Source organism: Peromyscus eremicus, chromosome X (genome assembly GCF_949786415.1).
Source record: "Peromyscus eremicus chromosome X, PerEre_H2_v1, whole genome shotgun sequence".
Taxonomy (NCBI): domain Eukaryota; kingdom Metazoa; phylum Chordata; class Mammalia; order Rodentia; family Cricetidae; genus Peromyscus; species Peromyscus eremicus.
In genome coordinates, this window is record NC_081439.1 from 32,841,683 (window position 1) to 32,985,861 (window position 144,179).

General features: G+C 38.5%; 1 protein-coding gene across 1 annotated transcript; it reads left to right on the forward strand.

The window, feature by feature from the left end:
- Positions 1-12,166: 12,166 nt before the first annotated feature.
- On the forward strand, positions 12,167-66,352 carry Ptchd1 (patched domain containing 1). The gene is made up of 3 exons (XM_059251337.1): positions 12,167-12,517; positions 49,544-50,204; positions 60,915-66,352. The coding sequence occupies exons 1-3, from the start codon at positions 12,167-12,169 to the stop codon at positions 62,567-62,569; spliced, it is 2,667 nt and encodes an 888-aa protein (XP_059107320.1). The 3' UTR covers positions 62,570-66,352.
- Positions 66,353-144,179: the final 77,827 nt, after the last annotated feature.

Below are 144,179 nucleotides of genomic sequence, written 5' to 3' on the forward strand. Positions count from 1 at the left end.
TACTGAGGTATAACTTACATTTCATTAAGGTCACTAGAGTTGACTAACTGCTAACCTTTGAAACTCTATTTTAATGCCATCTTTTATGGTTGGGAACCCCCAAGACAGTTCCCAAAATAAAGATGAGGATGCAGGTGGGTTTTGTCTTTCTTATTTCTTTTCATTTATATGTTATTTTAGATGTATAATTCCCAGAAAAGAGAGTGAGAAAATAAAGAAAACAGAAAAGACAGAAAAGGGAGGGGGTGAATGTGATAAATATTAGTGCTTTAATGATGTGGGAAACTGAAGATTCACTCTGCTGAGAATTCTTTAAAGACTTGTAGGAAATGCATCTTTAGATTGTTGCATACTTTCTATGCAACAGGTGATGAATCCTGTGTCTTTATCTGATTTTTCCATCTTTCATTGAAAATTGGTCCTAAGAATGATAGGTTTCTGGCAGTTCTTGCCTGTTTCCAATGCCAAGTCTTATACTTTGTCTGGACTAGGAAACATTGATCTACTTTTTTTTCTTCCTAAACTTCACTTCTCCTGGTAGCTGCCTCCTGATTTAACTTTTCTACAATTCTAATATTTGTAATATGCAAATCAGATTTTACCATTAACTAATTCAATGACATAATGCCACTCACTATAAAGAAGTGATCAGCCACTGGGACCAGGATGCTTTGTAACTTTGTAATTTTTTTAAAGTTAAAGCAAGAAGCAGCACAATTCTGATAACAGAAGCAATGAAGTGCTTTGTTCTTAGGTTATGCTCTGGAGTACAATTTTTGAAAGGATTAAATATATAAACATCAAAGGAAGACTGCCCTGAAGCTAAGAATTGTATCAAAAAATCCCCTGCTTTGTTATGTCCCTTATGTTTAAATGTAAGACAATGGATCTGGAGATTGGAATAGTCTGTTTACTTTGTGCAATAAAGCAAAGGAAGAGAAATAAAGAAACATTTCCTAGTAATAAAATGACTAGCAGTGAACCACCAAGAAAAGAAAGCATTTCAACATGTATAAGGTCATAGTCTACTTGGTTGCTTTTTCTGTTATGTATTTTAGAACTACTTGACAGTTTTCCATTTTACCATTTTAAGGAATTTTTCTTGGTAGAGTACAGACAAGAACTGCAGAAGTTTTGCCATCTGCAAACACTTTAGGTTCCATAACAATATTTTTGTTGGTCCACAGATCTCCTCTAAGGAATAGCAACATCAGAAATGAATCCAAACACTGAAAAATTAATGGAAAGGCCGCAATATTGCCACTTTGCAATGCTATTAACTGATTAGCAAATACAGAAATAATATTAAATTCTTTATGATATTCATAGCACATTATGTTATCTAAGATTTTTTTGACACATTATGATAGCCAGTCAAGTCATTTTAGAAAAAGAGTCAAGAATTTTCTGTTTAAAAACAGAATTACAAAACAGAAAAAAATACATAAATTTTAATATCAAGATAGTCCTAGGTTCCATTTATACTTCCATTACTGTGTAATCCTGGACAAGATAGTTAATCTCCTTAATCCTCAATTTCCTCCTTTTAAAATGGGTTTGACAATTATTAATAATCCATAGAATAATTTTGCAAATTATATAGGCTAAGAAAATACTTGAAAGTATGTCGGGCTAAAGTTAGTACATAAAATATCCCTTCTCACCTTCTCTATCATAAGTTTTCAGCACAATTATTCCTAAAACACATAAATTATACGTTAGTCATTCAAAAGTTCCTCTTTAAATGTTTTCTTTCTGAGACAAATGCATCCCCAAAGCATAAAGTATAAGGCTTAATTTGAAATAACATATAAGATTTGTGGTACATGAATTTTTTGTTTTAGTTTTTTGAGACAAGGTTTCTTGTGTAGTTTTGGTGCCTGTCCTGGATCTCGCTCTGTAGACCAGGCTGGCCTCAAACTCACAGAGATCCGCCTGGCTCTGCCTCCAGAGTGCTGGGATTAAAGGCTTGTGCTCTACCGTCCAGTGTGGTGCATTAATTTAAATGCATGTCCAATTTAATTGACCTAGCTTGCAAAAGGTGATAAACTCCTGGGTTACAGAAGTTTAAAGAAAATCTTCAGGTCTAAAGTTTCTATGAAAGCAACTTGGAAATGGTAGAAGCTGAAAAGGGTAGAAGGTAGCCAGATCTGTCCCGGGTTCTGAAAGTGAGTAATACACCTAAATGTTCCTCACTTAGACTCAATGAAATGACACAGGGTTGTCTTAAGATAAAGCCTGAATTGCACTTTTCTGCCATTAAGAAAGTGATATTATTCAGGTACTCTGAGAATAAGGAATGTTCATTCTTAGACCAAGTCAAAAGTTTAAAACTGTTCCAAAAATGAGGAAGAGACCTCAAATAGTTCAATACAATAACCAAGAAGCTATGCAAAGCAGATGTGCACTAAAATTCAGTTTCCTGCTCACTAATTTGAGCTCAAGACTAGTTTGTCTTCAACATGCTCAGTGCTTCAGACTGTTCTTTGTAAACCGTGTCTAAATCATTGTCTCATGCACCCATTCACCCTAGACTGTTCACCTTACAATCACTTGTAACTGGGGAAATGATGTTCATTTAGTATTGACAACATTTATTTGCATATTAAAATGTGTTCATACAATTTAAGGGGTTTCTTTTAAATCAGCACACCTATCCATCTTATTTATAGCCCAAAGTTCTCATGCAGATTAATATATATTTTGAACATGTAAAGTCAGAATTGTTAAATTCTCCTTTAAAAAAAATCTATCACTGGATCCAGTAAAGAAAGTTCAGAAAACATTTGTCTAAATGTGGCAATATGCTCAAATTACACGTCCAATTCATGTATTTGTCTGTAATAGGCCACCAACATGTATTTACTTAAGCCTTCTCTGTGCCAAGTCCTGCCACTGAGGATATGAAAGTAGAATTTAAAAGTTCAAGGTAAGATTCTGGGACATTAGGAAATTAAAACTATGTTAAGAAAATGAAAATATTATAAAAAAACACTTGTGTCAAATTAAATATGCAAGAAACTCAAAATAGTAAGCAAGATGCTAACTCTGGGCTAAAGGTATTCTAATGCCAGAAACAAACCAAGTATTATATATGCCTGTGTGTGTGCAATTGTGCTGAGATATATCTTCAGTCCCAACTATGCCTTTCCAGAGCCCATACACCCTATTGGAGTGGAACTTCTTCTCTGGCATTACTTTATAGCAGTTTACTTTTTAATTCTTTGTATTTACTCAACCCAATTAGACTACAAATTAGTCAAGAGAAAGGAAGTTCTCTCTGTTCTCCTAATTGCCAATCATAGTAGTAACTTTCTTACTGATACAATTTTCATAAAATAATTCGAGTTAAATTAATTGATCTTGGTGTGGTATTCTGAGAAAGTTTATCGGTTAAATGTGCTTAGATTTTAGGAGAACCTTTAAGAAATGGAAGAGTTTGAAAAGTGGGAAGTATGTAAGGCTACACCTATTACGAGATAAAAGCTAAAGGTTTTAGCCTAGCCACCTGAAACAATTAGTTGCATTTTAAGCACGGATATAAAAATGGTGTGTATCGAAATATTCTTATCAATGAAAGAGACCCCTCTTAACCCTGAGTCCTATGTTTATCCAGGGAAATGATTCTATATGAAAGTTTTCCTTATGTCATAATGGATCACTCTCAAAGACTCATGGTAACACTGGAGATCCTGCTAAGTTGGCAGAACATTTTAAAAACCTGCATGTATGATCAGCAAACATTTTTTCAAGTATCATCTACACTTAAGAATGTGTCTCTTCGCAGGCTTTTTGGAGCCCAGCGCCTATGCTGAGACACTTTGTACAGCCTTGGTGTAGGGAGGAGGGACTTGGACCTGCCTCAACTGAATGTACAAGGCTCTGCTGACTCCCCATGGGAGACTTTGACTTGGAGGAGTTGGGAATGGGGGGTGAGTTGGAGGGGGGAAGGCTAAGTGGCGGGAGGAGGGAGGAGGTGGGAGCTGTGGTTGATATGTAAAATGAATAGAAATTTTTTTTATTAATAAAAATGGGGGAAAAAGAATGTATCTCTTCTGCTGTATCCATAGAGCAGTGTCTCACTCAACCATCATCAGAGAAGCTTCCTCTTGCAGTAGATGGGAACTAACACAGAGACCCACAACTAGACAACGTGCAGAGAGTGAGCGATTGTGGAGCACTCAATCCAAAGTACAATATCTCCATCAAACCCTTCCCATCAGCGTTCGGGGAACTATGTGAAAGAGGAGGTGGAAAGATTATAAGAGCCAGAGATGGTAAATGATATCAAGGAAACAGTGTCCTCTGGACACAACAGGACTGATGTACTATAAATTCACAGAGACAGTAGCAGCATTTATACAGCATGCATAGGTTGAAGGCAGACAGAGATCCAACACTGAGAAGGAGAAGTAGACATAAGCTACCATCTCTAACCAAGAAGCTATCACAAATTGACAACCTCTTACATAAGAAAATTTAGCTTTCTCCAAAGTAGTCTCACTGGGTTTATTAAACAAACTTAAGGGAAGGCCCCTTATGCCCAGGGTAAATGGCCAACAAAATGAACTCAATGGTACTTTTGTAGGTTCTTTATCTCTTATTGCTTGCTTTGAGCATTTTTTTTGTCTTATTGATCTTCTGTTTGTACATTATGGATTCTGATTTTGTGTTTTTATGGTTTTTGTACTCGTGTGTGTGTGTGTGTATGTGTGTGTGTGTGTGTGTGTGTGTGTGTGTGTTTGTTGCACTTTCTCTTTGTTCTGTTTTATTGTTTTTGTTGTTGTTTGCCTGTTTTCTACACAGAGAGAGAGAAAGGGCATGAAGTTGGGTGGGTGGGGAAGAGGGATCGAGCTGGGAGGAGTTGGGGGAGGGGAAATGAAGTTCAGAAAATATTTTTTAAAAAAATTTTAAAAACAAAATATTTTTTGTTTAAAAACAAAATATTTTTTGTTTAAAAACAAAATATTTTTGTTTAAAAACAAAATATTTTTTGTTTAAAAACAAAATATTTTTTGTTTAAAAACAAAATATTTTTTGTTTAAAAACAAAATATTTTTTGTTTAAAAACAAAAAAGGAAGTTCTGAAGTTCTATTTCACTAATGAAGGATGTGATCTAAGAATCCCTGAAGAAACTTGAAGCATGAATGCTACCAAACCCTACTGTCTTTTTTCTATGCATAGATATCCATAGCAGAGTTTAAATTACAATGAATAAGAAAGTAAAAATAATGAACGATGTACTAGAATAATTACCACGCATGATATAATATCTTAAATAGACATTACATTTGCGACAAACATGTGTTCTGTCATTAACCACAAATTTAAACCATCTTTAGAAGTTGTGCTGGTTAGTTTTATGTCAACTTGACACAAGTCATTTTAGAAGAGGGAAATTCAATTAAGAAAATGTCCCCCAAATAGCCTGTGTCTATGGTGCATTTTCTTAACTGATGACTAATATGGAAGGGCCTAACTTACTTTGGGTGATGCTACCTATGAGCTCATGGTTCTGAGTGTTATAAGAAAGCAGGCTGTGTGAGCCATAAGGAGTAAGCCAATAATCAGCACTCCTCCATGGCTTCTGTATCAGCTCCTGCCTCCAGGTCCCTGCCCTGCTTGAGTCACTCCCCTGACTTCTTTTGATGATGGACTGTGATGTGGAACCATAGATGAAATAAAACCTTTTCTTCTCAATTCACTTTTGGTCACTGTGATGGTTAATCACGGTTGTCAAGTTGATTACATCTGTAAATAACTAAAACCCAAGTATCTGGGCATACCTGTGAGACATTTTTTTTTTTTCGGTGATTGCATTATTTGCTGTGGGAAGACTCACCACATATCTGGGCTATGACAACTGGTGGAAGCCAACACAGAGGACATCAAAGAAGGAAACTTTTGCTTTCTGCCTGACTGTCCTCACTTTCACTGTCAAGTTCATCCATCCTGTTCTTGAGTCATGCCTTCAACGATATTAGAAACTACATCTTAGGGATTCTAATGTAGATGAAAAACTGGCCTCTCTCTAGGACCTCCTGGGACTCCAGCACAAGACTGAGACTTCTGGTACATCCATTCTTATAGATACAGCTACTATATGCTTGGCCTTTCTGCCAGGAAAATGACGTTGTTGAACTACTCACACCACAGCCTGTAAGCCACTCTAATAAGTCACACACACACACACATACACACACACACACACACACACACACACACACACACACACACACATACACACACACACACACTACAGTTGTGGTGTTTTTTTCACAGAAATCGAAACCATAACTAAGACAGAAGTTATCCTTATGGTAACATTTTTTTGGGAGTACATTGTTGCTCTTGGTTAAAACAAATTTAAACCAGTAGATATTTCATAGAGACAGATACACTCAAGGTAACATTTACATTTGCCATGGGATCTCTCTCACTTAGAGTAGATGATCCATGTAATACTTCAGCCTTTCCTGAATGTGTTCACAATTTCCACAAAGAAATTAGAGAAATCTTTAAGGATGGCAGATATAGGAATATATCATTATCAATATATGAATGGTATTGAGACTAGGATGATACAAAGAAATGCTTAATATGCCCAACTGCCTGCCATCCTTAATTACAGCCTCCCAAGCATCATTTCATGATAGTGCTATGCAAAGTGACTTTGTTTTTGACATAAAACTGTTTAAGATATATGCATGGAAAATCTTTTATTGTTTTTCAATCAGAAAATGTCATTGTGTCTGAAGGCTGATAATAATAGTTTACAAGACAAGAGTATACCTCTCTTTCCAACCTTACCAACCAAATAACATCTCCTTTTGAAACCCAACACCACGCCATAATCAATGACTCTGAACATCTCGGAACCAGCCTGAGCCAAGAGATTGATTTCAACAGATGACAGGATTATCTGTAATGTCTGATTAATTCGTTACTGTATTAAGGAATATTTTTATACATGTGAAGGGATGTAATTGCCTATTCTAACTTAACATTAATTAGGAAGGTATCTGATTGGCCAGATGTGGTGTTGCAGGCGTTTAATCCCAGCATGCAGGAGGCAGAGTCAGGAGGATCTCTGTGAGTTCAATGCCAGCCTGGTCTACATAGTGAGTTCCAAGACATCCAGGACTATACAGTGAGATCTGGTCTCAAAAGAAAAAAGAAGCCGGGCGGTGGTGGCGCACGCCTTTAATCCCAGCACTTGGGAGGCAGAGGCAGGCGGATCTCTGTGAGTTCAAGGCCAGCCTGGGCTACCAAGTGAGTTCCAGGAAAGGCGCAAAGCTACACAGAGAAACCCTGTCTCGAAAAACCAAAAAAAAAAAAAAAAAAAAAAAAAGAAGGAAGATTTGATCCTAAAAAACGAATAGAGGTGTGGTCAGAATTATAGATTATGTACATAATATTCACATCTTCTCTTCAGTGTCATTTATAATACCAGAACTGTTTTAAAATAATCTGATAAAAGTTTAGTCCCATGAAGGTATCCTATATAAGATCTTCTTTAGCAACATTAATTGACATGAGAAAATGTTCATAATTTTAATGAAAAAATGGGGACTCATACTTGCTATCAACTTTTGAAAAGAAACATATAAACAATATGCATATATTTCAATACCAAATGCCAACACTAGTACAAGCTTCATTTCATTATGGAGATCTAAGAGACATTTCAATAAAAGATTATTATATAAAAAATGGGTTTGTAATCTGTGGTTTGACAGTTTAGGTCAGTCAGCAAGCAGGAATAGTTTTATGAGTGGGTGACTTGCTAAGTCTTTATCTGAATAGAGAGAAGTTTAGAACAATATTTTAACTTACTTTTGAAAGACTACAATAGTGAATTTGATTAGTTAGGATAGTGTCCTGTTTGGTCACTTATTTTGAGTTGGACAAGATTGGTGTTTTGTCTTGTGTACAGACATGATTATGGAGTTGTCCTCATTTGGTCTTAATCTATTAGTTACACAATGCTCTTATTTGGCATCAGTGTTTTGGAAAATGGTTTATGCTCACAAAGAGAACAGCAAAGCTTAGATGGTAGCACCAGGCCTGGCTCCTAGCAACACCAAGGCCAGCTAACAGCACTAGGCCAGCTCCTGGATGTCTCTTTTCCATCTCACACACACAAAAAGACTATAATTATTCTTATCATTTTCTGGCTGTTTGTGAGATTCTAAGTACTATTTTAAGTGTTTTATATCCTTTCAAACTGTTTAAATCATCACAGGAATTCCATGGAGTACATAGTATTATTATTACCATTTCCCAGAAAGAAAAAAAAACTAAAATAAAAGGGTAAATTTATTCACTTGGTAAATGGTAGGTAATAAGTAGTGGAGCAGGATTCAGTGCCATAGTTATAAATGTTATAGCCTTAGTTCACTCTAGTGTTTACATGTGCAAGTACTTTTTAACAGAGGTTACTTTTAAAAGGTGGTGGGCATAAAGGGAGACAGGTATCTTCCCTTCTTTCTTATTTTCTAAATTTTACAGTATTACTATGCATTAATATTTAATCAGGTAAAGAAGTCATCTATGAATAGACTGACAGAAGCTCTGTTCCCAGTGTTACCATCCCAAATCCAAACCAAAGTCTTCAGAAGTGGTCGTGCTTCCATAGAAGTCTAAAAGGAGAAAAACACTGTGCAAAACACGTGCACACACATACACACTTTCTCCCTCCTGTCTCTTTCCTTTCCTCTTTGCCTCTTACAACTCTTTTAGCTTAATTTAAGCAATGCTAACTGTATTGCATATAATAAAAAGATTGCGGAAGATTCGCTATCAGGAGGTTTTGACTCTGCATCAAAGTGGGCAAGGTAGAAGTCCCCTCTCCCGGAGATACACAAGGACAGAGTTGGAAGAATGGGAAGGAATGCCTTGGTCTCAAAGAAACTGATCTGTGTGGGAGGGCAACACAGCTGGGCAATGCAGTGTCTCCTGGTCTAAGATTCAGTCCCGGAACTGCAGAGAGAGCACAGGGATCTTTAGGCTGCATAAAGGCTGACATAAAAAAGCAAGGAATTCTAGGGATGAAAACTAAGCAAGGCTGTGAGGGAACTATTTGGAAAGACAAAGATTTCAGAATGAAGAGCTTCGCCCAAATGTTAAAGGTTGCCAAGTAGACCTGTGTGTTGATTTCTGTTCTCTTACTTTTGTCCCAGGGCTGGTACCAGGATTTGTGGAACAGAGACAGATGTTAAGCCTCCTGACAGGTGCCCACCCACCACCTGCGACTAGCTTAGTGGAAATGAGCTGGGTTCACAATATTTCCCGCTGCCACCCTCATCCTGCACCCTTCTCTCGTTTTCTTTACCGGACTGAGTACTCAGAGCAGCCACCCAGCCTTTTAGCACCTCAACTGCTTTTGTATGTATGTGTGTGTTGGGGGGGGTTGTTCCAACGCTGGTGCCCTTGCTGCAACTCGTGCTACCTCAGCGCTTGCAGGGGCACAAGTCAATGAGGCTTTTCCCTCCGCGATCATCGTGAATCAGCAAAGCGCTGCAGAGCAGCAGCATCTCAGAGAGCAGAAATTAAGATGCTGGGGGAAGGGCACAAACGGAATGTGGCAGGGGAATTTCTAGCCGGGCTCCGTACGTCCTTCCTAAGAAGGGCAATATAGAGTGCAAGGGGGATGTGGGCTGGAAGCTGCGGGACTCCAGAGGAGCCTTCGAAAAGAGAGCTGTTTGGCAAAAAGCCGGACTGGCAGAGAGAAACCAGCAAGAGACAGGTGGAAGGACCTAGGAAGCAAGCTCAGGCCGAAATGGACAAGTGTGTCTGTCCCCAGGGTGGACAGATTAGCCTTTGCAGGCATTGCTGAAGGATCGTAGATGTGGTATAGGGAAAAGAACGGGAAAATTAAAAAAAAAAAAAAAAAAAAAAAGATTCCCAGTTCCAGGACTTCCTATCTCCAACGTGCAAGTTCTCAAGTTCAGTTTGAGAAGTAAAGGGACCATTGGTGTCGGGGAGTCTAGGAGGATGGGAATGTTAGGAAAACGCCTCTATCAATCGCGTTCTCCCCCTCCTGCCGAGGGCTGGCTTGTCTGTCTCTGTCTCTCTGTCTGACTCTCTCTCTCTCTCTCTCTCTCTCTCTCTCTCTCTCTCTCTCTCTCTCTCTCTCTCTCTCTCTCCCCCTTTCTCCCTCCCTCCCTCGCTCCCTCCCTCCCTCTCCCTCTCCCTTATTCCCTCCCTCCCTCCCTCTCCCAATCTCCCTCCTCCTCTTCCTCCTCCCCCACTATTCCCTCTTCCCTCAGCTTTGATTAATATGCATGCCCATGCTCAGTAGTATGTGCCACACTCAAGGGACCGCGCCTCCCGCCACCGACACTTCCCATTCGACCCTTGGCACTTAGAGGTCGAGCAGACCAACCAGAGGTTTGGGGTGGGCAGACCAAGCTGTTGGAGCTCTGAACATTAGGACCCCTCTTTGTGCTCTGGTTCCCACCCCCAACCTGGCGGGACAGGGCGCCTCAGTGACCCAGACTCGGTGGATCCCACTCAGTCTGCATGGACAGACCCCGGGGCTTAGAGTGCGCAAAGAAATGCGCTAAATTGTACCTGTGCGTGGCCGTTCCTGCCGCCGCAGGTCTATCCCAGGCCGAAGCCGGCGCCCGCCTTCTCGGGGAAATCTCCCCAGGGGAAGTGTGAGGGGAACCACAGTGGCTGCCAGCTAGCTCACGGCTGGCGCGCACACGCACAAGCCCAACTTTGCCAAGCCTTCAGAGCCCCTCGGGCTCCCCCGCGCCCCCTGTGGCTCGACATACTCAGAGACTAGTATATCTCCTGGTCTGAGATAAGGGTCCCCCTACTCTCACATTGTCGTGTGTGGAGGAGGAGCAGATGGAGTTAGGGAGAGAAGGGGGTTAAGTACTGACTCCTGACCAGCCTTCCCTAAACAATCTACACCCTCAGGGGCGCCCGCACCAGCTCCGCTGCACCAGATCCCCCAGACCTGCCAGTGACGACAGAGAGAGGAGGAGGAGGAGAAGGAGAAAAAAGAGGCAGGATGGAGATAGGGGAGTCTGGCCACAGACTCCACGGACTGACTGAGTGTCATTATCAGCACTTTTTTTTTATTGGGGAACGGGGTGAGGAGGGTGGTGGAGGGACGTGCAGCAGAACTGTCCAGTTCAGTCTACTCTGGAACGACCCAATTTGGGGCTCAGGAGAAAGATTGTCCTCAGACACATTTGGGGTGGACGGACTCCAGACGCACACTGGTCCCCTGTGGTGCCCCTGGGAGCTGCAGTGTTGGGGCGATCTTAAATGGCTCTTACTTGGTAGGAGGCGTGATTTCCACGCTGGAGCGTCTCGGTTCCCCACCCCCTCTCGGCAACAGCCAGTGCGCGCCACCACCTGAGCCTGGCAAGAGCTGGGGCGCACGCAGTTCTCAGCCTGCTTCTTTCCTCGTCTGGAGAGACTTGGCTCGAAGCGGGTCTGCCCGACGCCCCCATTCTACCCCCTAACGGGAGAACTCTTTTACTTTTTTTGTTTGAAAAATTCGGGCCATCTCTTTATTTATCTCCGAGTCTCCCGGGAGGAGGCCAGGGGGTGGGGTGCGCTTGGCCCGCCGAGCCGGGGGAGGGGGAGCGCGCTGAGAGGAGGGGACTGGGTGTAGCCTGGAATTCTCCGTCCTCGTGTTCCAGGCTGGCGCACAGAGTCTCCCGGCGCTAGCGCCACCGCCGCCGCCGCTCCCCGCGCCATCCCGTCGTTGGCTTCGGGGATCGGGTGAGTGGGGTCATGACGCGCCGCGGGGGCCGCTCCCAGCCCCGCCCGCGCTGAGCGGGGACGCGGCAGTGTAGCGTGTCGCCCCCCAGGCCGGGAGGCGGCAAAGGGTGGGGAGGGCGCCCCGGGTAGGGCGGGGTGGGGGCGGCGCGGAGACCGCCAAGCTGGGGGGCTCTCCGGGCAGGCGCGGCTGCGGGCAGGAGGGCGTGTCTCCAGCCGGAGGGGACCCTCCCGAGACGCGGCGCGGGACTCCCCGATGGTGGTGCCGCCGCTCCAGGAGAGCTCAGGGTCTTGCCTCCGCCGCCGTCGCCGCCGCCGCCGCGGGCGCCACCACCACCACCACCGCCGCCGCCGCCGCCGCCGTCGCCCGAGCCCGCGCCGAGCGTGCGCCTCGCCCTCCTCCCGCGCCCGCTCTGCTCTAGGATGCTGCGGCAGGTTCTGCACAGGGGCTTGAGGACGTGTTTCTCCCGGCTTGGCCACTTCATTGCCAGTCACCCGGTCTTCTTCGCTTCGGCGCCGGTGCTCATCTCCATCCTGCTCGGCGCCAGCTTCAGCCGCTACCAGGTCGAAGAGAGCGTGGAGCACCTGCTGGCGCCCCAGCACAGCCTAGCCAAGATCGAGCGCAACCTAGTCAACAGCCTCTTCCCGGTCAACCGCTCCAAGCACCGGCTCTACTCGGACCTGCAGACCCCTGGGCGCTACGGCCGGGTCATCGTCACCTCCTTCCAGAAAGCCAACATGCTGGACCAGCATCACACGGACCTGATCTTAAAGGTGAGAGCGGGGCGGGTGCAGGCAGCCCCTGGCGGCGCGGCTGCGGCGACCGGGCAGGCTCCGCGCGGGGGTCCCGGCTGAGAAAGCCGCCTCTCCTATCCCAGGCGGTGGCTGCCACAGGGGCTCCCCTGCACTTCGCGCCCCTGGGCAGCCTGGAGTCTCTCAGGCTCCAAGGTAGGGAGTGTCCGGGTCCGGGTCCGGGCCGGGCCCTGCCCTTACTGCCTCTGCTGTCACCCCGCAGCTGCTGCAACAGTTGGGGCGGCGGCGGCCACAGTGCTTTAGTCAGTGCGCTTGTTTTGGTCGCAGTGGGCTTGGGGGCAGGGAAGCTTTGGGTTAACTGGGCCAAGAAGAAGCGGAACAAGAGAATACATTCAAGAAAGTCCCGCTGCTTGAGAACAAAATACTATGCAGGAGGAGGGAGGTGAGGTTCAGAGACACCGTTCCCCTATCCTCATTTTCACCTCTCTTCCTCTAGCCCCCCCCGCAAAGTGCTTTGGGAAAGGTTGGTGTGGGTTGTATGTAAGGGACAGAGGAATGTGAGTTGGCATGCTAAGGAAAATAACACCCACCCTCAACCAACCAAAAGTGCAGTCTCTGGTGAGGACCGGGGCAGCCACCAGCCCGCTCCTCCCGGAGCAAGGTAGCCATTTATGTATTTGAGAGTGGGAAATGGTGCTGGCAATTCAGTTATTTCATCTTTCATAGTACTTTCAATCCACTTAAATACAACTTCTTTGGGAAAAGAGAGAAAAGGTTGATATACTTTTATTTGGGTTTATTTGAACGCGTGGGTGAGGGGCAGATCCAGAGGCCAGAAATCAGGAGCCGGGATGTGGCTCTGAGAACATCACAGGAACACATAACAGAAACTGGTTGTGCCATCAGCCCGGAGGTGGGAATTTGATGTGAAAAGTGAGGTTAATGGTGATAACTTTCAAGAAGTTCCTAAGGAAAGCTGATGAGTGAAGACTAGAAAGGGAAAAGTGGAGAGACCATGCGAGCAAAAAAAGAAAAATATAATAAAAGTGAGAACATTTCATCTGAATCTAGGTGGAGACTATGAGGTTTGTTTACTTCAGCTTCTGCTCTCTGGAGGGCAGACAGGAACCAGTCCCAGCTGAGATGCCAGAGAGATGATGGAAAGTGCTGGTTTCCTGTGGGGTCTCTGGGAATAGTGGAAGGTTAGATTCTTCCTTCTGCCAAAGGGAGTCTGCTACCGAGCCTGGGGAACTCTTTACTCTGTCTCTTCCTCTCCAGGTAACCATGTGTCCCTAGAGACAAGCTCATTTTCCTCTATAATTTCCCTCTCTGTTTGTTGACACGCTATTCACCAGCAATTAGTAAAGAGGGGGATCTGGCTGGGGACTGACTGGCACTGGAACATTCTCACATCCAGTGGACTGTGGTATTTCTAATGGCACACAAATCATTGCACATATTCAGTTATTGCAGAACCTTATTAACATTAGTCCTGAGATGTTTGTTTTTCTCAGAGGTTGTTTTTAAACATCAAAGTGGGCTTCCTTTTTTTGTTTTTCAATACTTCAGAGCATATATTGTGATACAGAAAAATACAGTTAGCAATGTTTTTTCAAGAATGTGTGTAGTAAAACTATCACAGGCTTAAGGAAACTAGAATGTAGCAAGTCTGGCCAGTCGGAAATACTTCATTTTTTTATAGATGGTCTACTAAGTTGTGTTTCTCCTTGGATTCCCCCCACCGAGGTGTTTCTGTTGGCTTTTTTCTCCCTCTCTAACAAACCACCATGCCACTGTGACAGGCAGTCACCGGTTACATTCACGTCAAGGTTAATGAGACATCATCAACAGGCATATCAGATGTTTTGCAATTATATTCTTTCTGTTTGCTGTTGACTGGTTCAAAACAAACCAAAAAGCATATTATAAGAAGGCTGGAACTGGAGAGAAACAGGCTGGATTTGCCTACATGTCAAAGGACAGTCTTGAAGTCAGTGGACTGTTTCTAAAAAATGGGATGATTTTTTTCATGGTTTAGGTATATGGGTAAAAACAAAGCAAAGCCAAATGATGGTCAGAAACTCATTTCCAGATGATGGCTCTCTAGTCAAATCAATTGGTACAGCTTATAACAACGCATACTTATGAAACATAGGGAATTGCCTTTGATTTTTAAATTGGATATCCATTTAATTCTTTATATACTCTACTCAACCCCTATTTTTGGTTGGTATGGAGCAGGGGGATAGGAAAATGGCTCTTCAGTAGTCATGGCAATGTAAAGTGTGGGAGTGAGCACTCCCCCCACCGGTTTTTTCTACTTAGAGACATGATGACTTGTCCTTTTCAAAAGGTATTGGGAGTGAAAGTGTTACTGTCCCTGTTACTGCTAGTGTAATCCCCATACTTTGTTATTAGCATCAAGGACAGTACCACAGACATTTAACATTATACACTAACAGCCTCTGTGCATTTTATAGCATCTCATTTGAAGTTAAATGAGTAGGCAGAGCTGGAGCAGGGCTTGAGTTTTCTGGGTATTGCCAAACTGCAGGAAGCAACTTGTAGGGGCTGCATAAGGTACTTCAAGCATAATGTTTTTTCTCTACATAATACCATTCAATAAGGATATTGTTCTTCATGTATTAGGACACTTAATTTCTGAAGAAAAATAAAAAGAGAAAAGAAAAGAAAAAAAGGAGAAAAATAGACTGAAGGTAGTTATGACAAAAAAAGGTTGACTTTTAAAAATGTAATTAGGAGAATAACAGGGAAAAGTCTGTTTGAAAATCTCATTAATCCTGGTTCAAAGGTGCTTTCTCAAATTTGTGCAAATGATGTGATTATGTTACTCTACTGTGTAGTAAAGAATTCGACCCCATACTGTGTAGGAGGTGACTCTCTCCAGCAGCCTCTGAAGGCTGCAAGGCAAGTTTATGAGTTTAGGCAGAAGTGGATAGAGTCCAGTGATGTTAAGGAGGCCTCAGCAGTTCATTTTTGAACCCCTTTAAATAAACACTGATCTTCAAAAGTCTTTATTTTACTACACAATTACATTTAGCTCCTTATCCTTTTAACAGAAAAACAACAATGACCATATCAGCCAGTTTCAAAGTAGGGCTTCACGGACTTTTTGGATAAATATTTTCATGATTATATAAGAAGAAATGTAAGGACATCCCATTGTTAATTAATCCAGGCTATAGCCAAGGAAATACTGGATTTATCCTGGAATCATCCATGTAGAGAGAAGAATTAGTATAGCTGAGTCCTCAGAACGTTCTTATGTTCTTATCATCTTTGCCCCACTTACAAGTTATAAGCATATCCTATGTTTAGATACATTGAGGTAGTGCCTCTACCACATCTTACAGGAAGACAGGGTACTCTTTAGAAGTTAACTGACTTATCCATGAAACAAATACAAAGACAGAACTGGAACACCAATTTGAACTATATCCTAGTGTTCTTTTCATGATATTGCCTTCCAGTCCACTGTCTTTCATATGATAAACTACTTTAATGATTTTAAATCAACATTTTTAAATTACCCAAATGAAATATATTTGACCAAAGTCTAATTTATATCCTCTCTTATACTGTCACTCTAATTGGATAATTTTCTATTACACACACACACACACACACACACACACACACACACACACACACATATATATATCTTCCAAACACCCAAAGCAATACATTGTTTTTCATTATCAATATATTAAAACATGAAAGACAAACATGAGTGTTTTCCTGATAAAGTGCTTGTTCTCTGGCAGAGTCCAGGCACATTCTATCCTAGGTCACCTACAGCCCCTGGCAGATACTTGTTACTCAATAAATACTTGGTGAATAGACCCTTTCTCACTTAGTAAAGCATTTATGCAATAGGTAAAGAAAAATCCATAAAGGCTACCTTGAAATGTAACTTCAAAATGGCATTTCAATTTTTATAACTTTATAGGCAGTTCCCAAGTAAACATCAAGTTTCTGTCCTTAATAACCTCTGCAGTCATATCAAAACATATTTTGGCTTTCAAATTGATTAGGAGAATTTCCTTTGTAATATATATATATCCTCAAAGAAACCCCACAGGATATTTAATTCCATACCAGAGAAAGGACATATCCTCTCACTAAGGATGTGGTTTTTCATTTACTAGGGAATCTCATTTGGCTCAAATATTGAGTTTCCATTTTATTTAAGCTGTTCATGTTTAAGTACATTTGATAGAATTAAATTGCAAACAAGATTAATAGAATTTAACTTAGAGTTATTTGATTCAGGCATTCTGAGAAGGGCAACACAACTGCTAGCTTATGGTAATTAAAAAAACAGTATCTAGATGAAGATTACAGCTTATTGAAATTGCCAGAAGAAATTATAATCTAATTTTTAGCTAAATAGTTTTCACACTTAAAATGTTTTCAACAGAACAAAATATACACCAGGGACTGTTTGGGTCTGTTATGCTTAAACTATTTACCATCTGATTATTTACATATAAAGTTCCTACATAGTATTCTAAAAGTCCAGTATTGGGGTCATTTCATGATGTCATTATTATTAAAATAACTCATAAAGCAGTATTTTTCAACTGGAGATAACCGTGCCCCCACCAGGGAACAGCAAAATCTAGTGATATCATTATTATTTGTTGTTGTTTTGTTATTGTCATAATGATGGTGAAGACATTGTGCTATTGATATTTAGTGGATAGAGGCCAGAGACACTGCACAGCATTCTATAATGCCCCATGTAACAGCCCTCCAAACAAGGTATTATCTGGCTGCAAATGACAGTCGTGTCAAGTTAGCAAAGTCCTCTTCTTTATGTGTTTGCATTTATTGAGACTTTTTTCAGCTATACTGATTAATAGGAAAAAAAATCAAAGAGAAGTTCATACCCTAAAGTCTTACTGAACATTGGGGACCAATGTTCTGATGTGTGAGCTGGTGCTCTTGCACAATTGGGCAGACAGCAGATTTTCCAGTGTAATCTTCCCAAGATGTGGTTAGCCTGCCCTCTCCCATAACTTTTTCCCTTATAGTCTAATCATACCTGCTGAAGAGGAACCAAGGGACCGAATGTAGTCTAACTTCTTAAATAGCAAGCTGCTGACTTGATACCAGCCTTTGGGACTTGGCAGATAGTAAAGTGCCCATTATCAGTGTGCCTGAAGCTTCAATCTATAGCACTTGCCCACTTAGAACAGGATTTTTCTGAGTGTGTGTAAGACCCCACTGTGAGTGTTAATCTGTCAAGAAAACAAGCAGGCAGCACTTTGCTGCCTATTCCAGCTGTTCTACAAAAACTACAAAAGCAGAGCTTCATCCAAGGAACATACAATCAACGAACCTTGAGTTTGGAAAGAACTGTAAAGGTCATCTCATCAGACTCTGCTGAGATTCAGGGATCTGCTCTTAGGAACTCTGGGTGTCTTGTTTGGTGACAGGTACTATGACACCCTGGGTAGTACAGTTCCTTCTATGAGTTATCCAGGTGGCAGACATTCTAAGAAAAATAATTGAGCCCAAGCCTGAAAGAGCAGCATTTTTACAATTGTCCAGTAAGTAAATTGCCTTGTACATGTTATTTTTGTACCAGGGGAAAAAAAGAGACTGAAGACACTTGATTCTCATTTCATGAGAGGTACACTCAAATAACCTGAGTACAGTCTCATTCTGTGTTGTCTGACTTTTAAGTAAACTGCATTTGAATAGTTAGTATCTCAAGTACCCACCTTACTTTTCTCATTTCAATTTGAAGAACATTACAAGAGAAGGTGATTCATTCCTATTATTCTAATACTTGGGAGGTGGAGGCTGGAGGTTAAGGCATTCATGGTCATTTTCAGCCTCATGGTGAGTTAGTTGGAGGTTCAGTCCAGTGTACATGAGACTCTGTCTCAAGAAACCAACAAAGATTTTAAGAACAATCATTTGCTCTCCTCATGCAGGTAAGCATTTTGAACAAACTTCAGTTATTATAATGAACCTAAATTGACATTTCAGTATAATCCCAAAGAGAAAACCTAATTTTTTTAATGATTCTAAGATCTTAATAGATTCCACATGGAAGGATGAATATTTTTTTCAGTAACTTCCCAAATGGAACCCTTTAAGGATCCGCAAGACAGACTACAACTTCAAAGAACTATTCAGCATTTAACTGGCGAGCCCTTATGATAAATAAGAAGGGAATCAAATGAAACAATTTATTTTCTTCTTGAGGTAGCAGCATCCCTTGGAACAGAAGCTAGGGAAATCTGAGCTGATAAACTTTGACTTGGTGGGATACGCCATCTGTTACCTGATTTGGGGGGCTCAGTATGAGCCCTGACTGAGAAGTGAGATAGGCTTAAAGTAGACCTTTGATTGTCACTCTGCTTGGTAATATATCACAGCCAAGCAGGCTCTGTCTGCAGACACTGCCTGTGTTCTCTGCACACATACCCAGAAGGCCACAGAACTACGGAGGTTATCCTGCCAGGACTGATTTAATGACCCAGCAGGGGAGGTGAGTAATCTCTAACCTTTAAAAAACAAAATGAAACAAAACAAAATGAAAAATCAACACTAGTTGTTATTTCATGTAAGATGCACTGAAAAATATATCATAAATGTATGTACCTTTGAGTTCACAATTCATATTTTGAACAAAAGGGGGCAATGAGGGACTAGTGAAGCTAATTTGTATATTAGTGTTCTCTAAGAAATCCTCTAGAAAAGGTTGTTTTTGGTATTTTTAAAAATGTAACTGGTCATCCAGGATTGTTGGCCCATGCCTTAAACCCCAACACTCAGAGGCAGTAGCAAGTGCATCTCTGTGAGTTCAAGGACAGTCTAGTCTACATAGTGAGTTCCAGGATATCCAGGGCTATCTAGAGACCCTATCTCAAAACAAAAATCTAATTATTCAGTCTTCTCACTTTAGATTTAAACCATGGGCTCTAAGAACAGTCAAGATGAGAATTCATTTTAGTTTAAAGCTATTTATCTTGGGATAGGGGAGTAGTAGGAACAAAATATAAGGAGTAGTAGGAAGCCAGCCAGGAGAGACATTATCAAACAAGTGTCCACTGTGGGCACCCAGATCAAATTCTCACTAGCCCACTCAGGGAGACACTGGAAGTAAGTGTATGAGAAGCTGCCTATTTATCCTCCAGTTCCAGCTGCATATAGGAATAATAAATGATAGGCATTTCTACATGCAGAATTTGTCCCCCACTTCTAGATATTTTAAATCCTCAATAAAGCACCACAGGTGATTGTACTAATTGACTTTGACATGTGGAGACAAGTGTAAGCTGAGAGAACATGGCTGGAACCATAAAGACCATCTGTCCTAAGGTCTTATATCTAGCCAGAGTTTTGCATTTAAGCACTTAGGGTCCCAGTTCCCAGATGATACCCATCCTTTCACTCAAGTAAGATGAGGCTCATCTTCATGAAGCTTAAACATCTTCATGAAGCTTAAAGTCTTGAGACAACATATCTGTTTATTCTTCAGTTTTCTAAGAACCACCAGATTCTGAATAGATGATTCCAAGCAGGGCTTAGATACAACCAGATAATGTGATTTTAGTTGCTGAACCTCCACATTTAAATGGCTCATGTCCAGCCACTCCTTATGAACTCAAAAGTCTGCAGGCCTCCATCTCATATCCAGCATCTTAACATATCTATTATTGTTCTTCCTAGAATTGCCCTTCTCCCTTTAAGATCTGATTCTCACATCTTCTACTTCTGAGCCTTTCTCAGATTCATGGCTCCTTCTTGTCCTTAAATCTGCTTGACTTGCACTGGCATTCATATTTCATTAATGCTAAGTAGAGAGTAGTACATAATTTTCTGTATTTTCATGATACTTTCTCTAGGATGCTGATAAATATCTCCTAGATCCTAGCAAAATGTGTCATGTGAATCAAGTACTTAATAATTAAATTATTGGCAATTGTTGACTTAGAGGATGGAAAATGTACTCTTCTTTCTTCTTGATTTATTTAGGTCAAAGAGTTTTTTCACATGATTTCTTTAGGTGTCTCTTCAGTTTTCATCTTTGACAAAACTTGATGATAAGCATCTGCTCCATTTCGAGATTGGTGAGGAGAAATCCTTAGAAAATCAAACACCTTACCAACCTCCCTGGTTTGTGCTCAGTTTGGGAAGATATAAACTTCCACACTAAACAGTTTATTCCCATGGAGGAGGTAGAACACTCTGCAGTTCTCTTCAAGTATCCTGGAAGTCAACTCTTCACTCTAGACATATCCGGTTTTTGCTTGGAGTAAGACTCAAAATATTGGCCACTCCCATATTCAAATTCAAACATAAAATACTTGTTTGTTTTTCAAAATCTGAGACAAGTGATTTTCCTCGTTATGGCGTTGCTGTTACAGAGATCTGCATTTCTGTGTTACTTCTTCCTACTCCTCTTAAGAGTGAGTGAATCATGCCAGGCGGGCGGTGGTGGCGCACGCCTTTAATCCCAGCACTCGGGAGGCAGAGGCAGGCGGATCTCTGTGAGTTCGAGGCCAGCCTGGTCTACAAAGCGAGTTCCAGGAAAGGCGCAAAGCTACACAGAGAAACCCTGTCTCGAAAAACCAAAAAAAAAAAAGAGTGAGTGAATCAGGACAACAGAAAATATTGGTCACAAAGAGGAATTTGAAAGAAATGATACCATTACAAAAAATCAACATGTATCCTGTGAATTGAATAAAACCTGTAAGACTTTCAATTTCCTAGCTTTGGAAGTAAATACTTTTTGCCTATTCCATGATGCTCTCTTGCCGTCACTACTGCCAAAGTTTTGTCAATTCTCTAGGAATGTCTCAAGGAAAAAATCATTCTCTGTTCTACAGCTATCAACTTCATTGTTCAAACAGACATTTAATCCATTAATTTGCAAGGTTTGAGTTGTTGGTTTTTGGTTTTGCTCTTGTGATTTTATTGCATATGGGGAAGTGATAGACTGAGTAAAGTTTACTTGATTGCACTTGGACTTTTTAACCAGCATACACACATCACCTAGGACTATTGTTGAACTATAGGTTTAAACTATAGATTCTGATTCAGTGGTTCTGGAGTGGGACTTGCAATCTGCATTTTTGTTTGTTTGTTTGTTTGTTTTCTTTCTTCTGGGGGATTTTGTTTTTTAGACAAGGTCTCTCACTTTAACCCAGGTTACTTCAGACTCTAGGCAATGATTCTACCTCAGCCTCACAAATACTGTGATTACAGGTCTGAGCCACCATGTCCACCTTAGTCTGCATCTCCATCAAGCTCTCAGGCAATGTTGATGCTGTTGGTCAGCAGACTACATTTTGAGGAACATGTTTTAGATTTCACTGTTACAAATAGAATGATTTTGAATCAAGAAAGTCAAGTTTAAGCTCCCATTCTTCTAAAGTGTGTGTGTGTGTGTGTGAGAGAGAGAGAGAGAGAGAGAGAGAGAGAGAGAGAGAGAGAGAGAGGAGAGAGAGAGAGAGAGAGAGAGAAACTGACACTTTGGACAAGCCACTGAACTTCTTTCATTTGCACTGGGTGCAATGGCATCTTTTTCACCCATTTAAGGTAAGGCTACAATGAGATAAACATGTGAAAACATTGTATAACCATATCTCTCTGTAGGTTGTATGATTGTATTACTATTTGCTTTTAAAATGACTGTTATTTCCTCATATGTGCCAGCTCTTTGAGCACGATTATTGCCTGTTGAGTAAATACACATTGCATAGTTGTTTTTTTTTTTTTTGATCCAACAGGCAATAATTGGTGCTAGATCTACATCCTCAATACTCAGACTGCCAATGTGTTGGTCTCTAATGACTCCACCTGAGTCATTACAGATGATTAGATTCATCCTATTGTTGAGCAAGCAGCAAATCTGCACAAGTTCTTAATCAGGCAGAACTGTAGATAGGGCAGGATGCTTGGAATTTCAATTCATCCAGGTAGTTTCTCAGGGCTCAGAACTCCTCATCTTCATGCTTGATAGGAGCTTTGCACACAAGGAAGTCTTCAGTTCCTACCCAGGGATATACCATTGGCATAACAGTCTCTGGGAGGTAGTGGGCTCTGTTTCCAAGCCCTCTTTCCAATCTTAGCAGCCTGACAAGAAAGGGGATTCTCCAGTAATTTAAGTAAGAGAGTTCCTAACTCTTCTCTCTTGCTTAATTTACATGACTCCAGTGTTTCCCTGGGAAATCTTGCTCACATAAGTAGGTCTGCAAGCACTTCAAAAGAAAGAGTGTTGTCAGAATTGCCCTAGATCAGGAGAACCAGGCAAATGATAATTGAAAATTCTTTTGAAACTGAACTGTTGGAAAATTTTGCTGACTGAAGATTTTTATCATTTAGGTCAGTGTATTTCACCACCCACTCCTTTTCAAGATTTATTTTTATAGGTTATAAAAGAAATAATAATTAGCTTCAAAACAAATCCATCAATGAAGATACATCTGCTTACCTGGTTTCCTCTGCCTTATGCTCTCAAACAAAACCGTTGTCATTGTTAAGTGAGTGTTAATCGTGCTTCTCTAGTTTTAAAGTGCTTCTGAAGTCCTTGGGAATCTGTAGCTGCATAAATTCCCAGGGATGCTGATGCTGATCTGCTGACCACATAGTGGGCCTGAGGCACCTTGCTGTGTCTTTGTGTGTGCTTTTTAACTGCTTCTATATGCTAAAGTAGTAGCTCTCCAATTTGAGCCTAGAAGGCTTATATAAATGTAGACTGGGTTCCACCATGATTTTCTGCATCAGTATGACTGAAGTAGAACCTAAAACTGTATCTCTACCAATTCCCCAAAGTGGTGCTGTGTCTCTTAGTCCAGGGACCATATTTTGAGACCTCTGATATAATGCATCCCAGCAGTTAGCTGCCATAATTAATTCCAAAATGGTATTCTTGCCTTGTAGAAACTGGGCAAAAAATACAAGCATAGTACAAGTGTTACTACTCATTGGTGAATTCTGAATGATATTATAATAACTATTGTACAAAGAGTTCTATCTGAATCTAAATAGTTGAGGTTTGCAACATAAACCAAGACATTTCCTCAGCTGCCTGTCTCCAAGTGGTATAAGTTGACTCAAGGGGCTGAGCAGTATAAAGAAAATACTGAGCTGAGACAGCAAGAAATTACAGAGAGAGAGAAAGAGAGAGAGAGAGAGAGAGAGAGAGAGAGAGAGAGAGAGAGAGAGAGAGAGAGAGAGAAAGATGGATAGGGAGACAGAGACACAGAGAGACAGAGAATGTTTTTATTACAAGCATCACATTTACAGTTACCAAAGCTTCCTTTCTCCCAGAGACTTTCTATGCTGGATTATAAGACATTTGCCTTTATAGAAAATTCCATCACAGCAAATCAGATCACAGCAGGCACAGATAATAATAACTACATGCTATGTTTCTGAGACAGGATCCCAGCTATGTAGTTGTCCTGAAGAAATATTACTCATAGCACTTGTTAAAGAATATTAAAGTAGATAGAAACAAATGTAATTATGTCATTTGCAGGAAAGTGGATACAACTGGAAATAATCATTTTGGGTGAAATAAGATAGATTGGAAAAGATAAAATTGCATATTTTCACTCAGAATCTAAATTTTATATATGAACTACATGAAACTAGACTGGGAACCATCATTTGGTGGAAAGAAAGGAGACCATGAGAAGATGGTAGTAACATAAATGTTATGCAGGGTATGACCAAAATGCATATGTATATCACATACATGTATGAAAATATCATAATGAAACTGCTCATTTTGTATGCAAACCAAGAGACATTTGTTAGTTTAAATAAATGATAAGACAGACCTTACTCAGTCAGAACCATTGAAATAGGTATAGGATTAATATAGTATTCTGTGGCAGGATAAAGAGATCAGGATTGATTATTAATACAAGGAAAAGTGGTAATTTATAGTTAAGGAACAGGGTGGGGAATGGTGGATGGAAACTTATTAAGAAACATCAAGGATAAAGAGATTCTGCCTACATCAACCTGACATGATTCTTGAGGGAGGCAGGCCAGAGTGATTAGATATTATATGGGGGCATCCAGGAAATGAAGAATTTGGTCAGATGACTAGTGTAATACAAAGGAGGGAAGGGGTTCTGGTTAGGCAGGACTCCTGCTCAAATTATTTGACTCACAGACAGACAAGGAAGTCCAAAAGCCATGATGTAGTTGGGAAGAAACATCAGGAGCTTGGCTAGAGTTTGGTAAAGGAGAGGGTTTTTGTCAGTTTCCAGAAGTGAGTTGTCCACATGGAGAACCCTGACAATGAATGTTCGGTTTTAACTACTGTTGGAGTTTAGTGCTATTAGAGACAGATGGAGTTTAGTAAGCTCCAATTTGGGCCGGGTAGAATAAGCAGTGCTTCAGAACTCTACAGGTCTGTGTTTTAAGGCTGTGAACTGTTGAAGGGTCCTTGACCAAGTTGCTTAAACTCTCTAGGAGTCTCCATTTTGTTCCATGTAAAATTGGATCATTAAGACACACATTTACTCTTGGCCTTAGCAAAGACCTCCTCTCTGGAGCAAAAATTGAAAAAGCACATTTCTGAAACTTTATCCTAGATTTTCCTGTACTACAGCCCCTTCAAAGCCTTCTCTTAGCCTACTTAAATCAACATGAGTCAGGGATTCATAAAGTAGTCTGTACCACTGGAGAAATACTCATGGTCACAGGCACAAGTCCACTAAAAGACTGAGATTTCCTTGCAAGATTATAAAGCATTTCCCCTTCTCATATTTTACCAGTATATGACAATGTTACAATATAATAACAATATATTGTAGTTAAAGTAACAACAAGACACAAACTGTCTTGGTACATGTATGTAAGAAAGACGAAAGTCAAAAAAGAGACAAAAACAAAAACAGTCAGGGAATTTGAAACTTTGGGAGCCCAAACAACAATGAACATTAAAATGACCCCTGGCAACTAGGTTAATATAAATTCTCACTATGAAGGCCTATTATCTCAGATCCTATTAATCGATAATGTCCAGCAATGAAAAATGTTTTACTCTGAGGAGCTAAAGGAAACATCAGAATCAAACCAGTATAAAACATATGTCAGAATTTTCATACAAAAGTTAAAATAACTACAATTAATATGTTAAGGACTTTAGTAGGAAAAGACAACTCAAGAACAGATGGGCAATATGATCAGAGATGGGAATTCTCTAGATTAATAAAAAATGCTAGTTGGGGACTCTCTGGAGGAATAAAAAAAGAAATGCTAGAAAGAAAAGAAACACTGGGGCAGAACTGAAGAATGACATGAAATCATCAATAGAAATAACAGACAAAGAATCAGTGAACTTGAATTAGTTCAGTAGAAACACCACAAATTGAAATATAAAGAGTTAAAAAATGAAAATGATAAAAAAAAACTTCTTACAGAATATCCAACTGCAGAACAATATCAAAAAGGTATAACATACACAAATTTGGAATACCAGTAGAGAAAGTAGAATGAAGCAGTAGCCATAATGAAGTATTCATGGCCACCCCACTCCCCAAATTAATGTTATACACTAAACCACTGGTCCATGTAGCTCAGAGAACACCAAGAAGAACATGTATTCATCAAATCACACTTATGCAAAATATATTCAAACTACAGAAAACCAAAGACAAAGAGGAATAAAAATAATGGCATTAGTTATCAGAAAAAGACAAAAGCAAGATGAGAACAGAGTAAACTAAAGTATTGAAGGGAGAAATAAAAGCACACCTACTTAAAATTCTGTGTCCAGCAAAGTCATACTTAAAGATAAAAGAGATGTAGAGACTTTCTCAGAGAGAATTCATTGCCTGCAGACCTGTCCTGCAAGAAGTTAAAAGTTGTTCACATTGAAGGAAAATCAGAAACTCAGATTTACATATAGAAAAGAGTTAAGGAATAAATGAAATTATTCAAAATATTTCAGTTTTATTATGGTTCTTTAAAACCTCTTCATTTAAAGCAATAACAATGTTTTGAATGATTATAACAGAGAAGTGAAATGAATGGCAACTGTGTCACATAGATTAAGAGGAAATGGGAGTACCCTGTTTTAACTGCAGTACATGGGAATCAGTGTAGTTTTATTTAAAGGTGAACTTAGGTTAGACGTAAACGTGCACTGTAAGTGTTAGAGCAACTAAAGAAGTATTGTTGATTAAGAGAAAAGATAAAAAGTTCAGTTAAAACCAAAGAAGGTAGGAAAAAAATAAAATGTAAAAGAACAATTGAAATTGCTGTAGATATTAGTACAACCATATCAATAATCAGCATAAATGTGATATATATATGTATATATATATATGTATATATAATCAGTCAAGCAGAAGACAGTGACTACCAGTGAAGTATGAACAAAAGGGAACCGACTCCTTGTGGTCTATAGTACACCCGTGTTAAAAATAAAGATTCATAGAGGTAAAAGTAAAGAGATAGAGAAAGATATATGGTGCTGGTACTAGTCTAAAGAAAGCTCAAGTACATCTATGAATTTCAGACAAAAGTAACTTCAGAACTAGGAAAATTATTAAAATTAAGGAGGGGCATTGCATAGTGATCAAGGGATCAGTTCTAAAGAAAATGCAAAGACACCTAACAACAGGGCATCAAAATACATAAGGCAAGAAATGAAAGAACTGAAAAGAGAAGCAGATAAATTCATTAGTATACTTAGAAACCACAACTTCATTCTGTCAGTGATAGATAAAATAAGCAGATAGAAAATACGGATATAAATGGCATGGGCAAAGTAAGCGGCAGTATGCCTACAGCTCTGGAAAGTATAAGGATCAGACTTTTATAATGACAGCTTTTATATAGGGGTACAGGCTATAAAGGATAATTAAGATATTGTACATAAGGAGAACCACTCTTCTACCCAGGAAACCATCATAAATCTATAAACCAAGAGGCTTAGGCTAGGGGAGCTATAGAAGGAAGAAATAAGTTTAGGCCAGCATTTGCTAAAATGTATTCTAGGAAAGTTTCCTTTGGTGTTGTAATAAAACCAAGCTCTGCAGCCCAGTAACTTAGAAAAACAAGTGGGGTTCTCATAATGAATACACACAGCCATTTTAAAGACTATAGAAAGTTCTTCTGTTAAAAAAAAACATAAAGCAAAGCAACAGTAAATTAATAAATTAATCCAACCATAACAACAAAAACCATTTAAATCTGTTCAGCTGAGCATTTGTAAAACTTGTCTAATATGGACACTTTCTGGTTTTTCGTTGTTGTTGCTGTTTTTGTTTTTGTTTTATGACCCTATCAACATCTCTGAGAATCAATGAACTTCAGAATGGACACTAAATCTACTAGGCCCATAATTAGGCAGATAGAATCAATGAGGCTTGCAGATCACTGGACCTTTGAACACACCAAGAGAAAAGGATGATTTGAGTTGGCAACTATCCTGCTTGAGTGAATAGAAAGAGGGAAAAAGGGCCGTGCTACTAACCACAACACAACAGTTGTTATAACCAGTTTAGAGGGAATGATGCAGCTGTTGAGTATGTTCCAGTTAAAACATTGTGATAGCCTATATCTACAAATCTTCAGGAGACTGATGGAAAGTTAGGTCTAGATTGGAAGGCAGGTGCTGATGTGAACTGGAGGTAGGTTAGCCTAAAGGTGAGAAGTCAAACTGTGGAAATCAAATTTATTGTCATGAAGAATTTAGTGGGCAATAAAAAGATCAGAGGTTACAGAGTCACTGTTTTCAGTAAAACCAAATTTGTAAATCAACAAATGCAGATTTACTTAGAGGGAAACAAAAGGCTAGGTAGACAAATAAGAGGAGGAAAAAGTGTTGAGTCAGGGAATTCATTACAGAAGTGAAGGAGAGTTTCAGTGACATCTCAGAGAAGTCTGCAGAATGCATTTGTTGGCCAGGGACATAGTAGGAAGTATGGCTGTGAATAAACCATGCCCAGACTTTTACAGAACCTACTGAAACTCCATGGAAATTTCTATATGCTGAACCATTTCAGATGTTCGAAGTCCTTTTTTGACTTTGCATTAATAATATTCAACTATGGATATCTGCTAAGAGTAAAGATGAAGATGAAGATGAAGACTGAAAGTTAGCTATGAATTTGTGTCCTTAGAAAACATTCTTGAGTTTTAAATCAGTACACAGATAGAGTATACCCTGGAGTGGTGTTATAAGGGAGTGGGAAGGGCAGGGGCAAAGGTAGCAAGCATCGATTACTTTTTGGGTAAACATGGTCTCACTTGCTATGTAGTCCAGACTGGCCTCAAACTCACAATCAGCCTCCCCAGTGCTGGTATTTTAAACATGTGCTCCCATGTCCAACATGAGCTACTTTTCCAACTGTTACTTGGGGACAAGAAATATAAAGAGTTATTTATAGATGGAAGATGTGGCTGAAGTTAGAAAGCATATAGGGTCAATAAGGCCTTTTTCATACACGGGAAAGAGCCTATTTCAAAGTGCATGAGAAGGAATTTGTAGAGTTTGAGAATGTAGAAGAGAGAATAAACTACACTAAGAAAGACAAAAAAAATGTAAACCAATGAAAGAAATTGTCCTTTTAGAGAGGGAAGGTCATGAATTTGATTTTCACGAATGAGAATGATGGGTGCAAATGTAGCTATCATTATGGATTTGGTATCAGCATGTTGAAAAAACTCAAACCATCAGACTACCAGAATGGGAGCTGAAGTGAATCTTGTCAAGTGCCAAAGAAAGAACATTCTAGTATTTGTGGTTGGGGCAACCAAATGACAATGGAATGAGAAGAGACTAAATAGTAAATATAAGCAATCTCTTTCATAGAGTTTGAGCACAAAAACAATAGTAAAGTGTCTCCTTCTTGTTTGGTCTCAAAGTGGGCTTTTGCATAGAGAACAGAAATTGAAGTGGCAGAGAGGCAAGTTAAGAGAGTTCACACAGGACATGCTTAGGTTTCAGAAGAATATGATTTACAGATAGAGAAGGGTTTATTCAAGGTGGGTTTTTTTTGTAGTTGAATAGCTCATCAGAAGAGACTGCAATGACTGAGAATAATTTAAATAGAAGATGGAATGGTGACTTTCCAATTCTATCATATGTCTAACTAGCTGTTAACTGTGGCTGCATGTTAGAATCATCAGAGTAATTCAAATATATTACATAAGACCTCACACTCACTTATTTTCATCTCAGTGGCATAAAACTAGGTGACCTACTCCAAATGTGATCTACAGACTGGCAGCATCTCCATCTTGTGAGACCTTGTTTGTAATGAAAACTCTCAGGCCCAACTTACACTACTAAATCAGAGTAGGCATTTTAACATGCCCCCAGTACGCATTGATTTGTGAATACACTAAAACCTAAAGTGCTGGACTGAAGCATAGTCTAGAGTGGGGCCCACACATGCCCACTTTTTTGAAGCTCACCTCTATGATTCTAACGTACAATCAGAGTTGAGATCATCCCTGCTATGGAGAAAAAATCATTTTAAAATTTCCTTATACTCTTGTGATAAAAGTTCATATCATTCCATATATATATACCCAAAAAAATATGTAAAAACTGGAAACACCCAAATGATGCCTCGAGTTAATACCATCATACCAGAGAGAGCATCATGGTTTTGATAGTGTACTGTAGTTATTTATATAAGATATTATCATTACAGGAATCTGGGTAGGGTATATGTGGGAACTCTGAACTCTTGTTTGTGATTTCTTGTTAGTCTCTCCTTGTTTGAAAGGAAAAAAGAAACCGTTTAAGTGAGGAGAGATCATGTCTAGCATGAGACAAACTGCTGTCTATCATTATCTAAGACGTGAACAGGCTCTATCATTCATTGGAAGGGAGCCATGGGAGGAATTCCACTTCATAGGTTTTCCAAGCACCCACCCAAAGGAGGATGCAGCAGCAAAGTTAAGACCAAGAAAACTTAGGAAGAATGCCCTTGCACTTTTTTTTATCAAAAGAGTAAAACATTTTTTTGAGTGGTTAGGCAAGTGCTCTACCACTGGACTATATCTCCAGTTAGTCTTCATTTTTTTTTTTTTTTATTTTTAGAGATGGTCTCATTAAGTTGTCCCAAGCTGGCCTTGAAATTGCTCTGTAGCCCATGTTGCCCTTGAATTTCTGATTCTCCTGCCTTAGCTTCCCTAGTAGTTCTTATTGCAATTCTACACCATCAGTCCCAGAAAGAAAGTATGTAAAACTGAGCTAGACTGGGGAGATCGCTCAGTGGGGAACAGCACTTGCTGAGCAAGCATGAATGCCTGAGTTTGAATTGCCCAACACCCTTGTACAAAGCTGAGTATGGCCACATACACACCTAACAGCCAAGAACTGTGAGGGGAAGCAACAGAAGCATCACTGGAGCTTTCTGACTGCCAGTCTACTTTAGATTCAGTGAGAAACCCTGTCTCAAAGGGATAAGGGTGAGAATGATAAAGCACGACACCTGAATCCTCCTCTAGCCTCACATGTGCACCCGCATGCATGCACACAAATATGAACATGATGCTACACACACACACACACACACACACACACACACACACACACACACAAACCCTTAACTTAAAATATACAATCAAAATCCTTTCAACCTAAGCTATCTTTTCCTCACTTATCTAACATATATAAAGAGAGAGGAACCGGGCGGTGGTGGCGCACGCCTTTAATCCCAGCACTTGGGAGGCAGAGGCAGGTGGATCTTTGTGAGTTCGAGGCCAGCCTGGTCTACAGAGAGAGATCCAGGAAAGGCGCAAAGCTACACAGAGAAACCCTGTCTCGAAAAACCAAAAAAAAAAAAAAAAAAAGAGAGAGAGAGAGAGAGGAGATGCATGGTGAATGGCCAGTGGCCTCTGTAGAGTGATCTGTCAAAGGTACTAGTCTCTACCAAGAGCTTTACTCATTGAGTTACTTGCTTCCCACTGGGAGTCTCCCTTTCTAAAGTTATTTGCAAAACATGTGAAAATGTTTCCGTTTCAGAATGGTCTGCTCTTCAGCATTTCAGTTTTCCTATCTTCTTCCTTAAAAAGAAAAGTTGCAAAGTCTGCTACTATTTACAATAACAATACAGAAGCATTCTGTAATATGCACTAAACACATTACAGAGTTTAGCAATTGTTGGAAGTGGTTAACTTGACATGGAAAACAATTTATAAGAAGACTGTGCTGTGTTCTCAGTTCTTCTATTACATGATGTCTCGGCATTAACAAGAGAAACACATAAGCTCATCCACTTCTTAAATGAAGTGAAAGCTTATTTGAGGTCTGTAGGTTGCTTTATATTGATTCTGGGAAAATTACTTCTACCTGGAAAGAAAAAAATGACAATGTTTAAATGTCTTTACTCTTCATTCCTGTGTGCTATTATTTCTAGAAATGCATATATTAATATTTTTCTGTATAGTCTCTTGAGCACTGGGCTAGAAAAGGAGTACTATACTTGTTTATTTCTTTTTAAACTGCCACAACATCTTGTACAAACATATGAGAACATGAACTCAATTTAATTTATGCTCTGGTTCTTATTGGCTTGTTACTTGCATTTCTACTTGTTTGGCCTTTTTTTCTCCTTAGCCTTTGAGAACTAGGCAGTAATTTTTACTTAATCACCTCTCAGTATTTAAGTAGATTTCAGGAGTGGCTGCTTAACGGATGCTGGAGATGCCAAGGAGACCATATAAGAGTGTGCCTACTTGCCTGGAATGTTTGTCTTAAGTGTCATATACCTTCGTTTGCACACAGTGTGCTGGGAGCATGAATATACTAAAGACTGAAACTCAGCTCTTTCTTAGACAGCTAAGAGAATATGGCCATTAAATTATGGCAAGTGATGAAATAGATGTGTCTACACACAGGAAATCAAGAAGGACCTAATCTGCATTTGCAATGCAGCCTTCCTGGAGGAGATGCTATCTAAGTTGAGGCTTCTCAGAAACCCCAACTAGAAAGACAAGGACAGGACTATAACTTGTCTACTCACTATGCCATCCTTCTAGAAACAGTACCAGATTCTTGAATATGATGATTCATGGAAGGATCTCCCCCTAAATAAAAGATACAGGACTCTAAAAATGTCATATAGACACTTTCTGTACCATATCAAATAAGTTCCTGGACAATACCATTTTACTAAACTTTGCCACAAAATAACATTTTTTCCTTACAAATAATATAACCCTCACACCATGAGAAAAACAGTTGCTCTATGACAATAATATCACTAGACAGCCAAGAATATGAGATTTCTGGGCATTCAATTAGGCCATCATCTTGCCTCATGAATAGCACTGCTGGGCAAAGGTTCCAGCTCCCATTTTCTGATTGAGATCAGGGAAGGTTTCTCAGTTCACAAACGTATAACTGGGCACCTCTAACGGATCTGATGGGTGCTTTATATTATCTAATTCAGAAACCTTTTATTACATGATAAAAATCTTGTTTTGACAATAAGGAAGCTGAAGGCCCTGAAGGATGATTTGCTCGAGGTCATCAAGAAGTTTTTTAGTTGTCTATGAACATAAATCTGTGTGAATCCTATGCCAGATTATTGTTTCTAGAATGTCATGCTCCCTCTGACACTCTCCTTTCTTTTGGTGTATCTCACAATACTCACTAGTCTTGAACTTCGATTTTTCTCCTACAAATCAATAAGGAAAAGACACAACAACCCAATAACCCAAAGGGCAAAAGACTTGAATAGGCACTTTGGACAAGAAAATAGCCACATAGATAACGAGCACATGGAAAGGTGCTGAGTTAGCTTGAGTCACCATGGTGATGCAAATTAAAGCCAAAAATGAGATAGCAGTGAACACCCACCAGAATGGTGAAAGTTATAAATAATACCAAATATTGCTGAGAATATGGGACAACCTCAACTCTAATGTATTGCTTGTAGGCATGTAAAAGGATCTAATCACTTTAGAAAACTTAATCTAAATATATGCTTGCTCTGTGATCTTAATATTTCACCCCAAAGTCTGCATATCCAGTGGTATACAGGCACTGACTCCTGAACTCTCATTGGCCACATCTTTTCCTACTTTGCATTCCCTGAATAACTTGAAATTGGCAATTGTGGAGATGTTTACAAATCTCAGACAGAGCTATTTTTATTAGAGAATTACCAACACATCACTATACACCTGAAAGCTATAATTACATATGTCCTCCAAAGCCTTTGTCCATGGAATTTTTATTTATAAAAAACACCAAATGGAATTCACCTAAAAGGTCCACCAACATAGAACAGGACAATAAAATACAGTATCTTCTCATAACAGATTACTAACACATTGAATACAAACAAAAAACTACTTAAAAGCATAAGACAGATGGATTGTGAAGGCTATTTCATGAGTAACAAATAAACTACACAAGCATGTACATACTACACAATTCTATTTATAGGAAGCTCAAGAAAAAGCAAATAAATATTAATAGATGTTAGAACATTTTTCTCTAGGATTGGTGGCAGGACATAATGGGTCCTTTTGGTGCTAAATATAGTCTCTCTTGATCTGAATGATATTGTTATGGACATGTGAACAGATACTACATAAACTGTACATTCAAGATATGTATACTTTACCACGTACAAGTTATATGTCAGTAATGAAGAGTGTATGCACATACACATACCCTCTAGTCAGTGACCCTGTCAGTAAGGTGGAAGAGTACAAAGCATCTGACAATGGTGAATACCAACAAGAATGAAGGCAGCTCAAATCTTGGCAGACAAACCCACTCAGTTTTACCGAAGTCCAACACACTGCCACCATGGAGACTTTCGACACCTGTACTGGCAGCACAACTGATGCATGGAGAATTTGTCTCCACCAGCACATAATCCCCAGGCACATCATTGCCTGGGAAAGGATCCAGTGAACACATCAGCTGTCTCTCCCACACACCTACTGCCATAACAGCAGAAATGCAGCCATGTAAAGATAGGGACTCTTATCCAACTTGGGCAACATGCCAGCATTTGCTGTCAACAGAGAACACTGAAGTCTGAGACCTTACCTGCTGTGATGTTCTGGAATGATGCAAAGAAGCATCTAACTATATTGCTAAGCTTGAGGGTTTTTTCTCTTCAAAATAAGCAAAAGTCCAAGAGATGGCTACTTCTTTTATCATAAGCAAGAAGAAAATGAGAGATTATGTCATTCTACTGTTTTCTACTCCTGGTAGGATGCAGACCTAAAGCCCTGCTTGAGGTGTTATGGTACAGTCATGCCATCAACATACCCTAGACATAACATGTTATTTCCTTTGGTCCTTAATGAAAGACAATAGAGTTATTCCACAAAGGAGGAATATGTGAAGTTGGTAGCATCCTGCCATATATATCTATGAACTTCTTAATGCTACTTGGAGAAGTATTAATTGCATACCTACTATATGTATCATCAAAGGAAAAACTGTGTCCCCATGGAAAGATTGGAGATGTGATTTTAACTTTACTCTCAGTGCTGAGTTTCTTTACTACATAACCATATTTGAATATCCAAAACTTGCGGTGGTGGTTTTGGAATAGTTTAGTGTTTTGAGGACACTAAGAACCACATTCCAGAGGCATTAGGCATTACTGAACATTGTTTGAGTTTATGTTCCCCTACAAGCCAACCCTGAAACAAGAAATCAGATAAAGAGAGTTTATTTGAAGGGTAATTAGAGGGGGAACAGAGAAGTAAGCCAGAAATTGGGGAAAGCCTAAAAGGGTGTGCAATTCAGCAGGCTATTGCTGAAGGCATCTGGATCATAATATCACTAGGGAAGCTCTGGGAACCGAGTTTAAAACACACCACGGAGTGAGCCCACCCATGGAAAGGGAGCACGGTTTTAAAACATCAACTCCCATCTGTCATTGGTTGAGGACTTCTCCCAAAGAATGTTAATTTCCCAGCACTTCTGGCTTGCCAAGCAGATGGCAAAGTGGGCTCTTTGACAAAGAAGTGTGTATGCTGGCATCTGAAGTTGGGCAGGTGTGCTCTCAAGAGATAAGGGCTAGAGAGGATTTTAACAGGGTACCAAACACATCTGCTACCAAATAACTTCAAACAATTGGCCAAGAATTTCTGTGCTTGTGTGATCTATGCCTGCCTTTTAGATGTGTACATACAGAAAACTTAAAGACCACACAAACTAAATCTGCACATTTGTAAATCTTCAATTACTAGGTGGTCTATTGAGATAGAAATCGGAGAAATGAAGTACAAATAGTTCATCAGTACCTTAGGCCTGAAAGTTGTTTTTCAGTTTTACTACCTAGTTTACTTCTTGACATAAGCTGTCAAGGTCTCTAAGAACAGATATAGACACAACTCCACCTTCTTCAAGCCAGTATGAGCACTGGAGTTTTGACCTTCCAGAAGTGTGGTAGATAGTGTGCTGCTATTTTATGTTCTCTGTTTGCCTCAAAGCTCCAGTATTTCCCAATCCAGCTATCACATTTCAGGCAGAGTGATCTGCCCAAGAAACTGTTCTGATCTGCTGGTTCCCCTGTTTGAGACCCTTCCTTGGCTTCCAGTTGCCTTCAGGAAAAAGTTTATCTTCCAACTTCAACAGATAAGACCCTGTGGTCTTTTCATGGCTCTTTAATTTTCCACTATGGTTTTCCAACAGCTCGAGTCTCTTTCACTCCCCCACATTCTTTAACACAAAGTAGGAAGAACAAAATAGGAAAAAAAGAAACAATTTGTATGCAAATTTTATGGCTACAGTTCCCATGTGCTATACTCTTCTCAACAGTTCCAAACCCCTAGTCAAGCCTCTGCCCATGATGAACTCTTTAACATTCTGAACCTCTAATTTAGAGGTTATTTCCTCCAAGAAGTCTTCCTTTAATACCTCAAACTTCTGGCTTCTTAGAAATCCAAGCATATTTTGTAATTGTGTCATTTGTCTTTTTTTTCTGAATGCTCTGTGAGGGGAGAACTGTATCTGTTATGTTCACAAGACCTGAGTTAAGGTTTCCTCAAAGTTGCTAAGAATTTTTTCTTTTATTTCATAAATGAAAAGATCATCCTTCATCTAGCCTGTTTCCTCTCCAATTCTGTATTGCATTGCACCCCACTACCATAAACACATGTGTACACATTTACACTTATATGTCCTTCACCCTCCCCTACACACCAACATAGTTGACCTATTCCTTGTATCCCACTGTACTGTTTTACCTCCTCCTGTCATAGCAACATGGCATTTCACTTTGTGGTTTACCTATGCCAACTAATTCAGAGAATAAAGTCATGATTTAATGTCCTTTATCTCCCCAGGGTTTACATAATGCCCAACATAGTATAGTCACTTAATACATGTTGAACAAATGAGTCTTTGCCATAACTGATGATGAGATACAAGATAAATTCTCTGCATGACCTCTACTTCCCAACAAAGCAAAGAGACTCTGCTGGACCACCTGTCCAATATCAGAAACCCATCACAGGCTTCACATCTGTGAGCCTGAAAATCAGCAAGCATTGTCAGCATTAAAGATAGAATCACATAGAGTGATATCTTTGGGTACTAAAGGAACTTTTCTCTCCTGGCTAGGTGAACTACCTCCAAAGGACCCCTGTCAGTGAGATGGCTCAATGGAACTCATTTGTCAATTACAGAAGAGCTGGTGTGCTCAGGAAAGGGAACTTAAATGTTCTGAGGGTTCTGTGGGTGCCCACCATCTCTGAAGTAGCAAGAAAAACCAACTTGCTGAATCTCACACATAACAGCATTATGCTGGAAGGAAGTTACAATAGAGAAATAGTGGGTATGGTTAGAGATGGATTTTTTTTTTCAAATTTCCTTCCTTCATTCCTTTACTGTGATAGCATAGCATCACATGCGATATTTTAGGTTCCGAACAGTACTGGGACTCTAAACCAGAAGACTACAATTGAAGGTCCATGGTGAAACAAACAGATGAAGTCACATCAGTGGTTGTATCTTCTAGGACATTAAAAGGCAGCCTAAGTTACCTGTGATGTGCTCTTTTTAGAGTTGTTCTTCCTATGAGATGAATTTTTGTACTTGCAATAGTTTCACTTGTGTACTATATCTCAGACATGTTTGAAATACATAAATCTAATTGTAGAAAAAGTCACAGAAAAGTAGGTAAAATGGTTTGTTCTAAAATTTATCATCCATGTCCAGTTTGGTCAGCTTGTTATGCAATATAAGTGAATTGTCAGGTTTTTACTCCTGTGCCCTTTTTATCATTAAAATTAGCATAAAATATGAAAAAAATATTCCTGTTTGTATGATAAATTCCATTATCACAATATCCATCAAAAGTGTTAATAATATATGCACAATCTTAAAATAGACATGAGATGATAGACACACAGTTTTCTATGAGTGTCCAGATTTTTGTATTTTTATTTTTTTCTAAAACAACACATTATACATGAGAAATTTAAACTGTCCTACAAAAATTAAGCATAGTACAATTATGTCAAATTTGGTGTGTATGGCGGGGGAGGTATAGTCTAAGGCTAGCTGTTGATCTAATGAGACCAACCACTTGTCTCCAACATGTAAGCGACAGGATCGAATTCAATGTCATCTGTTTATTTAAGATGTAAATGATGTGCATGTAGCACAGTAAGAGCCTATGGGTACAAATGAGTTATCATTCACTGTCACCAGAGGAAGTTTAAAACAGGAAGAAAGAACAAACTCTGAAGGTTCAATCAACACATCTTTTGGCTCTTGTGTGCCTGGCACTATTCTATGTGCCTAGGATATAGAGGAGTAAATGAACCAAAATCCCTGCCTCAGAAAGCACATATGCATTAGTGGTAAACTGCTTTTGGGAAAGGATGATACTCAAGTACCCTAACACCTATGGCTTCCAGCTGATGTTTTATAGTAAATCTAAAGCTGCTAGCCCTTGTTACCAATAAAGGTTTTCTTCTTTGTTTGTCTGCCTGTACCGCCGCCCCCCCCCCCCCCCGCCCCCAGAGGTTGGTAACATAGTGTTCATCCCACAGATTCAAGGAGAAAGACCACAGACCAAACTCCTGGCCAAATTAATTAAAGTAAGCTTTATTTATAATGTAAGCATTGTATTTAAGGTTCTGTCTCCTCCTGTAAGGCAGGGTTCAAGAGATCAATGCTGGACATGGGGGAGACAGGGTTTTTTATGGCTCAAGGTTCCAAATGGGGGATCTGGTAGACAAATAAGCAGGGGTCAAGGAAGCAGAACATAAGCAAAACAAGTTGGTCATAACAATCTTCTGAAACAAAAGGTATGGTTGCGAGGTGGTCATAACAATCTTTTAAAACATAGGCATGGTTGCAGTTTCCTGGAATAGACAGTATAAAACCACACTGTAGTTAAGGTTATAGGTGGGGCATGGCCCAATCCTTTAGAAACAGAGGTTTAATTGTGAACAGAATTGAACCTAGTTTGTCTTTACTATAAGATGGCTTTCAAGGCCAAGATGGAGGCAGGCTAGTTTATCAGGAGGAAACAAGCATGATGCAAAGGATATATTTTAAACTATGGAAAGTATCCTCACTTTCCACTTGTTTTCTTCTCTCTGCTTGGGTAAACATACTTGTCACTGGTAATGGAGTTATGTCTTCTCTTTGAAGTTTCTCTTGGAGCATCTAGCGTTTATAGGGCTTCAGGATTCAATGTAGGACAGAATGTGGTTGCTTCTCTTGGGCAATTTTGTCATGTTTGACCCTTTGACTTTGCTATGCCAGTGTCCTCAATGCTGTGGTCAACTATGATTAAGTCTCATGCAGAAAATAAATTAATCAATACCCAAATTCCAAAGCAGAGATAGCAAGAGATAAAGTCTTTACTTTGCTAAAGAAACTTCCATTAGGAGGCAATCTTCTGAGCCCAATATTTAAATCTGGGCTGGTCTACATGCTAAATTTGTGATCTGGAGCAAGCTGTTTAAATTCCTTGAGACAGTTTCCTCACCTGCAAATGGAAATTATAGTCTCTAGTTCCACCAGTTTGAGTATTAAATGAGGTAATACATGTAGCATTCTTCACACTATGACAATAGGAACTTGGTGTCCTTTACATTGCTTCCTTTACAGCAACTACCTTTCTCTGACTGGTCTATATTTCTTTAGTTGATGTGCACAACCATCTCACTAGAGAACTAATGTAAAGTACCTGGGATCAGTTTTAGGCTGGGAGCTTGTGCTGCAATTAATAAGTGCCAACTTTCTTTTTTCTTTAATGTTTTATGCATATGGGCGTTTTGCCTGCACACACATCTGTGCGCATACCTAGTGCCCACAGAGGCCAGAAAAGGGCATTGGATTTGATTCCCTGGGACTGGTGTCTGTCACAGATAGTTATGAGTTGCTATGTGGGTGCTAGGACTAGAACCTGGGTCCTCTTGAAGAGTAGCTAGTGCTTTTAACTGTTCAAACATCTCTCCCAGGTGCCTATTTTCAAACACAGGCTATCCAGCTATTCTCTTAAAATATTTATACTGATACATACTAACAATTCCACTTGCCTCATAGTCTACTGACAGAAATTTGTAACCTTTTCACTTCATCAAATATACTTTTCAAAAACAACTGAGGAAGATCCTAATTTAAAAGAAAACATGAGAGCAGCAAGGCAGAACAGAAGATACAGATGGAGTACTCTGCTTATTCATTTTGTTTTTGTTCTCAGTCATTTTTTGGATTGTACTAGTGTGTCAGAAACTGTTGATAAGCTGACATTTGACTTATAATTTATTTTCCAACAGTCCTAATGAGATAAGGTATTATCATCATCATCATCATCATCATCCCCATTTTAAAGAGGAGGAACTGAGGCATACATGTACCAAGGCTGACACTGAGAAATGAGGCCAGACAGCATGTCTCCGCCAAGACACACTCTACCACCAATATCAACACCTCTCAGAAGAATCAAGGCCTTAGCAAGCCCATTCATAGAAATAATCATAGCCTTGGCCATTTGCTGCCAGATCAGGAAAACAAGAGCAACAGCTGAGGCACTCTTTCCAGTTTTAAGAGTATTAGCTTTGTGTGAGCACCCTGAGAGAAAAATTATTTCCAGTGGAAAATGTATTATCTGGTAAGATTCTTTTATACTTTGCATCAGGCATTCATTCTAAGGCTTATGGTCCATCATCCAGGAGAGGTGTTAGCATGCCATCAAGTAGAACATTCTGTTGTCATTGTTTCTTTAGTCATCAGTCTTAATTTTTGTTGTTCTCATCCTTAATGCTCATTTGAGGAAAACATGACAAAGAACTCATCTGATAGGAACATTTTTTTCATGAAGTATAAATTTAGGTTATTATTTGCAATTTTAAATATTTTATGGATGTGGGTTATATAGTATTTTGATTTTTTTCCTATGGGCTAAAACTACTAAAAGTGTTAATTCTGCTGGAATGCAGAGGCTTATGCTCAGAATGTGTGCATCTTTGCTTTTGTTTGTGAGGGGGAAAGGAACAATTGCATGAATGAATGTGTGATATTATTCCTAATGCATGGTGCCCTGACCTCCAAAAAGCTTCTCTGGGAACCCAAACAAAGACAATGACTTTAAGCATCTAATTTAATTCAGATCCATTATCTGAAAGAAAGATAATCCTTCCCTCAAAGGGTCATTGTGATAACATATAAAAGGTGCTTGGCTGGGAATTCAGTATTCACATTCTTATTAGAAACTGTACCTCCTAGGCTGGACAGATGTCTCAGTAGTTGAGAGCATAGGCTATTCTTCCAGAGGATTCAGGTTCAGGTTTTGAGCCAAACTAGCCTACTCAGTGTGCTGTAAGCCAAAGATAGCTTTTTGTTTTGTTTTTGCATTTTTGTTTTTTGTTTGTTTGTTTGAGACAGGATCTTTCTACATAACTCTAGCTGTCCTGAAACTCACAGAGATCCACCTGCCTCTGCCTCCTGAGTGAGTGTTGGGTGTGCTCCAGGACACCCAGCAATAGACTTTGTTTCAGAGGACAAGATGACCTTTAATCTCCATACTCAGGAATCTGTGAGTTCCAGGACAGCTAGAGGTATGCATCAAGACCCTGTCCCCAAAAATAGGTAGATGATTGCTGAGGAATGACACCAGAGCTTAACCTCAGGCTTCCACAAAAATGTACATATGTATACACACACACACACACACACACACACACACACACACACACACACACACACACACACAAGTTCATTCAGTCTCCAGATTCTTCTATCTACGTGTTTTTTTTCCCTACATCTATGTAGTACATGCTCCAGGCACCCTTCTGAGTAAAGAGAATGTAGTAATAAACCATACATGCACTCTAGCATGGCAGAATTTGTATTCCCATAGGGACAGCAGAATATGGAAACAAAGAGACAATGGTATATCATAATTGGTGTTGTGACAAAGTTAAAATAAGTTGTTTATGTCAGTGATTGTTTTTCAGTTGAAGGTGTTATCAGGGCATATGATTAAAGGGAAGTGAAGGAAGTGGGCACACAAATTTAGTAGGTCCCAGAGGTACATTCCAGTGACTCTCAAGAGTCAGAAGAGCAGTGAAGTAGGAGCACAGCAAAATATGAGTCTAGAGGAGTCAGCACGGACAAAGCCCCGTGTAGTTGCTCACAGTCAGAACTTGGGTTTTACTCTAAACATGATGGGAAACCCTTGGGGGATTTAGAACAAGGAAGGTGGCATTTTTCATAGGTTCATTTTTCTTCATCTTAAATGGCCAGCAAAATCAGGAAAGGAGGCCATCTGACTCCTAATGCAGTGTTCTTCCTACTTGGGTCCACATTCACTAGACTAAATGTCCTTGGCTTTTTGATTTTACTTTCCTTTGCATTATTGGCTGTGGTCTCCTTCCTAAATCTTAAAACAATTGTTGCCTGTTCTGTGCATTTGACTCCTTTGCCATTTGGCCAACCAGCTTTAACATTCTCCCATTTCTATGAGCATTGCTCCTGCTACAGCTATTAAACAAGATTCATTACCCATGAACTTGCTCAGCAAGCATTTAAGCTTGGCCATGAAAGCAAAGTCAGGACATAAGGGAATGAAAAATAGTAGCTCTGATTAGAAAGTTTAACTTCACAGATTTCTAGGAATCTTCAGATATTGGAATTCTTTTTTTTAATTAAGTGAAAATTTCTCCCATATTATGGAAATAATTACATTACATTATCTTCTCATCCAGATCAACATGAAATCAGGCAAAAGCTGCAGTGGTATACCACATCTGCTTTTTACCTTCACCAAGACTATTTTTGTTTGTTTGTTTTGTTTCTCAAACCTTGGGTTCAGTACCTTCCAATTGAAAGCATATCTGTTTTCCTAGCTAAGCCCTGGAATACAAACTTAGGGAAATTAATGAAATGGGGTTGTTTAGGCTGATTTTCAGTATCAACACCCACAGTCTGAGGATTTACCCCTGTGAAGTAAAGATCAAACAGGCACGATGGGCTCTCCCACACCTGTACTGCCATTGCAATATTGAGAGAGGCAACAAACAGTTTGATAGACATGATTCTAGGCATGCATGTGCAAAGGGAAATGTGTGACTAGATAGTCACTTGTTTGGCTTCATCCACAGCTTAAATTTGGTGTCCTCTGAAAAATGTAATGTTTCAAAGGCAGAATGATTATTTCTGTTCACTTATTAAGGGATGACTAACTTGCTTTTGGCTGCTCTACAAATGAATCACAGTAACAGTCCCCAACTTTGGACTTCTGGTGTTCTGATGTAATGCGTGGCTATTAAAAGAAGAGGAAAGAGAGTGGGTGAGAGTGAGCTCATGCAAAGACAGAACGTAACACACAGTGAGCTAGTGTAATTTATGAACTGCAGAGACCAGATCCATCTACTTCAAGGTGTTTCCATGTGACCTGGGTGAGGATATCTTGCCAGATCCGACCTGGCCACCTATAGTGGCAGAATATAGAACCTAAAGAAGACCTAGAATTTGGAGGGATTCAGTGCAGAAGCCACTTGATGTAGGGGGAAAAAACAACCTATTCCTTGAATGTATTTCTAAGCAAATTTGATTTAGTGTCATTTGGATGGTAGTATCTGACTGCAAGTTATATAAGTTAGGAAAAAATCAACGATATCTCTTGTCTTTTTTTTTAATGTGTGTAGCTTATTCTGCAGTAGCAGCAGAAAATGGGGTGGGGACATGAAACAAAGAAGAGAAGGCAGCTGAAAAATGGGATGCTGTGCCAAGTCCCACTGGAGTGACTTGAACTGTATCCTGCCAGAGACCAAGGAATACCCATCTCCTCCAAGTGTTTCCTCACAGTTGGGATTGCTTGGTGACTGAAGGTACTCTCAAAGCATGTTAAGGGCCCTACATGGTCAGAGTCAACATCCTGCCTTTCCTCCCCTCTTTATAGCAAAATTGCATCAGATCTCATATCCCACAGGTATTTTTCCTGTGTTAATAAGCAGTCAGAAGCAGATACTTCCTTCCTTCCACGTCCCTTCTGTACCCTCCTCTACAAGGTGTTCCTGCTGTCTTCTGAGGAAGGTGCGAGTGTGCCAAGGAAAGGCAGAAAGGAAATTAGACTCTGGCCTGTGGTGACCGGCAGCCCATCCTGGCTTTGTCCCAGACTCTGGCAGAAGGGAATTAGAAAGGCCAGTGCTTCCCCAGAATGAGAAATCACTCAGAGAAGAGAATCTTAAGTATATCCATTTTCTTTGTCCTGTTTTCTTTCTGTGTTTCATCTTGTTTCAGATCTGTCATTACCTTAAAAGGAGCTTCAGCGTGTTGGAAAGTGTGCCTCAAGTAGTTCTAATAAATCTCAATTGTTATTTATGATGTTAACTTTCTTTCACCTAGTATCTAATTGTATAGTTTACAGATGTCATTTATCTTAGAATAATGTGACATTACAAATAAAATGGTGGGTTCTTGAGACAATCTGCACCAGGTCTTCTGCATATATGTTATGGCTGTTAGCTTGGTGTTCTTGTGAGACTCCTAATAGTGGGAGTAGGTGTGTCTCTGACTCTTTTTCTTGCTCTTGGGACTCTTTCCCTCCTATTGGGTTACAGTGTCCAGCCTAGATATGAGGGATTTGGCCTTCTCTTACTGTGTCTTCTTTTGTCCTATTTGGCTGTCGTCTCTTGGAGGCCTGCTCTTTTCTGAAGGGAAAAGGAGGGGAGTGGATCTGTGGATAAAGGGGAGGTGGAGGTAGCCAGCAGAAGTGAAGGGAGGGGAAACCGTATGATAGAAGAGTCTATATTCAATAATAATAAGAAGAAAAAAAGAATCAGCTAGGCCAACACCCTTCTTATTACTGAAAATGTGAGATCTGAAGTCTCAGACCTAAAGCAGTAGAGTGACATCCTTAAGATCTCCAGCATATTGAAGGTAAGCAGAGAAGCCATGTTGGAAGCCCACACATCTTATTACCAGATTCTCTTTTGCCTCTGGGCTAAAAGGAGGAATTTTCAGTAAGCTCTTCTCCAAAAAGCTTCATCTGGCAATTCTAGGCACTGTAGGAAAAATAGAAAAGTATGAGGTCAAAACCCACCCCCTTCATTATTTGTTCATATTGTCATGTGATGGTGATGTCTAAAGATGAGAGTTAGCTGTCTGCATCATCTCTGATCTCTCCGATTGGACCTCCAAGTGTGGCTGTTCCACAGCTCAGTCATTTCACTGGAAGCTATCTGAACCAGGTGGCCTGACAATTCTCCATCTTTGTCTGATTCTTCTCTTTTCTTTCTGCCAAACTTGTGTTCGTCTCTGGCTGTGTTCTGCTATGAAGTTAGGCCTGCATCTGCTTTTTACTTTGCAAGTCATCATAGGTGATTTATTGAAGCTCATTAAGCCTCAGTTGCTCCAACTGCAAAATGGGGATAATAATTTAAGCATTTCTATAGTTTTAATCATGATAAGGTTTTAAAATGTGTTGAAAATGTTTAACAGACTAGTCACTAGTACTATTATCATTCTTAACATGAAGAGTGAAAAGAGCAAGGAGGCTGACAGTTTAAATGATATGTTAAGAGACTTGGAATGAATTTCAATTTAACATTCAATCTTGATGTCTTTAGAAGCAAATATATAATAATCAAAATATCATGATCAAGATTTATATAGGCTCAGACTTTACTAATACAAAGTACTTGGTGTTACTGTTAGACACTTCTCATTTTGTATACTGTATTTCATATAATTTTGCATGCATGAATGCAAGCACACTAAATTTAGGAAAATTATCATATTACTGACAACACAGTAGATTTGATGAGTACTTATTGAGTGTGTCTTTGCTTAATGGCATCTATACATAACCATGCAAACATAGATTTTTCCATTGACCCATGTAATGGACTCAGACTATGGTAAGTGTCAGGGCTACAAATTTGTCTTATTTTCGCTTCCTTTTCTTTTCTTAAAGCCTCTTAACTAATTTATTGCTACACTCATGTGGGTTGCTGCTGTTTATATTGTAGATTAGCTGAAGCACAGTTTCCATCTTTCTGGCTTTTCATTTTCATTTTTCTTTTTAAAAAAATCTTGCAAATATACATTGTACCACAACTTAGAATGTCAGGGTTCTACTTCTCTCCTTGGGGCTCCCTCAGGAAAGTAAATCAGAGCATTCTAAAACCATGAACGCATGTAGACATCTAAATACGTGCAAGATGTCTGACCATGACAAGAGTGAAATGTGTTTATCCTTGACATGTGATCATTAGAGTCAATGATGAGAGCTGATTGAGTTATTTCAAAACTCATAAAAAAGAGTCTCAACTTTTGGTTTCTATTCTATCTTCTCACCTCTTATTCCATAGCACAATCCCACAGACTCTCCCTGTCAGGGGGGTGGCCTCAGCCACCACCTAGCTGCTTTGTCATTCATTCTATGTCACCCTACCACTCAGAAACAAGAGTGACACATGTGCTACCCACCACTCCATCAGAAATTCAAGACAACTGCATCTCACAGCATCTCTACTGCTGAGTTAAGAAATTTTCCAGTCTCAAGCCAGTAAGGTTCCTTCCCATTTTCCAAGACTCTCAGCAATTGTCTGCTAATACAAAGGTTAATATGGTGTCTCCTTCCTTCCATGTGTAATCCCAGAGGTCATAGCAGTAGATCTGCAAAGTTGGCAGATCACTAAATAGTTTATACCTCCCCAACCAGCAGGGCATGATCATTGCAGGGAATGGATGGAAAAAATATCCCCTGCTATAATTGGGTTCAGCCCTGTGGCTTAACACCATCTTATTTGGCAATCTTTTCCTCTTGATATATTTGGTAATCACTCTAAGGGAGATTTATTACACTGCTTATGGGAACAAACAATGCACTAAATATTACACATATGCATGCTTTCAATATCACTTCTCTAGTCTATTCTGACTTTTTCCTTGCAGTCTTCGACTCTTATCAAAATTCTCTCATCTTTACATTCTTCTTTATTTTTTCCTCTTCTAAAATAACCTTTACATTGGAAACTTTTGGTGATTAGGAATAATCCTAACCAAGATTTGCCAGCCTGTGCTTAGGCAAGAGTGGACAGAAAAATACTTTCAGAGCTTAAAACCACTGAAAGATATTTTTCTGGCCATTAATCCCAAAACACCAACACAAAAATTTACCATATGGTTCGAACTATAAAAATAGCCTCCTAGGTATATCTGGAAGACTATATGTATATGTGAAGTAAATGAAAGTATTTTAGCCAAAGATAACACAATAAAGTATTTTCTGAGCCTAAGGGTTAGTGTTCATGAAGAGATATGGAGGAAGGGGACACTGGGAGTTAGGATGAACAACTTTATCTCTGGGCTAAGTGAAGTCCTTTAACAGCTGGTGCTTCTCAGACCTTTTCAAAAAAGCATACTATCCCACTCACTAAGACACATGCATGGCAAAACATCTTCACCAATAATCCATTTAGAACAGATTGAGAGAAGATGTAGCAGGGTCATGCAGACATTCGTGGGAGCGTCCACTCTGTGTTAGGCACAGCCATAGATACACTTGTTTATCTAACACCCTAACACATGTCTCACTGGCCTCATTTTTGCAGACCAGCTACATTTACACAGATAAGACAAACCATCATGACAATAACTGGCTGAGGAGTTGAAACAGTTAAATTGGGGGCCTATGTATCTACAGTTGAAACAACAGAAGATGATGCAATTTTAAGATGCCAATTAACCCTATCTGCAAGGCTTCCATGAGCCTTTGTATTCTAATTATAAACTGAATTGCTGAGAGGAGGTAAAGTGTGATATTCTGTCACATGGTAGTAGTTCATTTAAATCCCATAATCACTTCACAAACATACTACCTGTTTTCTTACTTGAGATATTAGATTCTATAAACACTTACATGCGATTTTAGCAGCAGGGTAAAAAAAAAAAAAAGCACAAATTCCGATATCAGCTGCTGGCAGGAATCCTCACTGCAGTTCTGGCACCTAGAGGTATATATGACAAAAACCTAAGAACACAGGCCCTGTTCAGTCTGCTAGATATAACCTGGTTCTGCCTTTTGTGATGCATGTGATCATGGACAAATGATTTAAGTTCTCCATGTCTCAGTTGCCTCACCTAGGAGATAGGCTAGTGTTCATACCTACTTTGTGATCTGGTGTAATTTCTAAGTTAGCCAATCTGTGCTAATGCCTAGAACTGTGCTTGGCATGGAGTGGATGTTATTTATCTTCTTATGTGCAATTTGACGGCAATTATGAAGTAACTTGACACAACCACAATCTGACATTGGTCAAGGTGTGTAGAATAATTATTGTAGCACTGGGGATAGAAACCATGATCTTGTATATAATAGGCAAGTACTCTACCAGCACACTCCAGGCCTTAAAGTGTATAAAAGTCACATTGTGCTCCTCTAGTATGATTTCAATTTATCTCAGTTAGACTCTTATCATTTAGCACCTTTCCCATCTATGCAGACAATGAGCAGCAGAGTAGACAAGGGCTAGTGTCTTAGTTAGGGTTATTATTGCTGTGATGAAATACCATGACTAAAGCAAGTTGGGGAGAAAGAGGTTTATTTGGATTATATTTTCTTATCATAGTTCATCAATGAAGGAAGTCAGGGTAGAAACTCAAACAGGGAAGGATCCCGGAGGCAGGAGCTGATGCAACAGCTATGGAAGAGTGCTGCTTACTAACTTGCTCCTCATGACTTGCTCAGCCTGTTTTCTTACAGAACCCAGGACCACCAGCCTAGGAGTGGCACCACCCACAATGGGCTGGGCCCACCCACATCAACTACTAATTAAGAAAATGTCCTACAGGCTTGCCTGATCTTATGGAGGCACTCTCTCATTTGAGGTTCCCTCCTCGCTGATAACCCTCACTTGTGTCCAATTGACATAAAACTAAAACAGCACAGCTATCAAGGTAAACTTCTTGACTTTTATAGTAGGGAGTAATTGGATAAGCTTATTAAGCTGCCCTGCAAATTGGCAGTAAGGGACTAGCCTTCAGAAGACCTCTGCATTCAGAACTGCACCTTCATTGACTTGTTACATCGTTTCTCCAAAAAAAAATAATAAACAAGAGACCTGTGTAAGATTTGCAAACATTATAGACCATTTTGGTCACAAATAAAGAGAACATAGAAGTAATATTGGTACTTAAATGCAATACTTCTCAAATGTTAGCACCATTAGAATCTCTCAGAAGGTCTATATAGGTTGTACTCCAGAAAATCTGATTTCTCAGTTCTGGAATAGGGCCTAAGAATTTGCATTTCTGATAAGCTGTTGGGTTGATGCTGCTAGACTGGGAGCCACACACTGTGAAAAGTACTGATCCAATGTATGTCTTGCATCTCTACTACATATTGTGGGCCCAGCCCATTGTGGGTGGTGCCACTCCTGGGCTGGTGGTCCTGAGTTCTATAAGAAAACAGGCAAAACATTTTACTTAAACTCTCTGTCTTAGAGATGGAACTAATGACTTTCTCTTTCCCAAAAAAGAAGAAACATTTTAATCTCTGGAGCTAATGTTACTTATTAATGTCTACTTGTTCATTAAAAAAAACTAACTGTTGTTTTTCTCCCCCATAGTTGCATACTGCTGTAACCAAGATCCAGGTTCCAAGGCCTGGCTTTAACTATACGTTTGCCCACATATGTGTCCTGAATAATGATAAGACTTGCATTGTGGATGACATAGTACATGTCCTGGAAGAGCTAAAGAATGCTCGGGCCACCAATCGGACCAATTTTGCTATCACATATCCGATCACTCACTTAAAGGATGGAAGGGCTGTCTATAACGGGCACCAACTTGGAGGTGTCACTGTACACAGCAAGGATCGGGTGAAATCTGCGGAAGCCATTCAGCTCACTTACTATCTGCAGTCAATCAACAGTCTCAATGACATGGTAGCTGAGAGGTGGGAGTCCAGCTTCTGTGACACTGTCAAACTATTCCAGAAATCCAACAGTAAAGTCAAAATATACCCGTACACATCCTCATCGCTGAGGGAAGATTTCCAGAAGACCAGCCGTGTATCAGAACGTTACCTGGTCACCAGCCTGATTCTGGTAGTCACCATGGCCATCCTCTGCTGCTCTATGCAGGACTGTGTCCGCAGCAAACCCTGGTTAGGCCTACTTGGATTGGTGACCATAAGCCTAGCCACTCTCACTGCAGCTGGAATCATCAATCTTACTGGTGGGAAATACAATTCCACCTTCCTGGGAGTCCCTTTCGTCATGCTAGGTAATTACTGCCTTGCCTTTTCTTTTCCTTGTTTTTGTTGTTTGTTTCCTGTTGCTGATAGTAACTAGTTTTCTCGAAAAGCCATTTAACATTTTTTTTTTCAGTTATAGTGTTTTCATTTTGCTGAGAAGGCCTGGAATGAGTTCTGTCAAATAGTGGTCATCACCAAGGAGCAATCTAATCTGGTGCAAATGCCGGAAAGTCAAAGGGTTTGGCTCTAGCTCTGTTTCTACATTTAATCACCCTGTAGTATTAGGCAAATACCAATCTTGTCTGTGCTCTAGTGTGTTGGGGTGTGTTTCCTCAAATCAGTCCTAAGTAGGGCATGCAGATGCAAGTAGTTTATTTAGGAGAAAAACTCTAGTAGAACCAGTGTGGGGATGAAACAGGTGAGCCAGGAAGGCAGACAGCCCTGAGGATGTTAGAGTACTTCTGTGGGTACTGGTAGATCAGCCACCTTTAGAAGATTAGGTAGGTCCTCCTCAGAGAGGTCCTCCCTGAAGAATGAGGAAGCTGGGCTATTTACACAGAAGCCCTGGGTGAAATTCACTAAGAGTTGCTCCCCTGCATAGTTAACCCCTCTGCACTTTCCCCCTGCAGCTAAAGAAACTCCCCAGGTGACTGTGGTGAGAAGCCTTCAGGGAGTTTTAGAATTGCAAATAGAAGGGCTAGCGGGTTCTGCTACCTTGCTTCCTTTTTCCATCTATAAATGAATAGAGTAGATGTGAGCATCACACAAAAGGATGTGATACGTAAACAAGAACTTGGAAAGCATCCTGTGAAATATCGGTAGCAAGGATTTTTTTTTTTTAATTAATCTTGCTATGAACATCTTAGAGTGGTGGTCATGGGGTTCTTCCAGAGTTTTTAACTGCAGAAGAACATCAGGAATTCCTTAATAGAGTTAATGCTCAAAACAAAGTCACAGTGTTCAGAGCATTAGCTATTCTGCCTGCCTGCTATTGAAGATGATTGACTCGTCTAGTACACTCGGAGGTAAAGTTCCTGTGAGCCAAAGATTAAATGAGGTCACTCTGCTTACTGTGGCAACTACTCATCAATTCATCTACCAAAATTAAAATGTCACTTGGGATCAGATACCACAACACAAGACAGTTGTGGTTTTCTGTTGTTGTAGGCTGGCAAGTCACCACAATTTATTTTATTGGTACGCCTTATGCCATGTTTCAGAGTAGCAGTAAAAAACAGAATTTTCATAAGAAATCGCTGCTGAATTACAGTTAAATTATAAGTAGGGCTGACGGAGCTGCATTCTGCCCTCAATACTCTGTGACCTATGCGAACTGAGACCTAGTCAATAAACATATACTAGTAGCTTTTGCGGAAAGCAAGGCACTGTGGAGAGGCCAAGCAGTCAGAGAATCTGCCAGATCAATTTAGTTGTCACTCTTGAAAACAACAGAAGAAAGCTGCCTTACTACAGTCTGCAACCAGGCTGATAAGAAGGCAGAGCAACCTCCCCCGTTAAACTGACTCCAAGAATGTGTAGGTCAATTGTGGAATCCAAGGCAGTTCCTCAAAGAGTGGGGAGGACTGAGTATTAGTAACTTCCTCGGAGAGGTGAGTCAGGTTTAAATTAAGATGTGTTGCTCATGATTAGTCACATGCTTGAGTGCTTGGATTCTTTTTTAACTTTTCATTTTAAAAATAGTGGTTCTGTTGTTGCTTTTGCAAGATGAAGATAAACAAGAATAAGAAATAGGTTGGGAACTAAAGGGAGGTACAAAGGTTCTTAAGGTGACAAAAAGGGTGTGAGAGCTTGGGAAAGAACTGGGAGTGGTTTTATGGTACCCCAACATATTACCAATGATCACAAAGAACATTATAATATTTAGAGCTTCTTAAAATTAAGGAAAATAAGGAAAATAAATTACACTATTTAAAGCTTCTTCGAATTAATTGTAAAGTAACAACATTCAAACCTGATTTTATTAAGCATAATGAACTGAAAATATTCAAAACTTCTTGAAACTGTACAAAAAAAATTAATTAGAATCTTTAATATTTCCCCAAATTTACTTTGTATTTTTAACGATAGTTTAGGTATTCTTTATAAGTAAACATATATATTATATATATATATATATATATATACAAAATACAAAATAATATGTCAGATAATATTGATACAGTAGGGGATGTGAGTGATGTTAGGATGAAATGATGCCCTTAGAGAGGATTGTCTTTAAAAAGTGAGTCCAGAAATGGTTAAGTAGTTCCACAATTCCCCAGGGACTATCACTGAACTTTACCTCAGAATTTAATTCAGAAAACAAAACAGAACAACCACCACAACGGTAGACAAACAGGCATTTGCAGTAAAAGAGAACAAGCAGGACAGGTGCCCAGTCCTCCCTTCCTTGTTTGGGATTTGTGAGGAGTGTTCCCTGCATTGATTTGATGGCAGTTTTTCCTGCTGACAATCAGCGTGCAACCTTTCTGTACATTTTCAGCCCATACGGTTTTCAAATTGTTTAGTCACAACATGAAAGGAAACTACACATTTTAGTGGCTAAGGCCCATTTGCAATAAAGACTTTGCACGATGTAATGTGTGTTTAATATGCTCATAAAGCTAACAATGCCTGGATTTAGGATGCTTGCCCTTCTGGATTTCTCAGATAAACTCTTCATCCTTCGAGGATGATTGTAAAATGAAATATAAGCAAGAGCAAATTCATAAATGTACTCAAGACCAGTGTTTAGTTCAGTTTATTGATGACTAGTCCTAAATTAACAGCAAACATTTCAGAAGACCAAGAATAAATGCAGTGCTAAGAGCTTTGTACTACACAGAAATTAGCTGTCTAGTAATTTGTTGTCTATTAAAGTACTTATTTATACTTAACCAAATCAAGTTATTAAAAAAATCTTCTTGATTCAGTTTGTCATGTAAAACTACATCAAATCAAATAATTTAGAAGAAAAAAGTTTCATAAAATATTGAATGCAGGAGTCTCCTTGGTTATTAAAAAATCCATAATTTGTCAAGTATTGTAAATTTCAAATTCAACAAACTGAACATTCTTAGTGTGACCGCGGTCATGTAAGGCCAGATCCAGCCAAATGCCAAAATGGCAGTTGATTTACAACGGAAAATTTTAAGACCACATGTGTTAAGCAGTATTAACTTGACAAGATTCCACCAGAGGAAGGAATTTGAATAAACGGTGAGAATTCATCATAATGGGATGTGATTGTATGTTTCTAGCTAAGATGATACATGTTATCTCTGGCAAAAAAGAATATATCCTACACAGATGAATCAGCTTGGCCATCATGTAAGCATAAATACCTCATGATTTAGAATGTTTTTCATCAGTGTCTGCATATTAGACATTTCCAATTCTGCCATAACCTCTATCCAGATGAGTCAGGGTAGTTTATCTAAAACTGAAATCCTCAAAGGTCTACAGTATTATAAATGCTTATTGTCATTTTTTAGTTGCTAGAATTTAGAGAACTTAGTTGGTTATATTAATGTCAGGTAGTGAGGTATTAGTATTTGTAAACATCACTTTAATCTATTATAAAATATCATCTAAAGAATGAAGATTTACATATGGTTGTCCAGGTGAGGATGATTTAAGAAGTTGCCATCAGTTTTATATGTTCCAACTCTCTACAGGTGTGGTACTTATTCGTGCAGCTTTGCTTATTATACACAAGTCAAGAAAGGAGTAGAACACTGGAGAGTGTAGAAGGAACAGAGGAAGGTTTTATTCCTTATCCATATAAGAAGTTTGTTTCTCATATACATTCCATGCACATAAAAGAGAGAATTGAAGCCATTGTGAAAGATAGTTTAGATATCAATTTCCATGCAGCATTTTAACTTACAAAGGTCACTTTATCTTTGTTGAGATTCAAGAGCCCTGGAGACTGGACGAGACAAAAAATACTCTTCAATTGTTAAGAGGTCAAATGTCAAGTCCAGGGTGCTCTCTTCTAAATTATCTAACCAGTGGGGCACACAGCACTTATATGACTTATCTCAACAGACTTTACAGTTTCAGGGATTTGAATGGGAAATAGAATGTATATTAAGTGCTAAGAGGGAAATAATATCAGAAAAGTTGTCTTCTTACAATGGCATATTCTAAGATTATCTGAATTTTTAATAGGAACCAAAGATTAACTTTAGTTCTTTAAGGTTTGTTCTCACTGATACCACTTGAAGTGTGATAACAACGTATGTGGCCCATAAAAGGGTTACACTAAATTGTGTAAGAAGGTTATTCATGACTGAAAAGATTTATTCCTTGATTATTTATACTCTCAGTTTAAACAATCTTGAAAGGTTTTTATATTCTAATAGATTCCTACATCATTAGAAACATGGGGGAAAAATATCTTCTGGATAGTAACAATATCCAACCATCTTTTACCTAGAAAATTGACACTATTTCCCAATGATATCAGAACGATAAAAATGGTAATTTCATGTAATTCAACATAACACATTACAGTAGAAATATGGTATTTGCAGCAATATGACAATCTATATGATAGAATAGAAATATGGAATAATATGGACATACTTAGTTTAGATGTAAAATAGTTAAGAGTTTTAATAGTTTCTAAAACAAACCACTTATTAAGATTTTGTTTCTCATATTTCTTTTGTCCACCTGATTTTAAATAAGTGAATAATTCCAGGCCTGAAAAAATGACTCAGTAGTTAAAAGCTCTTGATGTTCTTTCAGAGAACTGGAATTCAGTTCCCAGCACACAAATTGGGCAGCTACAACTACTGATACTTTCTTCTGGCCTTTTCAGACACAAACACACACACACACACACACACACACACTGATAATAATAATAATAATAATAATAATAATAATAATAATAATAATAAATTAAATCTTTCAAAATAAGAGAAAAATTCCATACAATATTTTCAAGGTTGTTTTTTACCCTTTAAATAATGCTCTATAATTGTATAATTTATAGAGATATGGAATCTAATTTTGTGATTAGTTCTTAAGTCATATTATTGTAAAGGGAAGGTGGAAAAATAGGGTGGAAGTAGAACAAAACAAATTTATTGATATACTCCTCGCCATAATCTGTGACTAGGGGCACAGATTAGAGAAGGCAGAACTCATCTGAGTAAGGGAGCTGTATCCTTGATACAGGTCTCCTAGGTAAACTCTGGGTAATCTGATGACTTAGTCTCATCCAAAGAATGGGAGAGCAGCTAACACTGAGCTTGGAAAAGCAGACCATAAGGGAAAACACCTAGTTTCTATTTGTACTAGAATATCAGAAAATTGAAAAATGATTCAGATGGGTCAACAGGAGCTTACTGTGCAAGTTGAATCACAGTCATTGTGAAAGAACTTTTGCTGTTCACTTAAACTCTACTACATTATTAGCTAGGAACAAAATGTCAATAGCTTTCTAGAATGTTCTCTGCATTGATCAATATAGCAGCACTAACATTTCTCTGCCTCATTGGCAAACATATTCCTCATCAGCCTACTGTTTACTTTATATGTGCATAAAGGTATGATTTGTGTGCATAATATATTACAAATAACATTACCTATAGCAGATATCATATATAGTATAGAATTACTTTATATTATATATATTAGAATTAATTAACATTAATATTATTTAACAGTGCTTATTTTTGAATATTTAAACACAGATATCTCTCTGCATATATTCAAATAATTTATATATAAATATTAAAATATGCTTAAATAGGATATACCATAAATACTTGTGTGTATATATTACATGTGTTTTCATGTGAAAAGATACTACACAATGGCCATAGTAAATATTATGGACCCTATTTATATATAATATCTAAATACTCTAGTATATTTACATATAATATCTACATACTCTATCTTTAAATAAAGAAGGTCTATTAGCAAAATAATTTATTGGACTTTCTTATACAGCTATCTACCAAAGGAAAATTATTTCTCAGATTCAAACCCTTTGTTGTGATTAGAATCACTAGTATGTATCAAGTCTCTAGTAGAAAGACTAAGATGCATACATCTCTCCCTGATACAAGTATCTGCCTTTACTTAAGTAGAGTACACTTTTACTCTTACTCTTAACTGTGAGACAAAACAGGCTGGAATAAGCCAAACAATTCATATTGTAAAGTAAATGTTTATAACTGACAAATTTTAAATGTAACCCCATTAATTAACTTCTCTCTGAAAACAGGTGTTACTCAATCCAGAAATATATATGCTTGAGATTTCTTTTTGAAACAACAAAAATTATGAATTTATGCAGATACCATTGAAGAACAGCATTTTATAAACACGAGCTACTTAGTGAAATTCATCTAAGAGTAAAATACATTTTAAGTAGAGCTTGTTCATCCATTGTAATCTATGGATTTTTTAGATGACTGTACTTGTTTTGTTTCCATACATGAAATTTGGCACTACACAGTTCTAAGTGACTTCATTTTCTCCTGACATTACATGGTTTCATACTAGACCTTAAAGATGATCTCCCAGTAAGCCATGTCAGTGTAACTCATCTTCTCACAATTCCTCAAGGAACTCAAGTTGAGGAAAGGCTGCTAGGAGGGAAGGGATTCAAATATGAGCATTCAAAGGCATCAGTCAGTCGCTCTGCTGGTCTGTGAAGACTGGGGAAGTAGGGAAATCTGGGACTAGGGAAAAACTAAACTTACAAAATCCAGCAGTACAAAGGAGATCAGTCCTTATGATTAGTCTTTGACAAAGCAAGCAAGCAAAACCAAATCTCCCAGAAGGTCTTTCATAGAAAAGCATTAAATAAATTTAAAACATGATTCACTTTATGAACAAGTTTCTAGAACCATATCTACTGGATAGAGTTAACTCTCAACTATTTGCTAGTGAATTCCTTCCTTGGTAGATTATAAACAACCTTGAAGGCTTTGGCTGTACCCCAGAAAAGAGCTTGGGTGAAAGTGAGATTTAATCTGTGAGTATGCCTGAAAGTCATCCTAAGTGACTGAAGGATTAGCTAGCTGAGTTTCTTCTACTATTAGTGTTATTTATCATCTGTGCTGCTGTTTCTCTTCATTAGTTCCAAACCCTGGAAGTACACACACACACACACACACACACACACACACACACACACACACACACACACACACACACACACACACATCTTCAAGTCACTTAAGGTGACTTTCAGGCATACTCACAAATTAAATCTCATCTTAACCCAAGGTATTCTCTGGGGTCTAGCCAGGGGGTTCAGGGTTGTTTTTAATCTCCCAAGGCAGCTACAGCAAGCATGTGAAAGTCTGAAGATGACTTATGTCACTCAGTTCTCTCTTTCTACCACATGAGTTCTGGAGACTGAACTTGGTCATCAGGCTTGCTGGTAGACTCCTTTACTGACAAGCCACCTTGCCAGCACCAGACAGTGCTTTAAATTTAACACAAAGCAAACAACAATATGTTTTCTCTTAAAACACCTTTTTTTTAAATGAAGAAAATAATACTCAAACCTCAGAAAAAAAAATGTCTTCAGTCCATAGGCAGTATTTTAGACTACACCCTGTAAGATTTGGCCTCCAAGGTTCCTAAGAGAGCTAAAGAAGGGACCCACCCATGTGAGAGGAAAGTGGAATGGAATGGATCCTATGAAAAGCCACCCCTCCACATTTCCCTAACTCTAACTTGCCCAGTTTACTGCTAGAGTAGCAGCAGTAAATGATAAAGCCAGGACTGGCTGGCAAGGGAATGAAAAGATGTTTCTGTGTGGTGAAATGGTCCTAATTACTCTTCAGGTAGCCCCATTTTCTGTCCCAGTTTCCCCAAATTAAGAGAAGCTGCTTTCATAGACCATTGTCCCAAAGCAATTTGTAATTAAAACTATACCTTTAAATGTCAAAACTAAAGGAAACTCAACTGTAATTCTGGACATAGAAGGAATTTCATGGGTGTTTTATGGGCTCTTAGAGTGTGTTTCTCCTTGAGTCCATGCCAGGAAACAGGGTTCCCACAATTTATCTTTCCTTTAAGATAATAGGCCAACCTCTTAAGCATAAACATAAAGCTGTAACCTGAGTCTAGTGCCAGCCAGGCACTCCAGGCTGCTAACAAATCCCTAAGAGGTGCCTGTAACTCTCTTGGCACTCATCTCTCCCTTGACTGACTGAGGTGTAGAAAAGAGTTAGGGATCAGCAATTATCCCAGAAATTCAGGGACTCCTTTGAGATATTATACAATTACAATTTGGAGTTGAGAGTATAGGAAGCTGATTGACAGGTGTGGCTTGAGAAACAAGGTTCTAGCCTACCAGGAGTAGTGACAGAAAGGCCATTGATAACTAGCAACAAATGAGTGATCAGATAGAATAGTTTCTCACTGCCTTCTCTGACCTCTGGGAGGACCTTCACACACACAGAAAGGAGGGGAGGAGAGGGGAGGGGTTTCCAAGAGCCCCTGAGAACAAAATTAAAATTTTTTCATTGGAAGTGCCCCTTGAGCCAAAAACATATGCAAAAAGACTTAGGACCTAATGAAAATGATCAAACTATATACAATGGGAATTTAAAAGACAGCAAAGGAACTCATGTATTTTCATCTTTCCTTGAGTGTGATTATTTTCAACCTGGAACCTTACTTATTATCTTTTTGCTCTGTTAATTTAAAGTACTTTTCTCATTCAGCTCCTATGATTATTCAACAATACACTAAGAAATTGAGTCCTATTGTATTGTCCAACAAGTATCAGAGTCAGATAATACCATTATAAAATATCACACTAATTTTACTTTTAACTTATATTTAATTTCATATTCAGTTTTACATTTAATTTTCACTAAAATTCTACTATAGGATTAACTCTAATTCTGCTATATGATATTTAGTTCCTTGCCATATTTAAATACTCAGTACTGAAGTCTTATTTTGAAGTATTTTTGTTTGCAGCAAGTAAATACTCTAGAAAACTATTTGCACTTTCCAACAACTCTTGAGGTGTGTTTACCTTCCAAAGCTTACTTGTTCATCATGGTCCCAGATAAAATGGTCAAGTATTATTTTCCCATGGCACTGATGTCTCATAGGTATTAGTCTTCATATTACCCACTGACAAAGATTAGTTTGCTTTTAATCAAAGATTGGTCAGTCCATCCAAAGAAAACTGGAAACAGGTTTAATAGCTAGTTTTCCCTCTTGAGACTAGACATTGTTAACTGCCTAAAACATAATTAACAGCAAAATGCCAGCCAACAAATACACTTTCACTTCATATCTGGGGAATTTAGGTGCTCCGATTTAATAGGGGCCATGGTACTAGTAATCAAATCAAAAGTCTTGGCCTGACCTCTAAAAGCAGCTGTAAAATTATGTCTAATAAATTAAGATGAATTCCAAATCCTTCAGAGGAAACAGGCCAATATCATTACTATGTAACAGATACTCATGTGTGAGGTCAGGACTTTACAATAAGGATATAAATACCAGCCTGAGTGCAAGGTGAGACATATCCTCAGTTATTTTGCATACAAGATAATGGTGACTCACTTCACTCACATTATACATGGCTGCATATATTAAATTTCTTTTTTTTCAAAACAAGTCCATCACACCAGAGTAAAGTGTTATCCTCAATAATGAGACTAAATTTGCCAAGGTGTAGAAACAGACAATTACATCTTCTATCCCAGTGCCAAGACAGGAGTTATCAGAAGCCATGATGGGTCATTTTGGCAGGGTTTTTAATGTAGCTTAGAAGTTCAGGGAGGTACAGCAAGGAAGTATCTGGTTCCAACCAGAAGAGGTGCAGAAGCATGCAACTACAACATGGGCAGTCACATCTATGCCACCCCAATGTTGCTGGAATCCTAAACAGGAAGCCAAGAGCCCGAAGCAGTTAAGGGAAGTTGTTACCAAAAGGCCACTGCCAAATAGTATCAAGAATTTGGCAGAATCACTGTATACTTGATATGTTATCTGTGAATAACTAGAATTGGTGGAAAAAAAATTCCTAAAGACAAATGCAGGTCATATACCTTAAATCCTGTTGTCATTTTTAGCAATAGCAGTGAGAGTTCATGTGAATCTTTTTTTTTCTTTATTTTTCTTCTTTGTTCTCCACTCAAACTTGTTCCTACTTATTTTGCTTTGCTCTGTTTCTCAGATTTATTGCTTTCTGTTCTGATATTTAGGAAAGAAAAAAGAGACTGTGATTTAGTTTCCTGTCAATCCTTAAACTAAATACAGTACCTCTTTATCACTAAAGACCTCTGCTTGGCCAATTTTAAAAGAAAGTATTGGACACTGATTGGGAATAACCTGCCCACTGCCTTCCTCTGTGCTGACCCCTCCCATTGGACCTATGGGAATATAAACCAAAATGATCAGTATCTGCAATATTCTATGGAGTGTTTCACCAGCCAAACTGTACTAACATCCACAAGATATATATATATATATAAAACTTCTTAGGCTAGTGAGAACTATGAAGACCTCTGCTATTGTAGCTATCTGAGAGGAGACTATCAAAGAATACGTATGATTCTCCAAAACACAGGTCTACTTCCCACAGGAAGAGTCCCTGACATTTCCAAACTTGTTACCACTAAAGCTGGTTGTATTTACTATGATTTATTAAGCTCCCATGATCAAATTGATACCTCTCTTTACAAAGATTTGTTTCTTAAAACTTTTGCTCTGATCTTTTTCTGCCCCTTCAGGTCATGGATTATACGGGACTTTTGAAATGTTATCCTCGTGGAGGAAAACTAGAGAGGACCAACATGTTAAAGAGCGAACTGCAGAAGTCTATGCAGACTCCATGCTTTCCTTCTCTCTCACCACTGCCATGTACTTGGTCACCTTTGGCATAGGGGCCAGCCCTTTCACGAACATTGAGGCAGCCAGGATTTTCTGCTGCAATTCCTGTATTGCAATCCTCTTCAACTACCTCTATGTACTCTCATTTTATGGTTCCAGCCTTGTGTTCACTGGCTACATAGAAAACAATTACCAGCATAGTATATTCTGTAGAAAAGTTCCAAAGCCTGAGGTATTGCAGGAGAAGCCAGCATGGTATAGGTTTCTTCTGACAGCTAGATTCAGTGAGGACACAGCTGAAGGCGAGGAAGCAAACACTTATGAGAGTCACCTATTGGTATGTTTCCTCAAGCGCTATTACTGTGACTGGATAACCAACACCTATGTCAAGCCTTTTGTAGTCCTCTTTTACCTTATTTATATTTCCTTTGCCTTAATGGGCTATCTGCAGGTCAGTGAAGGGTCAGACCTTAGTAACATCGTAGCAACTGCAACACAAACCATTGAGTACACTACTGCCCAGCAAAAGTACTTTAGCAACTACAGTCCTGTTATTGGGTTTTACATATATGAGTCCATAGAATATTGGAACTCTAGCGTCCAAGAAGATGTTCTAGAGTATACTAAGGGGTTTGTGCGGATATCCTGGTTTGAAAGCTATTTAAATTATCTTCGGAAACTCAATATATCCACTGACTTGCCTAAGAAAAATTTCACAGACATGTTAAGGAATTCTTTCCTGAAAGCTCCTCAATTTTCACATTTTCAAGAGGACATCATCTTCTCTAAAAAGTACAATGATGAGGTTGATGTAGTGGCCTCTAGAATGTTTTTGGTGGCCAAGACCATGGAAACAAACAGAGAAGAACTCTATGATCTCTTGGAGACCCTGAGGAGGCTTTCAGTCACCTCCAAGGTGAAATTCATTGTCTTTAATCCATCTTTTGTGTACATGGATCGATATGCCTCCTCTCTGGGAGCCCCCCTGCACAACTCCTGCATCAGTGCTTTGTTCCTGCTCTTCTTCTCGGCATTCCTGGTGGCAGATTCGCTGATTAATGTCTGGATCACTCTAACAGTTATATCTGTGGAGTTTGGAGTGATAGGCTTCATGACATTATGGAAGGTCGAACTGGACTGCATTTCTGTGCTATGCTTAATCTATGGAATTAACTACACAATTGACAATTGTGCTCCACTGTTATCCACATTCGTTCTGGGAAAGGATTTTACAAGAACTAAATGGGTAAAAAATGCCCTGGAAGTGCATGGGGTAGCTATTTTGCAGAGTTACCTCTGTTATATTGTTGGTCTATTTCCTCTTGCAGCTGTGCCTTCAAATCTGACCTGTACACTGTTCAGGTGCTTGTTTTTAATAGCATTTGTCACCTTCTTTCACTGCTTTGCCATTTTACCTGTGATACTGACTTTCCTGCCACCCTCTAAGAAAAAAAGGAAAGAGAAGAAAAATCCTGAAAACCGGGAGGAAATTGAGTGTGTCGAAATGGTGGATATTGATAGTACCCGAGTGGTTGACCAGATTACCACAGTGTGATAGTATCTGCTTCATATATTTTCACCCTAGGTCTTACCAAGAACAAAAGGCTTATGTTGATGAAACATAGTCAAAGTTGCTCTGTTTTCAAAAGGCTAAGAAACAGGCACTGAAAAAAAAAGTAAAAATGTAAAAGATAAGGATAACAAATTAAAGCAAAAGAGTTGCTATGAAAAAGAATTTACGTGCACATACACGCAACGAGCACGTAAGCAAGCGCGCGCACGCGCGCGCGCACACACACACACACACACACACACACACACACACATACACAGGAAGCAGAGTGTTTTAAATAAGATCAAACAGAGGAAATCTTACTAATAAGCAAGATCCCATTTTACCCACACTGCAGAAGTTACTGGTATTGTAATAAAGTGCAACTGATTGCAAGGTCAGCTGCCATGACAAAAATATCTTTAAGCATTGTTCAAAAGAATAAGGCTTCCTAAACTTCTGCAGGGCTGTAACTCTACTTAGGTTCTGTGGTTTGAGGTCTTCATTGTCTCATCTACCACCTCAACACTCAAGGAGATTCTGTAAAAGTTCTCATCACCAAGAGGAAGCCAGGACCTCTGAAGCAGATGCGATAGACTGAACATCATTCACAAATTAAAATTGAGTTACCCCAAATTCACTTAGGTGAGCCAACTTTATTTTTTTATGAATTAACTTGTCATATTCCTCCACTGATATACTTTTAACACCTGTATGGTTTAGTTAATGCACCCAGAAATCAATGACAGCTCCAGCACTACAGAATTGGGGCAATTCTATTTTAAAATATCTTGTTACTTGTCATCAGATGGGTCTACTTTATAAGTTACAGCTTTTGGCAGGAACCTCTGAGGGTGCAAAGCCACAGAGCCAAACCCAAATGGCTGGCATGTTGGAAGAAAAGCAGGTGTCTGTTTGAACCTACAGAGTATCTCTTTATTAACAAAAAAGAAGAGCTGGCTGGTACAGATGTTTGTGGTTTGACCTTATATGCACTTTTGCATAGATGCCCAGAAACAACATCTGCCCATGTATCTGAGGAAAAGAAAATAAACACTAAAATCATTATTGGCCAAAAAGTACCAGAATGGCTTTGCTGTAAGATGACTTCTACTTGATTTAGTGGAGAAGAGGAAGATCTTTGGTAAGTCTAAGTCCTGGCAATGAGCCACTTTATAAAAGTGCTGGTAGACAAAGGGCTCAAAGGAAAATAGGTGGAAATTCCTGGATAACAATAATCACCACTACAAACCTATCCACAACTGCAGCCAAATTCCCCTGCTATACTGGCTGTACCTCATCTTCCTGGTCCCCTAAAAAGCCTTTTTGCTATCTCTCTACTTCATCATAAGGCCCTCTGTACATTAACATGCCCAGATATTTATACAGTTCAACAGTTGTATCTACAATGGCAATGATTCATAGATCTAAACAAAGACAGTTTGATATGAAGGGGTATGTATGCTGCCCTCAGCCCCCTGTATTTCTTTAAATCCATAAAATGAAGCCAAACCCTGGGTTACATTTGAGGCAAAAAGCTACAATGTCTTTCATTTTTAGAGATGTAGCTTCCATGCCATCTCTAATGGTAAGCATTTCCAAAAGGCTTATTACCTTTCAGGACCTTCGCAGATATATTGTAACACTTCCCCATCTTCCATAGAGGGGGAAGCAGGCCTTGAAGAATGAAATAACTTACCCAGGTTGCACTACTAGTGGAGTTCCATCATTTCAGCATGGCTAAGACAGGGCAGGGCAATTGCAGATTTTCTCATAAGGTAGCTACTGTCCCTTCCAAATATATATGTAAGGTAGGAACATAAGGCTTCATTGGTCATGGAACAAACATATTTTTAATGTCTGTAAGGAAAACACTTTGGATTTAGGTTGGCTACTATCCTTCTAAACAGCAAAAAAGCCCAACTGATTGTGATGTAACCATACCAAGTGAGTATCTGTGCTTTCACTCTCATGTGCTTTTGTCTATAAAGCTCTAACAAATATGCTGGGGATTGTAGCTAGTGCATCACACACATGCTCAGTCCCCCCTGCAGACACACTAATCAGTCATACCAATGTGTTGCTCACTGAACAAGAAGATGAGGAACTTTACATTTAAAGACAAGTATACTATTCACAAAAGGGCAAGTGTGCATAGTTGATGTACTCTCAATCAATTTTCTCTCTTATGGGCCTGCAACTAGGCAATTATTTATAAAACACAACTGAAGAAGGGATTGGTTTTATTCTGAAATTATATGCTGCTAAACCATTTTCTGAAGAGTGTTTCTAAATCTGCCATTGATTTAGTGTCAACCTTGTGAATTCACAAAACTGACACAACACATGCACCAATTAAACGGATTTTGTTGAGAATTTAATCATCAATTTGGTCAACCAGAATGACTTACTGTGGAACTTTGTTTTATGACAGTAGTTTTCCAACTTGATTGAGTCTCTGTGTATCTTGAGATGTTGTATTTTTAAATGAAGGGCATTTTCAAAGTTGTCAACTTCTCTTTTCAGCACTTGAAATCAAGGTTTATGAAATTCTGACTGTGAAATGAATTTTTCTATTGGAGGACTGCATGCCAAGATTTATTTATTGTTAGGCAATGATTATGTATTTGTTGATATTTATTATTGATTGTTGATTATGCTCTGACAACATTGGTATAACCCCACCATGGAGAAGACACTGTAGAAATATCTCAAAAATTTTAACTCTTCATAAATTTTGCTTTTTAAATTGCTAAAAGGGAAGGAATGATCTCAGCAAAAAATTAATTTTTTTCTTTTAATTAATTCCAACCAAGACATTAATGTCCACTTTACCAAAGAAACTTATTTGGTTGGTTTTAAGTTGGTGTTTGGTGTCCATTTACCAAAGAAAATGTTCCATTCATCAGAAATATTTCTCCTGGTCAACTAAAATACTGTGATACTTGGGCCTTCAGAAGGAAAACAGGAAAAGCCAAAGTAAGAGGAATGATATTCTCTCATTCAGTGGAGTTCAGCAGAAGATGTGAATTTGCAAAGAAACTGGGGTTTACAAGAAAGAAAATGACAATTGAAATTGGACATTATTATTCAGACATATAATAATGCTCCAACAAGTACCATGAGGGATACGTAGGCTAACAGTACAGTTTGTTCCAGAGAAAATGTAAAACAAACCCTCATGAAAATTCCTGTCCATTGTTCCTGCTAATAATTCTTTTTTTGTTGTTTGTTTGTTTGGGGTTGGGTTGGTTTTGCTTGTTTGATTAATGGGGTTGGCTGGGTTTTATTTTGATTGGGGAAGGGGTTGTCTTCATTTTGCTCTTGTTTAGTTTGTGATTTTTGTTCATGTGGCTTCTGCTTCTTTTACCACTTTCACCATTTTCAGTTAGAAGTGAGATAATTAGAGGCCTCCTCCATGGCCACAGTTATTCATGCAATTTACTGCTCTAAAAGGACCCTTGAGAAACTCTTTATTTTGAGTAACCACTGCCCAATTGTCTGTGGCATTCTAAGACTATGACACTACCTTCCTTCAGCCCCAGCAACAGACCTTGGCTGTGTCCCTCATGAGAACAGGTCAAATGGAGAGTCATCTTCAGGGTGTGGTATGGTATGAGGCAAAGCCTCTTGAACACAAATGGTACCCTCTTCATAATGGCTTTATTCCTTTGGATCTTATTAAAGTATCCCTGCAGCTTGTAGCAGTGTTTGACCTCTGTGAATCTCTGTTTCTTCATCTGTACAATGGGGATAACAACAGTAAATATCTTTAAATTCAGCAAATCTTGAGTGCCTAATATTACCCATACATCGTTCTAAAGACTGGACATACACAAGCAAACAAATCAGATAAAGCATGATCTTGCTTCAGAAAACTTAAGTTTGAGTGATGTTGCGAGTTGGCTGAGGATTGAGATGGTATTTGGGAAGCACTTGGGGCAAAAAGAAGGAACTCAAGACATTATTATATTTAATTTGCCAACTTCACAGTGTAACACTATGGCTCAAGATATAAACTTCCAAAGTGTTTCTCTGCTCAAGATTAGAGCTATATAAAAGTACAATGGGTTGCCACAGAAGGATATTAATTATTAGTTTTTGAGGTCACATCAAAAATAAGCTGGATTACCATGTGGTGGGACAACTGTAAAGAGGTGCAAACATGGATATTGAGGCTGGACTACAAACCTTTAAATGAGATATAGATAATTGGTGGGGATGGAGAGAGTAACACACTCTCTCTCTCTGGCTTGTCTGATGACATACATTGCTTTGGGGTAATTTGCTTTGAAGTTTGTGCTAAATGAAAAGCACCAGGTATTAGAAAATAAAGCATTTTTACAAGCATGTATCATGTAAGGGAAAGTATTATATTGGTACTACACTGGCAAAAAACAAACAAACAAACAAACTGAGAATGCTAGAGCCAACACACGGCAGAGTCCCTACCTGTAGTGACTACAACTATTTATTTTTGTTTTATGCCAGTCCAGGAGAAAACAAAGAGGGAAGAGAATGAGCTCATCAGTTCACCTGAATCGTCAATGTTAATATGCTCATTCTCCCCAGCTTGCCTCTCCTCTGTCCCCTCCCTTTGCCCAGGTGATCTATTTGAAGTCCTCTTGGATATCTATGAGAGTGCCATGCAAGGAAAAGGAAATGAGATGCCAGAGAACTGTAGCCACCACTTAGAGTTTTGCTTTAGAATCAAATTAGCACAAGGCTTCAGAGAAACCTACTTAGTAGAGAACAGAGGTTTCTTTGCAAAGTACAAAGAAACATGAGAAAACCAAAACCTAGAAAAGTGAAATATTCACAGAACAAGTTGGAAGAAGATCCAGGACTATAATTGAAGTATAGTTTCTAGCTTCAGTTTATTCTCCATTCTGCCACCTTACTTCCTGATAGTGTGTAGCTAAATTACGAGTTCTCAATTCAGAAATCATGAATGAGCTGGGGGAGGGAAGAACACTTAACCTCCCTAAAATTAGATTGCATGCAAAACATGTGTATGTTTAATAAGTACATTTTGCTAAAGAGAGGGTTCATAGTTGTCATCAGATTCTAAAAGAGTTCTCCATGACCCACTGCACCATCCTAAATTAATAAGGACCTCAGTGGGAGTGCAATCCTGGTGTCCTCATTTTGGCTAATGGACAGTCAAGAACTTCTCAATATGCTGGGCCTAGTACCTACTTCTTTCCATTTGTTCTTCATTCATATTTTCACTCAATTTTTCATCCTATAAGCATATTTTCAGCATTAATTTATGTTCTAGCATCAGTTAAACATAGCTTCCCAAGAAGAAGAACCAGGAAAGGATCTCTCTGCACTGTGCTCTTGTTGTCAGAAGTAACACCAAAATACTACAATACTTTCACTGTTGTGGTAAAGTATATATCAGTGGTTCTCAACTTTTCGAATGCTGTGACTCTTTAATGCAGTTCCTCATGTTGTGGTGACCTCCAATCACAAAATTATTTTAATTGCTACTTCATAACTGTAATTTTGCTACTGGTATGAATCATAATGTAAATATCTTTGTTTTCTGATTGTCTTAGACAATCCCTGTGAAAGGATCATTTGACCCCCTAAGGGGTCACGACCTACAGTTTGAGAACCACTGGTCTATATAGCCTCAAAATTATAATAAACACAATCTGCAGACATATACAGAGTGAAAAACTGACAAAGCCTACATGTAGACATGTGCCCTGTCAACCAGGAAAAGAGCAGCCTATTTCCAGGCTACTTGGTTACATATTACTTGGCAACAGTATATTGTGTCTATAAAGAGCCTGCTCCCAAGAGACTCCTATCTCAAACTGTGTACACCAAGCTTATTTGCACATACTTGTAGGAGCTGACCTGGCCACAAAAATGGAAAAAATAGTCCTGATCATCTTGATAGTACTGAGAGTGGAAAATAAGAAATTATTACTATGGCAGACAAGTACATTCAAAGAAAAGTGCCTTACACATGTAAGCAAATGAAAGTCTAATTCTCTTGAAAACTAGATAGAAGCTAGACATAGTATAAGTTGATTGAGGAAGCACCTGTTGGCTCTCTTTATAGTATAAACTTTAGGCATATGGAATCCTTCTGTGTTTACCTAAGGTAAGGTTGAGAGAATCACAGGTTCACCTTCTCTGAGCATAAATCACCGAAAACTCATCCATGCCACTTATGCCACCCTCTGTCTGGCCATGGTAAGGTAAAGACTTCTGAGGTGGAGGAATATTAGTCCCACTTTGTAACATCTAATACGAGGTTCAAGGGCTATATATTTGTTGGGAATCTACAAAGTGCTTTGTCTAATTCCTACAGAAATGGCTCTAACAGCCCATTTACCAAACCCATTCAAGGCTCATTCCTGAGAGAAACTCATAAAATTTTCTTTGTCAAAAATTTTGTTTCTCTGAGCTTTTCCAGATATTCTTCCAATTAGCATGCCTTTTTAAATTGCTGTGCCAGAGTCACCAAGATAATTTCCATGATGCCTCCAAAGAAGTTTGGACAACTAGGCAAAACTGGCAATAACCCTTTGGCTCTGCTCCACATGCACACTGGTGGGCACAGTACATACATAGATACATATGAGCATATATTACACAGAACACAAGTACATCCACATGTATATAATACCTACAGCAAGTATTTAAGTGTACATGATTATACTATACATATGTGTGCACATTTTGCACATGTATGTACATTTGCATACCACTTTTTACAATAGGCTTAGCAAATGCGAGGGTATTAAAATACCTTGGCCTGGCCCTTTGTGTTTTATGAAGGTAGGCTAAGAGCTTTAGCTGTACATAGAAAACCCTAAAAAATGATATTTTCACCCTCTATGTGCTCCCTTTATATTGCCACATCTGAAAGCAGCCAAACAACATACTTTAAAAACAAGAAATCTGAACATGTAATTTACAAATTGCTAATGAACAGTTCCATGGTTGAAAACTGCACTTGATGAAAATTTCCAAGTACTGAGAAATAATAGCAGAGATCAAAAATGACAGAAATTTCTTCCAAGGTCTAGAATTGTGAAAATGTATCTAGAATCATTGATTGGTGGTCCAGAGAAAAGGAAAGTGGGTGGGAAATACAATAAGAACATAGGTGGTGATCACTCCATCTTGCCAACTTACAGTCTTGGGAAAGTGAACATTTTCCATTCATTCATAACATCAATTTGGTAGAAGAATCAGTGAATGCCATATACCTCAAGGAAAGGAGACACCATCATGGAAACCTGGTTACTTAAAAAAATGAGTTTTGATGTCGCTAACATAGCCTCTATGTAGACCTATGGCTCAGGGAGCATCATGGAAGAGGGGGTGGAGAGATTGTAAAAACTGCTGCAAGACCATATCTTCCAGACATGACTGGGATGCTGCACCCATGAACTCTCAATACAGTTGCCTGCATAAGACTACACAAACCATACCGGTTGACATGCCAAATATGGATGGAAGAATATTGCTCAAAGCCCTGCCCCTAGGTGAAGAACCACAAGCAGTCAATGGCTGCTAAGGCAGGAGAACCGGATTTGTTCAGGGTCAAATATTCAATTCTAAATGGCCAGCCTTAAACATATCCACAAAGGGAAATGATAATTGGGCATAATAGTTTGTGTGCATACATACACACACACACACATATATATATGTGTATATATATATATATATATATATATATATATCAATAATTATAGAAGAAGAATTCAAGAACACCTAAGAGGAGTTGAGGTGGGGGTGAGATGGGTAGAAATCATGCAAATACCATGTACTCATGTGTAAAATTCTCAAAAATATATAAAATTGAATAAATATAAAAATGGAAGGTGAAAAAAATTAGTTTAAGAGAAACACCACACATGCAACAGAACTATCTATGACTAGAAAATTATAACTAACTCACAAAGACAGTTGGAGAAGTGGACATTAAGAGGGTCCCTGGTGTAGTATCTCCCTCAAAAAACACATACACAGACATTTTGAAATACATCTGTACTATGTAGCTTAGGCTAACCCCAAACTCAAACTCACAGCAATCTTCCACTTCAGCCTCTTGAGTTAGACTTACAATGTGGGAGGGTGTGTATCACCTTTTTTATTTCTCTATAGCAGGGGAAAAATGACTATTGGGAAGCTGAATCCAATCAGATCTGTAGGAAGTGACAGATTAGGAGACCTAAGAGTAGTGAACATTTTCAGTCTTCACTACAGGATAGATAGAAAGGCTCAAACTGGCAAGGTGGCTCAGTGGTGAAAGGTGCTTGCTGCAAGACTGAAGACCTGAGCTGGATCCTCAGGACCTACATAGTGTAAGGAGATAACCAACTCCATAAAGTTGCTCTCTGACCTTCATACATGCACCATGGCACGTGTGCTCCCCCAAAACAAGACAAATAAATGAAAAACAAAATTCAAAAGATATAAAACCTCAATCTGTACTTTTTAAATCTTTCTTTTACTGAAAATAGATTTTTTTGTACAATATATTCTGATTATGGTTTCCCTCCCCCTTCTCCCAGTTCCTCCACACTTTTACTCCTATCCACATCCATACCCTTTTTGTCTCTCCTTAGGCAACAAGCAGGCATCTAAGGAATCATAATAAAATATTATACAATAAGATAAAACAAAATTAAATGAATTAATCTGTACTTTTTTAAGGATCTTGCATTTTCTTTAAGTTATTTATTGACCCATAATTCCTCTTCAATAACTTGGACAAAATACAGTCAGGCTCTTGCCTTATGGTTTATGATCCTATAATTTGCCCACTATCCTGGATTCATTCCCCAACTTAAAATATGGGAACTGAATTACTTAATGATAAGTTAAACAGGAGAAATATCACCTCTGTTTTAGTCCTTATTTCATAAAATTTCTTTTTATTATTAATTAAATTTATTCATTTATTTTACATCCTGACCAGTTTGCCCTCTGTCCTCTCCTCCTGTTCCCTCCCCTCTACATACAATGCATTCCTCCTCTGTTTCTGTTCAGAAAGGGGCAGGCCTCCCATGATGGGTGTCAACAAAGCATGGTATATCAAGTTGAGGTAGGAAGATGCTCCTCCCCTTGTATTAAGGCTGGTCAAGGCAACCCAGGATGAGGACTAGAGTTCCCAAGAGTTAACCAAAGCATTAAGGACAGGCCCTGCTTCTACCACTAGGAGTCCCACAAGTAGATCAAGCTTCACAACTGCTACACATACAACAAATTTCTCTTATTCATTTAAATGTACCAGTGCTTCATAGCTTTAGAAAAATATCTCTACATGGTGCATTTATTTATTTTAATATTGAAGGTAACATCTGTTGATAATTATAAACAACAAAATAGTAGTAATTATTAAATGTTGATTTGGCAGTAAAACTTCTTTTATTTTCCATAACAAAGCATTTTATTATATTTTTATAATTTAAAACAATTTTTAAATTTAAATATATTTTAATCATATTCTTCCCCTCTGCCAAAGTCTTCAGGTCCTCTTCCCCTCCCTACTCACCCAACTTTAAGTTTTTTCTCAAAAAACAAACAAAAATCTAATACAATATTAACAGGTGAAGCCCAAAACAGAAGAAACCATACCAAATATTTTGTTATGTTTAAAAAAATAAAAAGACATAAATTATTTAAATATCAAAATGTGTCTCTTTTTTATTGTTATCCTTATGAAAGAAGCTCCTGAAATTGCATATTAGTTTATAAAGTTTGGGGCTAAATCATACTTTTTAAGTTGTATCCACGTCAGTAGATCATGATACCATGTTTCTCAGAGTACCATGTATCACTGTTCAGAAAACTTATCTGTTTTCTGGAAACACCACAGTTGTGCCAAATTTCCAGTTGGGTTTCTTAACACTAGGCAAATAGATGATTCTGTTAGCAACAAATTATTTTTTAACTGGGAAAATATATCCAAACACTAGAAAACATAATTAGTTAGGCTTGGTCCATTCTGAAACAAACAGTGCAGTTGCCCCTCCAGCTTGACAATGCATGAGTCACATCACTTTTATCTATGGCAGGCAGCACTTGCTCAGATGAGATTTAACAGAAAACTTACCCAGAACAATTTCCCACAAGAAGCTGAAACACTTTCTATCAACAAACATTAATAAACCCCTAACCAAGGAGCTATTTATTGGCAGTGGATAGCTGCTGGGGAGAAAGACTGGTTCTTTATTGGGGATATGATCACTGATAGGATTAAAAGTGCTCCAGTCGATGCCCCACACCCATGCATATATGGCAGCACTAATTCAACTTAGTGGGTAATCAAAAAAATACAAGAAGTTGGGGGTGGGTGTTGGAGCAATAAGGAGGAGCTGGAGGGGAAAGTAGAGGTGGATATGATCGTATTCTACTGTATACAGGTATGAAATTCCCAAGAACAAGGACAAATGTGATAAAAACAGGCAGGCAGACAGACAGACAGACAGGCAGAAAAACCCTATCATTTTACCAAGATATAGTGGCACACACCTATAATCTAAGCATTAGGAAGCCTGAGCATCCCTGTGAGTTCAAGGCCAGCCTGGGCTATGTAGATAGTCTGTCTTAAAAAACAGAACAAAATAAAAATAAATTTCATATTGGTACAAGGTGTGTGTGTGTGTGTGTGTGTGTGTGTGTGTGTGTGTCCTTCTACTTCATGATGGCTAAGGCCTTCTGTACATCAACATGCCTAGATGTTTGTGCTGCTAATTTGTAGTATACACAGGTCAACATCACCTAGATTTAAACAGAAATAATTGGTCTAAGGAAGCTATTCACTTACACCAGTGAGGCTGAAAGACATGAGGGCAACTTCTGCAATATTTTCTCTTTTAAATAAGTTCAAGAAAAAAATCAGTGTAATAAAAATAGCGCATTTTTTCAGAAACAATGTCCCATATTTATACTACTTGAATTTCCTTGATGCCTAAATACATGTATTTACATCATTCCACACCTACCTACACGGAAACAAAATCAACAGGGAAAACCATCCCACTGATGACTGGCAATCTCACAGTTCCCCTCCACCTGACTAGCTTTCAGCAAACAGTCACATTTTATGCTTGCACATAGAGTTTATAGACTGTAGGAGCCTCCAAGCCATTCAGTACACAAACCCCAGGAAATGACTCATGCAAAACACAGTGAGTCCTTCATTGACAATCTATTCATATTAAAATCATATCTTCCAACGGACCTTTACATTTTCAATGTAGGTATCAAATCCCAAGTGTAGGGGCTGGGGAGATGGCTCAGTGGATGAAGTGCTTGCCACACACGCATAAAGCTGTTAGCTTGGTGTTTTTGTGGGACTCCTAACTGTGGGAACGGTGTGTCTCTGGCTCTTTTGCCTGCTCTTTTTCTCTTATTAGGTTGCCTTGTCCTGCCTCAATGTGAGAGCTTTTGCCTTGTCTTATTGGATCTTCTTTTGTCGTGTTTGGTTGCTGTCTGTTGGAGGCCTCTCTTTTCTGAAGGGAAACAAGGGTGAGTGGATCTAGGGGAGAAGACAGGTTGGAGGGAGCTGGGGGCAGAGGAGAGAGGGGAAACTGTGGTCAGGATGTATTGTAGGAGAGAAGAATCAATTTTCAATAAAAAATAAGAAAGAAGCTGAGTTCAAATCCCCAGAACCCAGGTAAAAGTGGACAAAGTGCCATGCATTTGTACTCCTATAGTAAGATGGAAGGCAGAGACAAGAGAATCCCGAGGCTCAGTGCTCAGCTAGTCTGGTATATCCAGCAGTAAATAACAAGAGACTGTCTCAAACAAGGCAGAAGGGTGGTAGGTGAGAACTGACACCTTAGGTTGTCTTCTATCCCCCACATGCATACACATCCAAGACACACCCGCTCTGTCTCCTACAAACACCAATGTGCATACACACACATACACAAACATAATTTTTAAAATTTCAAGTGTAAAGATTTTAAATTTGTTTTCACCTTCCTTTATATCTATTTTATTGATGTTTCAAAATCATATATGTTTGTGAGATGAAATGTGATGCTTCAATATCTGTATGCATTGTGGAATGATGAAATCAAACAAAATTGGATATCCAAGCCTCGTCCTTTTTATTTCTTTTGCTTTCACATTTTTATGCATGTGTCAAATCTCCTCATAGATTCACACCAAAGAGTGAAGTGGCTGCAGGCCAGGAAAATGAGTTGGAATCTTTCATTTTCTTTCTTTCTCTATGTCCAGATATTTAAATACTCTTTGACAGAAATTAGTATGCATTTTTGCTGCTGTTTTAGTTTGTGTTTTCCAGATGAGATGCATATGACTCAACAGCCTACAGATTGCAGTCTGGGGTTTTTGTTTGTTTAACAGGCAATACCTTTTTTAAAAATAAAACTTTCATATGGTGCCTTCTTTAGCTTAGTGGTCACAATATTATACCTCTATCACTATAGAAAGAAAGCTCCATTTCTTGGCTTTATTTGAATGCACTATAGCAAGTGGACCAATAAAATTAGAGTAGCATCTAAAATCACAGACCCTTTATATAGTTAATAGAAGCCTAGAAAAAAGTTTCATCTCTCTTTTCTGAAGAATTTTCCACTGACATTTAGATGGTGGGGGAGAGGAAACTCTGAATGTACTTGTTTATAGGTAAAAAAATTTACATAAAGTAGGGGTAAAAATCCCACAAAAGTAATAAAGCAATATATGGGGTAAATGAAGCAATTGTACTAGGCGAGTTTTATGCTTGAGTTCTTTCACAAGGCTAACTGAATGGATGAGTGATCATCACTGTCACAAAGAAAGTTTGTATCTAAAATGATATGTTCCAGGTACCAAATTATAATATTGATCTCATAATAGAAAGGATTTGGATGCATTCAGATCTTGTCTCAATAGTACTGTGCTAAAACTCAGCAGCTGGGAACTGCCATACTCCTGTCTGTTAAAGTCCTTATTTAGCCTATTTCCATGGAAACTGAAACCAGATTCCCCTCTCTCTCCCTTTTTTATCCCTCCCTCTCCTTCTCCCCCCACCTCACACACGAGGGAAAGTGTCTAGAGTCTGAGGTTGAACTTAAGTGTGTAAGTATCCACAAGATAATTTCTGCATGGATCTTCACATACCAATAGTAACTCTCCAGCAAGTGGAAAAAGGTGCACCAAGCTGACTTCTTTTTAAAGAAGCCAAACTTGTAATATGAATTTTTAAAAAAATCCAAGTTAGAAAGCTATTTCACACTAGGCCTCCACTACCAATTGCTAGAGGCATATCATAGTTGTACACTCAATTAATTGAGCTAACTTGGAAATATTTCATGGTGGGAAGACATTCATAAGAACTAAATTTAATCTTTTGGGTTTTTGCCTATTTTGTTTTACTCTGAAGAATTGACATTTCTCTAAATAGTCTGTAAAATAAGGGATAAGGGAAAAGAGAAAATGAATGAATTCACTTTAAACTTTCAACACATACTTGGTTGTATTTCCATCCTAAATGGCAAAATAATGCACATGTCCCAGATTTACGGACAGGACAAAAAGTAGGTTGCTACCTTAAAAACACAATAATGTTGGAAGAAGAATGAATACCAGCTTTTGGCATGGATCTACAATGAGGTCATCAGGCAAACTGGATGCCTTCTGTACATAGACAGTCCTTGGTAATGGGTAATATTTTCTCATTTCTGTCCCCTTTATCCATGAGTAAAGATAAAAAGGAAAATTTCTTTAAAAATAATCTTCAGCCGCAAAAATAGACTGTAGACTATTTGAGTGTTGAATGGGGTTCTTTTTAATCACACTCCTTTATAAAATTGTGACTGTTGTAACTCATGAAGTATTTCACTCTGGCTGGAACACAAACCAGAATGAAGGGCTGCAAAGAATGGGCATTGATCAACAAGACAACAGGGCTTGATCTTAAGCTTAGAATAGTTTTTCGATCTCATTGTAAGATATTTTCATTTGGCCTTGACACATAAATGGAAATTCTTATAAAGGGATGATAATGCTGATAGTATGTATTCAATCAGAAAAATGAGAAAGGATATACTCTGTATTCAAAGCCATCAGAGATGGGTAGTCAGTGATATCTTACTTGGTAAAAATTTTAAAAGTCACTTCTTAGGATTAAATATTAATAAATAGCAATGAGTGAAAGGCAAGAAAACTAAAATTTCTCAAACTAAAGCATGGGCCATGATATCAGCCCCACCTATTTGGCAGCAAGTGCTAGTTCTCCTCAGGAGTTCGATTAAGATGGCAAAAACCACAGCCTACAGAAAAACCCTTATTCCTGTGGCAAAATTTACAGAACAGCAAATTTTAAATTAAAAAAAAAATCCCGCCGGGCAGTGGTGGCGCACGCCTTTAATCCCAGCACTTGGGAGGCAGAGGCAGGTGGATCTCTGTGAGTTCGAGGCCAGCCTGGTCTACAAAGTGAGATCCAGGAAAGGCGCAAAGCTACACAGAGAAACCCTGTCTCAAAAACCAAAAAAAAAAAAAAAAAAAAAAAAAAAAAAAAAAAAAAAATCCCTTGAATCACAGTATTCAGATAACTGAGTTCAAAAGAACTATAATAAATAGTTCTTTCTACAGCATAAGAAGGAATACAGATGCTGAATCCACAAAAAGGCCGATTCTCATGAACTGCAGGTCATCAAATAAATGATACCAAATGATTTTGTTTGTATTCCTATGAATTAAGAAATACAAGGCTGTTAGCAAAGAGGTCTACTTAATTTTTTACTTGATCTTGTGTTTTGAGAAAATTATAGGAAAACTCAAGAACTCTCATAATGTGGAATAGTATTAAGTGTGGTTAATAAATATTCACAACTAATGTTCTATGATTTAAATAGTAAAACTTAGGAAGATCTGACAGCAGTAATTGATTCCTTTCCATTTATACAGAGAGTTTAATTATAGAAAAACTGAGTTGTGATACTCTGAGATTTGTAGTCCAGCACTCTTTTTATCAACATAATATGAAAATCTGGAAATTCAACATTATAAACCACAAACTCATACTATGTCTTTATTTTTCAATAATTTAGGACCTATAATTTCTCTTTCCATTAACAACTGGAATAGAAAATCATTACAAATGAAAAATATTTAGATCATATTATATTGGTGGGTTTTTTTCTTTTTTCATGTCTCTAGAAATGCCCATACCAATTCCTTATTCCTTCACTGTTTCTAAGGGCAAGTATATCCACAGATGGCAGCAAATATGACTCATATGATCTTGATTAAAAACTTTAGTATTTTTAAATACTCCTGGGTCACAGTAAGTGGTGGTTGATGTATCTTCCAGATGAATTCTATTCCAAAAATTATAGAAGTATGTATCTACAACTACAGACTGTAAGTCACATAATCAAGTGTAATGCCATTTTTTATTTATTGAGCGATTTAAATATAAAACATTCAACTCAAATTAAGCACACATGTGTCACTTATACCTTACAGTGACATGGCAAAGGGAAAACAGAACAAGAACCACTGCAAAAATGTTTGCCACCATACAGCATTAAAAATAAAGCAGATGCTGAGTCGAACAAATACAAATATGTGATCTTCTAGCCAAGAATCTTTTTAGGTGTTACAACTCAAGTGCTTTTCAGAATTTAGTTCATAAATGCTTTACAATCTGTTATTGACAAACTAATGAAAGAATGAGTGTCTTAGGTTGAGTCTTTCCCAGAATAAGACTCAAGGCAAGATGCTTAGGCCAGTAGTTTATTTAGGAGGGGATTTCCAGAAGTACCTGCAGAACAGACAGAAAGTGATTTGGCAAAGGAGCTGAAAATAATCAAATGCTATGTTCATGGGTAAGTACTTCTATGAAACAAAATCCCACCTGCAACTTTTTGTAAATGGTTGTAGACCATCCTTCAGAGTTGTTACACCTGAGGACAAAAAGATGTTAGTGTATTTAACTTCAGCTGCTATCATATACTGTGTGAAAACACTCCTTATTACCTCATCAGAATGCAACCATTAAGTCACCTGCTGCTTGCTCCACCCATGGCCTAGAAGAGAGTTGTCAGAAGAACGCAGGTGATGGCAGGAGAGGCATGCTAACACATGATGAAAGGCACTGAGAGGGCTCCAATGGTATCTGCTAGAATTAGAAATATTCTTGGAGATCCATACAGACACTGAACAAATCCTTGATTATCTCTCTGGATCTGGAAATATTTTTTGTTGAACCTAGCAAGGGCATAGGTCACTAATAAAAGCAGACAAATTAAACCACGTTAAGGTCTCCATCAGAATAAGACCACCAAAAGAAGAAGAAATCATCAGTTACCAAGCAATTAAAGCTACAGGTATGGTCAACACAAAGAAAGATTTTGGTCCATCTGGCACTCAGTAATGTAGGTAATTTTGAGATAAGAACAAGATTAAGTAATCAGATGACTGAAGAAAAATCAGAATTTTCTGTCAGGATCAAGAACTCTAATTGTAGGTTTACCTTTTTATGTACAAGAAACTTCTTTATATGTTCAAGAAACCACCAAACCAGTGGTATGGTGATAAATTTTGTCAAGTAGCTCTCTGGAAGGGCAGAGGCATAGTCTATTTCAAGCTTTTCAGAGTTTAATGACTGATTTTGAAATTCCTAAAAACTGAACAACCCACTTTCACAAATGTAAGTTGGCTATGTGTCTAGTCACTATTTTAGGTTTAAATGGCTAATGACAAACCACTAAAATATATCTAATCCCTGAATTTTTAGGTTATGCCTATAAAAAACTCAGATTATGGATGGATGGTTGACATGCTGATGTGGATCTCAGAATCCAATTCAGTGGAGGCTGGTTGCTTCATACCCTCTGGTCCCACATCACTCCTTACAGCCTGTTATGTGCCTTGAATATGGAATTATAATTCCAACAGAAGTTCCTCTGGGTCAGATTTTAGCAGTTATTTACCTCAGTTCCACACTGGCATCTATAATGTGTGTATTCCAATGACTTATCCAGTAATATTTGCTCAAGGTGTTTATGAGGAAAAACAAACTACATTCATATCCAAAATTTTAAAAAAGCCCATAGCTGTCATGAATGTATCAACTAACATATTCATTATGGCACAGCTCTATACCAAACCTTCTTTCTAATATCATATTTAATGAATATTATGCCTGTCCTGAACCATGAATAAAAAACACATGAAATTCAGCAAACAGTTATGTTCGGTTCACACATCTGCATTCTTCCCTACCCAAAAAGTTCAGAAATGCCTGTATTTCTGCTATAGAATCTTAAAAGAGGTTCCTGTTGACCTAGTTACAGTAAACCAATCTGTGACACCAATGAACATGCCAAAATGGATAGGGAAAACACCATAAGGTCTCAACCCTACCAAAGAACTATAGGCAACTGAGGAAAGCTGGGAACAGAAGTGGTCTTCACCAGGGAGAACCACATCAATTAATTGTTCAACGCCAAGCAGTCAGCCCTCAAAACATACACACTGGTAACATTATATGGATTTATCAGGTTATATTTAGAAATACATGTGCATATATAAACAATTTGTTTACATATATGTTAACAATTTGTTTTTTCAAAAAGAGGCCATAAATTTGGAGGAGAGTGGAGAGAGGTATATGGAATAATTTGGAAGGAAGAAAGGAAAGGGAGAAATGTAATCAAATTATAATCTTAAAAATTAAAAGAAGATAAAAAAGAAGCCACCCTGTTTCCATAAGCATGAGCTCAAACCATGAATTGATATTTGCTATGACCTTCATATTTAAAAATGATTATTGCTTCCCAGTAAGAGGGATTTGAATCACCTAAAACTTGTGCTGCTTTAATCATTGAGTGCTACATTTGTATAACCTGCCTGATAGCCACACACAAGTTCTACTCTGAATTCATGACAATGAGTTATGTCCTGATCTTTCGGGAGTTTCTTCTGCACTCACAAAGAAAAACCCATTTTCAAAGTAAACATTCCATTTACCCCATCTTTCTTTAGTCTTGCATAAATTTAAAGTTACCAAGGCACTGGGCCAGTGATGTCTCAGCGAGTTAACAGGTTTGCTGCCAAGCCTGGCAACCTGAGCTCCATGCCTGAGATGCACACAGTAAAAGAAAAGGAGAAAACTAATTACTACTACCAGTTGTCCTCTGACCTCCACTTGTGTTGTAGTGTGTGTGTGTGTGTGTGTGTGTGTGTGTGTGTGTGTGTACATAGACACAATAAATATAATACTTTCAAAGGCATATTTCATGTACTCATCAGCTTTCATTTCACACACACTTTGTTGCCCTCTTTGCTACTAAGGTGACATATTTGAATTTAGTTTTTCTGTACCCATATTTTACGACAAAGAATTTCTTAATGATGTTGATTGGAGAATTCAAGTGAAAAAGAATATAAGGTTCTAATTATTTGTCCATGTACAAAAGTTCTCATATTCAAAAAGCATCTCAAGGAAGGCTTGACAAAAGAAACTCTCCAGTGGCTTGCAATTCACTGTCTTTCTAGGGTTTCTTTTCATAATAACCGCCCTCTGGCTCTCATAAAGGCTGTGATTTCAAACTCTTTTGTATAACTTCATGCTCTCATCTGAAGACTAGTAACAGAAAATAACAGCATGGCTAACAAGAACTTTTCAATGCATTTCCAAGGTTTCTTCAAGAGCTATTGAAATGGAAGCAATTCTTTGCCATTTCCTGACAGATTTTCCTATGGAGAAATTGTAATCTATACAGTATTTGGATTTATACTATAGCCCATCCTACCTTTCTACCCACAGTAGCCAAACAGTACTTTTACTAACTGAAGAAATAATCAGACGAGTAAAACTAACTAGCCAAATAACTATTTAGAAGACTGATGCATTTTTCGCAAATACACACACTTCTGGGTAGCAAGAGTGCATCACCTTTAACATATCCCAGGATCATAAGTCCTAAGGGTATATTTCTAAGCCCTATTATTCATCCAAATCCTAATCTCAGTTCCATGGACAATGATACGATTCAAGATGGTAGCCTACCACTTAATCATCACTGTGGGATTTTGGTACCACTAAATAAGATAGGGGTAAGGAAAGAAAGCAAAAAGTAGAATTCCTAATATGTCTCCCATCCAAGTAGTAACCAGGCCCAACTCTGCTTAGCTTCCAAGATCAGAAGAGATCAGGCACATTCAGGATGGGATGATCATAGACTAGAATTCTTAATCTCTATTTAATTAAACTTCATTTCTTTAACACAGCATTTTTTTCTTAGAATAAATTTGGCAGCTGAGAGTTGTCATTTATAGCTACTATAGAATTTGTAAATGCTGAAATATACCTCTTTCTAAAAATATCAGATTTATTTTTCTGTTAAAACTTTACTGATTTATGATGTCTTCCCAGAAAATATCTTGTGATTTCGAATCAGTTTCCAATTAAGTTACACTTCAGCTTCAATTGTTTTGACCACAAATATTTTAACTAGTAATTTCAAATAAATCCTTAATGTACAAAGGAAACAAGTAATTCAAAATACCTCTTGGTTAAATGGTATCTCAACATACATCACCACAAAATAAAGGTTTGGTATGCAAAATTATTTCTTTAGTGGGAAAAAAATGAAGAGCAGTGCTTTGTTTATTATAAACTAGATGTTATATACTGAGTTACCCATGTGAAAAATTCTGTTTCTAATAAAATAGTGCTCTATAAGGAACATAGCCATTGTATAAAACTCATAAATTTCTGTTATTACCTATGATCAATTGCTTGCATCCATTTACACATAAAATATTCTGACTTCTTATGTAAGAGTATCCTAAATTTTTCTTAAGTATTCTACAAAGGAAAATAAGAACTTATCAGACATGTGAAGAAAGGAATGGTATATTGGGCAGGGTTTTAATATTTTTTCTGCTCATACTTTCTTCTAATTAACTACCAAGATAATATACTCCTTCTGAAGATGAACAATGAGAAACAGTTCCTGAAATTGAAGAAATTTTGATATCTTATGGAAAAGGATATTTTCAAATTATGACCACTATTTGAAAATGTCTCTTGATTTTAGTTTATTTGATAGTTATCATTTCTGGTACCTCTATATGTAACGACTGAGTATAAATAAGAACAAATAAAACATTCAAATTTCATATAAGTATTCTGTTAATGCTTTATTTGTTGCATTACGCACATAATATATCTTGTGGACAAGTAAATTTATCAAAATTTTGAGGCACACAGATTTTATGAATGCCCTATATATTAAAACTCACCTGATGGTTTCATAAAACAGTTTATATTCACTGCAGCATTCACTGAAATTTCTACTATAGAATTTTTCTAAAACAAGATACTACATTCCATTGTGGGAGGCATGAAACGTGACAGGACTCGTTGTAGGGCAAAGAAGGTATGAAGGGCAATACATGACTTCATTCCCCAAGAGAAATAAATCCCAGTCATTACACATCAGCAAGTATGTCTGCTACCAACTTCATAATTTTTGTTTCTTCTCAACCAGTTTGGTAGAAGTTCCTTGACACACACACTCATTCTGGAATAGTAAATATATAATAAAAATGACAGTGAAAAATACAGAGTTCAATACAGCTTGGAAATAAACTAAGGAGGGCAAGAGAGTGCTACAACATTGCAGAGGAAACAGCATCAAAAATGAGTCTGATTTTACGGTGCCCACCTTTCTTCTGCTCTTCAGCACTTTTTCCAGTGTCCCCCACAGGTCATCACCCATCATTAGACCAAAGATCTACTCTCCATCAAAAAAGGTCTAATGGCTTATGATGGAAATAGGACTTCCTCATGACACTAATAAATCAACCAGGAAGCAAATAACAGCAGTGCATTTGCTTTCTCAGTAGTATATCATTGCTTTCATATACATGATAGCTATTTCATACCTATGCAATTTTAACCACCTATGGCAGAAAGTTAGCTTACTGGAGGCTCTGTGGACAGTCAGAAAAAGACTCCAAGGACAGCATTATTGTTATCCCAAAGACTCCCTTTTGCCTGAAATCTCTTCCACCCACCTTGAAACTCCATCACTTCTGATAGGGCTCCTAAGCTAGTTTGGATGTATGATGGAAAATGGTCTGTAGTTAACCACCATTTCAAATTATATTCAATTCATTGTATTATTATGATGAATTACATTGCATGTAACAAAAAAAGTCAACTCAAAAATAGTTTAAACAAAAGGCATATGCAATCAAAGTCCAGTATCAGGGCACACAGGTTTTAGGGTAGATGAACTTCAGTCTAGCAGTCAGATAACATCCCCAGATTCTTTTTCCTATCCGATAAGCTTCAATTATCGGATAAGATGACTTCAGTTGTTTGTCCTTTCTAAGTTCTAATGTAGTTCTAGTGATTCCTTGGGCAACATGCTCTTCAAAGGACAGAAAAATTCATTCGAGTGCTAAAGACTAGGAAAACATTTTCCGTAGAAGTTCCTCCTAATATAACACACATATTCCTGAACCAATACTTATGGACAAAAGGTGTGATTGATGTGCTGTGGCCGAAAATTCAGGCCTAAGTAACAACTCTCATTCTTAGAGCCAAGAAGAAATAAGATAGTACCAAAAGTCTCAGGATTCATTTCAAAATGAAAACAAAACTATACAGATACATAGTTATGAACACTGGGGTGGAGAAAGAAGACTGCAGAGAAGCAATCTTTCTCTAAAGAGGAAGCCATCACCTAGACTCCATCCTTCCTCATTTCATCTCTGTCACTATACACTTTAATGGAGCCCGAACTGAGTATTTTGTGTTTTGAATGAGAAAGATAGATAAGGATGTGACACACAATATCATGAGTTCAGAAATATTTCTTTCCTTTTTAACAAAATGATTTGTTTTTTAAAGTTGGATAAATTTAGACATAGTGTCCCATATGATAGGCAATGTTACTTAACCACAACTGCATCCATAGTACTATTGACACAGCTAGCATACAGACAATACTACACAGTGATGATTAGAGGAACATAAGAATACAAGAAGAGATCTGCCATGTAGAATGGCCACCGAAGGACTCAAGGACTGCCATAAACCCAATTGTTCCATTCCATAGACAAAGTCAGAGGAGCTCATCCTTAATAAATAACTCCCCCAAAGCAGAATCATAGGGGTAACTAATAGCATCGGCAACCATCTATAATGTTCTTCTAAAATGCATACAAGGAATTTAAATGGCGTTACCATATAATAGGGGAGAAAATGCCCCAACTAGATGTTAAATATTACCAAATAAATCACCCAATACCAGGAATGGTTACATCTTGTTAAGTCACTGGATGAAGGGGCCCCATAGTTGGCCCCAAACATACAGGTAATTGCCAATGTAACTGGTTACTCACTACAGTCTGATGGTAAGGCCCTATTTCTGAAGACATCACTTTCTCTCCCACAAAGCATGGCACCACTTAGACATTTTTAATTCTTGCACTTATTTTTCAAGCAAAAAAAAAAGAGAGAGAGACCAGAAGTGTTTATCTAATTATTTTTTATCAATAAAAATTTGGGAGTCAGATAGTGAGGTAAGAACCCAAATGATCATAGAAGCAGCAGAGAAGCAACCAGTGACCTCCTGTCTCTTTTGTTCCTCCATCCAAACGGGCCGAGACTCTCTCATCTCCACCCTACTACTTACTGTATCTATCTGACCTCAGTTCTCCAAAACCTCTATAGTTAATTTTGGTCATCTAGTAGCTAGCTCTGCCCTCTGATTCAAAACAAACATTATTGTTGGTCTTGGGAGCATCAGAATGCAATCAAAGGATCACTAAACAGAGACCTGTATATACTGGTGTTCCATTTAATCAAAAGATGAGATGACCCATGAGCAAAATAAAACAAATTATAGAAGTATCTTGCAGGCAAGAAGGGTGAAGCAGTCCCTCTTGTGTCTTTGATCCCTTGTTTTCATTCCTCCACTACCAACAATGCATTTTGTTTCGTTTTGTTTTGTTTCTATGATACATTCCAGTAAAAAGAACTAAGTCAGCTGGTCGTGAATACCCAAGCCATAATTTACATCTATAATTCTACTACCCACCCCCACCGGTGCTGGAAGCACTACTCAGATGGCCTGTTCTAGAACAGCAAATGTGATACCAACAGCATCTCTCTACATGGAAGCCAATATTTTACAAGAATGTAAAATTTCTTCCTTCAGGGGATAGTTTTCTATGTGCTTTTGTGTTTTATCACCCCAGATACTCATTTGTCTTTCTTTTTTTTCTAAACATAGATTATTGAGTCTATGAGAATTTCACATCATGCACCCTAGTTCCATTCACTTCCCAGTCCCCCAATATCCTCCCCTCACTCCTGTTGTATCCCCCAAAGAAAATTTAAAAAAAAATTAATCCAAAACAATCTAACAAGCAAACAAACAAACAAACAAAAACCGAAAAAACCCTCTTCGCTCCCCCATCTTTCCTGCCTCTCCAACACCTCTTCACTCATCCTTGTGGCATTGGGAGTGGTGTGTCACATAATACATCCCTTTGTCCAATCAGCTTTAATAGCAACTGCTCATTGTAATGAGTCATTGGTCTGGTTCAAGGCCTCTGGTTTCTGGCACACCATCATCACTGGATTCTCACCAAAACTCCTCTGGGATATCCCAGGTCTGTCCAGAGTCATGGAGATTCTTTGGATAGAGTTCCATAGGACCAGTCCCTTCATGAGTTCCATTAGGTCCTATATGGGGTAGATGTTAGGGTGGTCCAACCCAAGTCCCAGCTGTGGGTCTGTGTGTTAGCTGAGCTGATCAGTCTGGGCCACTGAGGCCTCCCACCTCAGGCAAGAGAGTGGAGCCAGCTCTTCTAGATCCATGCCATCAGGGTCAGTTCTCCTTCGCTTGTGGTGAGGGGTATGACCATCATCTCTCTGGAGTGCAGTTCTGCTGTGAGGGTAGGAGCCAGTTCTCTTGCTGCAGTGTCCAGCAAGAGGCAGGTCCAGCTTTCTCGGGGTCAGTGAAGTGGGGCCTGTTCAGCATGGCCCTCTGATTTCATCACACGTGGTTCATATGGTCCCCCTGAGGTGACATAGACCACAGACCTCAACACAGACCCCAGCTGCAGCTGAAACAGGACCCAGACATGGCCCATGGCAGCAGCTCTGGCCAGATGACATCCTGGCTCCAGGTGGAAGGACTGGCCATCCAGATTGGGATGGCTCTGGTAGCAGCATGACCCCTGGACACCAACAAGGCCACAGGTTGCAGCCCTAACCCAGCCAAGGTAGGACCACAGACCCAGACATGGTCCTCAGCAGCAGCCGGGTCTGTATGTCACCATTGCCTCAGGTGGCAGTGCAGACCACTCATATTGGCTAGGCCCCAGTGGCAGCACGGCCCTTGGACACTAATATGGCCCCAGACCTCAGGCATCCACATGGCCTTTGATGGTAACAGAAGTCTCAGACATCAACATAGACCCTGACTGCAGTAGGCCATAGACCCAGATACAGCCCTTGGCTACAGCTATGGTCCAGATGTCACCATAACATTAGGTAGCAGTGCAGGCCACTCAGATCTGTATGGCTCTGGTTGCAGCATGACCCCTAGACTCTAATAAAGCCATAGGTTGTCTTGCAGATCCTGGGCCTCCTCATTGGCCATAGACTTCAGCACAGACCCCCCTACGGTAGGACCATGGACCCAGACATGGTCCTCGGCAGCAGCCCAGGTCTGGATGTCACCATGGTCCCAGGTAGGAGCAAAGACCACCCAGATCAGCATGGCCCCAGTGGCGGTACTGTCCTTAGACACCAACACAGCTCCAGGTGGTGGCCCAGACTCTGGGAATCAATATGGCCCTCAATGGTAACAAGAGCCACAGACATCCACACAGACCCTGGCTGCATTAGACCCACAGACCCAGACATAGTCCCCAGCTACAGCTCTGGCTCAGATATCACCATGGCACTGGGTAGTAGTATGTGCCACTCAGATCTGTATGGCCTGGCTGTAGCAGCTTGATAAATGGAATGGTTCATGGTCAAAATAGTTATTGGTCATTAGCAAAATTTAATAGCATTTAATTAATTTTACACATGTGCTTGTGTATGTAGAGGCCACAGAATTGTATTAGGTGTCATTTCACTTGGACTTATTTATCATTTCTTCACTTACTGTTATTTATTTGAGGCAGGATCTCTCACTGGCTGGGAACTCACCTTCTATAGAAAGCAGGCTTCATTAAATGTCTTAATCAGTCACCTCAACAAGAAAGATGTGCTTTTTGTTGGTTTTTTGCTTGTTTGTTTTTCTGTACTACAGTATGTTGTTCTGACATTGTATATTCCACCAATATAGTGGAAGTTCATTTGAGAAAGATCATCACTATGGAAATTTGGAGTGTTGTGTTAATTTGGTCTCTCTTCGACTTACTATCACTTCTGATATATGAAGAAATATGTTTATATTAGGAACAATAATTCTTTTTTGCTTTTCTGAGACAAGGTTTCTCTGTGTAGCTTTGCCCCTTTCCTGGAACTCGCTTTGTAGACCAGGCTGGCCTCGAACTCATAGAGATCCGCCTGCCTCTGCCTCCCGAGTGCTGGGATTAAAAGCATGTGCCACCACCACCCAGCTAGGAACAATAATTCTACAGATTTAAATTGAGAGATGATAACAGTAGAATCCATATTTATGTGCATAATTAGTGAGGAGATAATAAAATTCCTCTAGCCAATGTCAAAGACAAAAACAGCTCTATATGCTGAGCTAGAATGGCAGAATGTTTTACAACATAGTTTTAGGACTTTTACTTCTTAAATATATGAAAGATTATTTTGTTTTGAGAAATTTATTTTAGAATTACATAATATTCTTCTAGACTACTGAAAAAAAAAAGTCTCAAATTTGATTTCATCGTTGTGGAGAGACTTGTAGAAATACACCTAGAGACAATGTCTACATATACTTAGAATATGGAAACAATGACAAAATTAGAATCAGAAAATAGCCCTAGTGAGCAACTGAACATTGGCCATGGGTTAAGATTGACTACCTGAACTATTGGTTCCAGATTACAAATACCTACTTACTATTTAGGGCAGGAAATTCTCTAATGTTTAAAAAGAGGCCATGAATTTGAAAGAGAACAAGGAGGGGTATATGGGAAGGCTTGGAGGGAGAAAGGGGAAGAAGGAAATGATGTGATTATATTTTAGTCTCAAAAATTAAAAAATAATTTAAAAACAATATTCTCTGGAAATGTGAATTCTCACTAGGAAGAAGTAGACAAACCTACATAATAATACAAGCAATGTAAATCCAGGTTGGAAATTGAAAATATCAATCAACTATACTGAATGTATAAATTGATTAGGTTTTACACCCAAGTTCTACTAATTGTCTAGGTAAGGAAGTTATCAGTGCAGAAATAGTAAATTGATTAAATTAATCAAGATAGATAGTTTTTATTGACAAGTTGGGGAGGAAGGTTAGTGTAACTGTAATTGCAACTTTGGCATTGCTCAAGTTAGTTGTTTTATATTAGAATGCATTATTAAATATGATTACATTGCACATCATTTGATATGTACTTCTCACATTATTTTTTGCTAATGGCTTATTGCTTGATAATTACTTCAGTGTATAATATGGAAATGATGTAAGACAAAAAGCAAATTCAATCAATTTTCTTATTCAAATTCAAAATGCAAAATACTTTAGGGGAGAGAACTTGTATCATCAAAAACACATTTGGGACTGTTAACAAATGTATAGTACAGTGGGAGTTCAACAAGTTTTGCAAAGTAGCTGAGAGCCTTGAAGATGGGGAACATAATGGCTTGCCATCAAAAGCTGATGCTAACTAACTGAAAGAAACCATCAAAGCTGATCCTTCACACTACATGAGAACTTGCCAAAGAATTTAGCATGGATAATTTGACATTTGAGACAAATTAAAAAGAGCTCAGTAAGTGGTTATCTTATGAGATGATTGAAAATTTCAAAACAAACACATAAACAAAAAACACTATTTTGAATTGTCATCCAATCCTATTCTACACAGCAATAACAAACCATTTCTAAAAAAGATTGTGACATGTGACAAAAAGTACATTGCATATGACAATGGACAATGACCAGCCCAGTGGTTAGATGAGAATAAGCTCCAAAGCACTTCTCAAAAGCCAAATTTGTACCAAAGAAAAGCAAGAGCTACACTTATCTGTGGATATGAGAATAAACAGAGTGAAGTTAGGGATTATGCTGGTTTAGTAAAGTGGTGGTGATTGTTGGTTCTCCTCCAAGATCCACAACTTCACAAGTGATGTGCAGTTGTCCAGTTTTCCAGTACTGGGTATGATTTCTCTCTTGTTAAGCAAGCCTTAAACCGAATTAGAGAGCTGTTGCTTACTGCTGAGGTGTGTGTAATACTACTGCACTTTTAGGGTTATGGTGTCATGCTGGTCATTGTTATGGTTCATAGACATCATAGCTGCATAGGACTGTTGAATACCTTCATCCTTTGGAAACTTATATGGTGCCTTCTGGTATCTTTGCAAAGAATGGGAACCATTGCAGAAAAGTACAACCAATCAAAATGTAGAGTTCTGAAGCCCAGTCCCAACTAATAAACCTATATAAAAAAAAACCTGTACCTAAGATTTGGGGATCATGGCAGAAGAGGGGAGCAGAAAGATTGTAAGGGCCAGAAGAACAGAGATATTGCTGTTAATTCGTGTTTCCTAAAAATGTCAGAAGCTACAGACATGAAGCATCATCATCATGGCTGCCTAAATATGACCTGAGCCAAGACTACACCAATAGACATGTTAACATGAAATGGGGGAAGCTCACAAGGCCACAATCCTAGACAAATAACTACAGGCAACTAAGGAGTGCTAAGAGTGGGAGAAAAATTCTTCCCCAGAGAAGAATATATGAACTGGTAATCCAATTCCAAATGGTCAGTCCTGAAAACATACACAAACACACAAGTGACATTATACAAAGAGTTCAGGTTATATTTATTCACATCTTTTTTTTTTTGAGACAGGGTTTCTCTGTGTAGTTTTGCGCCTTTCCTGGAACTCGCTTTGTAGACCAGGCTGGCCTCGAACTCACAAAGATCCGCCTGCCTCTGCCTCCCGAGTGCTGGGATTAAAGGCATGCGCCACCGCCTGGCTTATATTTATTTATTTAGGTGTGTGTGTGTGTGTGTGTGTGTGTGTGTGTGTGTGTGTGTGTAACAATAATGAAAAAAAGAGACCATGAATTTGAAAGAAAACAAGGGGGACATCAGATGGTTTAGAAGGAGGAAGGAAAAATAATTGATGGCATGAGGTAAGGATCTATGGATCTATTTTTATTCTTTTGCAGATAAATTTCCAGTTGTTGCTAATCATGATGGCTCATTCCTCAAATCGTGTTTGAGAGTCCAAGGCAGAAGTATTGCAATAAGTTCAAGGCCAGCTTGGGCTACATAGTGAGTTCAAGGCCAGCCTGGGCTGCAGAGTGAGGCCTTTGCTCAGAAATAGAAAAAAAAAAAAGAAAGAACACTTGTTTCAGAATAATATGTTGAAAAGACTATTCTTTTCCCATTGGAGACCAGCCTGGGGTAGAGAGTGAAACCTTTGGTTAAAACAAAACACTTGTCTCAGAATAATATGTTGAAAAAAAACCCTATTTTTCCATTGTTCTTTGCATACTAATGAAATTAACTCAAATTATGAGTTCATCCACTGATCTATACTAATACATCTACCCTTATGCCTGTTCCACAATGTTTTCATTACTGCAGTTTAGAAGATCCAAAATTAGCAAGTAAGAGTCTTCCAACTTTTTATTTTCAAAATTGTTTTACTTGCTTGGAGGTGCCTTGTAATTACACATAATTTCTAGAAAATTTTACTTTTTTAGTTTTGGAAAAAATACTAAATTTGGATTTCAATAGAGATTTCACTAAATCTATAAACTATTTTGATAAGCTTTTCTGACCTCCCATTATTCACTCTTCTGATTCATGAACACAGGATACCTATTCATTTATTTCAGTGTTCTTTCATTTCTCTTAGTAACATATTAGAGCTTTCAGTCTTTCACATCCTTAAACTTATTCCTAAGTAGCTTTCATGGCATTATAAGTGTAATTTGGAAAAGTTTATTTTTGGTAATTTATTGCTCTTAGAGCTCAAAGAAATCTGGGGCAAATGGTTAACTGAGTGCCTATTAACATCAAAGCAGAAGGTGGTCAGCTCTTTCAGCATCATTTGGTACCTGTGGCTCCTTCCTTCTTTCCCAGCATGACTCAGTAATTGTGGCTCCTCCCAGCCCTTCTCACCCCACCCCCTACCCTAAACCTCTCCCTCTCAGGGGCTATGCTTCTGCTTCCTGCAGTCTCTGATCCCTATATAATAACTTCAACCATTTTAGTTATGTGCTCTTGGCTCCTGGCTGGCTCTGCTCTTGGATCTCTCTTGGTTTGCATGCCACTCACTTCCTCTCTCACTGCCCCCAACTCCACCCTCACCTCCTCTCATGGCCCTGTTCAGTCGGTACCCTTCCAGAAGCCTCTAGCTGTTTTCTCCCTCATATCTACAATAAACCTTCTCCTTCTCATGACATGAGTAGTCACATCCTCATTTTTTTTTTCATTCATCTGGTGCTGAAAGCTGGGAGTAGCATATATGAGTTCCCTTCTAAGGGACTTGGCCTCTCTGAACCAAGCTACTGATTTGACTCTCCTGAGGTATGTATGGCTCATTTGTTTCTGTTGGCTTCTGCCACCCACCATATTTGACTCCAAATTCTAGAGTCCAACTCTTCAGTCACTTCTTCCCACCACATGCTTTAACCATCTGCCTCTCCTCATCTACTCAGTAAGTGTCCTCTCTCTGGCCCTTGGAGTCTCCTATGCTTGGGCACCCACAACATGGCCATCTCAAAACTCCCGCAACCTCTGGGGCCCCACAATGTGGGCACAACTCTCTAAGACACTTATCCATCTCTCTCTCCTTTCTGGAGTTTCCTCACCTCCCTGTAGGAACTGCTTGCTAAGTCCACACCTAGCCACTGAACTACTGGCAACCAATAGCTGCTGGGAGAGGGAGAGGCAATTTTCTTTAAGAATGCAGCCCCTGATAAGTCCACCACTCTCCAACGGAAGGTCACATATGCAAGAATGTATAGGAAACACAAATTAGACTCTATAGATGAAAAAAAAAAGACACAAAGTTGGGTAGGTAGGAAAGGGAGAGTGGATCTGGAAGGAGTTGGAGTGGGGGTAGATATGATCCAAACACACTGTATGAAATTCTCAAAGAACTAATTTTTAAAATTGGGGTATTAAAGTTTCTATTATTAATATACTTACTTTTATTTCATTGTGTCAGTTTCTGTTAATACATATGAATTTTGTGTATTTTCTTTAATTGAAAATGTATTTTTCTATAATATATTCTGATTACGGTTTCCCCTACCCATACTCTTCCCATTTCCTTCCCATCTCTCTTTCCATCCAGATCCACACCCTTTCTGTCTCTTCTAAGAAAACAAACAGACATCTAAGGAATAGTAATGAGATAAATAAAAAACAAACAAACCAGGATAGACAAAACTACCAAAAAAGAAAAAGTACCAAAGGAAAAGCACAAGATGCAGATACACACACACACACACACACACACACACACACACACACACACACACAGAAATTCTATAAAAACTCAAAACCAGAAGCCATGATGTCTATGCAAAGGACCTGTAAACAAATATCCTGACTTAACAGTATGAGACAAAGAACCTCCAATGACATCATTGAGTTTGTTTTCTGTTGGCTATCTATCTGCTACTGGGCATACAGCCTACTCTTTGGAGTAGTTTGTTTCCCCAGTGAAACTCCCTTGGAGAAAAATAATTTTTTATTTGCAAGCAGATATCAATTGGAGAAAGCTTCTAGGTTAGGGATTGGAGCATGTGTCCACTTCTCCTCTAAGCTCTAGGACCCCATCTTTTGCAAACCTATGCAGGCCCTGTGCATGCTGCCATAGTTGTGGCAGGGTCTTGTGCTGTTCTCTTGGGGGAGGGGGAGAGTAGGCACAGAGTCAAGGACACAGACTCTGGGAGGATATTGAAACAACAAGATCTGTTTATTCAGGAAGAGGCAAGCCTTATATACCCTCCACCCCATCTTGGGGGAAGGTCTGATGAATATGTATCTGCTGGTGTGACATACCTGTCTCTCATCAGTACAGGTCATCTCAGATCATGTCTCAGCTGCTGTTGCTAAGGCCCTTAGGCAGATCCAGATTGGCTCTCAGGAAGTATCTTAAGTATCTTATGTGCGTGTTCTCATTACTGGTTTGGGCTGGCAGGCCCTCAGGCCTGTTAGGGCTGAGCCATTCCACACATAGTCTCTGAGTTTGTATGCCCACCAGTCTTTTTATATCTAGAAGGCCTTAATTCCTCGATATCCTCCATTCCCTCTCGCTCTTACACTCTTTCTACCTCCTATTCCACAGGGTCCCTTGAGCCTGTGGGGGTGGCATGATGGAGACATCACTTTTAGAGATAAGTGTTCCAAGGTATCTCAATTTCTTCATGTTTTCTTTTTTTTAATTTTTTTTTTTTTTTGGTTTTTCGAGACAGAGTTTCTCTGTGTAGCTTTGCACCTTTCCTGGGATTCACTTGGTAGTCCAGGCTGGCCTCGAACTCACAGAGATCTGCCTGGCTCTGCCTCCCGAGTGCTGGGATTAAAGGCGTGCACCACCACCGCCTGGCTCTTCATGTTTTCTAGCTGTGGGTTTCTGTATTTGTTCTCATCTGCAGCAGGAGGAAGTTTCTCTGATGATGGTTAAGTAAGGCATAGATCTGAGAATTCCAGAATGTCATTAACAGTCATTTTATTGCTATGTTCCTTTAGATAAAAAGTATTTGGTTTGACCCTAGGTCCCTGGCTTATCTAGTCTCAAGTTCTTAGCCACCTAAGCAGCACTGGCTATGAGTTCCATGTCATGGAGTGGGCCTTAACTCAAATCAGGTGTTGGTTGATTATTCTCACAAGATTTGTGCCACCAATGCACCACTGTTACTTTGCAGACAGGTCACTCTTGTTTATCAGAGAGTTTGTAGCTGAGTTGATGTTTACCTTTCTCCTTTAGTAGCATTCAGAGTATCTTCTAATATCAAAAACACCAGTCCATAGGGGTGAAGGCTTTATGTAGTTACCAGCTTGATTTCTCAGTGTTCAGTGAATTGTGTAGGCTATCTTCAGCAATGGAACCTTAATGAGATAGGTCCACAGGAGTTTGCTTAAGGAGTATTAGGGAAATTAATTAGGGTAAATTGAGGAAATATACTCATGAATACAGAATGGACTAGACAGTTGAGGTCATCCTCTGATCTGATCAGGAGCAAATCCACCTGGCAGTTCATTCACACCAGGAAGTAGACAACAGGAAGAAGGGATCTCATGACCCCTCTCTCCTCACCTTTTAAGATGTCACATATGATAGAAAGAAGCACAGCCTCCTTGAGACTGTATGGCCCAACATCATGGGCAGAGCAAATACCACTACATTTTCACCTTTCTGTGTAAATAAGAAGATTCTAAGCCTATATGCAAACTATGTACAAGAAGAATGATTATCAAGTATTCTCCAGGAAAAACAAAGGGTAATAACATAAACAAAAATGGAACTACAACCAACAAGAACAACATCAAACAAGAAACACATGGTAAATATCCAGAAATGTCCAGACCATAGGTAAATGGCGTGTTACAGAGATTACTACAATAGCTGTCCTATCCTGAAGAATCTAACTTTAGTACCTAAAATTGTCCTAACTAATATATGAGAGGATTATAACTGTCAACTATCTAGTCTTCAACCCCATCAAAGACCTGAGAAGGAAAATAATATTACCTGAGAAAACAGGAAGTGCAAGCAAGCAATTTCCAAAAAATTGCAGCCTGGACAGTCACCTAATGTTTCTCAGCACCATTGCAGCATCCATTATTGGCTACAGGCCTAGAATATCTGACAGACCATTATCAGAAGCAGGAATTTTGAAGGATAGTCTTACCCTATCTTGGCAAGTTTCATCGGTCACTTTTCTTTGTGTTCTGCTCATCCAGAAAGGACAGCATAGATACTGTCAGCAGTTGAGGCAAGGGCAGGTCTTTGTCCAGCAGGCCATTTTTTGCCAAGAAGAAGACAAACTTCCATACAAAGTGTCTTTGAAGCCCAACTTTCTCTTGGGAGTAGATAGGTGCTGCCAGGAGCTATCGTGTCTCACATCAACAGAATTCTAAGTTATCAAAACATTTAAATGCCATATTCTCTAGGTCTATGAAGTATTTGAAGATTACCTATCCATCTGACATATGTTTCTGTAAATCTGGAAAACCTAACTAACATAACCATAGATATGACAAGCATGTGTGACTATTAATCTGTAAGTCTTATCTACCTAAATAACCTAAGGACTAAGGCTTCATAGTAACAAGGTAAACAATCTGTAAACAGATGTAAAGTATAAGGACAATGACCTCAAAATTGTGACAATATACAAAGTATCTTAAATGGAAGTAGAAATGTATAGTGCAATATGACAACAATATCCTTAATATGTATTAATATACAAAATATCCTAAATAGAGGTAGAACATATAGACAGTATGACAAACATAATTTTACATTTATATCAATATACAAACTGTTTCACATAGGAGTAGGAGCATGTGTACAATATGACAGTTATAGTTTTGAATTTGTATAAATATACAAATTCTCTTAAAAAGGAATAGAAAAATAGTTTATATTTGTATCAATATACAAGAATCCATATCAGTGCAAATTATCTAAGGCTGATAGTTTGCTAAATTAGTTTACTAGAAGATACAATAATCTACATTAATATCTTATACCTTAATATCCTATTCTATCTATCCTCCCTTTTTTTCCAAAAAAGAATCCTGAGTCTAAATTTTATTATTCCACCCCTCAACCCTATAGCAATTTATCCAAAATCCTGAGAAAATGAAAACTTTTGGGAGAATGGGTACCTTAAAATTGCTTCCTGCTGTTTAGGGGGTGACAGTATCTCTGTGGGATCCTGTAAGAAAGCCAAATGGTTTTCTCAATAGGACTAGTTGTAATGTTTGTAGCCAGTCTCAGAGTAATAGGTAAGATTATCTGAAGTTCTGGCTAGAAGTGCAATAAGATGGGCCATCTCATTTTGGAACTGTCCTGAAGAGTTCGCAGTCCAAAGCTGGTCATTGAGTAGTGTGGTTTTGGTTCAATGGCATCATTATGGATAGGGGAGAGTTGTTGTCCACATCTTCCTTCTGGAGACTACAGGGATTGCTATGGTAAAGATTTATTTTTTACTGTGGAAAACTTGAACATTATTAATATCAAAACAGAAAGTTTGAATCTTAAGATAACATGGCATGTAAGGAAAGTTTCCAAGAAATCAAAAATAAGCATGGAAAGAAATAGACTCTTGACAACAGTGGTCCCTAAATTATTGGTTTTCTTCTGTTTCACACTAGTTGGCTCTTCTGATGTGAGACAGAATCTCCTTATTTTTTCTTTTAGCAACATGGCTTGGATTTAGAGAAAAAGAGGGCCACTTTCCAACTCCAAAGCCAGCTTGATTTATAATTGAATTGGGATCACAACTATTCTAGAGTTAAAGGGATCTTGATGTTAGGCAGTGAGATATTACCCTGTAGAGTATATTCATACCTATAGGTCCCTCCCTTCTACTGTAGATGTCTAGGTATCTAAGGCCTTATGATTTTTTGAAGATAGGTATTTCTATTATCCTGTAAAGACAAAAAACAGAACCCTACCCCAACCCTTGTTGGTTGAGTTTTCCTTACATCCACAGCTTTTCTTTCCCTGCAGAAACAAAAGCAAAATCCCTTCCCCAATGTAGGATGTATCCTGGTTTCCATTCTGAAGCCAACACATCTTTGAAGTAAACAGGTTGGTTTAGCTCAGGATTTTTTTTTCTGTTATCCAATGTCTCTCCACAGCTGTTGTCCTTTTCTCATCAGCATTAAGAAAATTCAAGGTTAATAAAGCATTATGTAATCTATTTATAGGAGCCATTGTTACCTCTTTCTGTTTATTTAGCATATCTGTTAAAGTTCAATTAGATCTTTCTGACTCCTTGGTCTGTGGGATTGTGTGGTATATCTGTAATATGCTTTATATTGTAATAAGCAAAAAACTGTCCCATTTTGAGACCTATGTTGGAGCATTATCAGCTGTAATTTGTACATATATTGCCCTGATTGCCATAACTTATGTGTGTAATCACAGAGTCAGCCTTTTGAGAACTCATAGGAGTTGCCCATTGAAATCCTGAATACGTGTCAATGGTATGGTGTACATATTTTAATCTTCCAAATTCTGTGAAATGAAACACATCCATTTGCCAAATTTCATTAGTTTGTATATCTTTAGTATTGCTTCCTGAAGGTAAGGTAATGGTAACAGATCTTGGCCCCAAAGATTCACTGCTATGTCTGCACTTATGGCTTCAGCCTTCCTCTTTGCCCTTCTGTCTCTATGCATTCAACCCATCTTGAACTTTGTTTTACCAGAAATAGGGTTCCAATCCCTAGAAAATGGACATATGCCTCTTGAAGAGGCCAATTCAGATGCCATGATTTTGGTGTAATTACATTAACATCCACACCTGTGTCCACCAGTCCTTGCAGGACAATGTTATTAATTTGCACTCTAAGCTTTGGTCTTTGTTCATTTATGGAAGTCTGTCAAAATACTCATTTTACGGTGTTTTTTGGAATTTTTGATCCATCTATCAAAGTTGTTCTATCATCCAGTGCAGTATCGTTCTTTACATTAGGCACTGGGTTATTTTATTGTCCTGGGGAGGAATTTCCTCTACAGCGATTGGAAATGTTTGGATCATGTTTGATTTGGGGGCCAGTGAGAGGCCCCCCCAAGGCATTTCCCACTGGTAAAGGGTTGCCTCATATGTCTCTTGTTAATCTTCATTCATTGGTCCAATGTTGGTCTTTGCCACATCTTCTGCATAATCCAGAAGGTTAGGGTCTCCTCTTTGGGTTATTTCTAGAAGAAGCATTGCTTCTAGTATTACCCTGTCTACAATTTCTTCTTATATGACCTGGTGTACCACAGTCAAAACATTTGGTACTTTGATGCCTTCTTCCACCTTTGGAAATCACCTCTCCTATCCAAGCCTCATTACCATAGTTATGAGACTCAACACCATTTACATGTTGAATCCATTCTTCCAAACGTGCTGACCTGACCTTTAAAGGTGTAAGTATTCTTTTGCATTCTGTATTGGCATTATCAAAAGCTAAAGATTGAGATAATACTTGTCTTAATTCTTAGTCTAATACTGCCTTGTTTATAGCCTTGGTCAGTCTTTGTTAAAAAAAATCAGTAAATGGTTCTTTTGACCCCTGGAAGACTTTCGTATATAGCTCAGTTGGTTTTCCTGGTTCTGGAGTTTTTTCACAAGGATTTAAAGCTGCAGCCTGGCTAGCTTGCTAGCTTAGTCGGTAGAGCATGAGACTGTTATACTCAAGGTTATGGGTTCATGCCCCATATTGGGTATGAGATAATGCAATAAATCCATGAGAGTCTGCTTAAGGAGTAATAGAGAAATTTATTAGGGTAAATTGAGGAAATACACTCACAAATACAGAATGGAGTAGACAGCTGAAGTCGTTCTCTGATCTGACTGGGAGTGAATCCACTTGGCAATTTGATCACACCAGGAAGCAGGCAGCAGGGAGAAGGGAGTTCATGGTATCTCTCTCTTCACCTTTTAAGATATCACATATGACAGCAAGAAACACCACCTCCTTGAGATTGTATAGCCCAAGGTCATGGGTGGAGCAAATACCACTACAGGACCTTTCTGTCTGTTTTTGAAGAGCCACCCATAATGCCTTGGCAAAAGCCTCGGTTGTTTGGGGTTACTCCTGGGACCCCTTTACCCAAGAACTCTATTAGATGCAAACCATTCCTGGTACTGGAAGCTTCATTTGGTGACAGGAGATGTCCAGTTGAGACTCTGTCAACTCCATTGTTTGGTGATGTCATTTAGATCACCTTTATATATGTATATATTATAGGAAGCTTCTGCTGTATTAGGTTTCCATGAAACCCCTCAAATGGTCCTTAGTTTATGTCAATTTTGATTTATATGTTTTTGGATTTCTGTTGGGTGATATCTATACAGATGTAACTGTGATATATATATCATATAATTTGTATCTTGAATGTCTCTGAGAGGCCAATATTTTGAAGAAATATTCTCCATGATGGAATTTGAGAGAAGAAACCTAGAACAGTGTTATTTGATCTTCTTAAAAACAATGGTAGAACCCTTGCTTTATTTTTTCTTTCTTTCCCGAATGTGAGGTAAGAAGTTTGGTTCTACCACACATGTCCCAAAATGACGTGCTGGATTGACAAAGGTACAAAAGCAGTAAAGTCAACTAATCATCAACTGAAACTCCCAAAACAGTAAGCTTAAATCAATCTTAATAAGTTGTCTTTTATCTGAGGCATATAGAATACTTAACAACACAATATCCTTGATGGTTGACACTTTAAAAAATATATGATGTCTATTTCTGTCACTTGTAATACTTTATATATTAGTTTATTGGGTCTGTACTAGTATAGTCACTGCAGATATCTTTTGTTCATGTTCAATTTTTAGACAGTAACTTTCTCCACTCTCTCACACTCTATTTTTGTTCTTGGATATAAAGTGAATATTTTGAAGACAATATGAACTAGATCTGTGTCTAATCCATTTTACAACTTTCTATCATTTAGTGAATGAGCCCAATATATCTATATTGACAGTAACTACTGATGAAGAAGTATCTCTGCCATTTTTTAATTTTCTTTCTCTATCATATAAAAATTTGATTCTTCAGTCCCTAGAATGTTCTCCTTTATTTAATTAATCATTCAAATATACTATATTGATTATTTTCATTAATTTTATTCATTCATTTCATACGTTTTTAATGTTTTTGTTATTGGTTCCCCTGTGACTTATAATTAATATCTTTATAATATTCAAGATTAAATTAATACCAACTTAATTTCAATAGCATTCAAAAATGGTCTTTATAAGTCATTCCTACTTGATCATGGTGGATAATTGTTTTGATGTGTTCTTGGAGTCTGTTTGCCAATATTTTATTGAGTACTTTTGCGTCAATGTTCATGAGGGAGATTGGTCTGTAATTCTCTTTCTTTGTTGCATCTTTGTTTGGCTTGGGAATCACAGTAATTGTATCCTCATAGAAGGAGTTTGGTAACATTCCTTCTGTTTCTATTGTGTGGAACAATTTAAAAAGTATTGGTATTATCTCTTCTTTGACGATCTGTTAGAATTCTGCATTGAAACCATCTGGTCCTGGGCTTTTTTTGGTTGGGAGACTTTTAATGACTGTTTCTATTTCCTTAGGGGCTATTAGTCTATTTAAATAGTTTATCTGTTCTTGACTTAACTTAGGTATGTGGTACCTATCCAGAAAATTGTCCATTTCTTTCAGATTTTCCAGTTTTGTGGAGTAGAGGTTTTTGAAGTATGACCTAATGGTTCTCTGGATTTCCTCATTGTCTGTTGTTATGTCTCCCTTTTCATTTCTGATTTTGCTAATTTGGATGCTCTCTCTCTGCCTTTTCGTTAGTTTGGATAAGGGCTTGTCTATCTTGTCAGTTTTCTCAAAGAACCAACTGTTTGTTTCAATGATTCTTTGTATTGTTCTCTTTGTTTCTATTTTATTGATTTCAGCTCTCAATTTGATTATTTCCTGGCGTCTATTCCTTCTGGATGACTTTGCTTCTTCTTGTTCTAGAGCTTTCAGGTGTGCTGTTAAGTCACTAGTGTGAGATTTCTCCAACTCTTTATGTAGGCATTTAGTGCTATGATTTTTCCTCTTAGCACTGCTTTCATAGTGTCCCATAAGTTTGGGTATGTGGTATATTCATTTTCACTGATCTCTAGGGAGTCTTTAATTTCTTTCTTTTTTCTTCCTTGACCCACTAATGATTCAGTTGAGCATTATTCAGTTTCCATGAGATTGTAGACTTTCTGTAATTTTTGTTGTTGGTGAAATCTAACTTTAAACCATGGTGGTCTGCCGGGCGGTGGTGGCACACGCCTTTAATCCCAGCACTCGGGAGGCAGAGCCAGGCGGATCTCTGTGAGTTCGAAGCCAGCCTGGGCTACCAAGTGAGTTCCAGGAAAGGCGCAAAGCTACACAGAGAAACCCTGTCTTGAAAAACCAAAAAAAAAAAAAAAAAAAAATGGTGGTCTGATAGAATACAGGAGTTTTTTTGTATCTGTTGAGATTTGCTTTGTGGCCAAGTATGTGTTCGATTTTAGAGAAAGTTCCCTGGGGTGCTGAGAAGAAGGTATATTCTTTTTTGTTAGGATGGAATGTTCTGTAGATATCAATTAAATCCATTTGAGTCATAACATCAGTTAAGTCCCTTATTTCTCTGTTAAGTTTCGATTTGGCAGATCTGTCCAGTGGTGAGAGTCAGGTGTTGAAGTCTCCCACTATTAATGTGTGAGGTTTTATGTGTGATTTAAGCTTTAGTAATGTTTCTTTTACATATGTGGGTGCCCTTGTGTTTGGGGCATAAATGCTCAGAATTGAAACTTCATTTTGGTGGATCTTTCCTGTGATGGGTATGTAATGTCCTTCTTGATCTCTTTTGATTGATTTTAGTTTGAAGTCTATTTTGCTAAATATTAGGAGGGCTACACCAGCTTGCTTCTTAAGACCATTTGATTGGAAAGACTTTTCCCAGCCTTTTATTCTGAGGTAGTGTCTGTCTTTGAAATTGAGGTATGTTTCTTGTATACAGCAGAAAGATGGGTCCTGCCTTTGTCTTTTTATAGGTGAATTAAGTCCATTGATATTAAGCGATATTAATGACCAGTGATTGTTAGTTCCTGTTATCTTTTGGTGGTAGTATGTGTGTACTCTCTTCTTTGGGGTTTACTGCTGTGGGGTTATCTATTGCCTGTGTTTTCGTGGGTGTATCTAACTTCCTTAGGTTGGAATTTCCCTTCTAGTGCTTTCTGTAGGGCTGGATTTATAGATGGCATTGTTTAAATCTGGTTTTGTCTTGGAATTTCTAGTTCACTCCGTCTATGATGACTGAAAGTTTTGCTGGGTATATCAGTCTAGGCTGGCATCCATGGTCTCTTAGTGTCAGCATTACATCTGTCCAGGTCCTTCTGGCTTTCAAAGTCTCCATTGAGAAATCGGGTGTTGTTCTGATAGGTCTGCCTTTATAAGTCACTTGGCCTTTTTCCTTTGCTGCTCTTAATATTGTTTCTTTATTGTGTAGGTTTAGTTGTTAATTAGTATGTGGTGAGGAGACTTTTTTGGGGGGTCTAGTCTGTTTGGTGTTCTATAGGCTTCTTGTATCTTCATAGGTATTTCCTTCTTTATCTTCTTTAATTTTGCCAAATACAAGTAGACTAGATATTATAAATAGACTAGATATTATAACTGTAATTCTTGCTTGATAATTGTTTTGTTATATGTAATTTTACTATGTGAAAGTTAAAACCTTCCTTTTTGGAAAAAAAAAAGAAAAGGGGAAGTGTTGTGGGATGTTCTGTATGCTGTGAGAATGGGTTGCTATGATTGATTGATAAATAAAGCACTGATTGTCCAGTAGCCAGGCAGGAAGTATAGTATAGGTGGGACAAACAGAAGAGAATTCTGGGAAGAGGAAGGTTGAGTCAGGAGACACTGCCAGCTGCCACTACCATGAGAAGCAAATGTTAAGATACCGGTAAGCCACGAGCCACGTGGCAAGGTATAGATTTATAGAAATCGGTTAATTTAAGATATAAGAACTAGATAACAAGAAGCCTGCCACAGCCATACAGTTTATAAATAAAAAAACTCATTCCTTTGGTTATTATCATGATTTCATCTTTATAAATTGTGTATTCACTAGCTTAAATCTATAAGCACTGTGGTGCACTCATTCTTCAAACCATGTAGGAGCAATAAACAACAGTTATAACCTCAAATTACTGGTTTCTCAACTTACCTAAGTAGCTACTTTTTTATATTTCTTTATCCTTGCATTTCTGTCTAGTCCTTTCATTTCAGCTTTTTATGAGTACATTAGCATTCATTTTAGGCTAAATCTATTAGTAATAAACTCCATCTATCTTTGTTTAATCTGAAAATTTCTTGAATTCTACTTCTTTACAAAAGGATGGTTTTACCTGATAGAGAATTCTTGGGTAGCATTTTTTTCTTTTTCTTTCAACATGTGAAATGTGTATGTGGGGTGGGGGGAGGGGCATACTCTCATGATCTCATTTTCTGGTCTATACAATACAGATTTTTAAAAGAACAGCCATTAATCTTACAACAATCCCATGAGCAAAACAAGTTGATTTTTTGTTTTTGTTTTTGTTTTTTCAAGATATGGTTTCTCTGTATCACCCTGGTTATCCTGGAACTCACTATGTAGCCCAAGCTGACCTTAAAAATCACAGAGATCCGCCTGCCTCTGCCTCCTGAGTGCTGGAATTAAAGGCATGCACCATTACCACCATACTAAAAGGTTTTTTCCTGACTAGTTGATTATCCCTTGGTTCTTTCAAGATTCTCTCCCTGCTTTTTTTATTTTGTTTTATTGCAGTTTAATGATGATGAGTCTCAGTGTGGCTTTCTGAGTTATCTCTCTTGGAGTTCATTATGCTTCTTGGATGATTTTAATCTGTATCTCATCAACTTTGTTAAGTTTTGGTCATCATTTCTTCAAATAGTTTTTCAACTATATTCTTTTGTAGATAGACAGACAGATAGATAAATAGATAGGTAGGTAGGTAGGTAGGTAGGTAAATAGTTAGACAGGTAGACAGGCAGGCAGACAGACAGACAGACAGACAGGTAGAGAGAAACTCTAAACTTTGCTCATTGTTGGTCATTTTCACTTTGTTTCTGAGATTAGATTATATCAACTGACCTATCTTCAAGTTATTTTCTTTCTTTTACCTCATCAAATTTTGTTGGATCCTCTTAGCAAATCATCATTTCAGTCATTTTACTTTTCACAACCAGAATTTTTATTTGGTTCTTTGGGGAAATTTCCCTACTAGTTTGTATTCTCTATTTTACAAAGTATTGTTCTTTTGTTTTTCTTTAGTTTTTTATCTGGGATTTCCTTTAATTCTTTAATCATGTATAAGGCAGTTTATTTAAGTTTCCATCTAGAAAAAAAACAGGGTCTTGGCTACCCCAGTGAAAATTTCTATTGATTTATTTTCCCTTGGGAATAAGCCCTATGTTCTTCTGCTTTTGCAGATATGATATATTTTACTGAATATAAAATATGCTGGATGTTATAACGTCTCAATTCCAGACATCACATTCTCATCCCTCCATAGTATTCATCATTACTGTCGTTATTGTTTCATTAGCAACTTTTAAAAATATTTTCCTCTATATTCTGTATTTTCTATTCCATGCAACAACTGAAGTATTAGTTCTATGACTTGGTGTTCAGCTTTAAAAAATTATTTTCCTGAATGCCTAAGCCAAAACAGAGACCTCCCACAGAGACTAGCTAACCCCTCTTTCTCATGATATAAATAATAAAGACACTGTGGTTCCTGGTTGTTATATATTTTATGCCACTCCATCAGAATTAGCACTTGTCCACCTGATCCTCCTTTCTTTACTTATATCCATGTGTCTGCCATTTCCTCATTCCATGCATGCTAGGTACAGCATATTCCCATTCCAAACAGGAGGAATGAGTATATAAAGATAAGAAATGGAACCAAAGAAACACTGAAACCCACCAAGACAAACGTTAAATGTTGTACCTCTATGCACCATATCTGGAGTACATGATGTGAGCTCCAATGGGCTTGGAAGCCCTGACCCTCTGACATTTCCAGGTGTGGTCTCTATAGCTTCTTCCTTGGGCTGCCTTTGCTTACTACCTGTGGTTTCCTCAGCAATCATCATCCCACATTTCTATCATCTCTAACTTCTTTGGATCTTCTCTGTAGCTTACACTTCACTCTTGGAGCTTCATGCACCAATCTTTAAGAAGCTGCCTACAAAGACTCTGACCTTGTCACACACTGCCCAGCTTTCTGGTTTTTCTTGGAAATTTGGTTGGAATGACCTGACTTACATTTTTCATGATTGCACAACTAGCGCAACTGGAACAATAAATGCCAAGTTTTCCTGCCAATTCAAGCAGTAGCTGGGCCATTTTAGACTATAGTGACATGCCATTTGAGTGCTGGCCATCTAAATACAGGGAAACATCCTCAGAGTGGACCTGTATGAGCAGGGATTTCTAATGACACTCAATCTTAAGAGAAAAGCTTATAACTAACTTTACACTTGTATGCCTTTGGCCCTACAGTGGGTTAGGGCTCACCAATTCCTCAAGTGCTTTTAAAGTTTTCTTTCTTCCTTTTTTTTCTTGAGACAGAGTCTCACTATGTACCTTTGCTGGCTTGGACTCACTATGTAAACCAGACTATCCTCAGACTCACAGAGATTCCCCCTGCCTCCATTTCTCAAGTACTAGGATTAGAGATTTATGCCACTACACAAAGCCAAAGTATTTTTCTTATCATAGTAATGCAAAATGCTTTGTTTGTTTTTAATGGTGCTAGTCTCTAGTAACTGCAATTTCCCTGACCCCAAATTTACACATGTCTGTTCTAGATAATCTGAGTTTTTAAATTTTTTTCTGTTCCGCTTTTGGTTCCTAAGCCTCAGTGTGATCTGACTAAAACCCATGCCACAGCTTGAACTTGGACTGTCTTAAAATTTCTTCCACCAGATGGATTAATTTATCACTTTTGTGATGGTTTGAAAGAAAATGGCCCTCATAGGCTCATAGGGAGTGGTACTATTAGGAAGTGTGGCCTTGTTGGAGTAGGTGTGGCCTTGTTAGAGGATGTGTATCACTAAGGGCAGGCTTGGACATCTCAGATGCTTAAGCCAGGCCCAGTTTGGCTCACTTTCTCTTCCTGCTCCCCATGGATCCAGATGTAGAGCTCTCAGCTACCTCTCCAGCACCACGTCTGCCTGTCTGCCACCATGCTTCTCAACCATGAAGATAATGGACTTAACTTTTGAACTGTAAGCCAGCCCCAATTAAATAGTTTCCTTTATAAGAGTTGCTGTGGTTATGGTGTCTTCAGAGCAATAGCAATGCTAAGACAACCTTTAAACTCAGTCTCGTAGAAAGTCTCAGACCATGGACAATATATAGGCAAATTCTTTCCAGAATACAACATGCAAGTAACTAATCTCCAATAAAGTCCTTATTTCCATCTGAAACATCATGGACAAAGTCTATTTACTATATTCTTTTCAGAATTCTTGTCTTCTGGGGTCATACAAAAATTGTCCATTAAGCTAATTTTACAGTACTTGTAGCCTCATCTGGCCAGCTTCTCCAGTTTTCTCCAAATTCCTCCCATAAACAAGTTCCAATGGCATCCAAACCACATGGTCATTTTCTGTCACAAAAATGAAACTAATGCTTAGTACTATTTTCTTATTAGTCAGATTTATATTGGTATGGTAAAAGATCTGCTGTAAACAACTTAAGAGAACTGTTGTATTTTTTACTCAGTTTGAAAGGTTTTCATCCATGGTGACTTGGATCCATGCTTCTAGGTTTATGGTGAAGTAGAATATCATGAAAGAGATGTGCACTAGGATATATCTGCTCACTTCATAGAGGCAGAAAGCAGAAAGATATATAAAGGGGCTAAAGTCAAATTATGTCTTTCTATGGCATGCCTCCCGTGACATATTCCTTTTAACTAGACTCATCTCCGAATAATGCCTTCATATTATGAATCAACTGCTGTGGAATAATCTTTTTGTACAGTGTGATGATGTGTCACTTGGATTGGTTTAATAAAAAGCTGAACAGCCAATAGCTTGACAGTGTTTTCAGGGCAGAGGAGACACTGGGAAGAAGACGACAGAGATGCCAGGGGATGCAGAGCAATCAGGATGGGCACTACAAAGATGAGGAAATAAAGTCATGAGACAGAAAGTAAATTAATGGAAATGGGTTAATTTAATTTATAAGAGCGAGTTAAAAAACAAGCCTAAGATATTGGCCGAGTTTTGACAAGTAATAATAAGTCTCCATATCATGATTTGGGAGCTGGCTGGTGGGACAGAGAAAGACTTACTACACTCAATCAAGGGAGGAGTCCCTCTATTAAGTTCAGAGGTGTCATCTCTGTGGGGCGTTTACCCAACCACCCCCACAGTTCCCCAGAGTTTTCTTGAGTGCGAGCAGCAGGAAATATTAGATAGAAGGATTTATTGCGGAGAATATCGCGGAGATAAACAGATAGAAAATAAAGGATAGCCTCGAGAGGGCCTGGAACCTATTCCAATGGGCCCCGACTGCCTCTGCCCCAGGGTTTTTATAGAGAAGCCAAGGGGTGGAGCAAAAGACCTCCTCCCCCAGCACAGCCAAGTGCAGACCATCTCAGACACCTGCACTCAGGCCTGTGGTCTAATCATCCTCTATGTGGACCTGCTGGGTAAAGCCACGAGGAACCCGAGAACGGGCTCCCACAGGTCCCCCTTTCTTAATATATAAAAAAAAATAACTATTAATGGCTTACAGCAATCTCCATAGCTGTTATACCTCCCAATATGGGAGTAGAGGATGATAAAGATGGCATTTCTCTTTTGAATTAGGTCCAAGGTGACTACAGCAGTCTTAGCTGCCTCAAGCCCTTTCTAAGCCAAAAACTCTTTTTTTTTCTTTTTTGGTTTTTCGAGACAGGGTTTCTCTGTGTAGCTTTTCGCCTTTCCTGGAACTCACTTGGTAGCCCAGGCTGGCCTTGAACTCACAGAGATCCGCCTGGCTCTGCCTCCCGATTGCTGGGATTAAAGGCGTGCGCCACCACCGCCCGGCTTCTAAGCCAAAAACTCTTAAGGCGACTACAAACTTAAAGAATCCCTTAGCTTCATCATTACCATTAACAGGTTAACATAAACATTGCTATACATAGCCACAATTCTCTCAGTCTTACAACTCAAAGCAAACTCTTAACAGAACCATTTGAATTAGCATATATGGTGCTAAATATAGTTAACAATTTTCTCTGTCTTACAACTTTAACTCAACATTTGAATTTTCTTGCTAATAGAACATAGGAAAAACTTCGATGTATTCATATCAAACTTAAATATTCCTTAACTCCACAAAACCAGGGTACATTAATATCAATAGAGTAAATATAATTTCTGCAAACATAATTCAACCTCATAACTCCTCCTTTTCTTTATAATTTTTTAAACAAAATCTAAAACCTAGTTAGAAGAATGCAAACTCATACAATTCCTACAAACCCATATTGAAAAGCAATCTTCTCAATCTAACCATTAACACTTTGAAAACTTAGCAAAACATCCAAAAGCAGTTTCTTAATAAAACTCTTTACACTTTAAAATTAGTCTCTTAATATACCCCATTTGCATTTCTTACTAACAAAAACATGACATTAATCCCTCAAACAACTTTTGAAATTAGACTAAGGAATATTAACTCTTCCCCCTTTCTTTATAATTTAAGCAAAATCTCAAGCCTAGTTAGAAAACCCAAACTTTTCAATTTAAACAGTTCCATTTGTAACACAAAACCAATTCTGTATGTAATTCCATTTTTACATAAACAGTTCCACAAAACAATTGCATTTTTAACACAGAATACATGAATCACCAATTAATAAAGCATATATGTGTACACAAAACTGCATCTTGATTCTAGGTAGAAATAATAAATTTCTTCATTTAAACAGTTCCATTTTTAACCCAATTCCAGAAAACAGTTCTTAGGTCATTACTACAAGTAAACTCAAAATTGTCCATTGCAATGAAATCTATTGTTCAGTTCATTAAGTCCTAGAATTCAAATGATAAATTCTGGTACTAGCCTTCCAAATATGAAGAAATCCATAACCAAAATCTTTTTGTAGTTTTATCTCATCTTAAGTTCAAAAAGTTCAAACAAGAAATAAATTCTGGTATCAGGCTTTCACTTCCAAACATGAAGAGACGTTTTTCAACCAAAACTTTTTGCAGTTAACAATTTTTGTTCAAACAAGCGTCTCTGAACTTTTATTCTCAGACTGACCTTTTTAGGTACAGTAGTATTCTAAACCGCACCGTTTTTTGATGTTAGCTCAGGTTTTTCTGTGTTGAGTTGATTTTCCACGGATCTCAGCTGCGGATGCCTTGTGCTGGTTCTGGCGTCCGCCATTCTTAGCTTCTTAGCGGCTGCTGGAGCTTTTGAAAACTGCTCAGACTGACTACTTTGCAGTCTACTAGGACACTTCCTTCCGTGTCTCAGGTTCTTTCAACCATATACATTAAGAATAGACTCACACTTAACATTTACACTTTACAAACTCACATATAACATTTTTTGCCTTGCAAAGCATTTAGACTCACATTCAACATTTTACAAACTCACATATAACGTATTAACATCTACTTATTTATACTCCTTAAGGAAACTATAGAACTACTTTAGCAAATATATTTCTTATTACTTCTTGTATATTTCTTATATTCATTCCATCTTATTCTTATTTAAACTTACATTTACAACTAGCATCTTTACTTCTTACAAGCTTATTACTACATGTCTTAAGACTACCTTAGATACTTCTTGCAAGCTTATATTCTTAAAGGAACTCTATAGATCTATTTTACAAACTTATATAGGGCTACCATTAGCATATATTTAACTTAGCAAACACCTAAAGATTTCTTAACACAGATCTAAGAAGAGAACTTTTACAAACTCACATATCTTATTTTCATCTTTTTCTATTTCTTACTCTTAATTATTATCACTATCTCTATTAGAAAGATTCTCTTAACTAGACAGGAATTACGTACATCATTTCTAAATTTTAGAGTTTATAGTCAGCTTTGTTATAAAGCACTGGGATTTAGTGAGTGTTGTTATAGAATTGTGATAGTTGTTGCTAGGGGACTGTAACCTTCCTGGGATGATGCCACACTCCAAAGTTGCCAGTTCTCTCAGCTGTTCCGAACTGGCAGAGATGCACTGTCAGCGGTAAACTGTTTTTAAACTAGAGGCTGTCCATTCACCCAAATTCATAATAGCTCCCCTAAGTGCTTCAATTCAGACAAACGTTTCTATTACAGCAGTACTTTTGGTTTGTTCTACTGAATCTAAGACAACGTTCAGTGTATAAACTGCTTTCCCTTGTTTTAAGGATTTTAAAGTGGCTTGTTTGCTCTTATAGGTAGCTTTCTGTCATCCAAATACCGTAAAAACTTTGCACAGCTATTAGGGTAAATAAGGCATTTTGCCAAAGGAGCCCCAAACCGCGAAGCACCTAGTTCCATATCCTTTCAATTTTTAATTGGAACTGACACTTAAACTCTTAGATGATTTTCCTCCTTATTCTTTTAAAAGCTGTATTTTAAGTTTACCATGAACGTATTTTAGAGCTGACAAAAGTATTTTAGGGTTCCATCTTTAGTGGAAAAACTACCTTTCCCAGAATGCATTTCCCTTATATCAGTCCATAGTAATATCAGTCCCTTATATCAGTCATTTCCCATAGTTCTTTTTGGGTCTGAGAGTCAACTTCTAAGTTCTTTTACCAGACTTGCTTACAAATTCTTGCCCGGAAGGTTTGAACAAAGTTTTTGGCTTTTGCAACGGGAGATTTAAACAAGCATTTTACATTTTCAATTATGGGACATTGGGAGGGTTCTGGTCTCTCCTTAGCTGGCTTTAACAGGTGTCTCTCCTTCATTTGACACTGGCCCCCAAATCAGAACTGCACCTGCCTCGTTAGCGCGCATTGAGGTGGACAATTTCTGATAGCAACTTTCCTTGGGGCTTGTGTTTGCCTTAGCCAGTCAGTGAAAAACAAGATCATTTACAACAGCTTTTCCATAGCTCCCTCAGAAGAGATTTTTCTCCCACTGATTTTATTCTCATTTTGCTTGTTCCTTCCTCCCCAGATGCAGAGCTTCAGGTATCTGTCTGCGGCTCTGTACCTCTGCTAGCTGCTTTTGGAGGTAGGGGCTTTTTTTCTCCCCCCAAATCTGCCTCAAATTTTAGCAGCTTTTTCAGGTCATATTTTTCTGGGGAGGATTATGTCCCTTTTCTGTTTCTTCAGAGTCTTTCTCCCAGACAATTCCCAGTTTGGTCTCAGTTTATCCCCTCTACCCAGAAACAGTTTCCGATACTACAGTGGAGGCTTTCCCTGCTACTGAAGGTAGGGCTTTTTGCCTGTTTTCCCGGTCTGTGTGGTTTGTGTACAGACTGAAAATCTAACAAGGGAGGTTTTTGCCATTTCTAAACTCCCATTAGGACAGGTTTTTTTTTTTGCCTCATCAGGCCTTCACCTGGCCCAGTCCCCCAGTGGGTTGTGTTTGTCTGGGTGCTCAAGGACAGAACTTATGCCAGAGGCAATCACCCCTCAGGGCTACACTCCCTCATCTCACGGGAGTCAGTTGAAACAAAGCTTTTCTCAAAGAGGTGCTTTCTCCGATAGAAAAGCAAGCTTTACTCCTGGATAGTTCTGTTCTGCCCTGGCTGGGCTCTTTCCTCAGACAGCGTTCTGACTCAGCAGCACAACTGCTTCAGACACAGTTCAGCTTTACTGTTTTCCCAGGAAGGTCCTTACTCTGATAGGAAAGCTTTTTCTCAGATTTCTTTTTGCAGCTGTGGACCTATCAACCCGGGACTTGTAGGAAAGCGCACAACTGTGCTGTTCCCACTGGTTTTGGCTTTGTTTGTTCATTAGCAGTTTTCCCCTGGGTCCTGCACCTTCCTGCCTCAGCTCTGTGCTCCAGGAAGTTTACAACTGCCGGAACCCTAGTATCCCCGAAATGCACTCCAACTCAGAGACGCTGGCCAGTCGCCTCTGGGTTTTTGCTCAGAAGCGAGGATACAATGCTAACAGTTTGCATTGCTTCAGGGGATCTTTGCATTAGGACGATTAGGAGCACCTTTTCATTCTGAAATGCTCAAAACCCTTGATGCCTCAGCTCCACTGTAACTGAAAAGCTTGGCTTTTTTTGCTTTTCTCAGGTAAAGTTTCCTGCCCTTTTGGGCTCTCTGTAGCTCTTTACCCACACTCTCCCAAGCGTTTCCCTCAGGGTACTCTGACCCACTGTCTTTTACTGGCTTGAAGAGACAGAACTTAGAAGAGGTTTTTAGGAACTTGTCCCTGCCTCCTGCATTGCAGGGAGGATTTTTAAAGCTTGAAAGAACTTAGAGAGGTTTTGCTGTCTTAACAGGTTTGTTGTTTTCCCTTTGAGCTAATCACAGGTGGTCCCCATACTAAAATCTTCAGGTGATTCTAATTTTTGCCCTTTTGAGAAAGTTAAAGGCTTTAGTTTTTAAGTTTAAGAGCTTGTGAGAAAGATTAAGGCTTTTTAGAGATTTTTTTCCCCAAAATTTTCCAAGAAAAGCTTTTAGTTTAAGAGAAAGGTTTTTTTCCCCCCAAGAGAAAGACCAACTTTTCCCAAAACTTCCCAACTTTAAACTTTTTGGCTTTTTACACCCCCATTTTTGCCTCAGGGAGAAAACACTTTCTCCTGCTGCTTGGACTTAGCATTTCAGCTGTCCCCAGGACAAAAGCTTCCATAGGAAACTTTCTTCCCCATAAGCTCAGAGAGGAGCTTTTTTACTACCCGAAAAACCCAAAAAAAGATTTTTTCCCCCAGTTTGCGTTTATAGCCCCCAAAGTTAGAAAATTGAAGTTTTTCTGTCTAGTTGCCTTACTTATTTTTTCCTACACAATCTTACACTTCTAAGTTTTTCCTAAACTATATTACTACGCTATACCTTAAACTTATTTTTCACAGATAGAAATTGAGAAAGGGATAGAAGATAGAAAACTTTGACAGAAGAGAATTTCGCTGCAGCATCGGACATCCTTCCAGTCCGCTTTCCTTTTCTCTCGAGGATAAAACCCCTGCCTCTCTATATATAAAAAATATGTATTTTCCATAACACCGGCATGCCTTATCCACTGGCAGGGCTGAACTCAGCACTTTCGCCAAAAACTCTGTAATAAAACTATTATTTTCCTTTATCTTTAGTCCCTATTACTTTGTCTTTAGTCCCTGTTCATTTGTCTTTAGTCCCCCCTTTTTTTAGTCCCCCCTTTTTTCTTTAGTCCCTTTTTTTTCTTTTTTCTTTAGTCCCTGTTCATGGCGCCATTCTGTGGGGCGTTTACCCAACCACCCCCACAGTTCCCCAGAGTTTTCTTGAGTGCGAGCAGCAGGAAATATTAGATAGAAGGATTTATTGCGGAGAATATCGCGGAGATAAACAGATAGAAAATAAAGGATAGCCTCGAGAGGGCCTGGAACCTATTCCAATGGGCCCCGACTGTCTCTGCCCCAGGGTTTTTATAGAGAAGCCAAGGGGTGGAGCAAAAGACCTCCTCCCCCAGCACAGCCAAGTGCAGACCATCCCAGACACCTGCACTCAGGCCTGTGGTCTAATCATCCTCTATGTGGACCTGCTGGGTAAAGCCACAAGGAACCCGAGAACGGGCTCCCACACATCTCTTAATGACTTGATTTGCCATCTGAAGACAAAGCTTTCATTCAGTACATGAGCCAGTCATGAAGTATGTTTCATATCCAAACAGTAATATTACAAGTGAAATAAACTTAAGAAATTGAGATTTAGAAATCATTTGTTACTTTAGGTAATTCTGAGTGAGACAATATACAAATTCAAGTTGTAGACGATGTAAAATATTAAGTCAGAACTTGAAGGTTAACAGTACATAAGGAAATGGTTTTCTCAGCAGAAGTTCCAGTATCAGCAAAGACCTGATGGTCTAGAAACGTATGTATAGTTTATCTTCCATATCTATAAATGTGTTCTGTATCCATGAACTCTGGAGGCCCACAGAGGCTATCTATTGAGACCTTACTCAGGGTCAGAGAATCTGAATTTGCTTTACCCAGCAGGGCTGCATAATGGGATAATTACCAGGTATTTGGAAGGGTCTACACTTGGCTGTACGTTATTACCTTGATCTTGCAAGGGGGAGGTCTTTTGCCTCTCCCCTTGGCATTGTTTAAAAAGCCCTTTTGAATACACAAAGGTGATTGGGTATTGACTCAGGGCCCTCCTGAAGCTATCCTGTGTCTCTGCCTTTCTTATTGTCTCTTTATATCTTTCTACCTAATATTTTCTCATTCCTCTCTCCTCTACCCAAGAACCCGTTGATAGGTGGGAGCAAGTTGGAGCTGGACTCCCAAAAGACTCCCACAAGGAACAAAACCAACAGTGGGTTAAAAATATGGGGGGAGGGGAGTGGCACACACCTTTAATCCCAGCACTTGGGAGGCAGAGGCAGGCAGATCTCTGTGAGTTCAAGGCCAGCCTGGACTACAGAATGAGTTCCAGGAAAGGTGCAAAGCTACACAGAGAAACCCTGTCTCGAAAAAAAAAAATGGGGGGATTGTATCTGTACTTAGTATTTACATATTGTTTTTCTTGATAGTATTCCATAAGTAATACAGTATATTTTCATAGCATTTATACTTTAGGTATTACAATGTAGAGATAATTTAAGACGTAAGGGGTTGGAAAGATGTTTCAGTGGTTAAGACTGCATGCTGCTCTTGCAGAAGACTCAAATTCAGTTCCTAGTATACAGCTTCAGAAGATCCAATACCTCTGGCATCCGTGGGCACCTGTCCTTAAGTACCTTCCCATACCCTCCCATATATATATTTAAAATAAAATAAATTTATTGTATACACATATATATGTATAGAGAGGGAAGAGGAGAAGAAGAAATTGTTGTGCATTGGTACTACACAAATACTTCATTTTGTATATATGTGTAAGAATCTGATATACATGTGTGTGGTGTATTCACACATGTAGGAACGCAAACATATGTTCATATGTGCAGAGGCCAGAGAAAAACACTGAATATATTTTTCTGTTATACTCCATCTTATTGTTTTGCAGTAGGGTATCTCTCTGAATCTGGAGTTAATGTTTTTTTCTAGCTAGAATAGCAACCAGCTAAACCCATAAATCTTGTTTCTGTCTCCCCACAGTGCTAGGGTTATAGGCACATGTGAGACCACATCCAGCTTGTTAAGTGGTGCTGGGATCCAAACTCAGGCCTTCACAGTTGTGTAGTAAGCACTCTTAATCAGTAAACCATCATTCCAGCCCTTGTATCTTTATATGTAGGGCATTTGAGCATCTGCAGATTTGGGTGTCTGTGGGGAGTCCTGAAGCCTATCTCTTATGTCTATGGAGAGATGGCTGTTACTACATACACAAGTCACCTATGACACTATGCTATAAAAAATCACACTAGGGCCATAAACTATAGACTTACTTGCCACATCAAGAAATACATTTTATCTTGCTGTTATTCTGGAGCAACATAAAAATTTTAGTATTCCAAGTTTAAGACCTTGGCTACCTTTCACTGCTCCTAATACACTCACTGAAATGCTCTACACAAGAACTGGTATGGAAAAATTAACTCTGTGGAGAAGTAGTACTAGCAATGGGACAAGAAATAGAGCAATGGAAAATGCCAACACTGATGATGATTTAATGATTTGGTCTGCAGCCAAAATCACATTGAAAGCAACTGAAGTAGAAAGAAAACATCTACAGGGTCCTTTGTTCTTACACATGTAGAAACCCTCTAAATGGAAAAAGGCTAAAAAGGATGTACCCACAGAGTAATGATTGTTGAAATGGAACCTAAATAGACTTGTGGAACACTTGACTCAGTTCAAAACAGAACAACAGTACAGGGGAAAAATATTGTGTGGCCAGTGTTGTACTATTTCCAGGAAAAAGAACATCAGGACACGTGGTGATCTTTTGAAACACCCAAAACTTGGCTCTGAATGCAGAAGCAGTGAATCAAATAAAAACAGCAGGTTGTGAAGAAGGAAATGTTTTTAATCGGTCTGTCTATCTATCTATCTATCTATCTATCTATCTATCTATCTATCTATCTATCTATCTATCTATCATGTGAAGATTCTGATGTCTCAGTGAGACAGATACTACAAACAATTTAGAAGAAACATTGCATAGGTTGCCCATATAAAACACATCACAAGAATTCAAAAGAGCTACACAAGTTCAACTGACAGCATTTAATGGCAATCATAGACTAATTACCATGTTTCTAGAGATTTTTTCCACCTTTGAAATGATCTCATTGTGTATCAACTTTCTAGTCAGTTTCTTCATATTCTTTTAAATATCTAACTGACTGGTCTTTGGTCTACCCACAATAACTAGTTCCCTCCTGTGAATTTTCAGAACTACAAATTGACATTGAAAACAGAGTATGATAGAGTGACGCAGAAAGACTCTTGGTGTCAAATTTAGGCTGCCACATGTGCGCGCGTGTGCACACACACACACACACACACACACACACACACACACGGGCGCGCGCGCGCGCGCGAATACCTGCATATATACGTGAGAACAAACATATTTACAATAAAATTTTAAAAGGAGGATTATAGTACAATTTTGAAAGCTTAACCCTAGTATTAGAAACCATGCAGCATAGGATCTTTAGAATCAGGGCATTTCCTATAATTTATTATTATTAACGTATACGATTATATTGTATATTATATAACATATATATTACTGAAAGATAGAAAATCCAAAGTCATTCTCCTCTACCACATCATTATTTCATTAGATACCTAAAAAGTCTTTGATACAATACAACACCCCTTCATGATAAAGGTCTTGGAGAGATCAGGGATACAAGAAACATAATTAAACATTAAAAAAAGCAATATACAGCAGCTGACAGCCAACATCAAATTAAATGGAGAGAAACTCAAAGTGACTCCACTAAAATCAGGAACAAGACAAGGCTGTCCACTCTCTCCATATCTATTCAATATAGTGCTTAAAGTTCTAGCTAGAGAAATAACACAACAAAAGGAGATCAAGGGGATACAAATTGGAAAGAAAAGTTAAACTTTCACTATTTGCAGATGAAAATATAGTATTCATAAGTGACCCAAAAAATTCTACCAGGGAACTTCTACAGCTAAAAAACACCTTCAGTAATGTGGTACGATACAAGATTAATTAAAAAAAAATCAGTAGCTCTCATATATACAAATGATAAATGGGCTGAGAAGGAAATCAGAGAAACAACTCCTTTTAAAATAGTCACAAATAATATAAAATATCTTGAGATAACTCCAACCAAACAAGTGAAAGACCTGTATGACAAGAACTTTAAGTCTTTAAAGAAAGAAATTGAAGAAGATTTCAGAAAATGGAAAGATCTCCCATGCTAATGGACTGGTAGGATTAACATAGTAAAAAATGGTAATCTTACCAAAAGCAATCTACAAGACTCAATGCAATCCCCATCAAAATTCCAACATAATTTTTTACAGACCTGGAAAGAACAATACTCAACTTCATATGGAAAAAAAAAACCAGGATAGCCAAAACAATCCTGTATAATAAAGGATCTTCTGGAGGTATCACCATCCCTGACTTCAAGCTCAACTATATAGCTATAGTAACAAAAACAGCTTGGCATTGGCATAAAAACAGACATATAGATCAATGGAATCAAACTGAAGTCTCTGACATAAATTCACACATCTATGAACACCTAGTTTTTGACAAAGAAGCCAAAATTGTACAATGGAAAAAAGAAAGCATCTTCCACAAATGATGCTGGCATAACTGGATGTCAGCATGTAAAAGATTGTAAATAGATCCATATAGCCATGAACAAAACTCAAGTCCAAATGGATCAAAGACCTCAACATAAATCCAGTTACACTGAACCCTATAGAAGAGAAAGTGGGAAGTATCCCTGAACACATTGGCACAGGAGACAACTTCCTGAATATAATAACAGCACAGACACTGAGATCAACAATTAATAAATGGGACTTTCTGAAACTGAAAAGCTTCTATAAGGCAAAGGACATGGTCAATAAGACAAAACAGCAGCCCCCATATCTGACAGAGGGTTGATCTCCAAATATATAAAGAACTCAAGCAACTAGACATCAAAATATGAAACAATGCAATTAAAGATGGGGTACAGATTTAAACAGAGAATTTTGAACAGAAGACTCTCAAATGGGTGAAAGACATTTAAGTAATGGTTCAACATCCTTAACCATCAGGGAAATGCAAATCAAAACAACTCTGAGATACCATCTTAAACCTGTCAGAATGGCTAAGATGAAACCATTGATGACAGCTTATGTTGGAGAGAATGTGAAGTAAGGGGATCACTCTTCCACTGCTGGTGGAAGGGGCAACTTGTACAGCCACTTTGGAAATCAGTATGGCGACTTTTCAGAAAATTTGGAGTCAATCTACCTCAAGACCTAACTATACCAATCTTGGGCATACACCCAAAGGATGCTCAATCATATCACAAGGACACTTGCTCAACTATGTTCATATCAGCATTATTCATAATAGCCAGAACCTAGAACCAACCTAGATGTCCCTGAACTGAAGAATGGATAAAGAAAATGTCATACATTTACACAATGGAGTATTATTCAGTGGTAGGAAAAAAAAAAAAACAATGACATCATGAAATTTGCAGGTAAATGGATGGAACTAGAAAAAGTCATCCTGAGTAAGGTAACTCAGACCCAGAAAGACAAACATGGCACATACTCACTCATACGTGGATATTAGATTAATAAAGCAAAGGATAACCAGGCTACAATCAACAGCCCCAGAGAATCTAGATAACAAGGAGAACCCTAAGAGGGATGCATGGATTTCCCTGGAAAGGGAAAACATGATATTTCCTGGGTAAACTAAGGCCAGGGGATGCAGAGTGGAGGGGATAGGAGGATGGAACATGAGAGATCTTGTTGGTCGAGTTGGGGACGTAACAGAGAGGGAGAGCAATGAAAGAGATATCTTGATAGAGGGGGACATTTTGTGGTTAGAGAGAAACCTGGTGCCAGAGAAACTCCCAGGAGTCCACAAGGATGACCCCCGCTAAGACTCCTAGCAATAGTGGAGAGAGTACCTGAATGGCCGGGCCTTCACCTGTAATCAGATTGGTGACTACCCTAATTGTCAACAGAGAGCCTTCATCCAGTAACTGATGGAAGCAGATGCAGAGATCCACAGCCAAGCACTGAGTCATGCTCTGGGAGTCCAGCTGATGATAGATGGAGGTGGGATTGTATGAACAAGGGGAGGAGTCAAGATCATGATAGAGAAACCCACAGAGACAGCTGACCTGAGGTAACGGGTGCTCATGGACTCTGGATCTACAGCTAGGGATCCTGTATGGGATCAACTTAGGCCCTCTGCATGTGGATGACAGTTGTGTAACTTGGTCTGTTTGTGGGGCCCCTGGCAGTGGGAAGAGGACCTGTCCCTGGTGCATGAATGGGCTTTTTGGAACCTATTACCATGCAGGGATGCCTTGCCCAGCCTTGATGCAGGGAGATGCAGGGGGAGTAGCTTGGTCCTGCCTCAGCACAATATGATGTGCATTTGTTGACTCCCATGTAAGGTCTGCCCCTTTCTGAATGGAGGAGGAGTGGTTGAGGGGGGTAGACAAGAGGTGGGTGGGGGACAAGAAGAGAGGAGAGAGGGGAAACTGTGGTTGGTATGTAAAATAAGTGAAAAAAAATAAAAATAACTGTAAACTGAAAAAAAAAACACTAAACACAAAATTATTATTTGATCCAGCAATACTACTTCTGTGTATGCCTCAAAAACTTAAAAGGATGTTTCTGGACATGGAGTTACATGTCTGTTATCCAAGTACAGTCAGTATGGGAAATGGAATGGGTTAACAGCCATCCTGGGCTTCAGCGTGAAATACTGTCTCAAACAGAAAAAAAAAGAAAGAAAAGAAAAGAAATACTGATAAAGTACTAAGTACACAGGGAAAGGCAAGTAAGAAGAATCTGCCCAGTTGTCTGTCATGAACCATGCTCTCAGTGGTAAAGAAAAAGTGATACTTTCACAAATATTCATAATGACACCCATTTTATCATATATTTAGTCCTAGCATGGTTTATGATCTCTAAACAAGAAATTAAATAAAAATAATGGTCATAGTTTTGTATGTTCTAGCTCACTGACAGGAAGATACAAAATCTTCCACCAGACACATGCCCCATACTATTCTCACCAATGAAGTTTACTGAAGATGTATTATATTCCAAAATTATACAAAAGTCATAGAGTAACAAATTACTGTTTGCTGTGTGATATATAAAACCAAAATAGAGTATAGCTTTTTTTAAAACCTCATAATCCATAGTTTGAACTGAGTTCATTTGGTTTTGACCATGCTCAGGCATCTTCGGCCATTCTCACCTGAGATCAATCATGGGAGTACAGTCAGCTTCTGGATTATGTGGAGACTAATTTGTCTATAATTATTCAGATGGGACTATATGCCTTTGAAGGCATTCTCCTTCAGACTATTACGGGTATTAGCAACAAGGATCCAAGAAAACAAGTGTAACAGTGCAAGACCTTCTGAGGCCCAGCATCAGAACTCAGATAGTGTTATTTCCGCTACAATTTAAGGACTGAAAAATGTCACATGTATAGCCTAAATTAAAGGGATGGAGATGCATACTTCACCTTTTGAAAAAAGTGTGGATACAGGCAAGGTAAAAACTACAAGGGTACTTTTAAAGTCTAATAAATTTAATAAGAACAAATAAAGTTCTAAAAAGCAATCAAGGGTTGTGGCAATAGTCTGTGTTGTTTTGGAAGTGTCTTGAACACCCTGAACAACAATTTAAAAGGAGGTTTCTCATGTCTGGCACTATGGGTTTCGTTAGACAGTCTATGGCTTATTGGGGGAACATTGTCACCCTAAGTGGCATAACTTTATTTAAAATTTCAGCCAGCCTAGCCTACAAAGTGAAGCCCTATCTCCAAAATTCAATAAAAAGTATAAATAATACTAAAGACTCCAATCAAACTAATGATTGTAACTGCCAAAGTAGTTAGAAAAAGAATAAATCAAATCTGAAAAATTCAATAAAGATTGATAATGAAAGAAGCAGCATTAAGATAAACCTAAAAATACACTACACTAAGTTAAGGCACATTGCTAAATAGGCATCATATTCAAATAAGGCTCAAAACATGTAAACAATGCTACCTGCTGTTCACACTATATATTGCTGACATCATTTCAAACATGGTCAGAAATGAAACAAACAAAATATAAGAAGAAAGGGTGCATAAAAATTTGTAGTTGTTAGTTGCTTTACTTTATTCTCTTTACTTTAGATTATCTTTAATTTTTTGAGGGTAAAGTCATATCAAAAAAGAAACCATAAAAAGAACAAATTTTGAGACAACTGAAGATGTTTGATTATGAGCTGGAGACTAGATGTTACTGGGAAATTTTAAGTCAGGCTTCATGGATAGGGCATATCTGTAATCCAATCACTGAGGCTGAAGCAGGAAGATCACAAATCTGAAGCTAGCCTGTGCTAAACAACAAGTTTAAAGACAGCCTATACTCTGTAGAAAGATCTTGTCTACAAAAAATAAGAAAATTTCATTGATTCTGTTAGATATAATAACTTTATGATGGTCATATAAAAATCATGTGACATTAGTGACACAGGCCAAATTCTGCTGACTTGAGACCTAAAATTTTCTTTAAAATAGTGCTCAGCATGCTTTATTCATAATATCCAGAAATTGGAAACAATCTAGATTTCCCTAAGCAGAAGAATGGATAAAGAAAATGTGGTACATTTACACAATACTATTCAGCTGTTAAAAAATAGCATCATGACTTGGCTCGGCCTGGGAGGAGGGGACTGGACCTACCTGGACTGAGTCTACCAGGTTGATCTCAGTCTGCGGGGAAGGCTTTGCCCTGGAGGAGATGGGAATGGGGGGTGGGCTGGCTGGGGGGGGGGAAGGTGAGGGGGGCAGGAGGGGGGAGAACAAGGGAATCCGTGGCTGATATGTAGAACTGAATTGTATTGCAAAATAAAAATTAAAAAAATAGCATCATGAAATTTGCAGACAAATGGATGCAACTAGAAAAAAAAATCATCCTGAGTGTGTTGTGGTATTTGCTACACCCATGACCTTGGGCTATATGGTTAGGGTGGCCTCTTTCAGACCCTATAGCTCAAGGTCATGGACAAAGCAAACACCACAACATGAGTGAGGTAACACAGACCCAGAAAGACAAATATGGTATGTTTTCACTTGTAAGTGGATATTAGCTATTAAGTAAATGATAATTAAGCTACAATCCACAGACTCAGAAAGGTTTGGCATAGAGGAATAGGCTAAGGGAGGATGGATGGATCTCCCTGGGGAAGAGAAACTGAATAGATTTTATGGGTGGACTCTAGCTGAGTGGAGAGGTGAGAACAGGACAATCAGGTGAGGAAGGAGAGGGTAGATGGGGCTAAGGGAGGGAATTTGGGGAGGGACATCTAGAATTGAGGGGCATTTGAGAGGTGGTATGGAAACCTAGTGTAGTGTAAACTTCCTAAAACGTATGAAGATGATGCTAATGAAGCCTCCAAATAATGAGGGAGACAGAACTCCTACTGGCTGTCTCTTGTCCCCAAACCACGCTTCCATTACTGGGACTGAGTCTCATCCAACTGAGCTGTTGGCCAAAGGGTTCCTATGGAAATCCCCAAACAAGCCAGGCTATTGCCGAGACTATAGGTTGCTCCCCACAAACTGACAGCAAGGCCCCATTACTGAAGACAACACCCACACAACTCATTGAACATGGAGACGTTGAGCTGATGCTTACATAAAGTCTTCATCCCTACATTTCAGGAAGATCCCTACATACCATAGGAAGGTAATCTGCAGACTACCAAAAGAAAAACACAAATACCAACTCAGTCAAAAAACCATTGATCTACAATTTGTCTTGTTGGCAAAATATGCTAGTGCAATGGTGGCACAAACTTGTGCAAATTATCAACCAATATCTGATTTGATTTAAGTCCCACTCCATGAGATGGAACCCATACCTGACACTGCTTGGGTGACCAAGAACCAGAGTCTAGATAGCCCAGAGACCTAGTGTAAAACTGCAAACTGCTTGTCTAAAAAAAAAGTAACAATAAAATGACTCCTAATGATATTCTGCTATACTCATAGACCAGTATCTTTCTCAGCCATCATCAGAGAAGTTTCCTCCTGCAGCAGACAGAAACAAATACAGAGACCCACAGCCAGACATTACACAGAGAGAAAGACCCTGGAATACACAGCTCTAAATGTGATGTCTCCATCAAACCCCTCCCCTTAGAGCTTAGGAAGCCCTGCAGAAGAGGAGAAAGAAAGCGTGTAAGAGCCAGAGGGGATGGAAGACATCAGGAGAACAATACCCTCTAAACTATCATGATCAAAGATCATAGAAACTCACAGAGACTGAGGCAGCAACAAAAGAGCCTACACAGGACTGCCCCAAGTCTTCTGCATATATACTATAGCTTTCAGCTTAGTTCTTATACAGGATTCCTAAGTTTATATGCAGATGGGTCTCTGATTCCTGTGTCTTCTCTTGGGGCTTTTTAAAATTTTCTGTTACCTTGTCTTGTCCAACTTTGATAGGACAGTTTTCATTTTATCTTATTGTATTTTATTTTGATGTTTTGAAAAAAATCCGGCACAATTTAAAAGGCAATTAGGAACGAGAGATGAAAATTAGATTGGCAAAATACTGTCAATTATCAAAACACGATAAAATCCACAGGAGGAGCCAGCAAAATGACTCAATCTATAAAGGTACCTGCCTCCAAACCTAACGATCTGAGGTCAATCTTGAGGGCCCATATAATGGAGAAAGAAAAGAACTGACTCCTACAAGTTATCATCTGACATTCACACAGACATACACACACATGATAAATATATAATAATGTAATTTTAACTATATGAATATTTATAGTACTACATAAATTGCTTTGGTAGAATTATAATAATCTTTTACATACCATATCACATTGTTTTATCTTAAAATGCCATCATTTATAAAATAATAGTTATAAATACACAATAATATTTTCTCCTATGAACGACATATTGTTTAATTTGAGAAAGGAAAAGGGGTTTATTAGCGATCTTACACATTCTTCATGTAAACCTTACTAATTCCTCACCAGTAACTCTGGAATACTGCTCATTAAAGGCTCAATAGAGGACTACATGTTCAACAAACTAGACTTTTGTATTAGTGAAATTATTAAGGACACTCCACCTAGTTAAAAGGAGATTTATTTAATGGCATAACTTACAAATTAAGGGATAGGTAGGTCGCAGGGTCTGGGGAAGGTGTATCGCAGTCGAGCAGTGTTCTCTGGAGCTCTGCTCGGTCCACCTCCACCATTCATGGTCCTGGAACAGAGAGAGCCCTGGCCCATCCAGATCTCGGGTCTCCAGGCACCTCCCTTGGCCCCGCCTTGTAGGCGTGACAGTTCCCAAAGTCTCAATGGGGGTTGGAACTTCCAGATCAAAGCTGGAATGGCTACCCACTACACTTTTATTTGAAAAAAGGACATTTATTTTAGAAATAAATCATATGTTTCAGAAAAAAATGACCTCAGGATTAATTTCCAAACTCAAATGCAGGACACTCCTAAGCCTGTTTCCCATCTTTGTATTTCCAAAGAGCTATCTTGCCCTTTTACAACAGTGTCTTCTTTATCCCCCAAAGAATTCCCGCTGCTTAACATCTTCAGGGAATCCTTTGTGCTATGAAGTATGGCAAAGAAAATATGCTCCCCTTGAGGAAAAAATGTTTGTCCATAAGAAGTTACCTCTTAGAGCCAAAACACACCATTTCACACAAGAAAAGTGTTATGTTCTTGACTGATCAAAATGCAGGGCTGTGTATGGGGACACTGGGAATATAATTTGCAAAGCTAATGAAGCACGAAGCATAGCATATTAGTAAAAACACAAGGCCTACAGCCAGCCCCATCATGATGTTCAGGAAAGGTATAGTTTATATCTGTAGTCTTCAACTCTGACTCTATTTTCAAATTCCTGGAAAGTGTGGTTAAAATTCCAAAGTGTGGGCCCCACCTATGTCTCTAGAAAGTATCTTAAGCAAGGAACACTCTGAACACTCCTCAAGTAATTCTTATGTGCTAGGGAGAACATATTGTCCAGTTTAACACTATATTACTTCTTCCAGCTTATTCAGTCTGTATAGATCTACAGGGATCTGTCATGGACACAGTTCTTGCCTTCCCAGCATGTTTTCCCCATTCCTTCTCCCAGTAACAACTACCTTTGTGAAAGAATGTGTTCTCTGTGGTTCTGTAATGTTAATGCTTCCTTCACCTTATTCTGAGCATTCTCTGACTATAGTTACAGTAAATATAATGTATGCCATTAAATATAATCAAGCAATGATTATTGCTATGTCCAATAAACAGCCGAAAACACTTAAGAATCCAATGGCTGAAGCACCCAAATAACATACCTTGTGATTATACTTTATTTGATTTCATTGGGATTAAGCAAGAGAAATACAAAGATTAACATGTAAATAGCATTTACATATTGGGCACTGAATTTTGAAAATCTGAATCCAGTGCCTATGCTCTTAACTATAATTGCATATTATCTGAGAATTAATAGTTGGATGTGCTATTTATCATAAGATTAATATGGAGTGAATAGCCCCTTCAAAAGTGACACTGGTGCTACAAAGCAATTTAGCTATGTTCCTGAATTTATTATACCATATTTCAATATTTATTAGTCTTTAAAAATGTTATCAGTTGGATATTCTTTTACTTTTATGAGAAAGAAAATTTCATGTTTAAGTGCTCAAATTAATTGTTTGCAGGGCATTTTGCATTAAAGGCCTAATCTATCTGCTGCCAATTTATGCTCCAAATTGAAACAACTTACTGAGCATAACTGTGACATTTTGCCTCTGACTACTGGCATAAGCTCCTGAGACAAGGAGAGAGGGACTATCACTGATGTTGCATTTAGCTTAAGTTGCTTTAAAAAATCAGACTATAGCTATATTTTTAATTTTAAAATGGAAGTTATCTGAAAGGCACATAAAACTGTGTACAACCAGACCTATTTTTATTGACTATTCACACCAGAAGAGACTGAGAGAACTGTTACTTCAGAATTGGTCTATTGTACTGTCTAGACATTTCTTCACAATTGTTTCCCCTTTTGTTTCAATGTTGCCTAATGCCTCCCATGTGCATGGTAAAATTTTAGATGAGGAAAAGAAACATTAAAGAAATGCTATATAGGCACCAGGATCAAATCAATGCAAAAATGTCCCAAAAGGATGAGCAAAACTCTAGGAGGATAATGAAGAATAAAAGAAGCCCTACAGTACTTGATCCCAATGGTGAGAAAGAAAAACTGTGGTATCCTCAGTCACTCCTACTCCTACTTGCTCACAATCATGTTGTACCTTTTTTGAAATTCTTCCCTAACTTTTTAGCTAAGCTCAATGTGACAAATAATTCTCATTCATATCAACTTCTAGGAAAATAGAATCCCTCAGCAACAATAACAACACATTTCCAAATATCACCATAATAAGTAAAAATGTATGTGAGATTTTTTCCACTTTTGAAACTGTGTTGTCTAAACAAAAATTTTTGACTCTTAGAAAAACCATATGCAGTTACAGGTATAAACAATGGTTTTAACCTTGAAACAGAGATTACAGCATAAATTAAATCAACATTGTAATTAAGTCTAGAAATTAAACAAAAGTGATATTGTTTTGAAGTAATCTCAAGTCAGCTCAGTTTCCTTTTTATTTATTTATTTATTTTATATGTTTAAATTATTATTTTTCTGAGTGAGCAGTAACTACATACCTCAAACATGTTTATAGATCCTATTTCTAGCTGTCATATAACAAGAATGAAAATGCTAATTAAGAGCATACACCTAGAAGAATATAAACACCATATAGCAGATATATCAGCACACCCATGCCTATATGACACAATTCAGTATAGAATATTAACAAATCTGCCTAGGTGTTCATCAGTGGACTGTGAAGAAAATGTGATACATATATACAAGTAAGTCTTATTTGACCACAAAGAAGGTGGAAATCATGTCATATACAAGACAATAGAACTGGAGACCACCATGTTGGCAGAAATAAAAAAGAACCAGAGAAATATTGCGTGTTGTGTTTAATAAGCAGAATCTAGATTATAAAGACATGAAAATAAAATGGGTAGGAGGAAATGAAAGAAGAGAGTTAGAGGGATGGGTACTATCAAAGAACACTGTGCACATGCATGAACATGCCATAATAAATCAAATTACTTTGTATGATTCATATAGCATGTTTTTAAAAGTCAAGGATAAAATGTAATGCTCATCAAAATTCCAACACAATTCTTCACAGAACTTTAAAGGACAATTTACAGCTTCATATGGAAACACACACACACACACACACACACACACACACACACACACACAATGTAGGATACCTAAAACAATCCTAAATTATAAAAACACTACTGGATGTATCCCCTTCCCTGATCTCAAATTATACTACAGAGCTATAGTAATAAAAATAACATGTCATAAAAGCAGACATGTTGACCAATGGAATGGAATTGAAGACCCAGACATCAGGTTTCACACACCTATGGACATCTGCCTTTCCATAAGGAAGCCAAAAACACACTAGAAAAAAAAAACAACGTCTTCAACAAATGGTGCTGGTCAAACTGGATGGCTACATGTAGAAGTATCTAAATGAATTCATATTTATCATCCTGCACAAAACTCAACTCAAAGTGCATCAAAGACCTCAACCTAAGGCCAAATCCACTGAATCTGATAGAGGAGAAAGTGGGGTTTAGTCTTGAACACATTGGCAGAGGAGAAGACTTTCTGAACAGAACACTGATAGTCTGCAGTCACTCAGACCCAAGTAAACACACAGAGGCTTATATTAATTAAAACTGCTCGGCCATTAGCTCAGGCTTCCTACTGACTAGCTCTTACACTTAAACTCAGCCCATTTCTGTTAATCTATATGTCGCCACATTTTCCATGGCTTTACCTGTGTGCCATTACATGCTGCTCCCTGGACAGTGGGCTGGCGTCTGACTCAGCGTTTCTCTTCCCAGAATTCTCCTTTTCTGTTTATCCCACCTATACTTCCTGATTGACTACTGGCCAATCAGCATTTTATTTATCAACCAGTCATAACAACACATATTCACAGCATACAGAACATCCCACAGCACAGGCACTAAGAATAATTAATGAATGGGACCTCATGAAACTGAAAAACTTCTGTATAGCAAAAAAACACCATCATTTGGAAAAAGTGGCAGGCTACAGAATAGGAAAGATCTTTATCAATTATACACCCAATAGAAGGCTAATATCTGAAATAAATAACTAAAAAAAGTGAACATCAAGAAAACAACCCAATTAAAAATGGGGTACAGTTCTAAACAAAGAATTCTCAAAAGAGAGGATACAAATGGTGAGAAGCACTTGAAATGTTCAACATCCTTAGTTATCAGGGAAATGGAAATCAAAACTACTTTGAGATTCCAGCTTATACCAATCAGAATGCAAAAAACCAATAAAATGAATAATGCCTCGTGCTGGCAAGGATGTGAGGTAAGGACAACATTCAACCATTGCTGGTGGGAGTGCAAAACTGTACAGCCACTATGGAAATCAATGTGGTGGTTCCTCAGAAAGTTGGGAATTGATCTACCTCAAGATACAGCTATCCCACCCTTGGGCATATACTCAAATGACTCCATCACAGAAAATAGAAATGACAGAAAGTCTACAAACTTTATATCCTACTACAGAGACACTTTCTCAATGATGTTCATTGCTGGTCTACTCATCACATCCAGAAATTGGAAACTGACTAGAGGTCTGTCAGAAGATAAACAGATAAAGAAAATGAGATACAGTTACACAACTTACAGCTGCTACAAAAGTGAAATCATGAAATTCACACAAAAATACAAACATGATACATATTCACTTACATACGGACATTAGCTCTTAAGTCTTCAACAAGCAGGATATAATCCATATAATCACAAAGGTATTATACAGGGTAGTCACTAATCTGATTACAGGAGGCCAGCTCAGGCATCCTCTCCACTATTGCTGGGAGTCTTAGCTGGGGTCATCCTTGTAGATTCCTAGGAGTTTCCCTGGTACCGGGTTTCTCCCTAACCCCATAATATCCCCCTCTATCAAGATTTCTTTCATTGCTCTCCCTCTCCGTCCCTCCCCCAACTCAACCATCCTGATATCTCATGTTCACATCCATCATCCCCTCCTCTCTAGCTTCCCCCACCCCCAGTTTACCCAGGAGATCTCATCTATTTCCCCTTCCTACGGTGATCCATTTGTCCCTCTTATAGTTCTCCTTGTTACCTAGTTTCTCTATGGGTGTGGATTGTAGCTTGGTTATCCTTTGCTTTACATCCACTATCCACTTATGAGTGAGTACACACCGTGTTTGTTTTTCTGAGTCTGGGTTACCTCACTCAGGATGATTTTTCTCTAGTTCCATCCATTTGCCTGCATTTTCATGATGTCATTGTTTTGTACCACTGAGTAATATTCCATTGGGTAAATGTGTAACATTTTCTTTATCCATTCTTCCTTTGAGGGGCATCTAAGATCTCTCCAGGTTCTGGCTATTATGAATAATGCTGATATGAACATAGTTGAGCAAGTGTCCTTGTGATATGATTGAGCATCCATGGGGTATATACCCAAGAGTGGTATCACAGGGTCTTGAGGTAGAATGATTCCCAATTTTCTAAAAACTCGCCATACTGATTTCCAAAGTGACTGTACAAGTTGCCCCTTCCACCAGCAGTGGAAGAGTGTTCCCCATACTTCACATCCTCTCCAACATAAGCTGTCATCAATGGTTTGATCTTAGCCATTCTGACAGGTTAAGATGGTGTCTCAGAGTTGTTTTGATTTGCATTTCCCTGATGGTTAAGGATGTTGAACCATTACTTAAATGTCCTTCACCCATTTGAGAGTCTTCTGTTCAAAATTCTCTGTTTAAATCTGTACCCCATCTTTAACTGCATTGTTTCATATTTTGATGTCTAGCTGCTTGAGTTCTTTATATATTTGGAGATCAACCCTCTGTCAGATATGGGGGCTGCTGTTTTTGTCTTATTGACCATGTCCTTTGCCTTATAGAAGCTTTTCAGTTTCAGAAAGTCCCATTTATTAATTGTTGATCTCAGTGTCTGTGCTGTTATTATATTCAGGAAGTTGTCTCCTGTGCCAATGTGTTCAAGGCTACTTCCCACTTTCTCTTCTATAAGGTTCAGTGTAACTGGATTTATGTTGAGGTCTTTGATCCATTTGGACTTGAGTTTTGTTCATGGCTATATGGATCTATTTACAATCTTCTACATGTTGACATCCAGTTATGCCAGCATCACTTGTGGAAGATGCTTTCTTTTTTCCATTGTACAATTTTGGCTTCTTTGTCAAAAATTAGGTGTACATAGATGTGTGGATTTATGTCAGAGACTTCAGTTTGATTCCATTGATCTATATGTCTGTTTTTATTCCAATGCCAAGCTGTTTTTGTTACTATAGCTAAATAGTTGAGCTTGAAGTCAGGGATGGTGATACCTCCGGAAGATCCTTTATTATACAGGATTGTTTTGGCTATCCTGGTTTTTTTTTTTCCATATGAAGTTGAGTATTGTTCTTTCCAGGTCTGTAAAAAATTATGTTGGAATTTTGATGGGGATTGCATTGAGTCTTGTAGATTGCTTTTGGTAAGATTACCATTTTTTACTATGTTAATCCTACCAGTCCATTAGCATGGGAGATCTTTCCATTTTCTGATATCTTCTTCAATTTCTTTCTTTAAAGACTTAAAGTTCTTGTCATACAGGTCTTTCACTTGTTTGGTTGGAGTTATCCCAAGATATTTTATATTATTTGTGGCTATTTTAAAGGGAGTTGTTTCTCTGATTTCTTTCTCAGCCCATTTATCATTTGTATATTTGATGGCTACTGATTGTATCCTGTCACACTACTGAAGGTGGTTATCAGCTCTAGGAGTTCTGTGCTAGAATTTTTGGTGTCAGTTATGTTTACTATCATTTCATCTGCAAATAGAAAAAGTTTGACTTCTTTCTTTCCAATTTGTATCCCCTTGATCTCCTTTTGTTGTCTTACTGCTCTAGCTAGAACACTGAGCACTATATTGAATAGAATGGAGAAAGTGGACAACCTTGTCTTGTTCCTGATATTAGTGGAATTGTTTTAAGTTTCTCTTTATTTAATTTGATGTTGGCTGTCAGCTTGCTGTATATCATCTGTATTATGTTTAGGTATATTTCTTGTATCCCTGATCTCTCCAAGACCTTTATCATGAAGAGGTGCTGGATTTTGTCAAAGGCTTTTTCAGCATCTAATGAGATGATCATGTGGGGTTTTTTCTTTCAGTTTGTTTATATGGTGGATTACATTTGACACATGTTCCTATGTTGAACCACCCTTCATCTCTGGGATAAGGCATACTTGATTATGGTGGATGGTTTTTGTTTTGTTTTGTTTTTGATGTGTCTTGGATTAGGTTTGCCAGTATTTTATTGGGTATTTTTGTATCAACGTTTATGAGGGAGACATGTCCTTAGTGTCTGTTGTTATGTTCCCCTTTTCATTTATGATTATGTTATTTGAATATTCTCTCTCTGCCTTTTAGTATGGACAATTGTTTGTTTATCTTGTTGATTTTCTCAAAGAACCAACTCTTCGTTCCATTGTTTGTTTGTATGGTTCTCTTTGTTTCTATTTTATTGTTTTCAGCCCCCAGTTTGATCATTTCCTGTCTTCTACTCATCCTGGGTAAGTTTGCTTCTTTTTGTTCTATTTTCAGGTGTGCTGTTAAGTTGCTAGTGTGAGATTTCTCTAAATTCTTTATGTAGGCTTTTAGTGCTATTAACTTTCTTCTTAGCACTGCTTTCATAGTGTCCCATAGATTTGGGTATGTTGTGCATTTGTTTTCATTGTATTCTAGAAGTGTTTAATTTCTTTGTTTCTTCCTTGACCCAGTAGTGATTCAGCTGAGCATTGTTCAGTTTTCATAAATTTGTAGGATTTCCATAATTTGTATTGTTGCTGAATTTAACTTTAAGACATGTTGATGCAATGAGACACAGCGAGTTATTCCAATTTTTTTTGTCTGTTGAGATTTGCTTTGTGACCAAGTATATGGTAAATCTTAGAGAAGGTTCCATGGGTGCTGAGAAGAAGGTATATTCTTTTATATTTGGGTGAAATGTTCTATAGACCTCTGTTAAGTCCATCTGAGTCATAATATGTTACTTCCCGTATTTTTCTGTTACGTTTCTGTCTGGCAGACCTGTCCATTGGTGAGAATAGGGTGTTGAAGTCTGCAACTCTTAGTGTGTAGGGTTTGATGTGTGTGTGATTTAAGCTTGAGTAATAATCATTTCACAAATATGGGTGCCCTTGTATTTGGGGAATATTCATAGTTGAGACTTTATATTAATGGATTTTCCCTGTGATGAATATGAAATGTCCCTCTCCGTCTCTTTTGATTAATTTTAGTTTGAAGTCTATTTTATTATATATTAGGATAGCTACACCAGCTTGTTTCTTAGGTCTATTTGATTGAAAAATGTTTTCCCAGCTCTTTATTCTGAGGTAATGTCTGTCTTTGAAGTTGAGGTATATTTCTTGTATGCAGCAGAAGAGTAGATACTGTTTTCCTATCCAATCTGTTAGCCTATGTCTTTTTATAGATTAATTGAGACCATTGATATTAAGAGATATTAATGACAAGGAATTGTTAATTACTGTTATTTTGGGGGTTTGATGGTGATGGTGGTGGTAGTGTGTATGTGTTTCCCTTCTTTGGGTTTTGCTTGTGTGAGATTATCTATTGTCTGTGTTTTTGTAGGTGCAATTAACTTCCTTGCATTTGAGTTTTCCTACTAGTACTTTCTGTAGGGCTAGATTTGTGAACAGGTATTCTTTAAATCTGGTTTTGTCATGGAATGTCTTGTTTTCTCTATCTATGGCATTTGAAAGTTTTGCTGGGTATAGTAGTCTGGGCTGGCATCTGTAGTCTCTTAGTGTCTGCAAAACATCTGTCTCGGATCTTTTGGCTTTCAGTGTCTCCATTGAGAAGTTGGGTGTAATTCTGATAGGTCTGCCTTTATATGATGCTTGGCCTTTTTCTCATGCAGCTCTTAATAAATTTTTCTTTACTCTGTATGTTTAGTGTTTTGATTTTATGTGGCAAGGGGACTTTTTTGGGTGATGCAGTCTATTTGGTGTTCTGTAAGCTTCTTGTACCTTCATAGGCATTTCCTTCTTTAGGTTGGGAAAATTTTCTTCTGTGATTTTGTTGAATATATTTTCTGTGCCTTTGAGCAAGAATTGTTCTCCTTCTATACCTATTATTCTTAGGTTTGGTCTTTTCATGGTGTCCCAGATTTCTCGGATGTTTTGTATTGGATTTAACATTTTCCTTTTTTCATTTTTTATTAAGAAATTTTTTATTCATTTTACATACCAACCACAGATCCTCTTCTCTTCCCTCCTCCTGCCCCCAGCCTTCCCCCCAACCCACCCCCCATTCCCTCCTCTGACAAGGAGGAGTCAGCCGAGCCTGGTACATTCAGTTTAGGCAGGTCCAAGCCCATTCTCCTACATAAAGGCTGTGCAAGGCATCCCACCATAGGTAGTTGGTTCCAAAAAGCCAGTTCATGCACCAAGGATGGATCCTGATCCTACTGCCAGTGGGACCCTTAAAGCAGATCATGCTACACAATTGTCTCAGACTGATGAATCTATTTCCTGTATCGTATCTTCAACACTCGAGATTCTCTTGTATACTGTTGGTTATGCTTGCATCTGTAGTCCCTGTTCATTTAACCAGATTTTCCATTTCCAGAATTCCCTTAGTTTGTGTTTTCTTTATTGCCTCTGTTTCAATTTTCAGGTCTTGAACTGTCTCCTTTACCCATTTGAATTTTTTTTTCTTGGCTTTGTTGGCTTTCTTTAAGGGATTTATTAATTTCTTCCAATTTTTTGTCTCTTCCTGATTTTTTTTTTTTGGTTTTTTGAGACAGGGTTTCTCTGTGTAGCTTTGCACCTTTCCTGGAACTCACTTGGTAGCCCAGGCTGGCCTCGAACTCACAGGGATCCGCCTGGCTCTGCCTCCCGAGTGCTGGGATTAAAGGCGTGCGCCACCACCGCCCGGCTCTTCCTGATTTCTTTAAGGGAATTTTTCATTTTCTTTTTAAGGATCTCTATCATCTTCAAAAATTTATTTTTAAAGTCGTTATCTTCTGCTTCACCTGTGTTGGGATGTTCAGGTCTTGCTGTTGTAGAGCATCTAGGTTGTCATGGTGCCATATGGCTCTTTTTGTTGTTGAATGTATTCTTACACTGATATTTACCCATCTGGGTTTGGGATAATTATAGGAACAGGTATTGATTCTTGTGATGTCTTTGTTGGATGGATCTTTTGTTCCTTTCTTGTCTGTTTCCTTTACTGTCTTTCACCCTGAATGGCCAAGGGTTCTGGTGATTGGCTGGTTGTCAGATCAAGTAGGGTTATTTCAGCTAAGGTTTGTGGGGGTTTGGGTGCCCAGATCTAGTGTATAATCTAGTTCTTTTGGCTGTTGTGGCCTTTACTCATGCCCATGGGGTTTGTTTTTCCCACTGGTATGGGTTGTGCCTGTGCCTATGGAGTCTGTTCCTCCAACTGGTGTAGGTTTTGGCTGTGCCTGTTCTTCCAGCTGGTGTGGGTGGTGCTTGAGCCTATAGGATCTGCTGGTGTTGCTGGAGAGGGCTGTTCATGGGGAGACTGCTCTTGTTCCAATTGGTGCAGGTGGTGCTTGTGCCTCTAGGGGTTCTTCCAATTGGTGCAGGTGATATGTGTGCCTCTAGGGGATGCTGACTTTGCAGAGGATGGTTGGCCACAGGGAGGATGATGTGTTCAGTGGGCTTGGGAGGTGGAGTGGGTCTCTTCTTCCAATTGGTGAGGTGTTGCTCATGCCTCTAGGGGCTGCTGATTTTGTGGGATATGGTTGGCTAGGGGGAGGATGATGGTTTTGGTGGGTTTGGGTGGTGGAGTGGGTTTTGTATGTTACAAGATCCAATGAGTGGTGACAGTGGTGGAGTGACCTGTCTGGAGGACTTTTACCTGATGGCTGGCTGCTGGGGCTCCCAAAAAGAATTCTTACATGTACCAATATGACTTCTATATGTAGAGAGTCATAGTGAGTTAGGATGTAACTAAAAAGATACGTTGGGAGTCAGAGGTAGCCAGATCTCTAGGAGGCACACCTGGTCTACATAATGAGTTCCAGGCCAGCCAAGGCTACATAGTGAGAACATGTCTCAATAAGAAGATATATCAAGGTAACTTAGTTTTGAGTCAAGCTGTTAAGGAGCTTACCAGCTGGAATGAACTTGAGTGTCGATTTGGGATACAAAATAAATGCTCACAAATAGAGAAATAACTTAGGAATAGATTACTAATCATGATATGGCCTTGGTTATGACCCTTAAATTATTTTTGAAACTCTCATGAGTATAAACTACAAAACTAATTTGGAATTTTAACTTCTCTTTCCTTTTATTCTGGATTCCCGTGGTTGTTGCCACTATAACTTATTATTGCATCACATAGTATTTCCCCAAGGACTAGTAAGTCTTACTGATCTTTATATTTCTAGCATCTGAGACAATGGGTAGTGCATCATAAACCCCCAGAAAAAGATGTTCCTTGTGTTTGTTAACTAATAATGAATGGAATCACAAGTGAAGTAATCAAATAGATATATAGAAATTATCAGGCACAATTTGTCTTCTGTGTTATTGAAGTTAAAATAATAAACTTAAGTGTATATGAAATTTTTAGAGCAAAGCACAGTCTTCAGTAATAGTGCAGCAGTCAAGAGGACCCCAGAATTCCTCCTTTGGACAGCAATTAGTACAATTGTCAGGTGAAGGGGAATCAATGGAACAGGTGGTGACAGTTCAAATAACAGCCCATCTCTAGGCAAGCAGCAGCTGCTATGAGTTCCTGCTGGCCAGAGCAAGTCCTCCAGACACAAGCAGCCAAGAGCAGCCTTAGTCAAAGCCTGCCAACAGTTTTCCCATCTGTTTGCCTAATGCTATTTGTAGCACTCTACACATCTCATGACCAAGTACACTGGGACTCTAGCTTCCAGATCCAGAGTGTGGTCTTGCTAGGATGTTCTGTATGTTGACCCTGTGAGGAAAGACTTGGTGACTGACAACATGATCATTAACTATTATCTTACACTAATGCAAGTCATTAGGATAAAAGAAAATTAAAAGATTAAGGTACACCTATATCTTTTTTTCTATCTCCCCACCATCCCCAACATTTAGATTTTTTTGTTTGTTTGTTTGATGGTTTCTTGGTTTTTGAGACAGGGTCTCAGTACACCTATATTTTCTTCTATCTCCACAACTTCCCCAACATTTAGATTTTTTTTTTTTTTTTTTAGTTTTTTGAGACAGGGTTTCTCTGTGTAACAGCCCTGGCTGTACTGGAACTCACTCTTTAGACCAGGCTGACCTCAAACTCATAGATCTGTCCGACTGCCTCTCAAGTACTGGGATTAAAGGTGTGTGTGTGTGTGTGTGTGTGTATGTGTGTGTGTGTGTGCCACCACCACCCACCTAACATTTAGATTTTTTTCGTTTGATGGTTTCTTGATTTTCTTGAGACAGGGTCTCAATGTGTACCTTAAAATATACTCAAACTTGCCAAGTAGTCCAGACTGATCTTCAACTTGTAATCCTTCTGCCTCAGCCTCCCAAATGCTGACGTTACAGACCTGTCCCATCATCGCACCAAGCCAATATTTAGATTTAAAGAGTTGTCTCTGCTATAGGCACTATGTAGTGCAGAAGAACTGAAGACAAGAAGAACTAGAAAAGTATTTATACCCTTTGAATATAGGAGCCCTGTTTCAGAAAAAAAATATATAAATAAAAGAAAGTATCTTTGCCCAGGCCTTGTAGCTCACACCTGTGATTCTAGCACTTGGAAGGCTGAGGCAGCAGGAACACTATTAGTTTAAGGCCTGGCTAGGATAAATAGAGAATTTGTATCAACAAAGAAAAGAAAGAGCTGGAGAGCTGGAGATATATCTCAGTGGTAAGAGCACTGACTGTTCTTCCAGAGGACCCAAGTTCAGTTCCTCAAACCCATATGACAATTCACAACTGTCTGTAATTTCAGTTTGGAGGATCCAAAGCCCTCTTCTGGCCTGCATTAGCCTAGCATGCATGTAGTGCACAGGCATACATGCAGGCAAAACTCCCATACACATAAAATAAAAATAAATAAAATACTTCAAAAAAAAGAAATAGGAGAAGAGGAGTAATACTTTTCCCCAGGAAAGAACACACTGATTAGTTATCTAATACCAAACGGTCATCCTGAAACATACATACAAGTAATATTATATAGACTGAGCAAGTTATACTTCAGAATATTTCTGTATAGCCATATGTGCATATGCATGTAACAACAATAAATGAAAAAGAGACCATGAACTTGAAGGAGATCAAGGAAAACTATATGAGAGGGTTTGGAGGGAGAAAATGGAAGAAGAAAATGATGCAATTATAGTATAATCTCAAAAATAAAAGGATTTTTTAAAAATATTAAACAATATAAATGTTCTACAATACAAAACTATTTTAAATTTCTGACATATTAGCCCATCATAACACTCTGAACTGATATAATTATAAATATTGTTTTTAAATTGGAAGTATATATAGTAGAATGATAAGTTTTTTAAAGCAGAACTTAAAATTGTATTTGTGCTCTGATTGCCATCTGTTACAATATGTATGGATATAGATAGAAATTGGCCAAGAAACTGAGATAATCTGACATTTGGTGCTTGAACCCTGTGGGATTATAGGTATATTTTTATTCAGAAGACCACCTAATACAGCAAAAACTGAAGCATCAATGATGTGTCATCTCTGAATCTGGGTTGCAGTAAAAGCATGTCCTTCATTTCTTTTAGTATAGCAATTTAAAAAACAATAGAAAGAAATTGTAAGGGAACTTAGAGATTTCTGTTTTAAAATCTATCTTCATGTCACAATTTCTCCAAGGTCAAGAGCTATGTCATTTAAATGTTTTCATTTCTTGTTTGAAAATTTCATACAACCATATAAGGTTTTTTTTTATCAAACTCACCCCTAATTTTATCCCCTCCAACTCCTCTCATGCCTACCACCACTTTTCCACCTCAACTTCATGTACTCCGTCTTAAAGGCACTGAGTCCACTGAGGGCTGCATGTACATGCATGAATGTAAGACCATTCATTGGAACGTGGGCAGCCTCTCAGGAGCCACCACCCTGATGAAAACTGATATTCTCCCTCCTTTAGAAATCATCAATTGCCAGTAATTCCTCAGCTAGGGATGGGACTTGTGAGCCCCTCCCACATTCATGCTAGGATCCCCACAGATGAGTGTAGCTCTCAACCCTCATCAGAGCTTATTTTTGCAGTAAATGGCAATTATCAGAGAGTCATAACTGATCAATCTGCAAAGAATAAGGGACTATGGAGTAGTACCCAGTCCTAAATGGGACATCTGTATGATACCCTTCCCACCTCCAAGGTTTAGGGATCATTACTGAAGAAAGGGAGGAAAGAGTGCAAGGGCAGAAGTAGTGGAGGACTCATAGTACTGCTACAAAACTGTGTTGTCTGGATATGACAGGATTGTTGAATACATGAATGCACAATGTCTGTGAGTGCATGAATAAACCTGCAAAGAATCAAGACATTCCATTCTTAATTCTGTACAGTGTCTCATACACCAAGTTCTCAATAAATATTGTTGAATCTGAGAAAGAACATTTTCCCATGTGACACTACCAAAAATAACAAAAAGATGGGGAAAATAATCCAACCTAAAACTACTTAATATAAAAGGTGTCTTGTGTTAGACTTGCATAAGCAGACCTTTATGCAAGAATGTGAGTGCAAGTCTTCAGTAAAGAGATGATCTCAGGAGGCTTTTCCAGGAGAGACAGAGTTAAGTGAGGGAAGGAAAAGAAGCTAACTTCATGTGCATTATTAAGCAGAGCAACTAAGGCTTACTCCCACTGAGGACCTCTGGCATACCCTGTAGAATATGTCTCAAAGATATTCTACCCAAAGGTAAGAAAGCCATGAGTTTTTATTCAACTTCTCAAACCATGATTAGCTGAGCACTGCTTTGGAGGCATTCACTTGTTCCAATTTTTTAACTGAACTCTTTTAAAAAAATGCAGGAAGCAGGTGAGAATTATACCTACCTCAGAAGACTAAAATGGGACATATGAATTTACCATCATCAGAACTAGCCATTAATGAGCATTCACACACTGGGAGCTTTAATCTTTATTTAGGAATATGGTGAATACTAAAATTGCTCTTTTATGAATATTCTAAAATTCTAAGTGGCAGAATGTAGATGTAGGCATGGGCCCATGTTGGGTCTGTGTTGCCTAACAAGTGCCCAAGTAATAATAATAAAATAAGCCTGGGGGAGCATATCTCCTTGTGGTGCCATCGTTTTCTATTCCAGTGAAACAGGGATATCCTAGTTAGCTTCAGCTGTCAACATGACACAGCCTAGAATCATCTAAGAGAGTCTCAACTGAGGTATTGTTCAGATAAGATTGGCCTGTAATCATGTCTGTAAGGAATTTCTTGATTGATGGTCAGTGTGGGAGGTTCCAGTCCACTGTGGGCAACACAACCCCTAAACACTTTGGTGCAGGCTGTGTAAGAAAGGTAGCTGAGCACGAGCATGTGAATGAATCAGATAGCAAGCTGACAAGAAGCATTCTTGCATGATTTGCACTTTAGATTCCAACTAGAGCTCCTGCCCTGACTTCCATTAATTAATTAAGGACTGTGATCTAAGAGTGTAAGCCAAATAAACCCTTTTTTCCTCAAATTGCTTTTGGTCACCACAGCAGAAAAGTAACTAGAACAAGAAGAAATGAAGATGGCAGGCAGAAGGAATGGAGATTTGGGGACTGACAAGCACCCCAAATCAAATTCTATCAGAAACATTTAGAGAGATTTGTTTTAAAACATGTTGTGTGAGTGATGGTTCCCATTCATGTGTAAGAAAGGTGACCCTTTTCCATCAAGGTTGAACAATAAAGAAGATGGGGGATGGAGGTAGGAAGTGATAAGACAGACATTACTTCCTCTTGATGAGAAACTTGGAAACTATCCCCTTATATAATCCCAGCCACACATGCACATTATTTAGAAGGGCCTTGGCATGCAGTAGTAAAGCCATCTTCTCCAAGTCTTTGACTACCCAGCATCTTGAGAATTAGCTCTACAGGAGACACCAAGTGACTACTCTACCACAATTCTAGATGGGGGAGGGGAAGCATGTGGATTGAGAGAGGGCATATCGTAACAGTGATTCTATATTCTAAGGGAATACACTGAACAAGGAAGATGTGAGGGCCTACTTGTTTCCTGAGCCACATCTGGGAACCAGAACCCTGTGGTTACAGCTGCTGGGATTTGTTTTTGGGTTTTTTTTTTTTTTGGTTTTTTTTTTTTTTTGGTTTTTGGTTTTTCGAGACAGGGTTTCTCTATGTAGCTTTGCGCCTTTCCTGGAACTCACTTGGTAACCCAGGCTGGCCTCGAACTCACAGAGATCCGCCTGGCTCTGCCTCCCGAGTGCTGGGATTAAAGGCGTGCGCCACCACCGCCCGGCGCTGCTGGGATTTGTATATCCCAGAGAATAGCTCTTGTATGATTTTTTTCTCTCCCTCTGAGAGACCGCACAAGCATTTAAGGGACTCATAAGGTTATATTATGCCTCCTGGAAAAAGCCCTAGACTTAGCATCAGACTGGGCTCAAAACCTGTTGCAGCTCTGCTTCTCCATCCCTTCTATTCCACTGCAGACAGAATTAGTAATTTCCTCAGCTGATAAAATAGTGTCTTTGCAGAGCTCCGTGATGAACACGAATTTCACCCAGCAAATATCAAGCAGAATTTTCTGGATTCACCACAACCCTGCTAGGTAGATACTAATACAATTACACAAACAAATAAATAAAAACTTTAAAAATGAAGCACTGACAGAAACGCACAGGTAGTAAGTACTCAATGTGAAATTTGAACCACACAGTCTGGCTCCAGGCCTGACCATGCACTAACACCTCTCAGTGTGTAAAATAAAGTACCTGATGGAGATGGACTTAATATTCTATTTATTTTCTTTTAAAGGGTAACAATGGTTAATTGAAGAAAGTTTAGTTTATGAATAATCTCTTTTAATTGATATGTGGTTCCAGGAAAACTTCATTATGTCGTTTAAGCCTCAGTTTCCTAAAACTGAAATGAAAACTGTAAGCCCCGTGTCAGAGGGCTACTGGAGAGGTGAACGTAGCACTGAATGTTTAGTGAGGCACCCGTCCTTGGAATAAATGACAGTAAATAAGACAAGCTGGGCAGCCAGGGCATCTTGTTAATGTAATCAGTTGGTAATCTGCCAAATTCTTTCTCTGGCTAAATCTACAGCAAAGCTTACTTAACCTCTGAGAATCTGTGGAATGCTGCACTATGATAAAGCATTTAAAAGTGTTTCATTCAAATCTCAAATGCGTTAAGACAAATCCACTTCTTTCTTTCATCTTAGGGTAATAAGGTCGTTATTTAAGCCTCAGAAAGGCATGTGTTTTATCTCTTTGCCCCCTGCCTCTACTAACACACTTTATAATTAATGTTTACTGTAAATAGTGGATCTATTGTAGCACTGCACTTTACTAGACTGTTTTTTAAGAGTACAGTATCTTGCCATAAGGAAAACAACATCAAGGATCTTTTCTTAAAAAAGATCTGTTAGACTGTGCTGGTGAAATGTAGGCAGAAGGGGACCTTTATGCTTGCTGATGGGAATGGAAAGTAGTTCAGCCACTACAAAAATTAGCATGGAGTTTCCTCAGAAAACCAGCATATTACCCGGCTGTATTACTACTCTTGGAACACAAAGGATGCCAAGTCAAACAATCCCAGAGATGCTTGCAAATCAATGCCTATTGCAGTGCGATTCACAACAGCTAAGTGCTAGAACTAACATAGGTGTCTAATGGCAGAGAAGTGGACAAAGAAAACCTGCTATATAAATATAGAGAATAGACGTTTCCAGCCACAGAGAATGAAATTATATCATTTACAGGAAAATGTATGTAACTAGAGATAAACATATTAAGCAAATTAAGCCAGTCTCACAAAGAAAAATATTGTATGTTTTTTCTCATATGAGCTTCCTAGATTTTATATAGATACACAAAATTATGTATGCATATACAATGATAAAGTGGAAATGAAACTATCTAGGGAAGCAAAGGGGATTAACATGAGGAGTGGGAAAAGAATATGAATAATCAGTATATAAAAATATCCTTATATAACATATCATTCATAATGAATACATACAATAAAAATACTTTTAAAATCATGTTATTTGGATTATAAATGGTCACATAAAATTTTACATTTTCATGATCATGCATTTATTTAGCTTTTGGATATTGGACATGGATTTTCACATAATAAGTTTTATTAAAATGCAAATCACAACAGCAAACATGCACTGACACAAGTATCATGTAGGTTACATTGCTTACTCTAAACTAGGAATTGCCACAAAACCTGGATCAAATTTGTCAGATTTGGCATAGGATTCTAAAATAAATTAACATGAATATTTTGAAACTCTCCCTGGAACTCACTAAGCTTTATCTGAAGCAACTAAAAAAAAAAAAAAGTAGTTAATTTCATCCTTAAAATCAAACCAACTGCATAAAATATATAAAAATAATTAATTTAATCAATTTCAAAGTCATCTCAATTTGCCTCCCAACTAACACAGGGGCCAAATTTGGGAAACAGTTCAATTTTTCAACTATGAACTAAACTTTAATGAAATGTGTTTTGTAGCTATTTCCTCCTAACTGGAATATTCTCCCCTAGCGGGAGAAGGGAGATTCATAGGGCTCAGGAAGCTACCAAAACTTATAAAATTTTGGAAGCTCAGAAAGTTCCAAGACTCTTGAGGTCTAGAGAAGCAGTTTTAATAAATCATCACCCTTTCTGGATTGTGTTTTCCAATGAGGTAACCAGACTTGGGCTGAATCATTTCTTTGATATGTTGTCCATCCATTATCACATACAGCATTATAAACCTGTACTTTGCATGTCCCCCTGGCTGATGCACATTTACTAGGCTCTGTCCTTGAAATATTTCATCTTTTAAAATGTGGAAGTTACTCCAGACATCTTTACTCAGTTCCATTTCCAATAAATATTTTCAAGGACAGTAGCCAGGGTTAAAAGAGCAGTCTATGGCCAAGAACTATATCAAAGCTAACTGCTTTATCAAATCAAACCAATGATGCCCATAAG

Coding starts and splice junctions, on each gene's coding strand:
- Ptchd1 (XM_059251337.1), top strand. CDS start 12,167: ATGCTGCGGCAGGTTCTGCACAGGGGCTTGAGGACGTGTTTCTCCCGG. Junction 12,518..49,543: donor ACACGGACCTGATCTTAAAG/GTGAGAGCGGGG, acceptor TCTCCCCCATAG/TTGCATACTGCTGTAACCAA. Junction 50,205..60,914: donor AGTCCCTTTCGTCATGCTAG/GTAATTACTGCC, acceptor CTGCCCCTTCAG/GTCATGGATTATACGGGACT.